The sequence below is a fragment of the Notolepis coatsorum genome, assembly GCF_963971535.1.
Source record: "Notolepis coatsorum genome assembly, chromosome: 8".
In the NCBI taxonomy this organism is placed as follows: Eukaryota; Metazoa; Chordata; class Actinopteri; order Aulopiformes; family Paralepididae; genus Notolepis; species Notolepis coatsorum.
Window position 1 is genome coordinate 56,361,058 of NC_140172.1, and position 130,429 is coordinate 56,491,486.

General features: G+C 44.2%; 1 protein-coding gene across 1 annotated transcript; it reads left to right on the forward strand.

Annotated features, from left to right (window-relative positions):
* Positions 1–37,958: 37,958 nt before the first annotated feature.
* On the forward strand, positions 37,959–107,180 carry LOC311232891 (uncharacterized protein). The gene is made up of 3 exons (XM_084319725.1): positions 37,959–38,077; positions 60,597–60,721; positions 103,581–107,180. Exons 2-3 carry the CDS (start codon positions 60,667–60,669, stop codon positions 105,158–105,160), a joined length of 1,635 nt encoding a protein of 544 aa, XP_084175851.1. The 5' UTR covers positions 37,959–38,077; positions 60,597–60,666; the 3' UTR covers positions 105,161–107,180.
* The last annotated feature ends 23,249 nt before the right edge of the window (positions 107,181–130,429 follow it).

Sequence of the window (130,429 nt, forward strand, 5' to 3'; positions counted from 1 at the left end):
GATGTTTGGGAGTTGAGGTATTCCCTACTATAAGCCAAACGGTGAAGTACAATTACACAAAATTCCAAGATAAGATCAAATATGACTTTGACAGGTGGTCAAAACTTAAAAACTCAGTACATGCACGAGTATCAATAGTTAAGATGGATGTTTTACCTAGAATCAACTTCATTAGCTCAATGTTACCGTTACCCCCTCCTGATGGTTACTGGAAAAAATTACACTCCACCGCATATAAATTTATTTGGAATAACAAACTTCCACGAATAAAAAGATCCACCGCACAGAGAAACAAAGCCGACGGAGGTTTGGCATTTCCAGACTTTTACCACTATTTTAAAGCGTACTCTTTAAGACCACTGACAACCTGGTTTGACTCCCAAGCATCTGTATCCTGGATAAACTTAGAAGAAAATATAGTAGCACCACATAGACTGCAGGACATAGTATACACCATATTATCAATTAAGCAATGTGAATTGAAATTTGGCCCCCTTATTACACATGTGATCCGGATATGGCGTGAAACACAAAAAAAATATTCTAACCAAAATAAATGGCATAGCCATACTCCCCTATTCAATAACAATGCACTCCTTATTGGAAAATGACCTATAAGATACCCCAAATGGGAAAAGCAGGGCATACACACATTGGGAGATGTTTTCAACAAACGGGGTTTTTGTAGCTATCAAGATATACATAAAAAATGTTACCTCACCAGTTCCACATATTATTTTTACACACAGTTATTGGATTGTTTGAAGGCTCATGGAGTCCCATTAAGGATACCAATTAAGCACCACAGATATCACAAATTCTTTTATGAAAGAGAGACATCGAGAGGCTTCGTATCTGATTTTTATGATCACTTACTAACGTCTTCGTATGGAATCCTCCCCCTAGACTCAGTCTGGAGGAGGGATATACCAGACTTGGAAATAGATTTTGATTGGCAAGAAGTCTGGGAAAACGTTCGAATTGCGTCACGTAACCCGGACCATCAACAAATTAATCTTAATTATATTCATAGGACATACCTGACTCCTATAAGATTGAACAGAATGGGACTTAAACAAGACTCCCTATGTTCCTTATGTACAAATGGGGATGAGGGTACATTTATGCACATGTATTGGGATTTCCCACCGGTTAAGATATTCTGGAAAGAAGTGTCCCAGCAATTATCAGTATTCTTATTTCTGAACATACCTGTACATCCCTCTGTATTGCTGTTGAATGATGTACTGTATTTCAGTTTGCAGCCCCTATACAGCTAAAGAGACTAGTTTTATCCGGTCTCACAGCTGCTAAAAAGCTGATAGCATCACGATGGATTCAACCGGAAAAATGTGCCGGAAGGTATGGGTTCTTACCTATCTCGATGTGATTTATCTAGAAATATCTACAGCAAGAATTTTAGGTGTCAGTGAAACCAACATTGCAATCTGGTTAGAAGTGGTGGAGAGAATAAAAGCTAGCATATGAAGTATAGTGCCTGGTTAGAAACGAAAGAAAATGGATGGATTATCCAAGTGGGGGTCCAGGGGGGGGGTGAGCGAGCAGGAGCATAATGTATGGTATTAGATAGCAAGTATTAGGTATATATCTCGTAAACTACATTTATAATGATTCAAATGTTGATTTCATTGGATGTTTACTGTTAATGCTTGTGTGTCTAATTTGTTGTTATGTTTAAAAAATAATTAAAAAAAAATATATAAAAAATGAAAAAGAAAAGAGAGTGGCCCGTTCAGCCGAACACACAATTGGAGGGGGGCTTCCCACTCTCAAGTTTCTTTAATAGTTGTCATACAGAAGTACAAAATACTTTTATACAAAATGCTTCTTACTGTTACGCTCCAGAGACTGTGCAAGACAAGATAAGTATGAAATAAAATAACATAGTATAGCATGTAAATTAGAAGTACAAAAAATGAGGTCACAGTGTTCAGTATAGACATATGTACAATGTTCGATGCAGAATAGACGTAACTGAGTTACCATATAATATACAATACTGTGCAGTGTACTAATATACAATACTATATAGTGCAAGGCAGAAATGGGATGAGGTGCAATTTAGGTACAATTTACAGGTGTACGAGTTGTAGTGCAAATCCTTTATGAATAAATATAAAGTGTGTTTGTGTGATCTAAAGTGTGGAGAGTGGGTGCTGCAGTGTGTTGTTTGTTTAAGTGGGTGTGTGCGTGTGGGTGTGTGTGCTGTGTGCATTTGATGGTTGTTGCATAGTGTTTATTGTTCGTTTAGCAGCCTGATGGCCTGGGGATAGAAGCTTCTTCTGAGTCTTTCTGTGCTCGCCTTAAGACTCCGGTATCGCTTGCCTGACCGCAGCAGTTCAAAGAGGCAGTTGTTCGGGTGGCTCGAGTCTTTAATAATTCTCTTAGCCTTCCCCTTGCACCGCTTGTTGTAAATGTTCTGGAGGGTGGGAAGCCCCCCTCCAATTGTGCGTTCGGCTGAACGTGTCACTCTTTGTAGTCTGCTACGGTCTTGTGCAGTGCTATTCCCAAACCAGGAGGTGATGTTGCCAGTCAGGATGCTCTCTATTGTACATGAGTAGAAGTTCCTAAGGATCTTCTGACTGACTTGGAACTTCCTTAGGCGCCTGAGGAAGTAGAGGCGTTGTCGTGCCTTCTTCACAACACTGTCAATGTGTGTGGTCCATGTCAAATCCTCGGATATGTGGGCTCTGAGGTACTTGAAACTGTTCACTCTCTCAACCGGTGCCCCGTCGATGCTGAGGGGGCTGTAGTCCTTGACCCCCGACCTCCTGAAGTCCACAATCATCTCTTTTGTTTTGCTGACGTTCAGGGAGAGGCAGTTCTCCTGACACCACTGTGACAGATTCTCTACCTCTTCCAGGTAGGCCCTTTCGTCGTTGGCAGAGATCAGGCCCACCACTACTGTGTCATCAGCAAATTTGATGATGGTGTTGTTGTTCCGCTGTGCTACGCAGTCATGTGTGTACAGGGAGTAGAGGAGGGGGCTCAGAACACAGCCCTGGGGGGCCCCTATGTTGAGCGTGATGGATGAGGAGGTGCAGTTGCCTGCTCTTACCACCTGGGGTCTGCCCGTCAGGAAGTCCAAGACCCACTGGCAGAGGTCATAGTTCAAGCCCAGGTCCCTGAGCTTGGCTATGAGTTTGGAGGGGACTATGGTATTGAATGCTGAGCTGTAGTCGATGAACGGCATTCTCACATAGTTCCCCTGCCTCTTGTCCAGGTGTGATGCTGCTGTGTGCAGCACATGGGCTATGGCGTCCTCCGTGGACCTCTTTGGGGCGATATGCAAATTGCAGAGGGTCCAGGTTGATGGGGAGGGAGGAACAGATGTAGCCCTTCACTAGCTTCTCAAAGCACTTCATGGCTATGGAGGTGAGGGCTACAGGGCGGTAGTCGTTGAGGCAAGCAGGCGTAGATTTTTTGGGTACAGGGATGATGGTGGACTTCTTCAGACAGGTGGGGATGACAGCCTGTTCCAAGGACAGGTTGAAGATGTCAGTGAATACCGGGGCCAGTTGATCGGCACAGACTTTTAGGACGCGGCCGGGGATGCCGTCCGGTCCTGCTGCCTTCCTGATATTCACTTTTTTAAAGATCCGTCTCACCTCATGCTCTGTTACCCTGAACACTGAGTCTCCATCAGCAGCCCCCCCCCCCCCCATTGCCGTGGTTTGTAGGCTGGTGTTTTTATTCACAGCCTCAAACCTCGCATAGAAGGAATTGAGATCATTTGCTAAGGAGATGTCACTGTTCAGTTTGAGGGAGGTGCCTTTGTAATCTGTCATTGTTCTGAGGCCCTGCCACATGCCTCTAGAGTCAGCCTGTTCAAACTGAAGTTCAACTTTATCCCTGTACCGCCGTTTTGCCTCTATTACTGCTCTCCTGACGTTGTATCTTGCCATCTTGTGTTCTTCCATGTTGCCTGTCACCAGCCCGGCGTTGTATGCTGATGTGTGCACTTTCAGAGCCTCACGGGCGGATTTGTCTACCCAGGGCTTTTGATTTGGGTAGATTTCTGTTTCTGTTTCAGTGTATTCGTTAATATTGGCTGTGTTATCACGGAATACACTCCAGTCTGTGCATTCAAGTGCAGCTTGGAGTGACTCCTCTGACGTCACGGTCCAACTCTCCAAGGCATTTACAACAAGCGTGCATGGGCAAGGCGAAGAGAATAATCAAAGACTCCAGCTACCCAAACAACTGCTTCTTTGAACTGCTGCGGTCAGGCAAGCGATACCGGAGTCTCATGGCAAGCACAGAGAGACTCAGAAGGAGCTTCTATCCCCAGGCCATCAGGATGCTCAACGAACAATGATTGCTCAATAGCCATGAAGTGCTTTGAGAAGCTAGTAAAGGGCTACATCTGCTCCTCCCTCCCCATCAACATGGACCCCCTGCAATTTGCATACCGCCCCAACAGGTCCACGGAGGACGCCATAGCCCATGTGCTGCACACAGCAGCATCACACCTGGACAAGAGGCAGGGGAACTATGTGAGAATGCTATTCATCGACTACAGCTCGGCATTCAATACCATAGTCCCCTCCATACTCATAGCCAAGCTCAGGGACCTGGGCTTGAACTATGACCTCTGCCAGTGGGTCTTGGACTTCCTGACTGGCAGACCCCAGGTGGTGAGAGCAGGCAACTGCACCTCCTCATCCATCACCCTCAACATAGGGGCCCCCCAGGGCTGTGTTCTGAGTCCCCTCCTCTACTCCCTGTACACACACGACTGTGTGGCTCAGCGGAGTAGCAATACAATAATCAAATTTGCTGACGACACAGTGGTGGTGGGCCTGATCTCTGCCAACGACGAGAGGGCCTACCTGGAAGCCCATACCTCATTACACCTTACTGTAAATTGTACCTAAATTGTACCTCATCCCATTTCTGCATTGTACTGTATAGTATATAGTATATTGTATTGTAACTCAGTTACTTTTCTACTCTGCATTGTACATTGCATATATCTATGTATTGAACACTTTTTGTCTACGTACTTTACTTCTATTTTATACTTACTATACTTTTTATACTTATCTATTTTGATCTAGCACAATCTCTGGAGCAAAACAGAAAGAAGCATTTTATATAAAAGTATTCTGTACTTCTGTATGACAACTAATAAAGAAACTTGAACTTGAACTTGAAACTTGGTACATGACTGAGATGGGGCTGTGGTACATGACTGAGAGGGGGCTGTGGTACATGACTGAGATGGGGCTGTGGTACATGACTGAGAGGGGGCTGGTACATGACTGAGAGGGGGCTGTGCCTGTGGTACATGACTGAGAGGGGGCTGGTATGACTGAGAGGGGGCTGGTATACAGGACTGAGAGGGGGGCTGGTATACATGACTGAGAGGGGGCTGGCTGGTACATGACTGAGAGGGGGCTGGCTGGTACATGACTGAGAGGGGGCTGGTACATGATTGAGAGGGGGCTGGTACCATGTATTGTTACTGACTAACACTGGGCTGGCCCAATCACATCTTTTACTAAGCACCCCCCTGCCAGTCATGTGGTACATGACTGAGAGGGGGGCTGCCTGGTACATGACTGAGATGGGGCTGTGGTACATGACTGTGAGGGGGCTGTGGTACATGACTGAGATGGGGCTGTGGTACATGACTGAGAGGGGGCTGTGGTACATGACTGAGAGGGGGCTGTGGTACATGACTGAGAGGGGGCTGTGGTACATGACTGAGAGGGGGCTGTGGTACATGACTGAGAGGGAGCTGGTACATGACTCAGAGGGGGGCTGGTACATGACTCAGAGGGGGCTACATGACTGAGAGGGGGCTGGTACATGACTGAGAGGGGGCTGGTATACAGGACTGAGAGGGGGCTGGTACATGACTGAGAGGGGGCTGGTACATGACTGAGAGGGGACTGGTATACAGGACTGAGAGGGGGCTGGTATACATGTCTGAGAAAAGGCTGGTATACATGACTGAGAGGGGGCTGGCTGGTACATGACTGAGAGGGGGCTGGCTGGTACATGACTGAGAGGGGGCTAGTACCATGTATTGTGCATCATTGTAGGTCAAACCATTAAAAAGCTAATTTCCACAGCAGCCATTTTGGATTTTGGTCTCTCACAAATTCCCCCCGCCTTTTTTTAAAATACACCCCGGCTAAATTTGTTTATTAACCCTCCTAGATGACAAATCCATTGAGAAACGAAGTGCCACAGATGACCCAACTACTAGGTCCATATCGTATCATCATAATATTATTTAAAAAATCATTAGGATAAGGGTTCCCTTGATAAAGATGCATGAAAAGGCTGTATAATATACAACACCTGGCTGTAGCTCAACTGCAAAAACTGCTTTTTTTATTTGATTTGTATTTGAAAATTTAAAACACATCATAAAAACAAATTATCTTGACCAATTTGTATTCTTGAGGATATCACCTAAAAGCATCCATTAAAACACTTATTTCCAAGGTGGTCCTCGATGGAAGACATAAAAACACAGCACTACTCAACTGCAAATGTTTTGCTCAACTGTAAAAATGTATGCCTACTTATGTATTAGCCTACAGGGAAAAACAAATTCACAACAGGCAGCAACGTTTATTTTCAGCCAAGTATGGTAATAAGGTAACTATTAGGATATATATGGTATGGATTACTTACACTTATGAAAAAAGTAGTAGAACGCGCTCACCTCACTAGACTTGACACTGGGTGCTGTAACCTCTGATATCATATATAAAAATAGGGAAACAATGTCCAGGCACGCACTCCAGGTTTTTCCAAATTTATTGGCAGCCTGTAATCATGACGTTTCGGTGTGAACACACCTTCTTCAGAATGGCTTGCATTCTGAACACACCTTGGCTTGCATTCTGAACACACCTTCTTCAGAATGGCTTGCATTCTGAAGAAGGTGTGTTCACACCGAAACGTCATGATTACAGGCTGCCAATAAATTTGGAAAAACCTGGAGTGCGTGCCTGGACATTGTTTCCCTATTTTTACTTACTCTTATAACTTATTACTATCTGTGGTAGCTCTAGTCTCCACCTACACAAATTGTTTTTGTGCTGTCCATTGATCATGCACCTTCACATGGTAGGCACATTAACGGTAGGTTATGTAGATAACCTAGTTATATTAGTATTGGCTGAGCGTTCCGCTCTGAGCCTTATGAGATATTCTATATTCTATGATACCTATTGTATCCCCTTACGAACAAAAAATACATGCACCACACCTGTATGGGGCTCCGCCCCCATGGCGGCACCGCCCATATAGCAGTGACGATAGTCACCACACACCCTTCCTCGCCAATAACCCGTCCCAGGAAAAAGATTCCTCAAGAGGGAACTCAGGGCCGCGCAGAGCGGAACGCTCAGCCAATACTAATATAACTAGGTTATCTACATAACCTACCGTTATATGCCGTATTTGCTATCGCGTTCCGCTCTGAGCCTTATGAGATATGGGGAAGAGCGGACGCGAAGCCCGACAAATGTACCCCCTGAGGACCCGTAAGCCCACATCAAGGGGTGCGGGGAGCCCTGTCACCCCATCCTCCCTAATGAAGGGGGGGCGCAGTCAACTCCACCTGAATGCGAACAAGAGGGAAACTAGAACCCCTTGAACACACCGTACAGGCGGAACCACGTGTGACTCAACACACTGTGGCCCATACCCATACACTCCTGCTACCCGACCAAAGGACGGGAAGCAGGAAAGGCCACAGACCCCAGAACCGCCTGGGAGACAGAACCCCCGGTCATGTCCATGAGGAAAAACCTTACAAAGGAGCCCGGGGAGGACCATGAAGCTGCAGCACAGATGGCCTCCACCGAGGCCCCACCCAGGAGAGCGGCAGAGGCAGCCACCCCACGAGTGGAGCGCGCCCTGACGCCCCCAGGGGGATCCTGCCCAGCCAACATGTAGCAGAGGGTAACACCCTCGCACAACCAATGGGACAGGCGCTGCTCCGACAGTGCCTTACCAGCACGAGCCCCATCGTAACAGACAAAAAGCTGGTCGGTAACCCTGAAATCCTGAGTACGGCTGAGGTAAATCCCCAAGCACGGACTGGACATGACAGGTGAAGGCCCGCAACTAACTCACTAGTGTGAGGAGGAGGACGAAACGCCTGAACCACAATATCCCGGGAGCGGAAGGAACTCCGGATATTCTTAGGCACGAAAGCAGGATTAGGTCGCGGAGTGACACCGCAATCGGTCCGAAAAGACAGGCACTCTGGACGTACCGAGAGAGCACAGAGCTCACCTACGCGTTTAGCGGAAGTGACAGCCAGAAGGAACGCGGTCTTGAAGGACAGCTGTCCCAACAGCGCCTGCTCGAGCGGCTCAAACGGGACCAAGGACAACCGACCGAAGACCAATTGAAGATCCCAAGTCGGAGCCAAGGAGCGTTGCACCGGCTTAACGCGTCGAGCGCCAAGCAGGAAACGCTTCACAAGAGGGTGGCTGAACAAGACATCCCCTCAAACCCCTCATGATAGGAGGATATAGCTGCTGCATATACCCTCACCGTCGAAGCCGACAGTCTATCAAGGAGAGACTGGAGGTAACTAAGGACAGCATCCAGGGGGCAGGAGACTGAGTCCCGGCCCCCCGCCTTACACCACACTTGGAACACACGTCATCTGCCCGCGCAAGCGGAGCGCCAAGCAAGAACGCTTCACAAGAGGGTGGCTGAACAAGACATCTCCTCAAACCCCTCATGATAGGAGGATATAGCTGCTGCATATACCCTCACCGTCGAAGCCGACAGTCTATCAAGGAGAGACTGGAGGTAACCAAGGACAGCATCCAGGGGGCAGGAGACTGAGTCCCGGCCCCCCGCCTTACACCACACTTGGAACATACGTCATCTGCCTGCGTAAGCGCGACAGTGGAGGGAGCATGCGCATTCCAGATGGTAACACCATCAGGATCAAGAACCTGCGCCCCTCAACGTACCCGTCCCAACAACTGACCTAACAGATGTATGGGGAAGAATCCCTGGCGGCACGGCATCGGTCCCAGACCTGCCTGGCCATGTCCAGACGCAATCCTCACCCGTCAGGATGAGGGCCGCCCCGCGACAGTACACCTGCACCCACATTCTCCCTGCCGGGGATGTGGGGAGCCCTCAGGCCGCGCAGATGGAGGACGCCCATAGCCAGCCGCCCGCCGCCTGGTGCAGACAGGGGGAGCGTACTCCTCCCTGTCTGTCGATACACGACACTGACGTCGTATCGTCCGTCCTGATCAACACCATTTGTGGACCAGAAGGACCGCTTTCAACACCAACACATTGAACGTAGCGCAGACCGGGCAGCATGGTTTGCCAGCTGCCCCCTACTGCGTTGGCCCGACGCATCACCAGCGAGGGAGGCGTCGGTGAAAACGCGACGTGAGACAGCGCCGTAACCGTCCTAGGACAACACGCTCTGAGATGGATGCCCATAGCCCACCAACCGTTGACTGGGAAGAGGAATACTCTACATCCAGTCTACAGCAACCCCAGGCTGGTAGAGACCTGCCTGGTACGAGACCTGACGATCCACCTTGACCGCGAAGGACCAGAACGTCATCAGGGCAGAACACTCCGTAACCCCGGACGACGCAGAGGCCCCAGTGCGGCCTCCACGCACTTGGTGAAGATGCGGGGAGCCAGAGAAAACCGAACGGCAGCCTCTGGTACTCATACGCTAACCCTGCAAAGGAAGCGTAGGTAAGCCCTAGGATGGAAGATCGGGGATGCGCATACGCATCCTACAGGTCTATGGAGGAGAACCAGACCCCCACCTGACAGTGTTCAACAGGTAGGAGACGATCCAAAAAATGCTGAACCTTCCCATGGGACAGGTCCAGCCTGGGTCTTACACCCCTCCCTCCCGACTTCTCGGGCTGAAAACACCGGGAGGAGAACGCCACGACGATGGCTTGCTTCGTCCACAGAGATTGGATCTCGTTGACCAGAGCTGTCCCTGCTGGAGACCCCGACAACAGGGTCTGTACCAAACCTGAAAACGGGTGGGGTTGTGTAAACACAAGTCCCTGCCTCACCGTTTTCTCCATCTACCTCGACATATGGTACTGCCGTAGTCATATGTGACGACACTCCCAACGCACCCGCCGTCACATGGCGCAGGTCCGCCAGGAACTGTAGATAGTTGGCCCGGTCCCCCCGCCGTGCGTAGACAACCCTGGAACCGTGCGAGGAGCGCGTTCCGTGTCGGAACACCTGACCCTGACACCACCCACGAGGCAATCGCACCCAAGGGGGAACCCCGACAGAAAGGGCCGGTCTGATACGGGGGGCTTCCGATGAAAAAAGCCCCCCCACTGAACACCCCTCCAGAACATCCTGAAGGAGTTGTTCTGCAGCCGGACATGCAAGGTGTAAGGCCCCCATGGGTTCCTACACACCGTAGCCCTGCAGTGATATTACTACCACCCCAAACCATGTGAGCTGCGACCACTTGCCAATATTTCAGGAGTGGGAGGCACCAACATGATACCTGGCCTGGCGAAGGCGAGGCCGGGGAAGCCCGCACTGTGTGCCTCAAAAGGTTTCGAGCCCCCCTGCTGACAACACTTAAGTTGACAGACGTAACACCAGGCTCAACCAACACAGTTCAAGGTGTGGGAGCCGCTTGACAGCACAACATTCTCACGGACAGACTTAGGCTCAGCCATCAACTGGGTGTCAGCCCCTGTCCCCATGAGAAGCGAAAAGGGGGGCCGCCCGCGCATCAACGAAGGCACGCGGCCCGCAGCCAAAGGAAACAATCAGAGCCCACTTCTTCCGCTGGTGTTGGGGAAGGGAGTGATCGGAGAGCGGGCTGCTCGCGGCAGGACGGTGACGGCTTGTTTGTTCAAGCCGAACCCATCCTACATGGCCGATCCCCTGTGGGCACCTGTCGAATCAACGCCCAGGATACCTCTGGCGGGGGAAAAACATGGCCGCCTGTCGAGGGCCCCGTCATCGCCGCTGACGAGGCCGTGCTCTCTCTTCTTCTGGCTGCGCGGTGTGAGGCGGTGTAGGGCCTAGGACAATACCGCCCGCGCTCCAGCAGAAGACCAAAATCCCCTGCGGAGAGGGGAACCCTGAGCGGTTATAGCTTGCGGCTGGGTCAAAGCTAATAAACGTCAACAACCTCGCGCGATGTGTCGACGTCGGCTGGCCCTCAAGGCCCCTCCACCAGACACCATTTTTTTAATAGAAAAAAACAGCAATTCGAACACAGTTCTAATCGTTGCCAATTCCATACCGTGGCGGTACAAGCCTTAACAGCCCACCAGCCACTCGCCAGGCCGACCCACCCATGGTGTCGACCGGGTGGGGCATTGTTTCAATATATCAAAAACAAAGGACTGATGTTAACATGGAGCACCAGTGGTGATTGCAAACAGCACCCTCCACTGTGGTGTGCACCATGAAAGGGTTAAATGAATAAAAGAGCTAAACCACAAAAAACTGTAGAATGAGCAAACCCATACACACAAAGTTTAAGGGGAGACGGACCAGACCCGTCTTCATTCAAAATATTCACAACAGGACACCAGCCCCAGTTTAGCCCATTTACCAAAAAAGGTAAACAAAGCCCCCCCCCCGCACTACTCCCCCAGTATACCGATTGACCGTCAGTATGAATGGTTTGAGAGGAGAGAAAACTGTAGCAAGACAGACCTTCTCATAGCAGAGTGACAAAACGAAACAATAGCCCCCTACACAGGGCCGCCCCAGGAGGTGGGGGGCCTCGCGTCTAAAAACGCACAGGGCCTCACATTTCTCCCAGGCGGCCCTGCCCTTATACTACTGCAGCCTAACGCCAGGCAATGTGGGACCCAAGACAACAATTGCCTGTGCATGGACCCATAGCCCCACTACCCGACGCCAATCCAGATGGGAACACCATTCAACAAACCCCGCCGGAACACAAGGTAAAATACCTGGCTAGGAACCTAGCCACGACCTACCCCGTTGTCAACCCATTTACCCGAAAAAGGTAAATAGAACTCAAAAAACCCCACAACAGCTACCGACTGACCTTCATTGATGAACCGGGCAAGAGGAGGGAGAGTGACAACATCTCACGGCGGAGACATTAAAACAGCATAGCAATTAGCAGTAGTAATAGCATGCGGCAGTAGCGATAGCATGTAGCATAGCTTTAGATGTTTTAGCAGCACGCCCAAGACAGCTTGGAAACCGTTCCCTGCAGAGAACGTTCACCAAACCATCCTGCCCCCGGCGCCAACACACAACATGGTTGTGTTAACAAAACAAACCAGCATTACTAACACTAATACCCATGCCTGAAGACACAGGGCCTACCTGAGTACAAGCTGGCCCGACAGCCAGCCTTGTACAGCTGAACCTCGATGTGCTGTCATCAAACGAGGAACATCAACACAGGCCCGTCGTGTCGCCGAAAACATGCGTCGAAGATGCCAGGGGCCAGCAACCTCCGGTAAGCTTCCAACATTATGAATCTAATCTTTTCATCCTACTAGTTTATCGTACGGTGCACGCATCCGAGTACGCTGGGACGAAAATAGAGGAAGGGTGTGTGGTGACTATCGTCACTGCTATATGGGCGGTGCCGCCATGGGGGCGGAGCCCCATACAGGTGTGGTGCATGTATTTTTTGTTCGTAAGGGGATACAATAGGTATCATAGAATATAGAATATCTCATAAGGCTCAGAGCGGAACGCGATAGCAAATACGGCATATAACTGTAGGTCAAACTCCCCAAACAAACAAGCACACCATTGATTTAATTGCCATATAAATCACATACAAAGATGGATCTAACTATTACTCCTCTCTGAACATGAATATAAAACAAGAATGTGATCTATTAACTGTGTAAACCTTATGCAATATTCATCATTGTTATTTGAATACTTGAAATCTGTATGAACTGAGTAGTTAGTATCAAATGAAATAAGATGGAACAGCTCCATGCATTCATTGAATAAACAACTATTTGCTCATTACCAGTATGGTATTGTTTAAATTGTACAGCTTTTTGCACATCTTTGTCAGGGAATTCCAACAATTCTGGACCTGAATGTACCAGTTAATTGTAATCATCCCTCTCTCCTTATGTCTAGTCAAGCCAGGTTGTGGAGGAAAGAGACATAGGCTATAGACTACTTTGCCCATCCTGAGCCTGCTATGATGCAGATGTTTTTACATCACCACCCAAAACAAGATTCAGCCAAGAGTGAGTGAGTACACTGGTCCACTTGCACTGGTCCACTTGTCCATGGCACTTACTACCCAGCTTTGTAGTGGTTTGGGGGAATAGTACAGTATACGCATATTTAAGGGAACCGCACGGATGGTGTACTGGTGGGTGGTGTCCGACCGATTATGGTGGGCCGGTCTGGGCCAAAAATGCCAGGGCCGATTTTTGGTCCCAGTCCAGCCCTGGGGACCCTGATGTAAACAAGACGAAAGTCTTTCTCTGGTCTGCATCCCAATTGTGTGTATTGAGCCGTACTGTATTGTACCCATTCTGCAATCTGTTAATACAATTTCCAATCAATCAATCCCATAGGCGAAGTTATCATATAACTAGAGTTATAGGGTTATAGGGTTAAACTAACATGGAAATCTCACATAGCACATGTTAAAAAAAAAGATGTCCAAGAGTATTTTTGTTATGAATAAAGTAAAGGATGTGTTAGAGTATGAGGCAATGAGAACACTCTACTGTTCACTCATCTCACCTTATCTCAGTTATTTTGTTGTTGTTATTTTGTTTGTTATTTGTTGTGTGTTGAGGAGCCACGAAGTGACCCTTTTATTTTGACATCCTGTTCTCTCTGTTACTTGTATGATGCGGTATATTGAGCATTTAACATGTATATATAGAGGATTAAATATAAGTATGTATTATAAGCTTGATAACAGGACAAGTAGGCCTCTGATCTAAGCACCAAATGCGCACTGAAAGTCAGTGATTTATGAAGAAGTTATGATTATTAATTAATATTATTATTAATACATATTATTATTATGTATTCTTTCTCCCTACTTGTGTAAAACTGTAAGAACTATAGACTATAAAACTGTAACTTGTGTAAACTACCATATCTTGTGTAGCCCTGGAGACTGGATATAACTAAGGGGGCCTCTCTTACAGTTCTTGAAGCCAGGAATGTGACCTTGAAGGTGGATCGCTGCTGCATGGTTTTAACCCTTGCAGTTCTGGGGCAGAGAGCCATTATACACTTTAAAAACTACATATATGATGTGTGAACATATCAATCAGTGTTTAAGTATATGAGTATTGAATTGTACATGTATATATATGCTATATCTGCTTTCTGTAAAATTTAGATCATTGCAAACATGCATAAACATGACAAGTGATGTAATAGGGTTTTTCTCAACACAAAGTAATCTGTTACTTCTCCAGTAACTGTAACGACTAGAAAGGGAGGAGGGTTCATCCTTACTGAATGTGTTATGTGTTATGTGTTATGTGTTATGTGTTGATTGGCTGGTAGAATGACATGACTGTATTTAGACCAATAATAAGAGGTCTTGATATGATGCAGAACCTGGGTATATAAAGCCTGGCTTGCTCGCTCCGGGTTAGATTTTTGATTTTGAGATTTTTGATTGCCATTCTTATAGCAGCAGACACGGTTGAGCAATGTACTGGAACCGAGTCTGTTTATTTTTCAGAATGGAGTCCCTAAGCCAATACTCTGTTTTTTAGATGCAAAGTGCTATGCTATGCTTGAGAGAGAAATTTTATTTTATATTATTATCACTGGATTGGACATTTCCAAGACAGAATCTTTGTAACTTACTTTTTCTAATTAAACCAACTTTGTTAAAATACTTATTGAATTCGTGGACTGCTTTCATTCGTGCTGTTCTATCACAATGTGTCACGACGCTGGCCACGCCCTGCTCTCATCTGAGGTAACACGGTATAGTTATATTCTGGAAGCCATACAGATTAAATCAATTGCTGGTTACTGCTTTTAGCTAAAGTTATATAAAGGATATAATATATATATATATATATATCACTATTTGTGGTTTGCAAGCGCCAGTATCTCTGTGTTCGACGGGCTCCATTGTGATTTGTGGGAAACTGAGAGTCTGGCCACTGCAGGGCCTGACGATCGAGCCACGGATTGATGGACCTGTCGAACTGATAGGAGGTTATGGGGCTTGCAAATGATTATTAATGTTATTACGCTAATATTACACTATTAGTAGTAGTACTACTTATTAAAAGAGGAGTAATATCATCAGGCTTACAAATGATTAGCATTATAGGCTTTTCCTAAAATGATGATGATGGTGATGATAATGATAATGATGATATAATAATTATTATTATAGGCAAGGAGTTCTCCCAGACATACATTCGGTTTATTACAAACAAAGAAGAGGTTAACAACTCTTCTACGCTTATATGTCATATGAACTGGATATAACTAACTAGTGACTATGAAGTAAGCGTGATTAGGATTAGTAATTGACCCGAGAACTTGGCGAGTTTAGCACCTCGCTGGGGGATATCGGGCGGCCACAGGGTTCTATCTCAAGTAGGTGATTTGAGATAGATAGAGACACCCGTAGGCTCTTTAACAGAATACTTATGGGACCAATATAAAACCATTATATATACTACAGAAGAGGGCTGTAAGAATCACACATAAAGTGAATTATCGAGAACACACAAACATATTATTTATTAAATCTAGAATAATTAAACTTGAAGACATGGTTACGTTTCAAACAATGTTAATTATGTTTAGGGCAAGAAATAAGACACTGCCAGAAAAATTACAAAATCTTTTTCATTTAGAAAGTGAGTTTAGTAGGAGGAAATAAAAAAAATTCTGTTTGCACGTACCACACTTAAACAGATGTGTCCTGCAGTCATTGGTGTAAAGTTGTGGAATTCTCTCCATAGCGAGCTTAAGGGATGTAATAGTGTTTGTCAATTCAAAAATAATTATAAAAAAATAATATTTACGGTAGGCAGTATGAAAGTCAAATGTGATCTGAATAGTGGGATATTTTTTTCTTTATTTTTTCTTTATCATTATTATTATTATTATTAAATGTTTTCTTGTTTAACACTTTAATCGCCGGAAACGCCGAAACTCGTCATTGCCCGCCATGCTCATTCTGCCGAAGACGCCGTAACACGTCTTTGATATCAATATTTCAAAGATCTGTGATCGAAATCATATTTCTCCTCCGGGGACCTGAGATATACTGCTGAGCTCCACTCAACTCTCTAACGGTTCAAGAGCGCCATCTGGTGGCCGCTCGGCAGATCGCCCAACAGGAAGTCATGTGGATGAAGTGGTGCTCACCCATATTTCGTCCGGGCACTCGCTATCATTAGCAGGACTCCATCTTGACACAGTGAACACCGATCGGTGCAAATAATTCGACAAACAACATGATTTGGACGTATATACTATTATACAACCTGGAGATGGATCGGGTATTTTTATCATAACTTGGCTTTTATTTCTTTTATCATGAGTTGCTTTTAAGGGTTTGCGGATTTTCTTTTAACATTAGTTAACTGTATGAGTTGTCAGGTTAGGTGTTTTTATAAAAAAAAAATAGAATGTGTCCTGTCAGTGTACATGTCCATTTGTGTTTCTGTGCCTTTTTATGTTCCATGTATGGACCACAATGGAAACAAGCCTTGGCTTTATTGTGTTTTATCCATTTTTGACCAGCGTTATTGACACTGTTATTGTCTTGTCTTTTAAAATGTTTTTTGTCATACGATTTGTGTCAAAATAAAGTATTCAATCAATCAATCAATCAATCAATCCCATAATAGGAATATCTTTGCTCCACGCTCATCGCCCAACGGCGCGAGGAAGATACAGTAAGATCCAGCGTTATTTTCCAACGTGTTCTTTACTAACTGCTCTGATGATCATATCACCCACACTAGATGAATGATATAACGTTGCCCACGGAATTATAAACGACCCCCCGCCCATCCGGTCAACATCAGATGATACGTAGTAACTTCTAGAACCACGTCCAGTTGAAATTTTTTATCTCACGCCGATTGCTATCAAACTGTATTTCATCATCAATATAATGCATTTGGAGCTATAAATCACGTTCTGGAGAAAGCTGCAGAAAACGATAAAAACATACTTATACTTTAGACCGTATTTTAGTATGAATATGTGAATGAAAAAGTATAACGTTGCTACACCCTGAACAATAGATATAGGACATTGAATGGGCCATAATAATGTCAATTTAGCAATACAAATTTTTAAATTATAGCCCTGCAAAGAAGGGGAACTTCTCCATAGACAAATAGAGATGGCGAGGGATGGTAAATTATGAATTTAACCATGGCGATCAAAGTGTTAATCTGTGGATTGTTTGTTTATTTGTATATGGTATAAATTATTATTTTGTGTAAATTAGGTTGTACGCCGACCATCAAGTAATACTTGTTTAGTTTAAGTATAGGCGGCAGGTAACTATAAGAATTATTCTTCTTCCTGCTCCTTTTGCCCATGGTATGGTATTTATGATTTTGTATGAAAACTCTATGATTGTATTGCTTCCATGTGGCAAATAAAACTCTGAATCTGAAAAACACTCTCTATACACTAATACACGCTCTATACACTAATACACACTCTATACACTAATACATGCTACTAATTATTATTATTATTATTATTATTATTATTATTATTATGAAGAAGAAATTGAAGGAATGGTTTGATAGAAACAAATTATCATTGAACTTGAGCAAAACTAAAATTATGTTGTTTGGAAACTGTAGATTGGATACTCAGGTACAAGTTAAAATAAATGATGTGATTATTGAAAGAGTTTATGAAAATAAATTCCTAGGTGTAATAATAGACCATAAAATCTGTTGGAAACCTCACATAAAACATGTCCAATCTAAACTCTCACGAAGCATTTCAGTCATGAGTAAAGTAAAGCACATCCTGGATAGAAAATCACTCTACATTCTCTACTGTTCACTAGTTTTACCATATTTAAATTACTGTGCTGAAGTCTGGGGAAACAATTATAAGTCTACACTACAACCACTTTTTATACTCCAAAGGGCCATAAGGATAGTTCACATTGCAGGTTATCGTGATCACACTAACATATTGTTTCTGGAGTCAAAGACATTGAAGTTAAATGATCTTGTGGAATTTAAAACGGCACAATTAATGTATAAAGCAAAAAGTCATGCACTTCCAAGAAACATTCAAGAATTGTTCTTTGATAGGGAGGGGGGTTATAATCTGAGGGGAGAACACAATTTTTTTTTTAACACAGTAATACGCAATTTTAGAGTAATTAGAGATGAATACTGAAGAACTAGAATCATTAGAGGTTCTCAAAGTGAGGTCCATGTCCATGAGAGGGATCTGGGCAGTCCCCATAGAAAATTCAAAGTTAACAGGACCAAATCATCAGTTTCTTATTTATTTATTTAACCTTTATTTAGCCAGATAAAACATTGATCTGGTCCAAGAGGCCCCAACAGGAGTACAAATATACATATATACACATATATATATACATATACTGTACATACATACACACATATACACCAATAACAAAATAAAAACAGTTAAGAATCATACACATAAGCAAATAAACAAACAAACAAACAAACATATGCACAGCCTATGTACAAAAGAAATAAACAGTTCATCTCTAGTCTTTACAGTTTTCTTCAATTGCATAAACACTCAAATCAAAAGTATTACACAATTATCAAAACATTACACTCAAGGAGCTAAACATAGGCCCAGATGTGCACCTCTATAAGCACAATGTCAGCCTCACACTTTTTGCAAAACAATACACAGAGCAAAAAAGTATCTTGCCAGATCCAGCTAGGCAAAGAGATAATGTCTAGTATTTTCTGTACTCTATTTAAATTTTTTCAAAATTGTTTTTGTTTTACTGTAATTTTAACCTGTAGGCCTACTGGATACAGTATTTTATGTTTGTCTGATATTTGCTGAGCTTACAGTGTTATGCACATAGTAGCATGAAAACTGGGACATGTTTTGTTGTGATTCTCCATGTTGAAATGTTGACTGATTTGGTTATATGGCGAGAACATTTATATTTTCATCAGTCTGCATCATTGATTTGGGTATATGGAGAGAAAATGTTTTTTTTCAACAGTCTGCATCATTGATTTGGGTATATGTAGATAAATAAATTATATTTTCATCAGTCTACAGCATTGGTCTTGTGTAGTGTTTGGTGAATTTATTGTATATTTGCACATTCTCTGCGTACTTCACTTACAGTACTCTAATCACTGAGAAGTAGAATAGCTAAATGTGTTTTAGGTTAAGGACAGCAGTGTGAGTAACTGGTTCAAACAGAATTAAGTCATATAAAACGTGTGTTTCATATAGTAACAAAATGTAGTTTTTTTAAATTAGTGTATGGTTTTGACAAGTGTTTAATTTAGCAAAGGATCTGAGGTGTTCTGATAATTGTGTGTGTGGTTGTGCTAATTGTGTGTTTTGAAACACCGGGCCCCGTTTTAAAAATCATGCTTAAGCAATCGAAAAAAAAAGTCTCATAAAAAAGATATTAGATTTTTGGGTATTTTCCTGCCTTTGGTCCGCTTTGCATTCACATCTCAAATGCAGGGTTCACTTGCAAGAGTGAATGAGCTTTCACACCACCCCAAACCAACCGGACTATCCGAGGAAATGAACCAGGGTTCGATTAAAGCTTATTATAGTTTATCACAGTATCATGAGCATGTCTTTGTCAGTGGACACTGGACATGGGTATGGAGGCTCCAGGTGCTGCTGCGTTAAAGTGCACATCTTCAATACCTATCTGTACTATTTAAAAGCACAGTGCAGGACACACTCAAAGGTTATCGCACCTCAGAGATGGCAGTGGACATGTATGACAGGACAAAGGCCATATGTAATGGCATCTTGTGGCACAAGCTCAGACCTCAGCTCAGGAGATCAGCTGAGACAGAGACTGTTCTATCCAGAGCTTGAGAGCAGGTTCTCATGAGTTGGATAACAACTTATGAGAGGCATACACAGGCATGTTATCCAGCCTCAGACCAGTTTCTCTCAGTGGAATTGCTGCAACCCCTCGCCACACATTACAATATCCAACTATTGCCAGAGGAGATCACAGTTGCAAAGTGTTTCCTGGTCAGGACAGGCAGAGATGCAGTCCCTACTATCCAAAGTGTCTTTTCCCTCCTGGATGATGATAATAATAATAATAATAATAATAATAATAATAATAATAATAATAATAATAATAATAATAATAATAATAATAATAATAATAATAATAATAATAATAATAATAATAATAATAATAATAATAATAATAATAATAATAATAATGCATTTGATTTATAATGCGCCTTTCAGGATACAAAAAAAAAAGTCCACAAATCGGTGAATGAAAGAATTATAGGATCAAATGAAAACTACTTACTAAAAATGGATTAAAAGTACTTAAAACCAAAAAAAAATACCAAACACTAACAAACATTCAGCACAGACAATGGGGATGCTGACATCTGAAAAAAAAAAAAAAAAAAGTAAAAAAAAGAAAAATGTAATTTTTTTTTTTTTTTTTTTTTTTAAGGGTCCGGGGCTAGGAGAAAAACATCCGGGGCTAAAGCCCCGGAAGCCCAGGGCTAACGACGCCACTGCCCTCCAACCTAGTAACAGACGTGAAGCCTCACCCACGACGCACGTGTGGTGCAGTATGGCCTACTTGGCCTCAGAATAGGCATTGAGACATCGTGTGGATTAATAGTTGAATTGTCATAGTTTGGCACTATACCGTCGAGTGGGACGTATTTCTATTAAGTTAATAATAGTCTATTATGTATGGTGCATCGTTCGGTTAGAGTTATAAAGTGAGCAGTACCCCCATCGTTCCTGACGTTATCTGGAGTCTTAACCAGGCTGGGCAGACCACGTGTGGTGCTTGCATCCGAGGAGCTCCGGGCCAGGACAAGTGGACCTGTACATTGGATTACTTTACCCGGACGACGGCGAGCCTTCCACGGCTTGGATTATCTACGTGCTTTGGGTGCTTTGATTATGCCATGGATAACAGCCAACACTGCTGAGTGTTGGAACTACCCCCCCGAGAGGAGTCCAGGTGAGACGGCGCTCTACCCCGAGTGAGGTCGCCTCACGTCTCTTCGTTGTGGACCGGCAGCTACCGTCCACCAGAGGGCCCAGCTGTATTCATCTGCGGACCGAGGTTCTGTGGGCACCGTGTTCAGCACTCTGAATTCTCCCAAGAAATCGTCGGCCAGACGGGATATCGCCAGCGGCTCTCCTAACCCCCCCCCCTACTGTCTTACAACCAGCGGGACCCCCCCTTTAGTGTATCCAGCTATAATCATTTAAGTACCATCGCTATAGTTCCCTAAAGAACCAGGTTGTATACTTGCTCCCTGCGTAACCAGAGATTGGACATTCAATGTTGATTTACCTACGAATACTCATTTGCCTTACAAGTGCATTTCAAATCATAAATGTCATTAAGTGAACGTTGTATATACCCTTTGCTATATAAAATATTCGATTTATACATTTGTGTGGACTTCGTTTCATCAGGTGGGAAAGTGTTCATCATATCTATATCATGTACTGGATGGCCAGAAGTTAAAGTACAAGCGGTAGTGGTTTAATAATACCATACTTATCAATACAGTCAGGGAATTGTACCCCTCAGTTACAATTGGTCCTTCGAGCTGGAGGGTAACTAGTGTAATATTAATATAGTGTTATTAATATTGAAATGGCCTATGATGAACACTCCACGAAACGGTCCTCCTAACGTAGAACGCCCGCAGCGCAGACGACAGCCACCTCAGTACTTAGAGGATTACGCTGTCAGTCAACTACCTAGCCTTCGACAATCGGTAAACGCGGTAAAAGTAGAAAGTAAAATTATGTCTGACCTTAACGAACAGGTTACCCCGACCACAGAGGCCCTAGTGGGTTCTAATGTAACTGACCAAGCTCACGGTGGGGACCAGGAGGGAGCTGACATGCCTTTACCCCCCGCCAATACCGAAGAAGTAGTCCCCGACCAGCCCCGGGAGGAGGACAACCCTACAGAGAGAGAACTCTGCACGGAAGAAGAGGAGGAGAGCGCCGAGGAAATAGAGCTCCAGGACTCCCCAACGAGTACAGCCAGGAGCGGCTCACCCAGGAGCGGCTCACCTCTACAACCGTCTTCCCCCAGCGAAGCGGAGAGGATGCTATCACAGGCGTTCCTCGTCAGCCTGACAGCCGCTACTGAACGCGATCGACTTCAGGGTGAACGCGATCGACTCCAAGCACAGATGCTTATCGAGCACGAACAACTCCAAGCACAGCAACGGAGCGAAGAAGAGCGCATACGCCTGGAGATGAGACGCCTTCAGACGGAAGAGAATATGGCAAGAGACCGGGCCGACGCCCAGCGCGCCGCTGCCGGTGCCCAAAGAGAAGCAGATCTCACCAAGCGCGAAGCCGAGCGCGACAAGTTACAAGCGCAACTAATGGAGCAGCTGATCCTCAAGGCAACACCCTCTCCCTCCGCCAGGGGTTCAAGGAACTCGTCGAGACAACAGTCAAGGGCAGCGTCTCCTAACCGAGCAAGCGACCCTGAACTTGACCAACAGACCAAGCCTATACCCCCCGCAGACCCCCTTCCCAGACCGGTCCAAGCGAGACCCAGCTACAAGGAAGGAGCGGCATACACTGCGGAGAAGCTAAATAAACGACTACAGGATCTAGAGGACCTGATAGAAGAAGAAGAGGGAAAGGAGGAGAACCAAGCCCGACGACAGCACAGTACTCCACCGGACCAGGAGGTCCAGTACAGCCCAGGCTATACCCCGCGGCGCTGCGCTACAGACCCCCGACTCTATTCACGGGTGAGCATGACGCACGACCAGCCCCGAGGAACAGCACCTGGACCAGCGGGCCATGGTACCCTGCCGGTACCAGCCCACAGAGAGGCGCAAGAGGAGACTCGCCTAGGAGGTCTCTCCCCCAACGCTCGCCGATGTATCAGCCATCCACGGCGTCATACATTGCCACGCCGACGTTTCCAGACTTCACCTATGAGAATCGAGCACAGTACACGGAGCTCCGGATGTGCTTAGAGACAATGATGGTGGATGTCGCCGATGAACGCCACAAGTATGCAATATTACTGAAGCACCTGAAAGTACCGCGAGCGCACAATATAGCGCTAGCCTATGCCACCTCTACGACCCCATACACCGCGGCTCTAGCAGCGCTGGACCAGAGATATGGACGTATATGGGATTACGTAATCCAAGAGATAAGGCATATTGATCGCCTACCCCCAGCAACAGACAATCGCTCATTAGACGACCTGTCTATAAAAGTGCAGTCCCTGGTAGGGATGCTGGGAGCGCAACGGGAAAAGGGCATGCACGAGCTATACGCCAACTCTAACGTCGAGAGGATTTTAGAGAAGCTGCCACCCGCCAGACAAGAGCGTTTTAGGCGGCAGAGAGACCACCGTGATCCTAACGGTCCCGAACCATCCCTCCTCGATCTAGCCGACTTCCTGGCGAGAGAAGTCAGCAGCTTACGACTGGATACGTTCGTGCGGAGCACGCCAAGCTCCAGAGAGGGACCCAGGAGAATAAACGATGGAAGAAGATCGGTGACTGTCATGCACCAATCAGAGTCAGTACCGAGCAGTAAGAGCCACAGTACCCCCTCGAGAAAAGAGAAGTGGAAGATGGTGTGCCCCTACTGCGAGAAGGAACACTGGCTGTCACAATGTGACCTGTTCACAAAGATGAATGCAGAAGAAGTGAGTCAATGGATAAAGTCCAACAGGCGCTGTTACCGATGTGCGCGCAGTCACATGGCAGCCGAATGCCGCCTAAAGAAAAGGTGCAGTCGGTGTGACGGAGCCCATCTAGATATACTACACGACAGTAACAGAAGAAGGCCTGCACCTGCACCATCGAGCAGCACCAAGGCAAGTGTCATGTACATTGACCCCGCCAGCAGCAGCGGCGCCCAAGTGCTCTTAAAGGTAGTCCGTGTGACATTGAGCTACCAAGATAAAGTCATGGACACTTACGCCGTCCTTGATGACGGGTCAGAGAAGACCCTTCTGCTCGCATCCGCTGCGGCCCAGCTGGGACTGCGGGGGAGCGAGAACCAAATGACGATTCGGACAATAAGAAGAGATTTAAAGACGATAAAGGGCGAGAATGTCTCCTTCACTATCGCAGCAAGCGGGCAGCCAGAGCGACGGTATAGGATTACAAATGCTTTCACCAGCCAAGAAATAGGACTATCGCAGTACACCTACCCCATCGCCAAGCTGATGGATAAATATGTGCACCTGCGTCAACTACCTATCCCGCTCATAGACGGCGCCACCCCGACCCTGCTGATAGGCTCCGACCATGCAGACCTCATCGTCCCGATAGACCGGGTCCATACAGGACCCCGAGGCTGTCCTGCAGCAGTCGAGACCCGCCTAGGGTGGACACTACAAGGCCCCCTCGCTAAATCTCTCAACCGAACAGCAGCCACTAGCTGCCTCCACTCCAGAGTGACCGAAGAAGACACCACTCTCCTGCAGCATGTCGAGAGGCTATGGACACTAGAGACAATGCCCTTTAAGAACGAAAAGAAAGACATTCGTTCTAAAGAAGACATTTACGCCATCAACCTACTCGAGCAAGGGACAAAGAGAGTCACAGTCGGCGGAGTGATGAGATACGCAACTCCACTCCTGAGGCGAGAGGGAATGCCCACCTTTCACGCAAAGAAAGACGCCACGGAGCGGTATCTATTGAACACAGAGCGGCGCCTAGCCAAAGACCCCGCTCAAGAGAGTGTGTACCGCGCTGAGATTGAGAAGCTAATCACAGCGGGACACGTGACAAAGATTGACATTAAAGAGGCCGATCAGACGACCGAATCATGGTACGTGCCACACCACAAGGTCCACCACAACGGCAAGGATCGCATTGTGTTTAACTGCAGCTACCAGATCGGATCCCAAAATCTGAATAAAGAGCTCTTGCCCGGCCCCACACTCGGCCCCTCTCTACTAGGCGTGCTACTACGCTTCCGCCAGGACAAGGTGGCTATCAGCGGGGATATCAAAGGGATGTTCCTGCAGGTGAGACTAGTGGAGGAGGACAAGCCCCTGCTGCGGTTCCTATGGAGAGAGAGGATCGGAGATGAGAACCCAGCCATCTACCAGTGGGAAGTCCTCCCCTTCGGAACCACATGCAGCCCGTGCTGTGCTACATTTGCACTACAGAAACACGTCGCAGAGGACCCAGCAGCAGATGAAGAGGTCCGACACAGTGTGAAGAACAGTTTCTACGTGGACAACTGTTTACAAAGCGTTTCGACTCAAGAAGAAGCCGAGGCTCTCCTAATCAAGCTACGCGCCTCCCTGATCAAAGGCGGCTTTGATCTCAGGCAGTGGGCCAGCAGTGACCCGCACGTATTGCGCAGCCTCTCCCCCGCGGACAAGGCTGCCAGCAGCGAGACCTGGATGGCGACCATCCCAGGAGAAGCCCAAGAAATGACACTAGGACTAGTCTGGCGCTTCAAAACAGACTCGCTCCACTATAGACACAAACCCCTGACCACGGAGCAGGGAAGGTCGACGGCGATACCGACCACCAGACGGAGTGTGTACAGAACACTCGCCAGACAATATGACCCGTTGGGATGTATTCTACCTTACACCACCAGGGCAAAGATGATTGTACGAGCACTATGGGACAAGGACCAGGGCGGGGACGACCCAATACCCGCACACCTTGCCTCCACATGGAGAGAGTGGGAGACGGAGCTCCGCTCACTCCCAGGCGTCAATGTACGCCGCAGCTACTTCCCACCCACAGTGAGGCCAGAGACATGCAAGATGGATCTACACGTCTTCAGTGACGCCTCCGAAGTAGCCTATGGATCGGTGGCCTACTTGCGTGCCCAAGAGAAGGGAGGAGAGATACACACTGCTTTCATCCTGGCTCGCTCAAGAATAGCCCCACGAAAGCAACAATCTATCCCGCGTCTAGAGCTCTGCGCAGCCCTAGCAGGAGCGCATCTAGCCATGTTAATCCAACGTGAACTCACCATTCCGGTGCACAGAACAATCTTGTGGTCAGATTCCACGACAGTACTCACATGGATCAAGTCTGATTCATGCAGATACAAGGTCTTCGTGGGAGTCAGAGTCACCGAGATTCAAGAGTTAACAGAAGCAGCGAGCTGGCGGTATGTGGACACCAAACACAACCCAGCTGACGTCATCACCCGGGGAATGTCCCTGGATGACCTCACCCGTCGCAACATCTACAGCGACGGACCAGAATTCCTCAAGCTCCCGGAAGAAGAGTGGCCTACGCCCACCCCACGGGAAGCAAGTAAAGAGGAGGCTGAGAACAAGAAACCTATGTTCTGTGGACTGAGCACAGTCGCCTCCACAGACCCCAACATAGATGATTGCATTACCCTACAGAGTGCGCAGCTAAAGACATTCCTGTGGCACCACCCAGAGATTCAGTCCACTGCCGACATTTCAGCAGCTGACTACGAAGAAGCAGAACTTCTTCTACTACAACGAGCCCAGAGAGACTCGTTCCCCGACGAGCTAGACTGTCTACAGGGAGGAAAGCCCGTCCCATCAGACAGCAGACTGCTCCACCTGGCACCCGAGAGCGACGCCCATAATCTCATCAGAGTGGGTGGTCGTCTGCGGAGAGCCCCCGATCTACCGGATGACGTTAAGTACCCGATAGTCTTGAACAGCCGACACAAGGTCACAGAGCTGATCATAAAGAAATACGACGAGGATGTACACCACGCAGGAGCAGAGAGAGTCTTCGCGGAGATCAGACGTCGCTATTGGATACTTCAAGGAAGAGAAGCAGTGCGACGCTTCCAGCGAACCTGTCTAGACTGCCGAAAGTGTCGCGCGCAGCCCAGCATACCCCGGATGGCTGACCTACCTCCCTGTCGCCTCCGACTCGGCGACAAGCCATTCCACTCCACAGGCATGGACTGTTTTGGCCCGTTGTATATAAAGAGAGGAAGAGGAACCGAGAAGCGGTGGGGTATTGTATTCAAATGCATGACCACCAGAGCGATACATATCGAACTCCTTCCGACCATGAGCACAGACTCATTCCTTATGGCCTTCCGAAGATTCACATCACGGAAAGGAAAACCGTCTACATTGTTGTCTGATCACGGGACAAACTTCAAAGGCGGAGAAAGAGAGCTGAGAGAGAGCTTCCAAGCTATGGGCCCAGAACTTAAGACCCACCTCGCTCCATCCCAGATTGACTTCCAGTTTAATCCCCCGAACGCACCCCACTTCGGTGGAACCTGGGAACGAGAAGTACGTTCTATAAAGACAGCCCTGTACGCCGTGCTTGGGGCCCAGACTGTGGCGGAAGAAGTCCTAATGACAGTCCTCACGGAGATCGAGGGAGTATTGAACTCCAAGCCCCTCGGCTACGTCTCCAGTGATGTAGCAGATGTCGACCTAGTCACCCCCAACACACTCTTAATTTAGGCGGCTGGACCCCGCGCTACCCCAGACAATGTACAGGCCTGAAGAAGCGAACGGCCGAAGAATGTGGAGGTACAGTCAAGTACTAGCTGACAAGTTTTGGAACAGCTTTCTACTCCACTACCTACCGTCTCTACAGACCCGCCAGAAGTGGGTAAAAGAGAGAGACAATTTGACAGAAGGAACAGTCGTCATGATTATCGACCAGTCACTACCCAGAGCTATGTGGCCGGCTGGCCGCGTAAGCAAAGTGATCACCGGTGCCGATGGCAAGGTCCGAGCAGCTGAAGTACTCGTCCAAGGGCGAACTTACACACGACCCGTGGCGAGGCTCATAGAACTGCCCAGACTCCCAGACACTATCGATGACGACCATGACCCCATGACTTTGTGAGTTGACTGACCCTTACAGCGGACCTTGAGTGGTAGACAGTGCGGTTAATCTGTCTCTGCTTAGCTAATTAGGTGGGACTAATTAGGGGGCGGCTGTTGTGAAGGATCAGATTAAACCGAATATATATATTTATTTATGGATATATATTTAATAGTATTTGTATATCGTTTGATATCCCCTGTATATTCCTTGTACATATACACTGAATATCCCTTTAGTCTACTAACAGCCCATAATAGTTTCATTCTACCATTGGACGAGAACCTGGCGCCAGCAGCCAAGCCCCTTGGTTCAAGTTCAATCGTGCCGACGAACATGTCGTTACAAGCCCGGTTCCGCGTAGGAATACGTCTGGCGAAATACGAATGGTACTATTTGTTCACAGCGCATATATATATGGCGCAAGTAAAGTAGAACTTTCTTTTAGTCCATTAGTCCTTTACCCTCCAACCTAGTAACAGACGTGAAGCCTCACCCACGACGCACGTGTGGTGCAGTATGGCCTACTTGGCCTCAGAATAGGCATTGAGACATTGTGTGGATTAATAGTTGAATTGTCATAGTTTGGCACTATACCGTCGAGTGGGACGTATTTCTATTAAGTTAATAATAGTCTATTATGTATGGTGCATCGTTCGGTTAGAGTTATAAAGTGAGCAGTACCCCCATCGTTCCTGACGTTATCTGGAGTCTTAACCAGGCTGGGCAGACCACGTGTGGTGCTTGCATCCGAGGAGCTCCGGGCCAGGACGAGTGGACCTGTACATTGGATTACTTTACCCGGACGACGGCGAGCCTTCCACGGCTTGGATTATCTACGTGCTTTGGGTGCTTTGATTATGCCATGGATAACAGCCAACACTGCTGAGTGTTGGAACTACCCCCCCGAGAGGAGTCCAGGTGAGACGGCGCTCTACCCCGAGTGAGGTCGCCTCACGTCTCTTCGTTGTGGACCGGCAGCTACCGTCCACCAGAGGGCCCAGCTGTATTCATCTGCGGACCGAGGTTCTGTGGGCACCGTGTTCAGCACTCTGAATTCTCCCAAGAAATCGTCGGCCAGACGGGATATCGCCAGCGGCTCTCCTAACCCCCCCCCCTACTGTCTTACAACCAGCGGGACCCCCCCTTTAGTGTATCCAGCTATAATCATTTAAGTACCATCGCTATAGTTCCCTAAAGAACCAGGTTGTATACTTGCTCCCTGCGTAACCAGAGATTGGACATTCAATGTTGATTTACCTACGAATACTCATTTGCCTTACAAGTGCATTTCAAATCATAAATGTCATTAAGTGAACGTTGTATATACCCTTTGCTATATAAAATATTCGATTTATACATTTGTGTGGACTTCGTTTCATCAGGTGGGAAAGTGTTCATCATATCTATATCATGTACTGGATGGCCAGAAGTTAAAGTACAAGCGGTAGTGGTTTAATAATACCATACTTATCAATACAGTCAGGGAATTGTACCCCTCAGTTACACGGGTGTTTACATTTTTATTTTGTTTTCTATTTTATTTTATTTTATACATATATAGTTTTTGTTTTTTGTTTTGCATATATATATATATATTTTTTTTCTTTTCTTTTTTATGTTTAAAATAGTACACTCATTTGAGTAGTGGAAAAGGGGTAGGATTAAATAAGTGTATACTTCTTCCTACTCCTTTTCGAACATGCAGATTGAGTTGTTTTTCTTTTTTTGTTATTGTTTGTTGTATTCATTGCATGTTCGAAATAAAGACTTCAAATCAAAAAAATCAAAAAAATCATTATTATTATTATTATTATTATTATTATTATTATTATTATTATTATTATTATTATTATTATTATTATTATTATTATTATTATTATTATTATTATTATTATTATTATTATATTAATTTTTTTAACCTTTAATTGACCAGGGCCCTATTCCCCGTACCTGGCTAACTGAGTTAGTCAGATAATTTTCAGCATAGCTTGACTTAAGCCAGACATTTCCGTTCCCCGAAGTCGGATTTTCTAAATCGCCATGGTAACAGATCAGAAAGTTTGAACCTGGTCCGGAGCAGGGTTAAGTTCAGTTAGCTGGATGAACCATGGCCACACCCTCGCAAAGAAGTGCCAGCTCGCTTCCTGAAATAATTACCACAGTGTAGATCTGCATTATACCATTCTAAATTATGTGTTTGTGCTTCGTTTTCCTAGAGGGGGCTTTTGAAATGTAAAATAATACACCTAAATGCTGATAATAAAATCATATTCAGCCTATAGATTTACTTTGTCCTAAATAAAATAATGCACGTCATATACGGCGCTCGGAGTCGCGATACACACTGCATGTGGTTATTTTAATAACGGCGCATTGCAAATGTTAATCCCGCAGGGATATTTTTAATGAACGAAACCTATCGGCCGCTTGGCTCTGATTAGTTTCATATATTCTCCGCTGTAGATTTGCTTAACGGAGCGCCCGGATTGTGTTTCATTCAAGCATAAAATTGAAGTGTCTATGCGTGGATTGTGGTCTTTGTGGATTATGAATTACGAGGAATCTGAGGATTGTTGAATTGTATCATCACTCACACGTTATTGTGATATTGTAACTGGGATTAAAATGTCTGAGATGCGCTGTTTGACGGATTTGAGCGATTGAATGAGCCGTTGACATCACATTAATGCATTTGAGAAAATGCATTTATCTGTTCAAGCACCGTTATCTGATGATGAACATGCGTCACTGGTATAAACCAAAGATTAATCAATTCAATGCATATGGATTATGTCCGAAACAGATTAAAACCTGATTAATAGTGAAACTGTATAGCCGGCTCCAAGCCTCTCTGTTATTTCGGGGGTCGCGCCTTGAAAATTGTATTTATATATAAGTACATGTTACCTAGGCCGAGTGCATACAGTGCAGATATCCTCATAAGCATCTATTAATTCTTATCAATTAGATACTCTTTGGGCTTGTTTGTATCTACTTATTCTGAAAGAGTTTAACTAATTATTTTCGCTAGCAATAGATCTCATTCGATTATTCATTCCATTAAGCCTACTGCCATCAGGCACATTTAAAGAAATATAATCTGATTGATTGGGGTAATGAGGGATTTAACATTAGCCTATAGATTATGCATTTAACTTGTCGGCGAGGCTATTGAGCCGTATGTATTGTACCCATTCTGCAATATGTTAATAAAGTTTTAAATCAATCAATCAATGCCGTTAGAAAATCAGGATTTCTGCAATCGACACCTGCTGTCTTTTCAGCTGAGGCGGCCGCGCGCACTTATCCTGAGCATCAAATCTGGTTCGAATGAACGAGACTGAATCCACCTTCGAGGAACAGGGAAAGCGCAGATTCAAACATCAGGTTAATTGAATCTGGATAATGGGACTTTTGATCGACTTAGTTGAACCAGGTACGGGGAATAGGGCCCAGGTAGTCACTTGAGATCAATGATCTCTTTTTTGAGCAAGACCTTAGGGCCAAAATGGCAGCAAAACAAAAACAAACATATAAATACACAAAACACAGACAGAGACATAAAAGGCAAAGTGGGGCAAGGGGATAAATTTGAGCTGCAGCAAACAAGATTGAATGGGATTGGGGGAGATCGGAGGGTATAGGGTAAAAAGAGGATGGAAGGTGAGGCTTTGCAGGAGGTTTCTGGGGAGAGAAGGTCAAGTTAAAAATATAAAATATAACACCACATTATGCAGTGAAGCATCGACATTCTCCCATCTCATTCTTTAAAATGCCCTTAATTTGAACTTTAAAATCAGATATGGTAGTGAGGGCCTGCAGTTTCAAAGTTTTTTGAAGTCCATTGGTAAACAAAGGTACATTTAATTAGGTTCATCCGTTTTTGTTACAGTAAAATCTGCTTTTATTCATCTACTGACCGCACATCTGATCTGTTGGGCGTTTGCTACACTACGACGTTATGAGATTGGGAGAACATGTGATTGATTGATTGATTGATTGATTGAAAACTTTATTAACAGATTGCAGAATGGGTACAACACAGTACAGCTCAATACACACAATTGTTAAGGGGATGCAGACCAGAGAAAGACGTTTGACTTGTTTACATCAGGGTCCCCCATTTTCTATGACATACACAACAAACATGACATCATGACATTTATGGCATAGGGACATACATGACATACAGGTATATAGTACTGTTACATTTGTGACATATACGATATGCAAATATACAGTAGGCCTACTGTTACCCATAGATCCTAACAGAGAATATATACATAGATGGGGAGGAGACTGTACATTAGGAGGGGATGGTGGGTGGGCGAAGGAAAATACAGTGGGGAGAAAATATATACATGTTGAGAATGTTGAACTCTAATGCAATGTTGTCAGTGCTTTTTGCTGTGGCACAAACGACATGTATGGCAATTATGCAAATGTTTGTTCCTATCTGTCATTGTTTACACATTTGTGTAACAGCAATAGAGTTTGTATCAATAAAAACGTGTTTTCTGAAATTACAAGTTCATGCCAATTTTTTTCTCGTGGTTATTATGACTTGCATACTGTACGATAGTTATCCTAAAAAATGACAATTTTAAGCCCCCGGTACGATACTTTAACACCCATCTGGCAACACTGACTGGACCAACATAATATGCTTTACTGAAACTAAACTTGATCCATCTGTAACAGACCCTGAAATAGAAATAGAGAACTATACTATAGTCCGTAATGACAGAAACCAGTATGGAGGTGGTGTTTGTATGTACATACATAAGGACACCAAATTCATTACCCGTACTGACCTTCATCATGAGACAATTGAAACCGTATGGGTGGAAATTTTATTTGAAAGGGCAAAATCTGTTCTAGTCGGCACAATATACAGACCGCCAGATCAAACTGGCTTTTATGATACTCTGGATGTGTGCTTAGCTGGAGCTGAGGATGCGGAAACAATTCTTATTGGGGATTGGAACACGGATATGCAACAAAAAAATGCACCCGTCTTCAAATCCTTCAATAGGTTTTGTGATCTGCACGGCCTCAGCCAACTAATCACCCAACCCACAAGGATATGTGAATCAACTCAGACTACCATTGACCTCATACTGACCTCTGACAAGTCCAAGATCTCCAGTAAAGGGGTTATAGCATGCGGGTTAAGTGATCATTACATGATATTCTGTACCCGCAAAAAGCTAAAACTAAAGGCTGGCTGTCACAAAACAGTCACATCTAGAGACCTCAAAACCTACTCTAGCGAGGCCTTTAACCTTGAACTGGAGAGTCTGGACTGGTCAGATGAACTCAATGGTACACTGGTTGAAGAAACTTGGCTTGGCTTCAAAACCAAATTTTCATCAATACTAAACAAAATGGCCCCCCTAAGAACCACCAGGGTAAAAAATCGCGCTGAGCCATGGATGCACACTGAAATACTGACCGCTATGAAAGCCAGAGACAAAAAATGCTCTGAGTTTCGTAAAAGTCAGTCAAAGCTTACCAAAAGCACGAGCAGTGAACTCCAAGACCACGTGACTGAACTCAAACTAGAAAGAAACAGACTAAGAAATGACGTAAACTCCATGATCAAAACTGCTAAAAAAAATGTCATCAATGACAAAACCGAGGAAAACAAAAATAAACCACGTGAACTTTGGAAATTACTCAACAATCAACTAGGCTGCAGTAAAAAACTCAAAACCAGGTTCTCAAACATAAACATAAAGACGGACAACACGCTCATCACAGACAAGCTGTATGTAGCCAATTACTTAAACACTTTCTTCACAAACATAGCCACAACACTGGTAAACAAACTACCCTCCCACTCAGGGCAGTATGGGGTAGAACACATAGTAGCATACTACATGAACCTAGGCGTCCACAAAGACGACTTCAAACTGGAAATAGTAACTACAGATGAGGTACTCAAAAAACTGAGCGCCCTCCAACCAAACAAGGCCACTGGCCATGACAACATCCCCTCCAAATTCCTCAGAGACTCAGCAGCAGCCATCACCCCAGTCATCACACACATAATAAACCTCTCCATAAAACAGGGACACGTCCCCAAGGACTTCAAAATTGCGAGAGTAACACCCCTGCACAAAAAGGGCAGCAAATTAGACCCGGGTAACTACCGCCCTGTTTCTATCCTTACATCCATCTCGAAAGTCATGGAAAAAATAGTATACGAACAGATCGAAAAGTACCTCGCGGAAAAAAATCTAATCTACGAATTCCAATCTGGCTTCAGAACATCCCACTCCACTGACACATGCCTTCTCTACTTGAACGACCACATCAAACAAGAGGTGGACGCGGGCAAATACTGCGGCATGGTCATGCTGGACCTACAAAAGGCCTTCGACACTGTCAATCACACCATTCTGATTGACAAGCTAAAAGCAATTGGTTTTGATAGTTTATCAGTGAGCTGGATACAATCCTACCTGGAGGGGAGGGAACAGATGGTGGAAGTAAACGGTACCCTATCCCCCCCCCTCACAGTGAGCTGTGGTGTTCCACAAGGAAGCATACTAGGACCGCTACTATTCCTAATTTATGCAAATGACATGTCGTCAGCTTGTGACTGCAACTTGTTCCTGTTTGCGGACGACTCAGCCCTGCTGGTCTCTGACAAGAACAAGTTACAGGTTGAAAAAGCCCTCAGCTCGGAACTAGGCAAAATCTGCATATGGCTCGCCGACAACAAACTATCATTACACATGGGCAAAACAGAGTCCATTCTCTTCGGTTCAAATAACAAACTCAGCAAGACCGACGGCTTCTCGGTTACAGTGGGTGACAATATTATCACGGACCTCCCAAACTTTCAAACTTTTTAGATGAAGGAATGGGTACAATAGGAGACACGCCTCCAGTTTTTCAAAAGTTTTTGACACGCCTCAGCTTCTGAGCTGAAGGCGTGTTTTTGCGGACCTCCCAAACTTTCAAACTTCTTAGATGAAGGAATGGGTACAATAGGAGACACGCCTCCAGTTTTTCAAAAGTTTTTGACACGCCTCAGCTTCTGAGCTGAAGGCGTGTTTTTGCGGACCTCCCAAACTTTCAAACTTTAGACTGTTTTCTTTATACGTTTTTCTTTTTCTTTCTTTCTACCACAAGACGCGGCCACTGATGGGTCCATGGGACTTGGATAAGTCCTGTGGACCCAACTCTGGCCACTGACCACATGAGCGAACGGGTACATACGCACACAATACACGGCCACTGATGGATCCGTGGGACTTGGTAAAGCACTATGGACCCAACTATGACCACTGATAAAAACGTAACTACACTAGCATTATAAGACCTAAACATTGCTACCTACCATACAAGTGCATTGGTTTAGTGCACTTCCGGTTGCCACTGAGCGGAAATGTTTGTGCGGACCTGTTCTCCCAAACTGGTAAGCAAATGACTGTTTTTACGTTATTTTCATTTTTACGTTACTATTATTATTATTATTATTATTATTTTTTTTTTTAACATTGATCTTAACTGATCACTATGACTTTATTGCTTTTATCGTTATATATGCCTATAATTGTGTACAGCACTTTGAGCTACATGACATGTATGAAAGGTGCTTTATAAATACTTACTTACTTACTTACTTACTTACAAGGAAAGATGAAATTACCTACCTGGGTTCCATCCTAGAGGCTAATCTTTCCTGTGATAAAATGGCATCCAATGTAATAAAAAAAGTCAACCAACGAACGCGATTCTTGTACCGGATCTCCTCTCTGGTAAACAAGAATACCCTGAAGACTCTAGCAGGAGCACTCATTCAAGGGTACTACGACTATGCTTGCACCTCATGGTACCAAAGCACCTCAAAGGCACTAAAAAACAAATTACAAACATCTCAAAACAAGCTAGTCAGACTACTACTTGACCTGACTCCTAGAACCCACCTCACCCCTGCCCACTTTGACAACCTAGGATGGCTTAGAGTAGACGACAGAGTACAGCAACTTGCAATGGGCCTGGTCTACAAGATACACTACGCGACCAAGGTACCCATGTACATGTCAAAATACTTCCCAAAGGTCAGTGAATACCACGATCACAACACCAGAGGGAGCTCCACAAATCATGTAAAACCCAGATTCGGCTCAAACAAGGGACTAAACACGTTTCGCAATTATGCCACATCAATGTGGAACGCCCTACCTAAAGCTGTAAAGGAATGTGAATCACTACCCACCTTCAAAAACACTCTCAAAAAACACCTACGTGAGACTGCAATTCGAAACTGGCCCCTACAAATGTCCTAACCTAGTTGTACAGTAAATGACCAAGTAAGGCTTTGTCAATATTCCAATGTACAGTGTAAAATGTGTGTGTGTCCCCTTCCCAACCCCCCCCCCCCCCCCCACCTCCAATGTACAGCCCTCACCCAACCCACCCAACCCCACCCCACCCAACCAACCTCCTCCAATGTACAGTTTCTATGCCAAATGTATATACACTCCTTTTCTGGACACTTTTGTATCACAAACAGTACTGTATTTGCAAATCTGATATGTCATAAATGTATAGATGTAGCAGTACTGTCTATCTGTATGTCATGTATGTCATATGTTATGATGAATTGAAAATGGGGGACCCTGATGTAAACAAGACGAAAGTCTTTCTCTGGTCTGCATCCCCTTAACAATTGTATGTATTGAGCTGTACTGTACTGTACCCATTCTGCAATCTGTTAATAAACTTTTCAATCAATCAATCAAAACAAACGGAGTAGTATAATTGTTCTGATAGTCATAGATACAGTAATATAGGAAGATGGTAATAAGTTAACCATAGATATATCACCGCCGATGAACTACGCGGGAGACTCCGCCTTGAGCCATCTAGTGTTTATATATTATATTTATCTAACAGGAAGAGAGTGTGTTTTCAATTGGTTTGGGGGGTAGGATTTGAATATTATTTAATTTCTTTTGTTTGTATTTAGGTCTTAGTTTAAATTGTATTAGGTTTGTATAGGGTGGTGATGTTAGGGTTGGGTATTTTGTTTTGTTTGTGCTGGGTTTATTGTTTTTTTTCTTTATTGTTATCTTTTCTTTACCTGGTTCTCGCTTTATCTGCTCCAGTTCCAAGAAGAGGGGGAGGAGGAGAATGGATTGTACGGTAGGTGGCGGTATGCGCCTTTTGTGGTCGCGACCCGCCATTAAACCCATTGAAGAAGAAGAAGAAGAAGAACAGGAAGAGAGGCGTTATTTTTTTTCCTAGCCGCATTTCTCGGAGACACTCTCTGATTGGCCGACGCCTGTTTCTACACTGCTTAAGCTTAGGCACTCTTTCGAAGTTGGTTATGGTTAGAGTTTGTCTTAGAGCGTGACGGCAAGTTCTTTCGACGGTTAAGCTTAGGCACTCTTTCGAAGTTGGTTAAGGTTAGAGTTTGTCTTAGAGCGATAGAACGCCAGGTAGTTTGCAGGCTGTTCAACGCGGAAATGGTAGGCTGGTAAAGCCATAGATATATATAGAACACATATCTATGGGTAAAGCTATGCCTCCTAAAATGTGAATCGGAAATACAGAAATACCGGCTACAGGCTTTCCGGTTTCCGGGCACCCCCTGATCTGTTTATAGTCCCCAGCGAAACAAACAACAAGCAGGTCTGTCAGCCTGTCGAGGGAGGCGATAACGAGGTTTCTGGGGGGAATACATTTTCATGAGCACCGTGTCGTGATTTCAGGGGCGGGACTTCCTACCTGATTCCCACTTTCGGCCGTAGCGCTTTACCAGGCTTTCTCTCGAGATAAAGCTGGGAACGAGGTTACGGAAATGGGCAAAGACACAGCTCGTCAGGTCACGCGATTGGGCAAACATGTCAGTGGCCAATCAGAGAGCGTCTCCGAGAAATGCGGCTAGGAAAAAAAATAACGCGGAAGAAGAGAGCACTCTTCTGGTGACGGAAGTAGTTGCTAGCGCCATAGATATCTATATAGTTCTATATATATCTATGGCTAGCGCATCCTCCTCTCTGACACCCCACGTCATTTCTGGAGTCTCGTCGTTCTGGTAAACAAAGGTACATTAGGTTCATCCGTTTTTGTTACAGTAAAATCTGCTTTTATTCATCTACTGACCGCACATCTGATCTGTTGGGCGTTTCTGCCACTTTTCCATACAGACCAGAGGTAGTTGGACCAGCTACCACAGCTAAGTTGCTATGCTAATGCTACACTACGACGTTATGAGATTGGGAGAACATGTGATTGATTGATTGATTGATTGATTGATTGATTGATTGAAAACTTTATTAACAGATTGCAGAATGGGTACAACACAGTACAGCTCAATACACACAATTGTTAAGGGGATGCAGACCAGAGAAAGACTTTCGTCTTGTTTACATCAGGGTCCCCCATTTTCAATTAATCGGGACATATATGACATACATGACATACAGATAGACAGTACTGCTACATCTATACATTTATGACATACCAGATTTGCAAATACAGTACTGTTTGTGATACAAAAAGAGTCCAGAAAAGGGAGTATATACATTTGACAAAAACTGTACATTGGAGGAGGTTGGGTGGGGTTGGGTAGGGAGGGGTTGGGGGGGGAAACACTGTACAACTGTACAAGCAAAACTGTACATTGGGATATTGACAACCATACTAGGTAATTTACATTGGAGGGGGTTGGGGGGGGGGGGGACACTGTACAAACAAGCAAAACTGTACATTGGAATATTGACAACCATACTAGGTAAATTACTGTACATTGGAGGGGGTTGGGTTAGGACATTTACAGGGGCCAGTTTCGAATTGCAGTCTCCCGTAGGTGTTCCTTGAGAGTGGTTTTGAAAGTGGGTAGTGATTCACATTCCTTTACAGCTTTGGGTAGGGCGTTCCACATTGATGTGGCATAATTGGGAAACGTGTTTAGTCCCTTGTTTGAGCCGAATCTGGGTTTAACATGATTTGTGGAGCTACCTCTGGTGTTGTGATCGTGGTATTCACTGACCTTTGGGAAGTATTTTGACATGTACATGGGTACCTTGGTCATGTGACGTTAGGTCAGAAACTGGTGCGACTCTATGTATAGAGAGAGAAATGTGCGTTTATTCAGCTCGTTACTAATACTGACCCAACATCTCAACTGTTGAGCATTTCAGCCACTGTTTCGCTTTACTTGAGAGGCTATGCTATGCGTCTAGGATGAGGTTGGGATGCGTGTAGTACTGTAGTCTTTTACCAACACACTTGCAGTTCCGCGTTCGGGTTCCGCGATCTGATTGGCCAGTGACGTTTCCCTCTGCGCCAATCGCGTAGCTGCCGCCTCGCAGGTTCTCATTCAACTACTGTCCAAGTTGCTGTATAACAGCAGCGTGATTATATGTTAGCGTAGTAATATCTATACTTTTCAAGAAAACAAATGCTGTATGATATCTTGTCGGTGGAGAACACGTAGCCTTTGCTTTAAAATCCTGTCGAAAGTCTGGGAGAAGCTGTTTTCCTTAAAGCAGTGTTTTCTCTCTCTCTTAATGGTGTTGTGTGTAATGCTGTTGCCCGTTTCGAGCTTCCTCGAAGTGTTTCTGGCTTGCGGTGGCTATTCTGAAATTAGGCAATACGATTATGGTTTACTATAAAACTATGCAAATAATGTACAGAGCTAAAGCAAAGTTACTCCCAGATGGGATGCAAGGTTTTTTTCAATACATGAAAGAAAATATGATTTGAGAGATATTTGTAAATTTACTGTTCAAAAAGCTAAGAAAGGGATTAAAAGGAGGTGTATTTCTATTATTGGGGTTAACTTGTGGAACAATGCTGATATACAGTTAAGAATGAGTAATTCGATTTAGGTTTTTAAGAAAAAGGTTTGTAAAGCTATTTTTGAAAACTACAAGGGTGAATAACACTGTTTTGTTTTCTTTTTTTTCTTTTAGAATACTGTTTTGGAATCTACATTTTTGTATTTTTTTGTAAAGCTAATTTTGAAAACTACAAGGGTGAATAATACTGTTTTGCTTGCTTTTTTCTTTCTTTATAATACTGTTTGAGTCTAAATTTTTGAATTTTTTTTGTAAGAATATAGGACAGGCACATATAAGCACTATGCTTCAGTCTGTACCTTTTCAGTCACTGTAAAAAATCAAATATTGATAAATGATGGTGTATATTGTATTGTGTGAGATGATGACTGAAAAAATAAACTACTACTACTACTACTACTACTACTACTACTACTATAGTCAGCTAAATGACTAAATGTAAATGTAAATGTAAATGTACTATTACTACTACTACTACTACTACTACTACTCCTACTACTACTACTACTACTACTACTATTATGTGAGCATGTGCTATCAAGAAAATATATGAAAGTTATTACTTCAACCCTAAATCCGTGGATCTTTAAAAACGAAACACAATGCTCCCAATGTACAAATGGAGACGAAGGGACATTTATGCACATGTATTGGGACTGTCCACCAGTTAAGGCATTCTGGAAAGATGTGACCCATCAATTATCAAAACTCGTATCTTGGAATATACCAGTACACCCCTCTGTATTGCTTTTGAATGATGTTTTTGAGTTTGCAGTAAATCCACAGCTAAATAGATTGGTTTTATCGGGTATCACAGTAGCTAAAAAACTGATCGCATCACGCTGGTTTCAACCGGAAAGAATGTGCCGGAAAGTTTGGTCTCTTACATATCTCGATGTGATTTATCAAGAAATATCTACAGCAAGAATTCTGGGTCTCAACGAATCCAAAATGTCAATGTGGTTAGAAGTGGTGGAGAGAATAAAAGCTAGCTTATAATGGTAGTGTCTGGTTAGGAGTGAGGGATAATGGAGGTACTATCCAACGAGGGGTCCGGGAGGGGGGGGTTCGAGCTGGAGCATATGTGTGTAGGGTTTTAGAAAATAGGTATTAGGGGTATATCCTGTATAAGGCATTTGTATAATTGTTAATTTTGTTGGATATACACTGTATACGGTAAAATATTATTATAGACTTTTTTTTTTGTCTTCTGTTTCTGTACTTGCATGTAATTTTAGCCACCTTGACTGTTAGTTTCATTATGCATTGTGTGTTGAGTACTGACTTTTAATAATTTCTGTTTTGCAATAATAAAAAAAAAAAAAAACGAAACACAAGTCTGTTAACTCCGCTGGCACGATTCATATCCAAAAGATATCCATTATGCACGATAAATTCCGTGATGGTGAAGATGATGACAACATATAGGCCTGTTTTACCCTCTATCTTGCTTTTCTCTCTTGTGAACTTGTCATTTCAATATTTTCTAATAGAACAGCAGCTACAGCGGGATGAGTCGCGTGCCACGGGCAAGTAAAGGAAGCATTAGACTGTATACCTCTCATTGGTAAAATAACAATTCGGTGATGTTGAACAACCAATGAACATAAATCGTGAGCCGTGACGTAAGGGTCCCTGTTGTGTGTAGTCTTTTACCAGCAAGATAGAGGGTAAAACAGGCCTATATGTTGTCATCATCTTCACCATCACGGAATTGATCGTGCATAATGGATATCTTTTGGATATGAATCTTGCAGAGTTAACTGACTGTTTCGTTTTTAAAGATCCACGGATTTAGGGTTGAAGTAATAACTTTCATATATTTTCTTGATAGCACATGCTCACACAGTGGCGTCGCGTGGGTAAAATAACAGAGGATGCCAAAAAAAAATATTATTAAAATAATATTTCTCAGCGTCTTGCAAGATATTGCTGACATGGCAGAACATACATGTATACAGTAGCCTGTGGCTCGGCCCATCAAACACAAGCAGACCAGTACAGTATGACTCGGCGAGTCGGCGCCGCCCCATCAAACACAAGCAGACCAGTACAGTATGACTCGGCGAGTCAGCGCCGCCCCATCAACACAATAACACAGTATGATATGACACGGCAGAATATACAGTATGGCATTAAGACATTTAGACATTAAGACTCACATAACGTTAGCTAGCTATCTCCGGACGTATTGTTGTTTTGATTCGAACATGGCCGCGAGGCGTGGATATTTTCCCCAACGCAGTTTCACGAGGCGATGACGTCGTCACGTTTAGCTTTTAATGTGATTTGATTGGTCAATCGGTGGAAACGTTCTGGACTGGCCCGCCTCCAGAGTGGCAAATTTGAAGACGCTAGAGTCAGGGACCGAAACTAGAGAGCGCCACCCGCCATTTGCGCTCAGTTTTTACGTTTGGCGCCTCCCACTGAGACGTCTGAGCGCCGTGTGACAGGCAATCAAATAGTCATGTGAAAACCGAAAATCATGATCCAATTCTTTAGCGGAGTTCTCACTCGCTGTCTCAGCACAGACATGCAGCGCACCGCGCACTGCTGCTGCTACCCCCTCCCCACCTGTTTCTGTATGCCTGCATGTAAACAGAGGCTATTGCCTCAGAGTCACCGTGACGTTAGTTAGCACTGCTGCTGCTGCTGCTGCCCCTGTATGCCTGCATGTAAACAGAGGCTATTGCCTCACCGTGACGTTAGTCTAGTCAGTGTGGGACCTTCGTGAGATAACGTTAGCTACCGTTACAAAATGACCCAGTCAACTATTCACTTAGTTTAATACACGAGGCATTGTGTAACGTTATCCAGCCGGCTAGCTACGGATAGCTCCCGACATCAACAAATCCTCCAGCAATAGTCCAGTGCATAATACCTCCGTTGGCTAGGTAACTAGTCACTACGAAATGTCGCAGTAAACTAAATAGTTCACTGAGGCGTTGTCCCAACGCCATCCAGCAGTAGCTACAGAAAGCTCCTGACATCAATGTCCTACAACAACAACATGCGTATTCGAGTCCCTGGTTTACATCGCATGAGTGAGGGCTGCTGACTAGGGTCCAGGTGCAGCGCCGGAGAATTATTTTGCATGCTGAATGTAGCGTTTAGGGTCCAGCTGCACCCCCGGAGAATCCTTGCTGGAGCTGGAGGCCACTCGAGTATACACACAGACAGTGGAGCTGTTTGCAGACAGCGAGGTGGCGATGTCTCGCAGATAACACAATCACAAGTATGATTATATAACATATATATTTTATTAAAAAAAAAATCTATATAAAATAATAATAAAAAAAAATTTATCAAAAAAAAGTTGGCGGGTAAGAAATATGCTTGGCGGGTAGATTCTTCCCATCTACCCGCCACTGGCCGGTGAGTCAAAAAGTTAATTTCGCTCCCTGGCTAGAGTGCTTCGCTGTCAAACGGCCCTGTGTTAAGGTGTGGGAACCCCTTTATTAAGCTCAAATCTTATTGGCTAATAATTGGTTGTGGAATCCACAATGCGTGAATACTTTCCCTAAGCCAGTTGTACTTTTGCGCGATCTGATTGGCCACTGACGTTTCTGGTCGCGTGACATGTGCGCCAATCGTGGGACGGCAAGTTCTGCCACTGGTTAAGCTTAGGCACTCTTTCGAAGTTGGTTAAGGTTAGAGTTTGTCTTAGAGCAGGCCGATAGAACACCAGCCCTGATTCCAAACTATAACCTTAACCAACTTCGAAAGAGTCGCCTAAGCTTAACCAGTGATAAACTAGGCGTTAGGTAGTTTGCAGGCTGTTAGACCCGGAAATAGGAGCAGAACTTGCCGTCCCACGATTGGCGCACATGTCACATGACTAGGGATGGGTACCGAATTCGGTACTTTTAAAGGTACCTACCGAAACACGTCGGTACTACCGAGTATCGATTCACGTGAGATCCGCCGGTGCCAACTTTCGGTACAATGCGCAAAAAAAAAAAAAAGTCCGATGACGTCACGTTTTGTTGACTGCAAAAACGAAACCGCACTTTAGGCACAATACATGTTTTCAAACTCTCTTTGGGTGTTTGCAATTCATGGGGACTGGGGAGTATATGTCTCTGATATCTATCTTGGTAGTGGGCAGGTTGTTAGAAAGTGTAGCTCAGTTTCCACATCTGCTCTGTCTGACATGGCTGTTAGCCTAGCCACGGAGCGTCTTTAGAGGAGAGGAGATTGAATCCGGGACACAATGAGACACTGGCTCTGTGCATGGTCACGAATGGATTCCAGCTTCATTTATTTACTACAGATGACAAACGTGTTGTTTCTGTTTTTCTTTTTTACATACTTGCGCCACACGGAACAACTGATCACTACAGCCCAGCATCATATTACTGTAGCCAGTCTCTTGAAACACTACTGTCTAGCTCCAAACTTCCACTCCTCTCGAAACGTTTTTAGCTATGTGCTCGTGCTGCCTCGGTGGGTTTTATTTTTAGCGGTCGGAACTCCTTCGATAGTTTCACATATTTGTAACCCGTTTAACGTTCTTAGACTTAAGCTGACGTTAGCTAACCGTCGGACATAACGTTAGCTCCTAGGGCTACAGTGCAAGCCGGCACAACTCAGGACAGAAGAGTAGAGAGGATGTGACTTCGGTAAACAAGCCACACACACACCGCAGAGCGGGTCTTCTCCAAAGCGGGGGAGAAGCACACAGAGTGTGGAGCGAAAATAACTGCTTGAATACTCAATCAGCAGCAGAGTAGTTCATTGCTGCTAGATTGTTTGTTTGTTTAATCAGTTGTAAAATACTTTACATCAGTAAGATGTAAATAATAATAAAGTAATAATAATACATTATTTATTTATTAAATATTAAGTTTGGATTTTTTTTTTTATAACTGAGGTAGGTAGATACAATTTTTAGAGACTAAAGTACAGAAAAAAGGTACCGTTGGGTACCGGTATCGATTCACAGGTATCGGTTCAAATGTGAAAGGTACCCATACCTACACATGACCAGAAACGTCAGTGGCCAATCAGATTGCGCAAAAGTACAACTGGCTTAGGGAAAGTATTCACGCCTCCACAACCATGAATCACAAGGTGAAAGCTAGAGAAAGACACCTCCCCCCTCCCCTCTGCTCTCTATTCTGGCTGAGCTGCAGTGACTGAGCACAGAGTGACTGCCAGCCTGCCTCAGTGAGTCTGACAGTGTTAGAGAGAGTGAGAAGGAGAAGAGGGAGAAAATTAAAAAAAAAATATTATAACACAGAGATGAAAAATAATGATTTTTTTATTATTATTGTAAACTATATTAACCCATTCTCCGCCAAAATCGATGTTCAGCGTTATTGCCCGCCATGCGCTGTCTGCCAATATCGCTGTACAGCGTATTTCAAGTTCATATTTCATATTTTCGTCATGGAATTCATATTTCACCCACAGAACCTTGTCATATGCTGCGGGAGCCATCACAACTCTGCAACGCTTCAATACCGCCACCTGGTGGCTGATCGGCGAGTTGCAACCGGAAGTGGATCTCTTGTGATACGGGTGCGTCTCCCTATTCCGTCCGGCCACTCGTTTATCGTCCCTGGACTCAAGACACACACCGTGGATATGGATATTTGCCATAACTCAATAATCCACATGATTTGGGCGTATATTAGTATTATACAAACTGGAACTGGATCGCATCGATCCACATCACTGGGATCTGTTTGCTCCACTCTCATCGCCCATCGCTACGAGGAAGCTGCCGTGAGTTTCAGCGTTTCTCTTTATCATTTTCGATACAAACTGCTCTGATCTATATATCACCCATACTACATAAATCATTTAACGTCGGTCACGGAATTATAAACGACCCCCCCCCCCCCCCCCTCCGTTCACCCGCGGATGATCAGTCATAACGCTTAGGACCATGTACAGTTGAACATTTTAATATAACGTTGATCGGTATCAAACGGCATTTGATAATCTAATATATGCATTTATGTCTATCTCACGTTCTAGGAAATACTGCAGAAAACGATAAAAACATATTTATACTCTAGACGGTATTTTCGTATGAATGTGTGAATGAAAAAGTAAAACGTTCCTACATCCTGAACGATAGCTAATCGATGTTGAATGGGCCATAGTAATGTCAATTTAGCAATACAATTTAAAAAGTTATAGCCCTGCAAAGAAGGTGAACATCTCCATAGACTTATAGTACTGGCAGAGAATGGTTTAGGACAGCGGTTCCCAAACTTTTTTGGCCGCGCACCTGCCGACCTAGCTCGCGCACCCCCCAATGCAAACATAAAAAATAATAAATAAATAAGTCCAGAGACTCCGTGCTGCTGCTGACTTTAAATCAAATAGGTGTCTGTGGGCAGTCAGCCGACATTAATAAACAACAGTGTGTTATAATCACATTTTTATGAGCTAACGAATTCCGTTATATTGGACATTTGTATTAATTATATCAAGCGAATAACTGAGAAATTTGGCAACATTATCGTGAAATATAAACGTTGCGTGATGACTATTATATCTCCGCCTCCCAACGAAGCACATACCAATAGTATGCAACTGCAGAGCCGCAGAGCCAGCGGCGCTCTCATCCCGGTCTGGGGAAGCTCAGCAGAATTGCCAATGGCTGAATTGGAGTATTGCACTGTGCGTGCACAACTGTCTGCTCTGCGGCTGGATGCTTCTCGCAAATCTAGCTCTCGCTGCCAAACCAAATGAATCTCGACATCGCTTCACCAATAGTCGTTATCAGAACACTACTAGGGCTGTCTTAAATACTTCGAAGCTTCGAAGCTTCGTTCGATGGCACAAGCTTCGAACATAAAAAAAAATCGAAGTAAAAAAATAAATAAAAATAAAATAAATTAATAATTTTTTTTTCAAAAATTCTTTTTTTCAAATTTTTGTATTTTATTTAAATTTTTACTTCGGTGTGTGTGTGCATGGGGCCATTGGGTGGGGCCGGGGGACAAATACACTGGAGGAAAGTAACCCAGCTCAGCACTGCCCAAATTATATCATCACTATTGCCTGTTTGAAGGATATCATCCTCAAACACATACTGTATACACCACTGTTACGACCCTGGCTCAAAGGCACGCAACCTATGTGCAAACCAACACCAAAAACCGTGCTTAAACTCAAAATGCTACTCTAACAAGGAATTACTGGTATAAACTAAAGTACAAGGATTGGAAGAACGTGACAACTCTCCCTCTAACCACAGACAGACCTGCATGTGTGTCTGAAGGCCTGGTTTTAACCATGCCAGCAGGTAACCAATCAGCAGCAATTAGCTAATTAGTAGCCCTCACCTGCATGCCCAGTGACACAGGAATGATCAGGCTCATGGTACATAACACCTCCCCCACCAAACTGGTTGCCCAAGAGGCAACCACAACACATCAAACCCATAAAAAAAAAAAAAAACTGTGACCCATTAGTCGTCAGGGCCACTACCACAACAGCGATAACGGGCCGGCCCCTGTCGAACATGACCACCAACCGTGTTGTATGCTCCCTTTCAACAGGCCCCTCCACCGATACCGACCTGTCAAAAATAGACTGCAAACCAAAATCAATCTGAGAACTAATCTCACTGCGCTCAACAGAACAGAACACAGAAAAACAAAAACCATAGATCACTGATACCACCACCGCGCCCATATCCATCCCACCTGGCACTGGCAGTTCAGGATACTGCAAACCGTGAACCTCCAGAGTAGGATGTACCGCCTCAGGTACAGCCCCACCGTCCCTGGAACATGGCAGTACGTCAGTCACAAAAACGTCTGGAACACCATCTAAAATGGCGTCACCCAAAATAACATTGTCCTGATCAAAATGGCTGCCACTCAACAGACCAGGTCGCGAAGGCGGCTCCTGCTCCACAGGACACAGGTAACTAGGTTGACCATCACACCTAGTGCATGGCAGAGAATCAGTGTGGACACGTGGATCAATGTCAGAATCATCAACTGACATACTGGGACCATCCCTGCCCACAAGTGAAACATTAGGGACAATAGAGCTACTGTGGGAAGGCTGGCAGCCTAAGTCAGGCCTAGTAGCCTAGCCTCTTCAACTAGAACGGTGTCACATGAATCAACAGCACCTCTCATAGCATCCTTCCCACACTCATCCTCCAATTCGTTCGTGGCCTCAGCCACCGTACAGGCTGGGAAGACCTTGAGACACTGCGCTGCCATATCATCTCCTGCCACATGCCTCTCCGGCACGTATGTCAACTCTGGTTTCACCACCTTGCCTAACACAAAGGCACAATCAAGAGAATCATTATGCAGAGGTACATCCACAGTGTGTTTTCCAAAATTCTCAACAGGTACACTTTTCAATTCAACAAAGAATGTGTCACTAAGTGTAATGTCCCAAGTCGAAGTATCAACAACATCACTTTTGTCCTTTGACATTGCCCGTGTCACAGCACACACAGGGAACACTCCTGGATGTTTCTGTGCCAGCTCATTAGGGACCTCAGAAACCACAGGAATGGGAGCTACAACTGGAGTAGCCAACACTTTGTCACCAGTCAAATCATTCCCTAGAATAAAGGACACCCCCCTTATGGGAATGTGAGAACATACCCCCACAACAACATTGCCTGATACTAAGGGAGAATTGAGCGTGACCTCATGCAAAGGTGCATCCACAAATCCACCCCCAAAGCCCCGAACAACGACACCGGAATACAAAGAAGAGTTTTCTGAAAACGGCAAAATCCCCTCCAGAATGAGGGACTGAAAAGCACCGGTATCTCTCCAAATTGTTATAGCCTGTTTGGACTCTAATGCATTAGTCAGGGAAACAAATCCATCCATCATAAATCTTGAGGAACCCTCGAGCTCTTTGTCCACACGTTTGATACTTTCCCCACCACCGTCTAACGTTGGCATAGGTGTTCTGCATATGGTTTCTACCAGAGCCACCGTTCTGACATTTTTCTGTTCAAGCACCGGGCACCCAGCAACGATATGACCAGGCTCTTTACAGTAGAAACAGATAATCCCTTCTGGGAATGCACCAGCAGAACCACCCCGCCTAGGAGGTGAAGTTAACTGACCAGCAGACACAGGTTTTGGGAAACGGCCCCCCTGAACAGGACGCCTATCCCTGGACTCGACACGGTAGTCCGCCAAAAAAACTGACTTGTGTGTCAACACAAACTCATCAGCGAAGACAGCGGCATCGCCTATCTTCGATACCCTACGCTCGTTTAGATGAGTGGAAACGGTATCAGGAACACATCTTTTAAATTCCTCTAGGAGAATCAACTGTCTAAGCTGCTCTCTTGACTCTGCTCTCTGAGAGGTGCACCACCTGTCAAACAGGTTCTCCTTCTCTCTTCCAAATTCAACATAAGACTGTCCCTCCGACCTGCGATAACCTCTAAAACGCTGACGATAGGCCTCGGGGACCAACTCATAAGCCCTCAATATGGAAGCTTTAACAAGCTCATAGTCAGCACTTTGTTCAAGGGACAGAGCAGTATAGGCTTCTTGCGCCTTACAAACAAGAACACACTGCAGCAGCAGCGTCCAGGCCGTATCAGGCCACTTCAACGTGGTTGCCACCCGTTCAAAAAGGGGAAAATACTTTTCCACATCCCTCTCAACGAAAGGAGGCACCATCCTAATATTTTTGCTGACATCAAAACCGGAACGCGACTCTGAATGCAGAGCACCCGCCTGCAAGGCAGCATGCTTATATTCAAGCTCCTTCTGCGCACGCTCGTGCTCCAGCAACATTTGTTTCTCCTTAAACTCACGCTCCTCTCTCCTCTCTCTCTCCTTAAGCTCACGCTCCTCTCTCCTCTCCTCATGCTCTTGCTGTAGCTGCCTTTCCTTAAACTCCAACTCTCTAATCCTCCACTCACCCTCTGTACCAGATGGTAGCGGAGAAGCGTCAGACAAAGGAGGCTCCTCCACCCTCGCCGCAAGCACCTGCTCCCTAACGAGCAAAGCCCTCAAAGCACCCAAGGCAGTCGGTTTCAAACGCTTCTCATTGGCAGTAAGCTCCACCCTATAGTGCACAGCAAGCGCCAGAAGCTGCTCCTTGGAAAACCTTTCCAACAACTCATCAGAAGGGTGATCAACAAAATCCTTCACGGAAGTCATCCCTACTGCACCAGCGCCACAACCTGTTCACTATAGAGCCACCAAAAAGCTGCCAAAAGCACCCTAGCACACACACAATCTACCTAAAGAACCACCAAAGAGCCACTAAAGAAACACTAAAGAACCACTGAAGAACCATCGAAGAACCACGAAGAACCACTAAAGAGCCACTAAAGAACCACTGAAGAAACACTACAGAACCACTGAAGCACCACTGAAGAACCATAAAGAATGCCAATGCCAATACTAATAACCAGAAGGGGACGCGGTGGAAATGTGTGCTCTACGGAACGCACCTTTCTAGTTTGCAAAAAAATTTAATAAAAAACAACCACCCTGAAATAAATAGACGTGTCATACATGCAGGAGGTCAGGTGCTAACAGGTATGCTAACCAAACACTCAAAACAAACAAAATAAATACAACAAACAAATTCAAACAGGTGCCCCTTCTAACCTGATATGACTACTTACGCTTCTACATCTAACCTGCAGTCCAAACCGGCCCACCACATGTCTACCCTAAGAAACACTAAATCAGGCCCTACCACACTACCTGTGTTTTCTGGCCCCCTATTCTACCTACCCTTAGGCCCCGTAGACCTAACCATCTTCAACCACACCTGCTACCAGCCAAAGATCATATTTGACCATCCACCCGTCAAGTATATGGTATGGTACAAGACAAGTAGATGGTACTAATCATTTCTCTGACTGCCCCAGGAGTATGTGGTGCACAGGAAGCTAACAAACAACCAGAAAACAATGTCCCTACCTACATGTGGTGCCCACTAAACTATATATTTTAACAGCATAAGTAGTCACATCAAATTACAAACAAATAAGGGCATACTCACCTGTTTGATGAAACGGCTCAAGCCCCCACGTTACACAATATGTAACGAACACCACCCACACCATAGCACCATGACACACCATGCAAAACAAAAAAAAACACCAAACAATTTCTAGGGGTATTTGTTTCCAAATTCAATCCCAGACGAGCGCCCAACTGTTACGACCCTGGCTCAAAGGCACGCAACCTATGTGCAAACCAACACCAAAAACGTGCTTAAACTCAAAATGCTACTCTAACAAGGAATTACTGGTATAAACTAAAGTACAAGGATTGGAAGAACGTGACAACTCTCCCTCTAACCACAGACAGACCTGCATGTGTGTCTGAAGGCCTGGTTTTAACCATGCCAGCAGGTAACCAATCAGCAGCAATTAGCTAATTAGTAGCCCTCACCTGCATGCCCAGTGACACAGGAATGATCAGGCTCATGGTACATAACAACCACCTACACGCCTATTCTCAGTCCCTGCCCCACAATGGTGGAATGAACTACCCACCACAGTTAGGACAGCCGAATCCCATCCAATCTTTCGCCGTCGACTAAAGACGCACTTCTTCAACCATTATCTGAAATAAAATTTAAAAAATAAAATAAAGAAAATCTAACCCTAACTAACCTTACTGTCATGCACTTGTCCTAATAAACTAACCTACACTGTAACACGCAACACTTTGATGAATATTGTTACTCAGCTGATAGAGTTGTATCCTTCCTGATGACCTGTCGTACAGAACTTGTAAGTCGCTTTGGATAAAAGCGTCAGCTAAATGACTAAATGTAAATGTGAATGTAAATGCCTTGTAGAATTCCACACATAAGAAAGAAAGATACTGGGATGAATAAACAAAATAGGAAATAAAATGTAGAAATGCATGCAATACATAAATAAATATGAATCTCCATATATGAAATAGAACATTTAGATAAGGTGCTACTGAGATGTTTTGGTGAGTTCTTTGTTTTTTTGTGGAAGTAGCCCTTCTTAAAAATGCATGAACATTCACTGATTGGTCTGTAGTGGAGTCTACAAGGTCTACATTGCCGGACCATGTAGAATCCGGACCTTGTAGACTGACATAATTCTGTGCATAGTTTAGTCTACACAGGCCATATTTCAAATAATCAAAATCTTACTTCATTCATCTTAAACATTCTTGATTTGGGGGATTGGTAGTTCCCATGAAATCTGAAGTTGTTCAAACGACAACAGCGATCCACCTTGAATTAAATCACACTGTGTTGTAGGGCTGGGCGATATGGCCAAAAACGTTATCGCGATAAAATTATAAAATTATTTTCATATAACTCGATATCGATAATTATCGTCGATATAATGTCTGTCAAGTTTAATTAACTTCTTATGCCCGGCGGCGATGGACGGGCTATTAATAGCATAGATATATATATAATAGACTTGTTTTGCTGCTGCGAATGTTGATGTCGTCATCAGTCCGCGCACGTTAGCAGTTAGCCGACAAGCGGAGTATCTCATGACAATATACTAGATATTACCCTAAAATACTCTCTTCCGCCCCAATATATTGAAACGACGTCCACTGTATACCCCACACTACTATAAACGTGGCCTCAGAATTCACGCAACACACATACTCGGCACGTAAATATATAAAATAGTGCCGTGCAAGCTAGTTATCCTAGCCAGCCTGTTGTTTCTAAGCGGAGTATCTCATGACAAATGTACTAGATATGACCCTAAAATACTCTCTTCCGCCCCAATATATTGAAACGACGTCCACTGTATACCCCACACTAGGGGTGGACGGTATAAACGGTATACGGTATAAACGGTATGAATTTGCTCTACGGTATGGATTTTGGCTATACCGTGTAACCGGTAGAGGAGCTCTAAAATAGCAATGACGTCATGTAACCACAGCGCGACTATTTCAATCGCATTTGCCCCTAAAAATAGATCGAATTAGTCATAGATAATAGATATGTGCAAACTGGAAAAAGTTATTTAGGAGGCTTCGCGCAGTGGGCGCACTGGGCGTGTCAACACGCAATTGTCATTTCATAATAAACACATATCACCGCGGCGCACAGCAAGTTTCAATTTCAGTTCCTGGCATTTTTAACCAGTGGAGAAAGGTAAGAGATCTTACCTATCGTTTTTCTTATATGAATTATTCTACGTTAATAAAACATACCTGGTGATCAACTACAGTTTGCTGTGAACATTATGATGTGTGTGTAGTGTTATGATAACGACGGGAGGACGGCTGCAGCAGTGGATTTGCGAAATAGCATGCAGCTGCAGAGCCGCAGAGCCAGTGGCTCTTTCAGGTCTGGTCACAGGCCCGCTCAACAGCGCCCCCCCACCAAACGGCTGAACGACCTGAAAGAGCCACTGGCTCTGCGGCTCTGCAGCTACATATGCTTCTAGAAAAATCCAGCCCCGCTGTTTGCAATGGGAGCAGCACGGAGTCTCGACTCGGGACTTATTTTATTTGGAATATAATGACTTTATACGCAAAAGTAGCCTAGTTTTAAGTTAAAATATTATAAATCTACATGCCTTGATGATGTCATTCTTTATATAGCCTGCCTATCAGGCAAAAAAAATTATTCTAACGGAAACACTGATACCGTGATATATACCGTTACCGTCTATGCTTCAAATTATACCGTGATATACATTTTAGACCATACCGTCCACCCCTACCCCACACTACTATAAACGTGGCCTCAGAATTCACGCAACACACATACTCGGCACGTAAATATATAAAATCGCGCCGTGCAAGCTAGTTATCCTAGTCAGCCTTGTTTACTACTAGAGTCCTACCTCTCTACCCAGAGGTGCACCGCGGGTCTCCTTCACTGTCGGCCATCTCCTTCACTGATTGGTTGTTGGTGCGTGTGCTGATATCCAAGCTTGGAAAATCGATATATCGAAACTTTGCGACCACGTTTCATGTTTATTTCGAGGAAATAATTTATCGCGATAGTTATCGTTATCGTTTTATCGCCCAGCCCTACTGTGTTTGTTGGCTGCGTCACAGTCACGAAAAGGTAATCCAATCCACTTTATTTATAGAGCACATTTAAAAACAACAAAGTTTACCAAAGTGCTGTACAAGTCCCACAACATAAGATTAAAAAAAAAAAATTATATTAAAAAAAGAAAAAAATTATACAAATTTTTTTTATTCAAAGCTTCGAATTAAAATTAGAAGCTTCGATTGCCAAAAAAAATTCGAAGGTCAGCCCTAAACACTACACACATATCATAATTATAGAACACACATCATTGTCATTATTACCCTGTTTTCTTGGTGGAGAGCCACCGGGCTGTTGTGTCTGTGCTCCAGCTGTCATCACCACTCTCTGTCTCCACTCTAAAATGCTGCTCTCCGCTTTTCTCCAATTCCTCCTGTCCTCTTTCATACTTTTATTGACTTTAGATTCACCTGACAGTTTCCCTGTTTTTAGCCAGCTCTGCATGTTGTAAGTGCCACAATCCCGCGCTGGTCCCGCGCTTTTGGCAGGAAGTTATTAATGCACTGGCTCGCGCTCGCTACTGTCATCGGCCCGCTGTTAAGCCCGCATATAGGAGACCTGAGGAGACAGACTCCATGCAGAGCGGAGCGCATCAGCACAGACAAAGCGCACCTCGCCCGAGACATTGTTTATTATTATTATTATTAAAACGTATGTTTTTTATTAAAACGATTCTTGAATTTCATGATTTACACAGTGAAAATCCCCATTTGAAATAATGTATATTAGTTATATATTTATTAGTAAAATAACGCCATTAGCCTTTTCATGTCACGCACCACCTAGAGGTAGCTCGCGCACCACAAGGGGTGCGCGCACCACAGTTTGGGAACCACTGGTTTAGGATGATCAAAGTGGTGGCAGAGAATGGGTTAAAAAAGAAATTATTTAAATTTAAATTTTTTATTTAAATTTATAATTTAAATTTATTTATTTACTGTTCATATTTTAATGGGGAAGCATGGCTTCCAGGAGGATTCGCCACTGTGCTCACATAATCGTATTGCCTAATTTCAGAATAGCCACCGCAAGCCAGAAACACTTCAAGGAAGCTCGAAACGGGCAACAGCATTACACACAACACCATTAACACTTTCTCTGCCACGCTTATATCCATCAATGTTTGATCTCTGCCACCACTTTAAGTCTATGGAGATGTTCACCTTCTTTGCAGGGCTATAACTTTTTTAATTGTATTGCTAAATTGACATTACTATGGCCCATTCAACATCGATTATCTATCGTTCAGGATGTAGGAACGTTTTACTTTTTCATTCACACATTCATACGAAAATACCGTCTAGAGTATAAATATGTTTTTATCGTTTTCTGCAGTATTTCCCAGAACGTGAGATATAGGCACAAATGCATATATTAGATAATCAAATGCAGTTTGTTGCCGATCCACACTATATTAAAAATTTCAACTGTACATGGTCCTAAACGTTATGACTGATCATGCGCGGGTGAACGGAGGGGGGTGGGGGTCGTTTATAATTCCGTGATAGTCGTTAAATGCTTCATGTAGTATGGGTGATATATAGATCAGAGCAGTTTGTATGGTTAATAATAAAGAAAAACGCTGAAACTCACGGCAGCTTCCTCGTAGCGTTGGGCGATGAGAGTGGAGCAAACAGATCCCAGTTATGTGATGTGGATCGAGGCGATCCAGTTCCCGTTTGTATAATACTAATATACGCCCAAATCATGTGGATTATTGAGTTATGGCAACGATCCATATCCACGGTGTGTGTCTTGAGTCCCGCGACGATAAACGAGTGGCCGGACGGAATTAGGGGACGGACCGAGCAACAAAGGGGATATCCGGTTTGGCAACTCGCCGATCAGCCACCAGGTGGCAGTATTGAAGCGTTGCAGAGTTGTGCTGAGTCCCGCAGCATCAGACAATCCTCCGTGAGTGAAATATGAATACCATGGCGAAAATATGAAATATGATCAGTAGGGGTGCACCGATGTATCGGTCGGGTATAGGTATCGGCCGATAAGTGCCTTGTTGACTGCAATCGGCCTATCGGCCGATAAGCTCGGATGTGCCGATGGCAGTAGCTGATAAATATCCATCAATTTGTGTCGCGTCAAAAGGCAACTTCAGTCGCGTCGCGACCTGCACAACGCCGCCCACACACACACAAGCTACTGCATCAAAGTTACTACTTATGATTAACAAATGCATTCGTTTTGTGGCATTAACTTTATATAGTTAGTGTTACACGTTCAATAACATCAGCATATTATTTACCCGAATGTAGCAAGCATTCATACTAGCTCAGTTCCTTCCGTTGCTCATAGAGCCCTGAGTTTTACCCATTCTGCAATCTGTTAATAAAGTTTTCAATCAGACACATGTATAGAAAGGCTTTGTTTTATTATAACATTCGTTGCAGTAAAATCATTATGCCTCATTTAGTCATCCTGCGGAGCTAAAAGCTAAACGTTGGCCGCGCTTTGTTGTTGTTGTAGAAAACCTCTCGTCAAAATCAATGGCGGACAAAAGCGAAAAAAAAAAATGTATACGCGCTTGCCGATTGGTGGTAACAGCAGAGGCGGGTGCAAGCGGTGTGTGACGTAATTGGCAGAATTGACTGTCAATCAAAATTTCATTGGTTGAGAGCTCTGGTTGAGACAATAGTATCCAGCTGCAGCCCGGTAGACCATACTGGGAGAACTAGTATCTAGCTGCAGCCCGGCAGACCATACTGGGAGAGAGATAGTGCTATTTCTTGATGTTTCCTTTTTTTAAGTAAGTAAAGAGGCCTATGTTCATATCGGTGAGCACAATTTTTAACACAAATATACAGTAGTTTCATAAAAAAAAAATACAAAAAAAAAATATTACAAAAAAAAAATGTATTTACAAAATCATCTTTGCCACAAATATCGGTATCGGCCGATTGTGTTAGTTGAACAATCGGTATCGGTGGCAAATTTTCATATCGGTGCATCCCTAATGATCAGAATAACGTTGTACGCCGTGATCTGGCAGAATTCGCATGAACTTGAAACCCGTCTTAAGCCGTTTCCGGCGGGGAATGTGTTAAGAGAGAGAGGAAACACTGCTTTAAGGAAAACAGCTTCTCCCAGACTTTCGACAGGATTTTAAAGCAAAGGCTACGTGTATTTTTGTTCTCTATCCGACATGATACATCATTTGTTTTCTTGAAAAGTATAGATATTACTACGCTAACATATAATCACGCTGCTGCAACTTGGACAGTAGTTGAATGAGAACCTGCGAGGCGGCAGCTACGCGATTGGCGCAGAGAGAAACGTCACTGGCCAATCAGATTGCGGAACCCAAACGCGGAACTGCAAGTGTGTTGGTAAAAGACTCCACGCGGTTGGGATGGAGGAGATGGCAGCAAACAGGTCTCGCCCACGCAGAGGGGAAAACATTCTATCCTCTGGACTAGACAGGATATTCCTTTATTGATCCCCTTGGGGAGATTCAGTCATCATAGCAGCAGGGTTGGGGGTTACAGGTATGGTCAGGGTAATTACTTACGCCTTTTACCCCGTTTGCGGCATAGGCCGTCAACAAGCGTTCTCCAAGCATCCCGATGGGACACACCTGGCGCCAGCTGGAGAAGTTGGCTCAGGATCGGGATGGTCAGGGTAATAGGGGAGCAATAAATATAGGCAATAATTACAAATGTAATCTGAATATACACTTTTAATAAATTAAACCGTATACACAGAGGTGCAGATGAGAGTGTATACCCTATTGGTCATATAAGTTACAATAAATATAGGCAATATAAAATATGACTAAAAGTAAACGGTATACACAAAGGTGCAGATGATGGTCTGTACCTATCGGTCATAAGGCCTAAAAAAAATAATGGTTTGTTTCCGGTTGCCGACCGACCCTGCCGATTTAGGTGCGACCCAATATATTTTATGAGTTACAAATAATAATAATAATTAAAAAGAAAACCTTTTTTAATTTTTTTTTTTTAATAAAGTTTCATAGAAATCGTAGTCAAACCTTTAGTATTATGGATATTAAACATGCTGGCAGAGTACATGCATCCATGTTGTTGTGAACATTTTAATTAAATAAAGAAATTCCCTATCCATAGTCGCCGTGGGAAAGAATAAAATAAAAAAATAAAATAAAATAAATTCCCTACCTACCCATGGCCTTAACACATTGGCGACCGCTGGGACCCGTCTAATATAGTGGTTGAGGACCAGCTTTTGTCAACAGACCTGTGTCTTTTTGTAGAGCTAAATCTATACTTTATAGTATTGCTATCTGTCCATTCTCATTGTCAATTGAGTTCATAAACCGTCCCTTCAAAATGGCTTAAAGGGAAAAAAAATCATCAATAGGTTGTCATTTTATAGCGCCGTGAATATAAGCATTATAGCGGATTTTGTCTCGTATATTTTCTGGAAGGCTAGTTATAGAGATAATAGCTGCTAACGTTATATCCAACGGCATTTCCGCTTTATAGATGCTAAAGAAATAACTCAAACTGCATATCATCAGGACTGTCCCAAAGCATGTATGCATCAAAGGGGGGGGCGGGGGACGTCGTTTATTATTATTGATTACCAATACCAGTGTTCGTGTAACTAGCCACATATGCTGCTCGGCTGGTTGCGTATCATAGCAAGCTCTGATCCGGCTGTAATTTATGTGAAAAAGATCTTACCATGAGCCGGTGGGATACCCCCTAGCATTTCCCCGTTATCGATCGGCATCTGGTAGATCGATATGTCCATTGGCTGATGATAAATCCCCTTATTCCATGGTGAAATCTGCTATTCGAAACGTAATCCACGGTAGAGGATGCTGATTCAGAAAATCTCCATTGAAAGGGGGGAAAAAAAGTAATCCGTTCGCCCACAGGGCACATTGCAGTAGCGCGATGGCGCCCCTAAGAGGATCTGGCCGGTATTGCATCTTCTCGAATTCACAGACTAGGGAATATATGCAGTGCCGCTCCGCGACCTTGACCCGGTTATTAAAATGGAATAAAAGCAATAACAACTTGCCATGGCTATATACGTGATTCTGTCCATAACCCATGGAATCGAAACCCGTATAAACTCGTGGTCGGGCGGCAAAGTGTTAACTGACAACCAACAGGAAACAAACAATATTTTTTGTTATGCCTAATATGCGTTATAGTCCATGCAGGGTTTAGTGGTTAAGAGTCAGACATTCCTAATAGTTCTCAAGTTCTGCAGCCGGGTTAGTTCTCCAGCTGCTGGCAGCAGTCCGTGCCCCTGGTTGTGGAGCCTGATGGCCACTGGCATGAAGAACTGGCAGATGGGCACACAGACACACATGTTGTAACAGTAACGTTAGTGCCAACTTGCTTGCTGTTTCTGTGGCCTGGTGTTTTGAAAGTGCTCCAGTCCTTACCGAGCGGTGTGGAGGCGAGGAGGATCTGACGGTGATCCGGGCTTGTTCAGCAGTGGTAGAAATCTGTTATCCAACTTATATTGGATTAACTGTGGTGACCATCCATGGCTGTTCTTTTATATTATTATCATTATTATTGTTATTATTATTAGCAGCGGCAGCCTCAGATATTAGCCCTTCATTAGCCAAATCCAGAACTAACGTTAGCTTGACGTTAGCTTGAGCTGTACTGTATTGTACCCATTCTGCAATCTGTTAATAAAGTTTTCAATCAATCAAGCTTAGCAGTGTTTCTCATCTGTTTATCTGACATACATTATCCTAGTTTAGCTTGGTTTAGGAGTCCATGGTAAAGTTGTATTATTTACAGTTTACCAAACAATTATTTTTCAATCTTCTGTACATGTCCACGATATTGCATTTAGTTGTATTTTCATTTAATTTAGTGTACTTTCTGACGAGGACATGGTCTTAGTTTTTACAATGCGACCCTGGAAACACCACTTGGAAGACAAAAACATCTGATTGGCCAAAAACAACAGCTGCCTGCATCATAACCAATCAGATGTTTTGGCCATCAAATGAAATGCAATATCATAGGCTTATATTCATAGATCCGAATTATAGCAGTCCATGTGTTTTTCAGTTCTTATGAAAATCTTCCTGTCAGGATTTTCCTTCCTTTCCAATTTGTTAGGCTAGGAAAAGAGCGCTACCTGTATAGCTGATTAATTAAGGTTTAGGTTTAGGTTTACTTTATTTGTTCAAGGGGGACAGTGTACATTAATAAAATATTTTACAAATGTAAATGCACCCAATTTTAGCCAAAAGGCAAATTTCCATTGGCAGTCCCCCTGCCAGAAGGTACAGGCTAAAATCATGTGTGAAAAAAGGGTTAGCAATAAAAACAGAATAAAATCAAGATAAATAACATTAGAATAAAAACACAACAAAAGCACATAGACATATGATAGGGATACAGGTCACAATACAGTCATGGACACAAGGACAGAGCACATCATGACATATTAAGAGATCCAGACATAGACAGACACACCATATCCACACACACACAGACACCTCAGTGTTGACAGTGCTGGTTTTCAATGAGCCATTCCCTAACCCTGCACTTGAATGAATGGTATGATGTGGACACTCTAATTCTTTGAGGAATTGAGTTCCACTGGTGGGATGCTCTGTATGAAAAGACGGCCTGGCCAAATACACTTTTTTTTGAAGGACTGGTGGTTCTTGCTTGGCTTTCTGTGTTCCTGATGAATTTCAACTGAAAAGTTAGACCTTTGTTTGTTAGGATGAATGTAAAATGTACTGATATTTCTTTCCTTACTTTCCCCCAAGATTGGTCTGAATATGACCACCCCTCTCACACCTTGGTTTGAGAGAACTATCTGTCTGTTTGGTGAACTGCATGAAACCATCACAGCTGGACCAGGAGAAAAGCTGTTTGGACTGCATGGAAACAAGTATGGACATTTTTACTTTAATCTGTAAACATTATGACTTTATAAGTGTTGACTTTAACCTCTTAACCCTTTCTCCGCCACGTCATTCCTCGCCATGCATAATCTGGCAATGACGGGTTACGGCGTCTTCGAGATCAATATTTCATATTTTCGTCATGGTATTCACATTTCACCCACAGAGTCTTTGCTGGTGTTGTAGGACTCCGCTCAACTCCGCAACGCTTCAATACCGCCACCTGGTGGCCGATCGGCGAGTTGCCAAACCGGAAGTGGCCGGAAGTGCTTAGTCCGTCCCCTATTCTGTCCGGCCACTCGCTATCGCTCGCGAGACTCTATCCAGACACCGTGCATATCGATCCGTTGCCATAACTCAATAAACAACATGATTGGACGTATATTAGTATTATACAAACCGGAACTGGATCACCTAGATCAACATCCCATAATAGCAATCTTTTTGCTCCACGCTCATCACCCAACGGTAAGAGGAGACTGGGGTGAGTTTCAGCGTTTTTCTTTACCATTTTCGATACAAACTGCTCTGATCTATATATCACCCATACTACATAAATGATTTAACGTCGGCCACGGAATTATAAACGACCCCCCCCCCCCTCCGGTCAACCGCAGATGATCAGTCAACACGTCTAGGATCATGTACAGTTGAAATTTTTTATCTGGCGTCGATCGGTATCAAACTGCATTTGATGATCTAATATATGCATTTATGGCTATATCTCACGTTCTATGAAATACTGCAGAAAACGATAAAAACATATTTATACTCTAGACCATAGGTGTCAAACTCATGGCCCGCGGGCCAAATGTGGCCCGCCACGTCATTTGATGTGGCCCCCAAGAGCTCTGGTAAAAAAAAATATATATTCTTTAAACATTCATCTTGGGTTAAAAAATAGCGGCGTTAAAAGAATTATGGGTTAATGCATTAATAAAGCTTTAACTTTGACAGCCTTGGTTATTACACATTCTTACACATACATGTATGTTGAACATCTGAGGTATTGATGAAGTAACAAAGGAAAAAAGCCAAAAGCACTTATTCCTCAGACATTCTTTGACAATTGTACAGCCCAAAATACAAAAAAGATCCAGGTGGAATAGTTAACAAAGGGTTGAAGAAATATTGTCTGAAATGTCAGATGCAAACTGGCTGTGTGACATAACCGAGCATCTCGCTCAATTGAATAAGAAGCTGTAGGGACGCAAACAAGTCCCACCCAAAACTTGACCAATATAGTTGTGAACTGAGACAACCCTTATTTTGTTATTTTTTAGTACAGTTACAGTTGTGTGTTCATGCAGACACATAATAGCAATTTCATTACGAATTGAAAATGGGGGACCCTGATGTAAACAAGTCGAAAGTCTTTCTCTGGTCTGCATCCCCTTAACAATTGTGTGTATTGAGCTGTACTGTACTGTACCCATTCTGCAATCTGTTAATTAAAGTTAATTAAACTATCTTCCATTAGTTGGATGTATGGCCTCTGCAAGGTTGTGTGCAGCCATTTGTTTTTGTAACATCTGCTACATCTGCCCCACGTGTTCTTTGCAGCTCACAGTTGTTAGTTCTGCCCCTCTTGACTGTGACAAAAAGGTTTTGAACCAACTTAATGTCATAGCTTGTATTTGATGATATTCTTCTTTGTTATTTACTTGAATGGTTTGATCATTGATTGATGGAGTAATATGGGGTTCTGATAAACTAAAATTATTTGTTAAAATAACATAAGCTAACATATATTTTTACATATATGCAAATGCATATGCAATATGTATAACTTGAATAAGTAATAAATACAGAAACAACATGTTTAACAATATGTAAATGAGTAGCTACATTTATTTTACATTACATTAACATTTATACGGTCTTTGGCCCTTTGAGGGCAACCATAATGCTGATGTGGCCCTCTGTGAAAATGAGTTTGACACCCCTGCTCTAGACCGTATTATTGTATGAATGTGTGAATGAAAAAGTAAAACGTTCCTACAGTACATCCTGAATGATAGATAATGGGCCATAGTAATGTCAATTTAGCAATACAATTTAAAAAAATCATAGGACACCACAGCTAGAAGGATTAATCCACACTCATGTGATAAATGGCACCAAGCCACACAGTATTGCTTCACGCAACAGCTAGGCGAGAAGGGCAAACCTCCCTCACTCCACTCTGGAACGTGGCAGTGAACTAGTGAGGCGCCCTGTGTGTGTGTCATCTTCCAGGTTATATCCACTCATCCACTTGACTGCCCACAGGTGCAATCAAGCAGGTGCAATCAGCTCAATCAGGGGGATGAGTGGTATCTGGGAAGGGAGAAAGAGAAACAGAATTAGAAGATGACACATCACACAGGTAAAAATAACATAACACATACTAATTATACTAACCTGATGTTCACATGGTCTTCCAAATACAGTAATAATGATAATGACCAACCCACGTACGTCACACCTCCCCCCATAAGAGCGAACCCGCGGGGTTAGCAAAACATTATCACTTATTATTAACCAACATCAGATTAGCACCAACAGAACAGAAATAAATAAACAACACCCTCCCAATACCACATGCATCAGCCGTCAGAACGGGGCCGGTGCATCCCTCCTACCGAGGCCATAACGAGAACAAGACAGGCACCGTCATTACGTTCACCCTCCTGTAGTACAAAAAGAACGGAGAGACACATTAGCCATGGGAGTCAGAAGGCAAGGAGAGTCCCAGGGACCATGGCCAGGTGAAGCTAGCCCCCTTTTTCTTTTGTCAGGGCACATAGCCACTCTCCCCACGACCTCCCTCATCGCCACCGGACACCGACACGCGAACCGCTTACCGGGGTGCGCACTCCCAACATCAGCACTATGCGTCCTGCAAGGCACAATAGAACACAACCCAGCATGTGAACCAACAACCCTGTCACATCCCAACTCCGACGAGACGCGGGCAGAACCTTTCACTAGCCTATTCACATGACACCAGCGTGTCCTCCTCCGCCGCCCGGGCGTATGCAACATATACTTAGTGGCAGACACCTTTCCTTTTACCACATAAGGTCCTGAGAACCGGGCAGTGAGCACAGTACTAGGCGTGGGCAGCACAATAAACACCTCATCCCCCGCCTCAAAATGCTGCGCCACCGCCAATTTGCAAAACTCACCACAGACAGAGTCACCCAACGCTAGACCTTGGTCTCGCTTCCGCTCCTGTGCCCTAGGGACAGCACAAATAGAAGGGACATTGGGGTGATTATCAATCAATGCATCACACAATGAGTTAGTAAATGGAGCGTCTCCAACCTCCAACACAGGGACGACCTTACCCCCAGCGATATCATTCCCCATGACGAAATCCACGCCCCTCACGGGAAAACATGGGCGAACCGTGACCGGAAAGCAACCTGTGATCAGTCCAGACTGCACATGCACCTTATGCAACGGCACGCGCACACACCCCATGTCAATACCTCTCACCAATTCACTCGACTGACAGGAGTCCACATCCAATGGTAATACATCAGCCAGGATGAACGATTGAGAGGCTCCTGTATCACGGAGTATTCTCACCTGTTGGTAGTCCCCAACTTTACCCGACAGGGACACATAACCATCAAACAAAAAGGGTTCAAAAGAGCTATGCTGGTCAGGACATGACACCGTACCAATCAACCCCACCCCTTTTGGTTCCTGGGCTGACTCCCTGGTCTCCTGTCGATCCCTTAGCGCATGACAGTCCTTCACAAAATGCCCTTCTTTCTTACAATAATGACACACCTTTTCAGACGGCGGTGAGCGTGGTCGGAATGCTCGCTCGTCACCCAAGGCATTTCGAGACGGCGGTGAGCGAGGTCGGCATGCTCGCCCGTCACCTCCCCGATACGGCGTCTCAGAAGGAGAAAACGCGCCCCCTCCTACATACACATCATTTCGTACAGCAATATTTTTGTGGATCAATGCGAACTCGTCTGCCAAAACTGCAGCTTCCTGGAGGGTAGAAACCTTTCGCTCCTTTAAGTACACTATAATGCGTTCGGGTACGCATTTTTTAAAATTGCTCAATGAGGACTAACTCGCTCAACGCTTCGACACCATCCACATTACATGCTTCACACCAACGAGTAAACATAGTCCGTTGTTCACGGGAAAATGCCACATGTGTTTGAGAGGGAGCTTTACTTAGTGCCCTAAATCGTTGCCTATACGCTTCCGGCACCAGTTCATATATGCGCAAGACAGCACTCTTCACTTTCTCATATACCACGCTGTCCTCATTCGATAATGACTGGCATGCCTCCTGAGCCCTACCAGTGAGCCTGTATCGCAATAATATTGCCCACTGGTCCTTTGGCCAATGCAAAGCCCATGCTATTTGCTCAAAAGTAGAGAAATATGATTCCACCTCAGACTCCCGGAAGAGGGGAACTACAGAAATATGCTGCCCAATATTAAAAGTGCCCTGGGAAACTTCAGATGAGGAAGAGGAAGAGCCACCACTCTCCAACTCCATCTTTCTTATAGTCACCTGGAGCACACTGTCCATCTCCTCCTTCTCCCTCAGCATCTCTCTTTCTTCCCTTCTCTCTTCCCTGTCTCTCTCCTCCTTCCTCTCTCTCCCTTTCATCCCCTCTTCTCTCTTCCCTGTCTCTCTCCTCCTTCCTCTCTCTCTCTTTTTCATCCCTTCTTCTCTCTTCCCTGTCTCTCTCCTCCTTCTCTGCCCTCCTCTCTTCTCTCTCTTCCTTCTCTGCCTTCCTCTCTTCTCTCTCTTCCTTCCTCTCCTCTCTCTTCTCCTCCCTGACTCATATAGCCTCTCTCTCCTCCATCTGGAGATGGGCCAAACGTCTACTTGAGTGTACAGAGCTATCACTGTCATTCTCCTCCCCCTTGGTAATGCCACCTCTCCGTTTCCGCACCGCACCAGCGTTTTGATCTAAACCACCAGTGGCCTCACCAGTCTTATCAGCCGTCTCGTCGCGCGCGGCGTTCACAGAGCCATCCTCCTGGGCTATGGGCAAACTAAATATATTTTTGTCCACCAACCCAGCCAGCACGATCGCTTTTAACTCCTCTTTACTTTTCGAACTCTGGACAGTAATGCCATAATGTTTGGCGACACTACACAAATCTATCTTTGTGCAGACATCAATTTGATCCCTCGTAGGATCCGCCAAAAAAAAATCCAAAGTAAAAGCCGTCCCAGCCATAGCCCTTGCAGAATATGACTATGCCACAAATAACCTACGTATAATTACCCTGTGCTCTCGAAACCACGAATATATAGTATAATAATAATAAACGAATCACAGGTACCAAGAAATAGCCCCTCACCTACTCCACAATATCCGTGCGTAACACATTTAATCGCCACATTCCGCAGTATACAATTCAACCAATCTGATTTAATGCCCACATCTACCATTCATGAAAACAATAAACGTTGGTCTAACCATCTAACTAGGATCACCTACGTCACTCTAGCATACCCCAGCTAAACTACTCCCCTGGCGGGATGAGGCCTACACATATCTTCAGTCGCTTACCGATTTCATTGCGCGCTCCACCGGAATTACGACGCGTGCCCCCCACCCGCTAACCAAGTAGGCGATCCCCCTGTTACCTATGTGGCAGAAAAAACAGATTAGTTCAAGAGCATCACATACAAGAACGGTTTACATCAATCAAACTGTGTAGCACGGACAATGGAAACACACTAACTTACCAATGAGAAAACGCTATCTTATTTTACCTGACATGCTCCAATTGACAAGTCACCACGTTACATAACCAACAAGGAACCATACAATTGCGCAAACTAACAAGCCCCCATGTCATGTACGAAGGTCTGAGGACCACACAGAATAACAACTGGAGCTGGCTGCACATGAGCAAAAGCAGCCTCTCTCAGTAAATGCTTTCAAAACAATGTCCCAGGTAGGTAAAAAAGACACAACACAAGACGTTTTCCAAATAGTAAATTATGTATTGAATGGAGGTAGGAATTTAAACCTCCTCCATGGTGCACAGGGGAAAAGGTAGGGGAGGACAAACAAGATATACATATAATACAAACAAACACTTAATAACTAATACAACCACGGGCCCATCATAGGCTAGATAACGTTAGACAATGCCTCATGTATTAAACTAAAAGTGAATAGTTGACTGGGTCATTTTGTTTAAACAGTAACGTTAGCTAATAATAATAAATAATAATAGATCAAATTTATATAGCGCCTTTCTAGAACCCAAGGGATAATGGACCTAATCTAATCTAAACTAACTGATGGGGAAAAGCCTTGGTGAAGAGGTGTGTTTTTAGTGAAGATTTGAAGGTGTCCAGGGTTGGGGCTAGGTAGCTAACGTTAGCTCACAGAGGTTGCATGCACTAGAACAGACTATTGCTGGAGCCTCTGTTGACACAAGTCTGGGAGGGGGAGGGGCAGTGCGCTGCAGCAGCTGTGTGCCTGAGAGAGAAGTCAGCTAGTGAGAACTCCGCTAAGAATTGGATCACGTTTTTCGATCGGTTTTCACGATCGGCGAAAATAAAGCATTCACCGATCTCATATTTATACTGAATATCAGCCGATACCGATCGCTGGCCGATCGATTGGGGCATCCCTATCTGTTACTATGCTTGAGTAAATTGTAATGAACCAAAGGAGAATATACATTATTTTATACAAATGTTTAATTCACTTTGAAGGTGAATAACACCATGCTAACATTGACCAGACGTGACAAATTGCCACTGAGATCATTCAGCACTTTTTTTTTTTTTTTTTTTATAGTTTTCATTTTCAACCAGCATGGATACATACAGGATATGGTCAGTGTCAAACGAAGAGACATCCACTTTGATTCTTTTTTTTTTCACCCCCACTCCCTCCCACCAGTTCCCTCCCACCAGCCCCCCCCCCCCCCCCCAGGTTCAACTCAGACTCACATTAGACAAACACTAAACTAACAGAAATAAGTAAAATGCAAACGTAACAAAACAAAAACACATTCACACCTTCAACTTGCCCCGAGGTCTCAACATAGTCTCATAGAGTCAACTATGGAAGTGTACACATCCTTTCATTCTCCCTATACGTCAAAAAAGGTTGCCATGTCTTATAGAATCTATCCGTAGAGCCTCCTAAGGTGCATCTCATCTTTTCCAAGTGCAGGAACCCCATTACCTCTCTGGTCCATTGGACATGTGTGGGAGAGGCCTCCTGCTTCCACATCATAAGTATTAAACGCCTAGCAATTAGGGTAGAAAAAGCAATGAAACAAATCCTCTTACCTTGATGATTAAAAGCCTCCACAATTTAGAAAACAGTATTCCCATGGCTGGTGTTGATATGCTGCTAGCTAACGAAAACCAACAAACACAGAACCGGACACTAAAGCAGATAACGAAGCAGCTACTATACTTCCGGTCGGGGGGTTTCAAAATAAAAGAGCGACGTCTAAAGCACCGGAAATACGATATTATGAAACACGAATTTTCGAATAGCACTTTTGCTAGAATGTCCCATCCCTAAACGGTATGTTAACCACTACGACCGCCCACCGGGGGCTGTTTTTTTCACAATCTAATATAATTATTATTCTTTTCTTTTTTGCAAGTCGGTTATTAATTTCAATATAGAATATTCGTTGACAGCCCTACAAGTACAATTAGTTACTGCACACATGAGTGGAACATGGAAAGCCAAACTTTCCCCCACTGTACCGAAAACCCATACCGAACCTTGACTTCAAAACCGAGGTACGTACCGTACCGTATTCACTATATATATTCACTATACGGATGAGGTTATTCAATCTGGTCCATGCCCTGGAACAGTACTTTTGCTACAGGCTGGAAAGCCTTCTAGAACAGAAGTGCACACTCGCTGCATATTCCTTAGATTATGACCCCCCCCCCCCTAACTCTCAATGCGCACCCGTGGGGATTAATATATTTAAAATTCTTTATTGAAATGTGCGAAATTTTTCTTCTGTTGTGGCATGCGAGGCAGATGGCTAAATTAATAAATTACGTCATATTGAAATACTGCGCTACAGCACTAAACCACTGCTACGAGCCACCAATATGCCGATAAGTAGGATACTGTACGTGTTATGAGTGAAAGACACTCTAATCGCCCGTTTGAGATTGGCTATACTGCGCTCCTTGCACTTGCCACACCTGTTACATACTGTAAGCAAGGCAAGATATTGAGCGAGCGTTCAGCGCTGTGTTTGTTATCAAATAGAATGTTCAGCACTAGGCCTGTTATGTTGTTGAGCGCTGAATCTCGTGTTACAGAATATTTATGTTATGGAATACCATAAGCATGTTTCTTGATGTTTCCTATAAAAAAATTTTTTTTACGATTTCTTTTGAGATGCTCGATGTTGGCTTTTTTACCGATACCGATATACCGATATTGTCCAACTCTTAATTTCCGATACCGATATCAACCGATACCGATATATGCAGGGTTCCCCCCCCCTCAATTTTTTTTAATAATTTCAGGTAATTAACATTACATATCTCTTGTTGTGGAATTAACACAACATTATGCATACTTTTTACAATAAATAAAATCAGAATTTGTTCTTACTTGCTTGCCTGGGTAAATAAAGGTTATAGAAATGTAAAAAAAAAGAAAAGAAAAGTTTTTTTAACCGATACCGATATTTTCCTATATAATAATAACTTTATTTTTTATTTTAGGGTTAGGGTTAGGGTTATATCACATTTTAATGCCAATATCGGCCGATAATATCGGTAGGCCAATAATATCGGACATCCCTACTTTTTTAGCATTTATTGCTTTTCATGGTCAGACATGACCGACAGATGAGGAGAGGATGAACGGGAGAAGAGGCGGGGAAGATATGCGACAAATGTCACCGGGAGCGGGAAGCAAACCCGGCGCGGCCGCGTAGGTGTGCGATGCACTAACGAGGGCGCCCGATGTTTCCTTTTTTTAAGAACAAGTAAAGAGGCCTATGTTCATGGCTCCTCCCCCTTTTCGTATCTTTTGAACCGTTTGTCATAGAGAGAGACCCTCTCCCGTTGGCCGGCGGTGCACAGGCGTCACCCACACTTTCACAATTTCCCCCGCGGGGAATTGTCTAGTTTATTTAATAATAATAATAATTTTTTTGATCTTTTTCCCCCTCCTTCTTTTTCCGATTTTTCTCCCATCCCACTGTTAGTCGTTATGCCAATTCCCAACCCCCTTCCTGGTTGTTGCGCACTTTCCCCTACTGTTGGTCCGAGAGGCCGGAGACTGTCACATGCTTTCCTCCGACGCATGTGCAGCCAGCCGGCAGCCAGCCTGGCCGCGCAGATTCTCACCGGGAGAGTGTAACGTGTGGAAGGTCGCACTACCTCTCTCCAGATCCTACCCTTGCTGAGCAGGCGCCCCGACCGAACTGTAGGGGTCGCTGTCCACAACGCCCAGGACCCACCCACGGCTCCCCTCCCCCTAACTCAGCCAAACGAGTTAGTATAGCGATCAGCCCGAGCCAAGGCAATGCTGACGAGCACAATCTCCGCTACGCCACCTGACCGCCCCGTTTATTTAATATTTGATTTATTCATTTGATTATTATTATTATTTTATTTGTTGTGCCATGCCTAAAATAATAGTCAAGCATAGGGCTAAAACATTTTCTTAAACAATAATATATAATTTTTTGTTATATGAAAGAATGTTACAACAAAAGCTTTTCTATACATTTGTCTGATTGATTGATTGATTGTGTGGAATGGGCTAGAGCAGTGTTTCTCAACAGGTGGGTCGCGACCCAGAAGTGGGTCGCGGATGTGTGTAAATTTGTGAAAGTGGCTTCTCAGCTCTGGTCCAGCTGAAGACAAAGCGGAGGAACAGATTTGAGCATTGAGCATGACCTCAGAGTTGCTTTGTCTACCCTCACCCCAGACTTTGAGACTTGTCAGGAGCAAACAGTATCCTCAGTTATCCCATTAGTTCCCTGGGATGTTAAGCTAAGAAGTCTGCTAAGAAGGATATATTATTATTTATTATTATTATTATTATTATTATTATTATTATTATTATTATTATTATTATTATTATTATTATTATTATTATTATTGTAACTGACCGCCAAGGGTAAAGATGCCTATCATCTTTATTGTCAGTAAGCTTTGATTTGCGTTGGTCAGATGATCAACTTCTCTGTATTGGCTCAGAATACTGAGCTCTCTATTTAAGAAAAGAATATTTCGGAGCCACTTGTGCATTTTCATTTCGTGTCCACATGGGGGCAGAGCTCGTCTTTCCTATAGTATAAAGGTCACAGCATCCTGTGTGACCAAGGCGGAAGTAACTCAGAGACCATGACGGAGCAGACAGCGAATTATGTATAATAGAAGAACCTTACTCCAGTAAATAACTCCCCTTGGTAAAGCGTAATAAGGTATGTCGAACACTAAAATGTATTATTATTATTACTGTTGTTGAAGAGGTCTATATTTATGTGTGTAACTGCCAAACATTTATAAACATGTAAAGTGGTGCACTCACTGAGTAGCTTCTAATCAAAGGCACCTGCTGCCGGACAAGTAACGTTATTATTTATCATTGTTTTTCCCTGAGTGCCTTTGTTATGGAAGACGAGTTCACCCTTAATATCTTTGAATGCAATTGTTTGTTTGAACACGTTGGGTGAACAACATGTGAACAATATTGAACTGTGAACTATGTAACTAATTGTATGTTTGTGTTTGACTGTCCTATGCAGTTTTCACGGTGCAAACTGAGCAAATGATGCAACCGTCACTACCTGTACAAACACGGTGCAACGACAAACTACCAAAGAAAAGCTACAGTACTGCTAAGCTGAAATGCAAAAGAAAAAAGAGAAAATAAATAAAAGCATCTGTACGAAACATAACTGCATCTTTATTTCACAACCAAGCCGGGGGGCAGTTACAGTGAAAACTTACCCAACTCTGAAGAGTGAAAACTTACCCGACTCTGAAGAGGATCAACAGTGAGTAAAACCCATACTCTGAAGAGGATAAACAGTGAGTAAACCCATACTCTGAAAAGGATAAATGTATTATGAAACCTCTTTCTGAAGTGGATAAATGTGAAGTAGACCTTACTCTGAAGAGGATAGATGTTCTGAAGAGGATGGATGTATTATGAAGACTTTATTCTGAAGTGGATAAATGTACAATGAAGACCATACTCCGAAGAAAATACATGTATGTTGAAGACCTCACTCTGAAGAAAATGCATGTACAATGAAGACCATACTCTGAAGAAAATACATGTATGTTGAAGACCTCACTCTGAAGAAAATACATGTACAATGAAGACCATACTCTGAAGAAAATACATGTATGTTGAAGATCTTACTCCGAAGAAAATACATGTATGTTGAGGACCCTACACTAAAGAAAATACATGTATGAAGAGAAGGAAGAATGAACCTACTGAGTTAACCCTATGCTGTCTGGTATCCATCCCAGCAAAACCACGGACGTGTGGCAACTCCTGTATATCTAATTAACCCTATGCTGTCTGGTATCCATCCCAGCAAAACCACGGACGTGTGGCAACTCCTGTATATCTAATTAACCCTATGCTGTCTGGTATCCATCCCAGCAAAACCACGGACGTGTGGCAACTCCTGTATATCTAATTACCCTTATGCTGTGTGGTATACATCCCAGCAATACCACGGACGTGTGGCAACTCCTGTATATTTAATGAATATTATGCTGTCTGATATCCATCCCAGCAAGTGGAACTCTTAAATACCATCTATTTATTTGATATTTTGAGTGTGTGTGATCAAGCACAATGTCGGCCCAAGAAGACGATGCTGGCAACCTCTTGGAGTTGGAACAGAACAGAACAGGTGCTCGCCAAAGAACTCTAACCGAGAAAGGGAAAAAAAATCGTGAAGTGGAGGATAAGAGGAATGAGAAAGCTTTTAACAAAGCTTATCAGAAGTGGAAGAAGATAGCCAAGGAAGCAAGAGGGAAACTAAGAACCTTCTGTCCAGCAGAAGAACTTGAAAGACTAAAACAAGACATTCAAGCAAGTTGTGACTTAGTAAGAAGTTTATATGAGTCCATTTTACGTAACCATGCCACGACTCCTGAGATCGCAAATAAAATGGACGCCTGTATTCAGCTGACGACAGACACCCAAGAGCTTGTGTGTAAGCAGCTGGAAACAAAAGAAGAAGATTTTAATGAAAGACTTGAGAAGGAGAGGGTGAGAATAGCTCTGAACAAAGAGGAGTACAGATCTGTATATGGTCACACAAATACTGAAACAATTCACTCTCAACGTTCCAAGGCATCAAACAGGCGGAGGGAAGCTGAACTCGCGGCTAAAGTAGAAGAGGTAAAGGCCATTCAAGTGATCCAGGCTCAGCAAACCAGTCTCCTCCAACTAGAGGGGGAAGAGGCAGCCATGCTGATGGAAATGGAGAAGATGAAGGTGCAGAGTCGACGTAAGCTGGAGGAGGAGAGGATGAAGTTACAGCAGCTACAAGCAGAGAAGGAAGTCCAGGTAGCAGCAGCCCGAGTGAGGGCATACAGTTCGGGAAGTGATCTAGACAACGAAGAAGAAGAAGTCACTGACCATGAAATAAATACTGCTCACCAAAATCCTGAATATAGTGCTCCGCTACATCCTACAGCATTCCAACGTCAAGCATCTCCCAGTGCGACGGCAAACCAAGAGGCCTTCAGTCTAGCCGAAGCCATCACAAGTGCATTAAGCATGAATCGCCTACCTACACCAGAACCAACAATATTCAACGGTGACCCTATGAAATTTGTTGATTGGAAAATGACCTTCATGACCCTGATACACCGAAAGCCTCTCCCAACAAGTGATAAGATGTTTTATCTGAAAATGTACCTTAATGGAGAAGCTCGTAAGTCTGTGGAAGGATTCTTTTACAGAGACTCCGAAGAAGCATATAAAGGTGCCTGGAGAGTGTTGGAAGAGAGGTATGGGAACCCCTTCATTATACAAAGGGCGTTCAGAGACAAGCTAATGAGATGGCCTAAGATAAACACAAACGATCCTTTGGCGCTCCGAGAGTTTGCAGACTTCCTACAGGGATGCACAGAGGCAATTCCACATGTCCGAGGGCTGGACATCTTGAACGACTGTGAAGAGAACCACAAACTGCTCAAGAAACTACCTGAGTGGATTGTGCGAAGATGGAGCAGGATCATCGTAGAAGAGCTAGATAAATCTGGAAGCTATCCAACTCTTGCACACTTTTCAAAGTTTCTGAACAAAGAGGCACGAATAGCTTGTAACCCCATCGCTACCCCACTACTGTTGAACTCCAGAGCCTCAGACGAGAGGTTTTCCAAGAGAGCCAGAGCGTTGAATACAAGCACTCACATAAAGAGCAACATCGTGGAGACACAGTATTCACCCTATAGAGCCAGACCACCTTGCCCAATCTGCAAGAATGAGAATCATGGCATTGCTACATGCACTAACTTCGCATCAAGGTCTATAGAGGATAAGAGAACGTACATCTACCAAAATCACCTCTGCTTTGGATGTCTGAGGAAGGGACACTCCAGCAAGGACTGTAAATGGCGACATACCTGCAACACCTGCAACCGTCGTCATCCAACGTGTCTGCACGAAGAGAGGTCACAAGCACCAGAGACAACCCAGAGTGGCACATCTACTGCAAACTACCGGAGCCAAGAAGTCCGCAGAGTCGTGTCTCACACTACAACCCGATGTGCTTCTGCGACCTCAAGCATTGTCCCAGTCCTTGTGTCTTCAGTTCAAGAGCCACAGATAACGGTGCTCACTTACGCACTACTTGACACACAGAGTGATACAACGTTTATCTTAGAGGACCTGCTTAAGGAGTTAAGTGCGGAAAGTCAACCTGTGAAGCTGAGACTCAGTACAATGACTGCTGTAAATACAGTTATAACCAGCAAGAGTGTCAGCGGCCTACAAATCAGAGGACTCCATTCTGCAAACAACATCAGAGTGCCACAAGCCTACACTCGTAGCTTCATCCCAGTAGACAAATCCTACATTCCTACTGGTAAAACAGCGCTACAGTGGCCTCACCTCAAGCATCTCGTAAACAAGTTACCATCACTTCTAGACTGTGAAGTGGGTATGTTAATAGGATGTGATTGTCCCTCAGCGCTAGCTCCACTCGAAGTCATCACAGGCTGTGAAAACGAACCTTTTGCACAGAGGACAGCTTGGCTGGAGCATAATAGGCTCATCTAACCCTCATCTGGACCGACAAGGGAGCCAGAGCTTTGTACATAGAGTGTCGGTAAAAGAAATACCAGCCCTGTCTACAACAGATGTCCTTAAAGTACTTGAGTCGGACTTCTCTGAAAGGAACTACGAGGACAAGTACGTGTCTCAAGAAGATGTTCACTTCATACAATTCCTCAGTGAGAACATCAGACAGAAAGAAGATGGACACTACGAGATGCCTCTACCTTTCAAGGGTAGCAGCCCACCATCCCTACCAAACAACAAGAGACTAGCTACAGTCCGCCTCCAGTCTCTAAAGAAGAAGCTAAAGACGGATAAAGAGTATCACGAACGCTATAAGGCTTTCATGAAAGACATCATCGAGAAAGGTGACGCAGAACTTGACCATACCACTTCATATGGAGAGACCGCTTGGTACCTTCCTCATCACGGCATTTACCACCCTCAAAAGCCTGGCAGGCTAAGGGTCGTGTTTGACTGCTCAGCTAAATTCTGTGCAGTTTCCCTAAATGACTGTCTATTGACCGGTCCCGACTTAATCAACTCCCTAATAGGAGTTCTATGCCGCTTCAGAAAGGAAGACGTGGCCATAATCTGCGACGTGGAAAGAATGTTCCACCAGTTCTTCGTCCACCCTGACTCTCGAAAATACCTCAAGTTCCTGTGGTGGAGGGAAGGTGATTTGGAAACCGAACCACAGGAATACAGGATGGCAGTTCACCTCTTTGGAGCTGCTTCGTCTCCTGGATGTGCCAATTTTGGCCTAAGGTACATGGCACACCAACATAGAGAAGACTACCCAGCAGCCTCAGCCTTCATTGAGAAGAACTTCTATGTTGATGATGGGTTAGCCAGCGTTTCATCAGTCGAAGAGGCCAAGAAACTGATCATCGAGGCACAAAAATTGTGCAAACGAGGAGGCCTACACCTCCACAAATTCAACTCTAACCACAAAGACGTCCTCGACTGTGTGAAACCCTCAGAAAGAGCAACAATCACTGACCCTCTCGAACTTAAGCTGGAAGCGACCCCAACTGAGCATGCACTTGGCCTTCAGTGGTCTATAGACAACGACACCTTCAGCTTCAATGTCAACATGAAAGACCAGCCTTCAACCCGTCGAGGAATCCTCTCCATCGTCGCCTCTCTTTATGACCCACTCGGGTTTGTTGCCCCATTCACCCTAAGCGGAAAACGCATACTCCAAGAACTATGCCGCAGAGGCATAAGATGGGATGATCCACTGCCAGATGACTTAAAGCCACGGTGGGAGGAGTGGAAGATCGGGCTATATAACTTAAAGGAATTCACGATCCCTAGATGCTACCACCCACATGACTTCGGCAACATCATCAAGACGGAACTGCATCACTTTGCCGATGCCAGCAGCATGGGGTATGGCGCTTGTTCCTACCTCGGGTACAAAAATGACAAAAATACAGTACACTCCAGTCTTGTGATGGCCAAAGCAAGAGTAGCACCCACAAAGGTCTCAAGCATCCCACGACTAGAGCTCTCAGCGGCAGTGGTCGCAACCAAATTAAGTGTGTTGCTGAAAAGAGAACTGCAGATGAAGATCGATGAAGAATTCTTCTGGACAGATTCACAAGTAGTTCTGGGCTACATCAATAATGAGGCAAGAAGGTTCCATGTGTTCATCGCGAACAGAGTCCAACTGATAAGAGAAAACACTGACCCAAGTAAATGGCACTATATCGAAACAGCAGAGAACCCGGCAGATCATGCCTCCAGAGGCCTTCAGGCATCTCACATTCCTTCAACAAACTGGATGTCAGGTCCTACATTTCTCTGGGAGCAAGAAGTACATCCCAAACTGAATCCCTTTGCAGACCTACTCGTAGGCGATCCTGAGGTTAAGGCTGTCCAAGCTTTCACAACCAAAGTTAACAATTGTACAGACATTCTAATTCGCCTAAATCAGATCTCTTCATGGTCAAAGATCCTGAAAGTAGTTGCAAGAATCAAGAGGCTGGGATCGGGAAAAGTACACAACACCGAACTGGTGACAGTCGAAGAACGAGAAAGAGCTGCCAAAATAGTGATCAAGCTCGTCCAGCAGCAAGCCTTCTCTCAGGAAATTAAGAGATGCCAGGAAGGAGATGCTCTTCCAAGTTCAAGTGCTCTTCATTCCCTTGATCCAGTTCTGCATCGAGAACTTCTCTGTGTGGGTGGAAGATTGAGACGCTCATCCCTCAGTCAAGAAATGAAACATCCCATCATTTTGCCAAAAGACAGCCCTATCACCAAGCTAATTACGGCTCATCACCACGCTCAAGTTTGTCACCAAGGCCGAAGTCAAACCCAAATGGAACTGAGAGCAAATGGATTCTGGGTCATTGGTGGGAGCAAATTAGTAGCCAAGCTGATTCACAACTGTGTACGATGTAGGAAACTCCGACGACCTACTGAAGAGCAGCAAATGGCTGAACTCCCTAAAGAGCGTGTGGAAGACTCACCGCCTTTCTCATACAGTGGCATGGACTGTTTCGGCCCCTTCCTGATTAAAAAGGCACGAAAGGAGTACAAAAGGTATGGCCTGATACTAACTTGCCTGGCTTCACGAGCTGTCCACATCGAGATGCTTGAAGACTTATCAACAGACTCATTCATTAACGCCTTGAGATGCTTCATCAGCCTCAGAGGAGCTGTTCGGCAACTTCATTGCGACCACGGTACTAACTTCGTGGGAGCTAGAAACCAGTTTAAAGAAGCACTCAAACAATGTGATGCCAGTTTACTGGAGATCTTTCTAGCAGAGAAACAGTGTGAATTCGTCTTCAACGCTCCATCCGCCAGCCATGCAGGTGGTGTCTGGGAACGTCAAATCAGGACAATAAGAAATGTGCTGAACGCCACTATCGCTCTGTGTCCAGGCAGACTTGATGACGCCTCCCTTAGAACACTCTTCTATGAAGCTACAGCTATTGTAAACAGCCGACCACTGACAGTAGATGGTATCAACGATCCTATGGCGCTAGAACCCTTAACACCAAACCATCTCGTCATGATGAAGTCTAAAATCGCTCTTCCACCCCCTGGGAGATTTGTTAAAGAGGACATGTATGCAACCAAGAGATGGCGCAGAGTCCAGTACCTAATCGAACAATTCTGGAGCCGCTGGAAGAAGGAATACCTCCTGAACATTTCTACACGCCAGAAGTGGCACGTACCACGGCGTAACCTCAAGGTGAACGACATAGTCATCCTCAAGGACAGTAACCTGCCAAGAAGCCAGTGGCAACTATGTCGGGTCGTCGAAGCCACTCAAGAGAGCGACGGTCTAGTACGTCGAGTAAAAATACAGACTGGGGAGCGAAAAGATCACTCTACCAGACCTTCAGTCCTCGAGCGACCGATCCAGAAATTGGTACTCCTCCTCGAGAGTAATTAGTATAGAAACGCTTGAATTGTATTATTTTTTTTGTATTTTATTTTTTTATTATTTTTTAAACAAACATATAAACAAACATGACAACACACGATAAGATATACAAGCATTAATTGTCAGGGCACATCCAATGAGATCACATTTTAGTTAGTTGTCTTATATAAGATATACCCCTAATACCTGTTATCTAAAAAATCTACACACATACGCTCCAGCTCGAACCCCCCCCTCCCGGACCCCACCTTGAGAAGTACCTCCACTATCCCTTGCACCTAACCAGACACTACCATTATAAGCTAGCTTTTATTCTCTCCACCACTTCTAACCACATTGACATTTTGGATTCATTGAGACCCAGAATTCTTGCAGTAGATATTTCTTGGTAAATTACATCGAGATATGTAAGAAACCAAACTTTACGGCACATTTTTTCCGGTTGAAACCAGCGTGATGCGATCAGCTTTTTAGCTACTGTGATACCCGATAAAACTAATCTCTTTAGCTGTGGATTCACTGCAAACTCAAAAACATCATTCAATAGTAATACCGAGGGGTGTACAGGTATATTCCAAGATACTAGTTTTGATATTTGTTGGGTCACATCTTTCCAGAATGCCTTAACTGGTGAGCAGTCCCAATACATGTGCATAAATGTCCCTTTGTCCCCATTTGTACATTGGGAGCATTTGGAGTCTTGTTTAAGCCCCATTCGGCACAGTCTTATAGGAGTCAAGTATGTCCTGTGAATATAGTTAAGATTGATTTGTTGATGATCCGGGTTCCTTGATGTAAGTCGGACATTTGCCCAGGCTCCTTGCCAATCAAAGTCATTTTCCAGGTCTGGTATATCCCTCCTCCAGACAGAGTCTAGTTGGAGGGTTTCATACGAGGACGTTAGTAATTGATGATAAAATTCTGAAACAAAACCTCTCGATGTCTCTCTTTCGTAGAAGAATTTGTGGTATCTGTGGTGTTCAATTGGTCTGTCTAATGGAACACCGTGAGACTTCAAACATAGCTCTAACTGTTTGTAAAAAAGCCATGTGGACTTGGTGAGATTACATTTTTTGCGTATTTCTTTATCACTACAAAAACCCTGTTTGTTAAAAACATCCCCTAATGAGTGTATGCCTTGCTCTTCCCATATAGGGAATCTTATAGGTCGTTTTCCAATTAAGAGTGCATTGTTATTGAATAAGGGAGTATGATTGTGCCATTTTTGTGGGTTAGGATTTTTTTTTTGTGATTCACGCCATATCCGGATCGCATGAGTAATTATGGGGCCAAATTTTCGTTCACAGTACTTGATTGGTAGTTTAGTGTATGCTATGTCCTTCAGTCTATGTGGGGCTACTATGTTTTCTTCTAATTTTCTCCAGGATACTAATGCTTGGGGGTCAAACCATGTTGTCAATGGACTTAATGTGTACGCCTTAAAATATAGGAAAAAATCTGGAAATGCCATGCCACCATCTGCTTTATTTCTCTGTGCGGTGGATCTTTTTATACGTGGTGGTTTGTTATTCCAAATAAATTTGTATGTGGAGGAGTGTAATCTTTTCCAGTAACCCTCTGGAGGGGGTAACGGTAGCATTGAACTGAAGAAGTTGATTCTAGGTAGTACATCCATCTTAACTATTGATATCCGCGCTTGTACTGTGTTTTTAAGTTTTGCCCATCTATCAAGGTCGTCTTTGATTTTGTTTTGGATTTTTGTGTAGTTGTGCTTCACCGTTTGTCTTATGGTGGGGAATATTTCCACTCCCAAGCATCTGAAATGTTTTACCATCGGTATCTCTCCTGGGAGGGTTGTATCTTTTTTTGCAGGGGTGTTAAGTGGAAGGAAAGCCGACTTCGGCCAATTTATCTTAAATCCCGATAAATCACCAAAGTCCTCAATCAACTTGAGCAGATGAGGCAATGTGGTGTTGGGGTTTTGCATGAACAATATTACATCGTCCGCATATAAACACATTTTTTGTTGTGTGCCCTTGATTACGATTGGTTCTATGGATTGGGATTGTCTTATATATTGTGCTAAAGGCTCTAATGATAGATTGAACAGTCCGGGACTAAGAGGGCAACCCTGTCTGGCAGAGCTTGATACCGGAAAGATTTTGGAGATGATTGTGCCTGTTGTAATCATGGCCGATGGGTCTTTGTATAATACTTTAATCATATCTATGAATCCTTTTCCTAACCCCATCCTTTCTAGTACTGCCCATAGATACGACCATTCCAGCCTGTCAAAGGCTTTCATAGCATCCAGGGACAGCATCGCCTTAGGTATGGTGTCCTCCTTGTCGGCATCAAGTACGTGCAGTATTCGTCTTATGTTTTCAGTGATCAGGCGGCCTCCTATGAAGCCAGTTTGGTCCGGGTGAACTAAAGACGTCATATGCTTTTGTAATCTGATGGCTAATACCTTAGAGTACAGTTTGATATCGGTTCCGAGGAGGCTTAAAGGTCTATAACTACCGCACTCGTTGGGGTCTTTGTCTTTTTTAAGGAGGACTGTTATGAGTGCAATATTGTCATTCTTATGGAAGTTCCCCTCCTTGACTGAGTATAAGATCATATTTAGTAATAAGGGGCCAATTATGTCCCAACAAGAAAGGTACATTTCTGATGGGAAACCGTCTCTTCCAGGAGCCTTACCACTTTTCATTGCGGTTATGGCCTTCTTGAGTTCCTCTAGTGTGATCGGTGTTTCTAACTGTTTAGCGTCATCCTCTGAAAGTTTAGGGAGAATAATTTGATTAAGAAATGTGTCCATTTTGTTTTGATCGAAGGTCGTTTCTGATTTATATAAGTCGGAGTAGAATTCTTTGAATGTATCGTTTATTTTTACAGGATCTGTTACAAGTACTTGTTGTGCTCTAATGGTAGTTATATCTGCAAATTTTGCATTAATTCTTAATCGCATGGCTAATAGGTGGCTGGGTTTGGAACCATGGGAGTACTGCTGTTGTCTTGTGCTGCGTATTTGTATTTCCGATTGTTGTCTGTATATGGCATTGATCTCTATTTTTAGTACGTTAACTTGATTCTCTAGTCGAGTTGAGTTGTTGTATTTTAGAGAATTAAATAACGTTGAGTAAAGCGTTTCCAGCTCAGCCAGTTTTGTGCATTGATTCTTGCGCATTTTGGAGGAAAAGCTATCCGTGAAATCTTTGATCATTCCCTTTACCGACATCCATATTATTCTGGGGTCTTGCACCGAGTTTGCATTCTCCCGTTGGAATACTATAAGAGCTTCTTTGAGTTGTGTAATGAATTCCTTGTTATTAAGCAGCAACGAGTTAAATCGCCATCTTGGGGCTCGGGAGGATAGTATACCAAATGTACCTTTAAGGAGTAAATAACAGTGATCTGATAGTGCGTTGGGTATCATTTCCACTTCATAATTATCAAATAGTCTCTGTGATGCAAAGACATAATCTATTCTGGATAGTGTATTATGTCTCGCAGATCGACAAGAGTACTTTCGGGTCGTGGGATTAAGTAACCGCCATAAGTCATTTACACCTGTAATCTTCGACCAATCCTTTAATGCCTTCGATGAATTATTTTGTTCGCTGGAAAAGGCGAGGTAAGATTTGTCCATCCTTGGGTTCCAGGTGGCATTAAAATCTGCACCTATTATAAATGAGTAATCGGGAATGTCTAACATTGCATTGGTTAGTGTAGTGAAGAAATCTTCTTCGTACAAATTTGGGGCGTATACCGCTACCAACGCTATTTTCCTGTTCTTATGTTCAATCTTAGCTATAGTTATCCGACCTTCTACATCAGACCATACTCCCTTTAGTACAATATTCAACTTACGTTTAACGACTATGGCTACACCCCGAGTTCTCGTACCAATAGAAGAGTGACTAATATTATGGTATGTGTTGTCCGCTAATTTATCTATGTCTTTCTCTAGAATGTGCGTTTCGCTTAGCAGAGCAATGTCCACATGTTCTTTTTTCATCAGTGTGAGCACGCTTTTGCGTTTGAGTTGGTTATTTATTCCCCCGGTGTTCCATATCATTATATTCAAACTAGCCATAATCTATACATGTTGTATTGTAATTTTTGGTAATGCTTCTAGAGTGCGAGACAATAATAGATAGTCAAGTCAAGTCAAGTCAAGAGTTTTAATTGTCACGGCATACAGGTATACAATGAAATGCGGCTGGTCTTGCCCGCGACGATGTGCAATACAGTGGTACAACATATAATAGAGTCCAATAAAAATACAGTGGTACAACATATAATAGAATCCAATAAAAAACAACAGTGCAATAAACAGGTACATGGTGTGCCATCTCGGTATCTGTACATAGTATTTACAGAGCATATAGGACATGCTAGGTAGCTTTAGTAGTGCAATACACTGTTCCTGATGTTATACTAATTTAAGTGGCCTTTCCTCTGGCCATAAGTGCGTGTGTGTTAAAGTGGCTGCTAGTGTGTGAGCGTGCTCAGCGTGCGTGTCGTGTATGTGCTAGTGTGTGCTTGTGTGTGGATAGTTCAGTTTCTGTGTCTCTCAATGTTCATTGTTCAAGGCTCTGATGGCCTGGGGGAAGAAGCTTAGCCTAAGCCTCTCCGTCCTAGTAGCCGGTCAAGATGCTCTCTACAGCTCCTGAGTAGAAGGACTCGAGTATCTTCCCCGATACTCTGAACTTCCTTAACTGTCTCAGGTGGTAGAGGCGCTGCTTCGCTTTCTTTACTACTGTGTCTATGTGTGTTGACCATGTCAGATCCTCTGAGATGTGGACCCCCAGGTACTTGAAGCTGCTCACCCTGTCCACGGTAGCCCCGTTAATCATCAGTGGTGTGTGTGTCTCCTGCTGTCCTCTCCTATAATCCACGATCAGCTCCTTGGTTTTACCAATGTTCAGGAGCAGGCTGTTGTCCTGGCACCAACGTTCCAGTACCTCAACCTCCTCTCGGTAGGCCTTCTCGTCGTTGTCTGAGATCAGCCCCACCACCACTGTGTCGTCTGCGAACTTCACTATGGAGTTGGAGCTGAACTTGGCCACACAATCGTGTGTGTAGAGTGAGTACAGCAGGGGGCTTAGAACACAGCCCTGGGGGGACCCGATGCTCAGGGTGATGGTGTTGGAGGTCTGACCCCCCACCCTGACCGCCTGGGGTCTTTCACTCAGAAAGTCCAGTACCCAGGCGCTCAGGGCGGAGCTCAGACCTAGCTCGATCAGCTTGTCCACCAGTCTGGTGGGGACTATGGTGTTGAACGCTGAGCTGTAGTCAATGAACAACAGTCTCACATAGCCCCCCTTCTGACGGTCAAGGTGGGAGAGAGTGCTGTGCAGTACCTGGGAGACCGCGTCGTCAGTGGACCTGTTTGTCCTGTATGCAAATTGCATAGGGTCCATATCACTGGGGAGAGAGGCACAAATGTGGTCCTTGACCAGCCTCTCGAAACATTTCATGACCACAGAGGTGAGTGCCACCGGTCTGTAGTCATTTGGACATGTTGGGGAGGGTTTCTTCGGTACCGGGATGATGGTAGACATCTTGAAGCAGGCAGGGACTACTGACTCCGCCAGGGATTGATTAAATATGGCGGTGAACACCGGGGCAAGCTGGTTTGCACAGGACTTAAGTATGCGTCCTGTTATACCATCTGGGCCCGCAGCCTTCCTGGTGTTCACCTGCATAAATGCTCTTCTCACACTGTGTTCCGACAACGAGAGAGCGCCCCCGCCCCCCCGCGGTTGCCCCCCCCCCTCCACAACAGCCGGTGTGCCAGTGACGTCACTAGCCAGAGGGCTAGCGGCGACACTGTCTACACCGAACCCAGCGTAGAAGGAGTTGAGTTTGTCCGCGAGAGAGGCGTCGTCGCTCCCCATTGAGGGGGCGCTGACTTTGTAGTCAGTTATATACATCCCACTAGTGAGGTCCCGTTGAGAGCCGAGCTTAAAAACATACATATATACAAATAAAAATCCCCTACCCTTCCCTCCCACCGAGAGTCGTACAGGATTGTGTTCCATGAACACAACCTTTGCATATGACTCCCTCCCTTGCACCACCGGATATCCCAGAATGATCCAATTATCCTTAACATTCCTATGTATACCATAGGATCTAACACTCTAAATTCTACCATAAGTAGAATGTCGACTGTGGCTTGGCCACTTTCCCGTAAAATAAAAATTTAAATAAGATAAAAATAAAGACCAAAAATAAGCTTCAATTGTCATGCCCTAATCACTTACATTTTATATGAACTTGTGTAATTTATAGTAACCCATGAATAATATGGAGGTATTGAACTGAAGAGAGAGCCTCAATAAATCAGAGAAAACGGATGAAAAAAAACAAGTAAAAGGAAGAGAACATTAACTTAGATCTTAAAAGAGCATTGCTATGCTTAAACCTCTAAAGTATAAATTGGAGAAGTAGTGGAAATATTTCCAATTAATAAAAAACAGATTTTAAATACGTATATGCAGCATTTCCCCTGACCGGGGTGGGCGATGATACGTTGTGTAGAATGATCTTTCATTCTACATTTCATTCTAAAATTGTATTATTTTGATGCTATGTGAAATCTAAAAGGAAATCCTGTATGACTAAATTAATTGTTTTGTGCTTATCCGTCATAGCAGGATTTGGTGGGAGTGTAACTGACCGCCAAGGGTAAAGATGCCTATCATCTTTATTGTCAGTAAGCTTTGATTTGCGTTGGTAGATGATCAACTTCTCTGTATTGGCTCAGAATACTGAGCTCTCTATTTAAGAAAAGAATATTTCGGAGCCACTTGTGCATTTTCATTTCATGGTATTTCATTTTTTTGAACAAATGTTTTTTTATTTTCCCCTTTTTTAACATAAAACCAGACACACAATACATAAACAATGGAAATCCACAATAAATCACAGTACTATGATTGACACAATAATAACAATAATGACAGCCCAGTACTTAAATCAAAATAAATGTAGATTAAAAGATTTACCCATAATAAATGCAATACAATACCTATGCTCTTGCTCGCTCTTCCCCCCCCCCCCCCTCAGGACCCCCTCTTGGACAATCCATCCATTATTCCGTTTAACACCAGGAATTACAAATTCATATGCTAACCTTTATCCTCTCCACCACCTCTAACCAGATTGCTATGCTGGCTTCATTAACACCTAAAATTCTTGCGGTAGATATCTCTAGATAAATCACATCAAGATAGGTAAGAGCCCATACCTTCCGGCACATTTTATCCGGTTGAATCCAGCGTGATGCTATCAGCTTTTTAGCAGCCGTAAGACCGGACAAAATTAGGCTCTTTACCTGTATAGAGGCTGCTAACTGAGAAATATCATTCAACAGCAATACAGAAGGCAGTACAGGTATGGTCAGAAATAAAAGTTCTGATAATTGCGTGGTTACTTCTTCCCAGAATATCTTAACCGGAGAGCATTCCCAATACATATGCATAAATGTACCAATATCACCGTTTAAACATAAGGAGCATCGAGAGTCTTGTTTAAGCCCCATTAGGTACAAACGTCTACGAGTTAAGTAAGTCCTATGAATAAAATTAAGATTAATCTGTTGATGATCCGGGTTGCGTGATGAAAGCTGTAAGTTTGCCCAAACTTCATCCCAATCAAAATCTACTTCCAAGTTTGGTATATCCTTCCTCCAGACTAAGTCTAGAGGAAGGACCTCATATGAGGACGTAAGTAAGTGACGATAAAAATCAGAGACGAAGCCTCTCGATGTCTCCTTTCCATAAAATAATTTGTGATATCTGTGGTGCTCAAGTGGCACCTTTAATGGAACTCCATGAGCCCTTAAAGCTGCTCTTAATTAGGGCGGCTAGGTGGTGTAGTGGGCAAGGCACTCGCCACCAGTGTGGAGACGCTAGGATTCGCGTGTTCGAATCCAGCTCTCCACATTGTTTTCAGTTTAGCTGGTCGTCCGCAGTAATACACATTGGCCGTATTACGGGGAGGGAAAACTGAAGGGTGGGGATCGAACGTTGTGAACAAGCGACTCCTACAAGTCGGTTGGTGCGCCTGCGCAGTAGAATCAGGAAGTGTCGGGGGCAGCGTGAGCCTCCCACGCATTACTCCTCGACACTGAGAGATCGAGCTGCGCAGGTGAAAAGATGCGACTGCTGTTACCTCAAGTACCGGAGGGGACTTGTGCTATGTATGACTTAGTCCACATTGCAGCCGGCTTGTGGGAGGCAAGAAACAGCGTTCGTGACAGGGGAGGGTTGAATTGGATGATACGAAATTGGGATGGGAGAAAATATAGAAAAATGGGAGAAAAAGTGGATAAAAAAAAAAAAAAAAAGCTGCTCTTAATTGTAGATAGAAATAAAAAGTGGATTTGGTGAGGTTAAATTTGTTAGATATATTTTTAAAGCTGCAAAAACCCAATGTATGTATGCCCTTCTTCTCCCATTTGGTAAATCTGATAGGTTGTTGTGCAATAAGGAGTGAATTGTTATTAAATAGGGTGGAATGACTATGCCATTTATGTTGGTTAGTAAATTTTTTCTGTGTGTCACGCCATATCCGAATCACATGTGTAATAAGAGGGCCAAATTTCAAGTTGCATTGCTTAATTGATAAGTTGGTGTATACTATATCCTGCAGTCTATGTGGTGCCACTATGTTCTCCTCTAATGGTCTCCAGGATACAGATGCTTGAGAATCAAACCAGGTGATCAGTGGTCTTAAAGAGACCGCTTTAAAATAGTAGCTGAAGTCTGGGAATGCTAAACCCCCGTCTGCTTTATTTCTCTGTGCAGTGGATCTTTTTATTCGTGGAGGTTTATTGTTCCAAATAAATGTATATGCGCTGGATTGTAATTTTTGCCAGTAACCAACAGGGGGGGGGGGGGGGGGGGGTAACGGCAACATTGAACTGAAAAAGTTGATTCTAGGCAAAACATCCATCTTCACTATTGATGCTCGGGCCTGTACTGAGTTTTTTAGTTTTGACCACCTGCCGAAGTCGTTTGTGACCCTATCTAGGAATCCGGTATAATTATACTTCACCGTTTGGCAAATTGTGGGAAATATCTCAACTCCAAGACATCTAAAATGTTCTACCATTGGTATATTTACTGGGAGTGAGGTAGCCTTCGCAATCACATTAAGTGGAAGGAAGGCCGATTTTGGCCAGTTTCTTAAATCCCGATAGATTGCCAAAATCATCTATTGCCTTGAGAAGATGAGGTGAATTTCCCTGTTATAATCATGGCCGACGGATCTGTGTATAGTACTTTGATCATATTAATAAATCCATCTCCTAACCCCATCCTTCCAAGTACTGCCCATAAATAAGACCATTCCAACCTATCAAAGGCCTTCATCGCATCCAAGGATAATACAGCTACTGGAGGTACAACTTCTTTGCTGGCGTCTATCACATGCAGTAACCGTCTAATATTATCCGTGATCAGGCGGCCTCTTATGAAGCCTGTCTGATCAGGATGAACTAAAGATGTCATATGCTTTTGAAGTCTGATGGCTAGTACCTTAGCGTACAGCTTAATATCGGTTCCGAGGAGGCTTAAGGGTCTATAACTACCACAGTCTGTGGGGTCTTTGTCTTTTTTAAGAAGGACAGTTATAAGCGCCATATTAACGTCCCTGGAGAAGTTCCCCTCTTTGATTGAGTATAAAATCATGTCAAGTAATAGGGGTCCAATTACATCCCAACATGAGAGGTACAGTTCTGGTGGGATACCATCCCATCCAGGGGCCTTACCACTTTGCAATTCAGATATAGCCTCCCTAAGTTCCTCTAGTGTAATAGGTGCATCTAACTGTTTAGCGTCTTCCTCTGAAATTTTAGGTAGGTTAATTTGATCAAGAAATGAATCCAGTTTATTATAATAATAATAATAATAATGGATTGGATTTATATAGCGCTCTTCTCTGACTGACTGTTGCTCTGACTCAGAGCGCTTCACAGAGTCCATTATTCGTTCATACACAGTCATACCGGTGGTGGTAAGCTACAATTGCAGCCAGAGCTGCCCTGAGGCAGACTCACGGAAGCGTGGCGAATAATCAACGCCTACGGCCCCTCCGACCACCACCAACATTCATTCACATGCATACACATTCATACGAGGCAAGTAGGTTAAGTGTCTCGATTCGATTATGATCGAATACCACTTAGAGTAAAACGCACTAAACGTCTCGTTGATTTTCTTGGGGTCAGTAACAAGTCCCTGTTGGTCCTTAATAGCGGGTATATCAGCAAATTGTGCATTGTATCGTATCTTCATAGCTAGTAGGTGACTCGGTTTAGAGCCATGAAAGTAATAATGTTGTCTTGTACTGCGTATTTGAAATTCAGATTGTTGTCTTAAAATGGAGTTAATCTCTTTTTTTAACACTTTGATTTGAGACTCCAATTGACATGAGTAGTTGCGTTGTAAAGAGGAGAATAACGACGAGTGTAGCATTTCCAGTTCTACCAATTTGGATTGACGTTTCTTGCGAAGGTTGGAGGCAAAGACAGTAGTGTTTTCCTTAATAAAACCCTTTACCGATCTCCATAACATTCTGGGGTCTTGTACCGAACCCGCATTACTCTTTAGGAAATCATTTAGTTGAATGTTGAATTGTAAATTGAATTCAGTGTTTTTCAACAGTGTCGGGTTAAAACGCCATCTTGGTTTACACACCTACCTACTAACTGACATAACAGAGATACATAATACAGACAATTTTATTCCTAAGTTATAATTTTAATTAGAGATATGATTTGAGCAGTTCCTCTTTCAGTGATTTTTTAAAGGTTTTAAAGGTATTAGTAATTTTTAGATTTTCATCAAGCTTGTTCCAGATCTGTGGACCCCTGCATGCTATGCTTAGGCTAGCACAATTTAGCCTTCTCCTCTTGCCAGATATAAGATGCTTGTTTCTTGTGTTGTGGATGTGCAGTGGTTGGCAGACTGGGACAAGCTCAGACAGTCTGTGATTCATGTTGTTGACAACTTGATACATAATTGATGCGTTTTGATGAATGTTAAATTCAGCGAGCCTCAGGAGACCAAATCGATGGAAAAGAGGCTTTGAGGGCGCTCTATACCCGGACCATGACAGCACTTGTAGTACCCTCTTTTGTAGGCTTTCTAGTTTTTTGAGATGGCTGGGGTATGTGTTGCACCATATGACGTTACAGTAATTAATGAGAGGTTCAAACAGGGTTTTGTATAAAGTGAGAAGGGCAGGCAAGGGAAAAAAATTACGTATTTTGCAGAATAAGCCAACATATTTGGACAGTTTTGTTTGTAGGTATTTTATGTGGCATTTGAAGTTGAGTGACTCATCGATGATGACCCCCAGGAATTTTGTGGACGCCACTCTTGACAGCTCCTTTCCATTTATTTTTATGCACATGTGATGTGTGTGCATCCGATTTGAGTGGAAGATAATGAAATTTGTTTTGCTGAGATTTAGTGATAACTTGTTGCATTTGAACCAGGTGTCCACTTTTTGTAGTTCTGTATTGAGTAGATCTTGTAGCTCGAGTGGATTTTTATGTGACAGAAACAAATTAGTGTCATCAGCAAATATAACTTTGTGCAGAAGTACAGATGAGTTGACAAAGTCATTTATATAGAGAATAAATAGTAAAGGCCCTAGAATTGACCCCTGGGGGACCCCATATTTGATGTCCATTTTTATTGATTTGTGATTTTTTTATATCGACGTACTGTTGCCTACCATGTAAATAGCTACTGAACCAGTTGAGAGCCAGACCCCTTATGCCATAGTGGTGTAGTTTCCCAAGTAGAATGGTGAAGTCAATGGTGTCTCCTGCCTACGTGCAAGTCACACGGGTGGCGGGTTTGGTCAACGGCATGAAGGAGGGCGTGCCACGGCTTGATAGGCCGATGGCGGCGCTCCTTTGTCCGGAGGTGGTGTGGGAGCCGTTAGGGAAGCCGGTTCCCCAAGGGAAATCGGCGAGGCGGTTGGCATATTGGAGCGACCAGTCATTTATCACCGGAACACAATCTCTAGCTGCCGCGTCTAACATCGCGCAGCTGGCGAGATTCATGTCCGGGATATTGACGGGCGGCACGGAGCTGACTGATTTACAGCATGATCAGCTCGCCCAGTCGGCAGGAGCCATCCTGCATCTGACTCAGCCGCAGGCTATAGCCGTTGGGAAAGTGCGCGCCCTGGCCACTCTGATCCAGCGCCACCTTTGGCTGGAGCAGGCGCGTGTGCCGGAGAAGAAGAGGACTCCACTTCTGACGGCACCCCTCTCCGATGCTGGACTATTCGGGACGGCACTGCAGCTGATGACCTCAACCTGCAGGGAGATGCAGGAGGAACGCTCCGTGCTCCAGCCTCATTTCCCCCCGCCCGATGTTGCCGGTGGAGTCAGATGGCCGCCGCATCGTCGAGGTTCCTCCGCCGTGGCCGCCGCTGCCACCACCGCCACTGCTGGACCTTCAGCGAAGAAGGCCAGGAGGAGAGAGGGTGCCTCTGCCACTGCAGCCGGCCCATCTACGCCCGGAGGTGACGGTAGGGATCGTCGAGACCAGCCGCCGATCGTTTACCGTCCCTCCGGGGCTCCACGGGGTGGAAGCCCTGAGCGGCTCGTGGCAGGCGTCGCTAAGACCCAGTGACTTTTTCCCTCTGTGGTCCCCCCCTGTTTCCCTTCCCGGCCCCGCTATGATTTTGTTCGAAAATAAAGAGTCCCCTCTAAAGGGGGACTGTATTTTTTGTTAACAAACTGTGTGTTTATTCACCAAACATATGATGGGGTTGCAACGTGTGAATCTTTCGCTAGTATGGGTTGATAGGAGGGCTAGATGTTACATTCATGTTAGAGCTTAAGCAAGGCCTGCAGCCTACACTGGGTTGAAAAAGGTTTTTTTCTGCCTCGACCTGAATCTCCACATAAAGGTAGAGGTTAGTTGTGTGATCTGTTGCTTACACAGTGATATTGAGCTGCAACACTATTGTGTTGGGTTTGCAGTAATGCTCGTATGAAAACGTACCGCGGCTCAGCCGCTCTCTCTCTCTATCAATGTTTTTCTGTGTTACAACATGGATGCGGGTGTAGGATTCACACACACACACAACTTGGTCTTGCTATAAACCCTGTTCACAGATGTGTCTGTGGTTAGCGTGCATTGTATTAGCTTGCGCTATTCATTGGCATTGCTACTAAAGGTATCATATGGCTATTGTTGTTGTTGTATGCAAGGGTTGGGCTTGTGAGGGGGTGCCGGATAAACCTCTCCTTCCCTCTTCTGATTGGTCAGGGGGTTTATTGGCCTCTCTTTTTCGTTCAGTCAGGGCCAAGCTGTTAGGCGGCTTGGCAGGGAGGGGGGGGGAAGGGTTTCCCAGACTCTGCACCCATCACAGGCGTTTGAGTCTTGGGTTTCCCCCCGTCATAGCACACGTCACTAGGCACGTTGCTATTGGACGATGACTTCCGTGAGTTTAGACCCGTATGTAGGGTCTGTTGTTGTCAAGTGTCGGGGTAGAGCGTAGGAACTTAATGTTCTACTACGCTCAATATACACGTAACTTGAGTCGGTTGGTCACATGACTCAATGTTACCGTGGCTTTTCAATCTATGGCTCACGTGGGAAGTCTCTCTGAGGAGTTCCGTCTCTCCTCTGTGGTAGGGATGACGGGATATAAAAATGTAAACAATTTTTACCCTCGGCTGCGTCAAGTGGGATTCATGTCAGTCGGTGTTTCTTCTTTTTTTAATAAAAAAGTGTGGAGAAAGTGAAGCACGACAACCTTCTTGTCGTTCTCCCAGGCGCCTTGAAGGATCAATGTGGGGTCTGTTAGACTGTCCATTGATATGTTTTGGGTCCCGACGCATACATAGTGCTGGCTCGGGGTGTTTCTATTCAGAATCATGCGGGTGGCTAGTACGCCTTGGTTACTTGTTATTAAAACAGCGTTTTTATAAAGCAACTGGGATGGGGGATTTTTTCCTCTTCCGAGAGCCTGTTACTGGGTCTCGACGGATTCTCGTTCATATCTGGGGGATGTTAATGGAATAGATCGGAACATAGGTAGAGGGGTCTCACGCCCTTGGGGTGAGCCACCGAGCGCGGTGTAAACAGGACCGTCTGGGTGGCGCACTCTTTTCATGTTTTAGATCAACACGCATATCTGCCCCTTCTCCTGGAGTAGGCATGTCGGCGTGGTTAGGGCACGGGACTGGTTCTGGTCACGCTGGTCCAGGTCAGTTAACCCGTTGTCTGCCGGGGATGCAGATCTGCTGTTCTGGTACCCTGAGGGACTTGGGCTTTTTTTCAGGGGGAAGAATGCCGGGTCGGCCCAGGTGTCACAGGGTTAGGCGTTATGGAGACTGTTGTGTATTGACATTCTAAGTTTGCCCCTTATTAGATACCGTCACGTCCCCTGCTAATAAGTACGGCTGTCATTGTAATCACCTGTGTTGAGTTTTCCACTAAAGAGCTGTCAACTGGAATTTACCCTTGTCTCGTGTCTCCTCATTATTATATGTTATACTAAATAACCAGATGAGTATACAACAAAACTGGCGACGAGGATAATACGGATCTCACGTTGTGTTTGTTATTGTCGGCAATAGTCCGCATCTGACGTGTTTGTTTGTTTTCGCGAGTGTGCAGCGCGACGTCGGGGCTGCGGTAACTTGGCAACGGTGCATACTGCTGTGTTGACACTGTTGCGGGCGGAGTAAAGAGACACAAAAAAAGGTGAAATCTCCGCGATGGGAAGGAGACTGAGTAAATGAGGAGGGGCGGATGGTGCCAGGTCCAAAGACAGTAACTCAAACGAAACAAGGAAAGGACTAATTGCAAGAAGATGGCTGCACTGTTTGGACATATTGGACCATTCGAAGAAACAGAACAATGGAGTTCTTACACCGAGAGGTTTGAGTATTTTGCACTTGCTAATAAGATTGAAGAGGATATCATAGTACCTACATTCTTAAGTGTTATGGGAGCAAAAACATATAACCTACTGCGCAGTCTGGTGCAACCGGAGAAGCCAGGGGACAAGTCCTATAAAGACATAGTGGGAATATTAAAAGATCACTACTCTCCTAAGCCACTGGTCATTGCAGAGCGTTTCAGGTTCCATAAAAGGAACCAAGAAGAGGGTGAATCTGTTTCACAGTTTGTAGCTGTACTTAAACGCCTGTCTGAATATTGTGAATTTGGTATTTCACTCAATGACACCATACGTGACAGACTGGTGTGTGGTCTACGCAGTGAGTCTATTCAGAAACGACTACCGAGTGAAGCTAACCTGAGACTGGAAAAGGCCATAGAGATAAGTACGTCAAATGGCTGCCCGAGAAGCACAGCAGCTAAGTCTATCAGCCCAAGTGCACAAGTTGTCTTTTGAGGACAAGAAGACAACAGCTGGCAAGCCATGCTACCGCTGTGGGAGAATGGGGCATCAGAGTGTTGGTGTAAAGACGTAGACTGCAGAAACTGCGGTATAAAAGGCCATATCGAACGTGCTTGTGGTAATAGAAAGACCCAGACATACAAACAGCACACTGAGATGAAGAAAGGTGGTTTCTACAGAAACAAGAAGAAACGTGTGAATAAGATGGAGCACGAACAGGACGAGCAGAGTGACTGTGAGTCTGATGATGATGATGATACTGTACATGTGTTATCTGTGCTGGACATTGATGATGGATACTGGGTCACACCACTGTTGGACAATAAAGCAGTGCGGATGCAAGTGGACACCGGCACACGTGTGTCCATGGTATCAGAGGCTGTTTTCAGAGAGAAGCTGCAGCACCTGACTCTTCGAGTGAGCAAATTGAAGTTAAGGACCTACACTGGAGAGGCTGTTCCAGTGTTAGGAGTTGTGAATGTAACAGTGGAACACAACAAGCGGAAGAAGACTCTTCCACTGTACTTCATTCGTGGAAACCGTCAAGCTCTGCTAGGACGGCGATGGCTTGAGAAACTCAGACTGAACTGGCAAGAAGTGTTCATGGTTAAGGATGGAGACACAGGCCCCCTACAGGAGATTTTGAAGAAGCACTCCAACGTTTTTGGTCGAGACCTTGGTAGCATGAAGGACATTACTGTTGAGCTGACAGTCAAACCAGGAAGCACACCGAGGTGTTTAAAGGCTAGACCTGTTCCGTATGCCATCAAACCCAGGGTAGATGCAGAACTAGACAGATTGGTGGAGAGTGGGGTGTTGGCGCCAGTGAGCACCAGTGAATGGGCCACGCCGATTGTTCCAGTCATGAAGAAGGATGGGGGTCTAAGACTCTGTGGTGATTTTAAAGTCACTGTGAACCCTGTCTTGATTGCAGAACAGTATCCATTACCCCTCATTGATGAACTCTTTTCAGGTTTAGCTGGGGGACAGAAGTTTAGTAAAATAGACTTGTGTCAGGCATATCTCCAGATGCATGTAGATCCAGAGTCACAGGAACTGTTGACCATAGTGACACACAAGGGGCTATTCAGGCACCAGAGGCTTCCTTTTGGGATTACTTCTGCTCCGGCACTTTTCCAAAGAGCAATGGACCAGATCCTAAGTGGGCTACGAGGGGTCCAGTGTTACCTGGATGACCTGCTTATCACAGGACCGGATGAGCAGTCGCACTTAAGGAACCTGGGGGCCACACTACAAAGACTGGAGGAATATGGTCTTAGAGTCCGGGAAGACAAATGCGAGTTTTTCCAACCTTCTGTCGAGTACCTGGGGCACGTGATTGACAGCACTGGACTCCACAAAGCTCCGTCAAAGGTGAAGGCTATTGTGGAGGCTCCATCTCCGACGAATGTGAGTCAGTTGAGATCATTCCTTGGCCTGCTGACATACTATGCAAAGTTTGTGCCTGACCTTGCCAATAGGCTGAAACCGCTCCATGAGCTGCTACACAAAACCCAAACATGGAATTGGACAGACAAGTGTGAGGCAGCTTTCAAAGGAGCAAAGACAGCCCTCTCTCAGTCTGAAGCCCTCACCCACTTTGACCCCGCCTTGTCACTTCAGCTGGCCTGTGACGCCTCACCTTATGGTGTGGGTGCAGTAGTATCACACATCATGCCATCAGGGGAAGAGAGACCTATCGCCTTTGCATCACGGATGCTGAGCAAAGCGGAAGGCAATTATGCGCAGATTGAGCGTGAAGCACTGTCTATAGTGTTTGGAATAAAGAAATGTCATCAATATCTCTACGGCAGGAAATTCACGCTACTGACAGACCATCGACCTCTCACCTCTATCTTCGGTCCTCATACAGGCATTCCATCGCTTGCGGCCAGTCGTATGCAGCGATGGGCTTTGTTGCTGTCTGCCCACCGGTATGACATTAGGTATAGGAAGTCGGATCAGCACGGGAATGCTGACGGGCTCTCGAGGCTCCCGTTGCCTGTCACACATAATCGACACCACAAGCGGAGATCTTCTACTTCAAGGAAGTGACCGCTGCTCCAGTGACCTCAACTCATGTGAAGAAACACACACACACGGACCCGGTCATGTCTGAGGTTATGGACATCGTCACTCGTGGAAGGGGAGGGGAGATGACACCAAGCTTGAAGCCTTACATGGTGAGACGAAACGAGTTGTCGGTCCAGTCTGGATGCCTATCGTGTCATTATTCCCCCACCACTGAGAGGGAAAGTGCTTGACGAGCTCCACTATGGACACTGTGGGGTCGTGCGTATGAAGGAAATTGCACGCAGCTATTTCTGGTGGCCAGGCCTGGATGCAGCTATAGAGGAGAAAGCAAAGTCATGTTCTGCCTGCCAGAGAGTGAGAAACCTCCCACAGCTGGCTCCATTACATCCGTGGGACTGGCCTGAAGAACCATGGCAAAGAGTCCACATAGACTTTGCTGGACCATTGGAGAACCACATGTTCTTAATTGCAGTCGACGCTCATAGCAAATGGCCTGAGGTTGTCGTCATGACGGGCACCTCCTCTATGAGGACCATCGAAGAGCTAAGGTCTATCTTCAGCCACTTTGGTCTACCACAACAGCTGGTTAGTGATAACGGCCCACAACTAGTGTCTGAAGAGTTCAAGACATTCATGGAGGAGAATGGTATTCAGCACATCAAGTCTGCACCCTATCACCCTGCTACCAATGGGCTCGCTGAAAGGTTTGTACAGACCATGAAGCAAGCTCTCAAGTCCTCTCAAGGTACACAGTCCATCAACAGGCGCCTCAGTGCTTTCCTGCTGTCATACCGAAACACACCTCATGCTACGACAAAGGTCTCGCCTGCCTCGGCTATGCTCAAGAGACAACTCCGCACTCGACTTGACCTCCTGAGACCCCAAAAGACGAGGGAGATGGTGCATATGCAACAGAGAGCTCAAGTGGAGAGGCGAGCGAAAGCAACGTTTCGGAGCTTCACAGCTGGAGACCGGGTTCTCGCCCGGAACTATACCAAAGGGGTCAAATGGATGCCTGCAACAGTTCTTGCAAAAACAGGTCCTGTGTCATATACAGGTACCCTTTGTTGGGTACATGTTGTACCTGGCACTATTGTAAGGGGCTGGTTCTCCTTCTTTTGCTCCTCTCTCATGCATGGCGAAGAGGGGGCTGTTGGGGTGGTCTTCGGGACCTCCTCTGGTAACCCTGTGTGCTTCCCGAGCCGCCGGGCCCGGTCCGAAGTAATGTTTAGTTGAAACCGTAGGCCTGGGATAACCCTTTTTTGGAAACTAAAATACTTGTGCTGCGGTATAGCTGGTGTATACCCGCAGGTGTGTTTTGGAGTTTTTCTTGAGGGGTTATAGGAACATCCACCATCTGTGTACCGAGAGGGTGGTTGATTCCCTGGTGTGTTGGAGCAGAGTCAACTCCCGGGTTACCCGGTTGAGTGTGCCCCTGCACGTTCATGACGTCTGCCAATCGTGTCAGCCTTCTCTGCCTCGACCCCTCTGGGTGGGTTTCTTTTGATGGAGGCTTTTGTCATGGTGCTCAACAACGCCAGCATACGCCCCTTCCGCCGGGGGGGCTGTTTTCAGTTGACCCCTTTTGGCGCCTGTCTCGTCCGCAGTGCTCCAGGCTCAGGTCTACAGCCTGCTGCCTGGTATCCCCGGTGCGCTGCCTGCTTCCGTTGGTTAACCTTTTTTGAGTGCTTTACGGCCATGCTGACTGCCTGTTTTGCAGGGTCAGTGTGCCAGGCGGTCTACTATTGGGGGGTAAGGGCCCGCTCTTGGAGGGGCTCTATCCGAATACGCTGGCGATGTGGGGGGCGGTGTCACTAAGTGACCGCCTGGTGGGGTCTTGATGCCTGGCGTCATTGACCTCTCCGCGCCCCCTTTTTCCAGGGGATCCAGTTCCTTCAGTGGGTCTGGGTCTTCCTTCGCACTCCGCTGCTACGGCCTTGCCACAGGGTTGAGTTTGCTCTTGACCCCGTGATTCTGGGGGCAGTAACGAGGGTTGTTCCTTCCGTTCGTTCCCTGGTGGCATGCGGGTTGTGCGTGTGCGTAGTCGTGGGGTCAAGCCACGGTCTGCTCACCCTGTGCGTTGAGATGCTTGTGTTCCTCTTTGCACGGTCGGATCCGTCTCCCTCCCGTCCTCCAATAGGGAGGGTATCCTCCATTAGGGAGGGTCAGGGGGCTCGGTCCTCCCCGGTCTGATGGTTGTGGGGGGCCTCAGCGGGGTACATTTGTCGAGCTTTGGCTCCCGCTCAGCTCCTCTTGTGCAGAATGATGCTGAGCGGCAGCCATAATGAAATAGAACGTAAGGTTATGTATATAACCAAGTTCTATGAATTATGGTGACGCTCAGCATCAGGACGCCGCTGCGGCCCTTGATCTCGCCTTGTGGTGAAAGTTTGGGAAGGAGGCGAGTAGGTGACCACACACCTGCTTATGAAGGTAAGCGGATAGGGGTGTGGCCAGACGAATGTTGGGATGTAAAGGTACATTGTGGAATTTTTTATTCAGTGCGCGTGCACGACGTAAAGTGCGTGCAGAATGATGCTGAGCGTCACCATAATTCATAGAACTTGGCTATATACATAACCTTACGGTAATCGATGTTGAATGGGCCATAGTAATGTCAATTTAGCAATTCTATTTAAAAAGTTATAGCCCTGCAAAGAAGGTGAACATCTCCATAGACTTACAGTACTGGCAGAGAATGGTATAAGATGATCAAAGTGGTGGCAGGGAATGGGTTAATGACTAAGGAAAATGTTGGGTCCTGAGGCTAGACCAGTTGAGAACCACTGGGCTAGAGGATGAACAAAAATATTGTGAAAACATAAATCAATTCAAATCTAGACTAGAAAAATCTATTTTCGATAGGTACAGAAGGGAAGAAGAGCTTTAGTTGCATATTAACTAGGGATGTTCGATATTATCGGCCGACCGATATTATCGGCCGATATCGGCAGTAAAATGTGATATCGGAAAATATCGGTATTGGTTTAAAAACAAAAAAAACAATAACAATATTTGTTATATATATATCCAGTGAAATTATTAGTTACCTCAAATTATTCCGTTTTTTGGACGGGGAAACCCTGCATATATCGGTATCGGTTGATATCGGTATCGGAAATTAAGAGTTGGACAATATCGGAATATCGGTATCGGTAAAAAAGCCAATATCGAGCATCCCTTCTTTGGGTGCCGTTAACATAGAACTATGTTTCTGTCGCCCGACGGTTGAGAGCCGGAAACGTAGATCTACGTTTTTCTCATGGTATTTCTTTTATTCGCTATTGCCATCATAATTCAGCGGGGCACCTTGTGCATGCTGTACTGAATGTGTTTGAGCTGGCAGACGGTCTTATACCGCCCTTTAATGCCTTCGGCCGCTATTGCACTCCATTAGAAACGCTGTAGTTTCTTTTCTCTAACGAGCTGTGGCGTGGGGGCGGGTCCTAAACACTCCGGCAAAACACACGCTTGTAGGGATGGCTTGGACAACTGACCCCGCCCGCCCGTTCATGTGCAATGCCCAATAACGCCGGAGACAGGATCGCTGTGGATAACTGGAATGGCGATCAGATAATTGGATTCTTTTTTTTGCATTACATCAGAGACCGGTAAGGACTCTATATATCCAATCTTGCGTTGATCTGATATTTCTTTCTCCCGCGATTGAAGCTATCTGTGTGTGCTGTGTGTGGCTGTTTACCGTTGGGTGCAGGAGGGGGGGGGGGGGGAGCGCCGCGCTCCAGGGCCCATTTCATGTATGCACGAGGAGACATAATAATGATAATCTAGCGTTGATTTCAGGAAGATTCGATAATCAGGCGAAAAATGACAACGTGATAAGTGGATTCCACGAAAAAACAATTTTCGCGTCTTTTTCCTGGAATTACTCAGAAGCACCCAAACTATATTCATAGTCAAAACGGTATAAAACGGAAATGTACGGATGAAAAAATTATCTGTTTTTTGCACGTTGACTGGAAGCAACTCACTGACAATCTACACTACAGTGTTATTAGACCCATAGCGATAATATAAAATATAGGTTTAGCTCTACAAACAAGGTGAGCGTTTACATGGGGTTAATGGGCGGCAAGGCCAGATGTACTTCCCGGAAGGGGCGTGGCACTCAATGTGTTAATAAAAAAAATAAACGTATGATACGTATGAAAAATACATACTTTATATCATATTACATTATATAATCATATTATAATTAATTTGTATATTATATTGAACTATATTTGCAGTATATACTATTATATTATGGTACTATATTATATTGTATATATCATGTACTATATATCTCATATCACATTATATATGTATATACTATTATGTACTATATACTATTATATATGCTATTATATACTGCAGGTATAGTATACTGTAATGTGTACTGTAATGTGTACTATATGTGTGTACTGTAATGTGTACTATATATATGTACTATGTATGTATGTATGTATGTATGTAAAAAAAAAAAAAAGACAAAAACGAAACGTAAGTCTTCAGGGGTAGGGCCCGACAAGCCTAGTGCTTCTCCCTAGCCCTTTTTGGACAATGCTGCAATAGCAGCTGGTAAAACTTTGGCAATTTATGGAATGACCGTTGTTATGTGTCCAAAGCCCGAAATAAAAAATAACTGAACTGAACTGATTGAAAACTTTATTATCGGATTGCAGAATGGGTACAATACAGTACAGCTCAATACAACAACTGCTTGTGTTAGTATGGACGACCGACCAAGCCGGAGGTACTGCTGATTCGATCCCAGTGTCTCTGCGGTGGTAGGCAGGCGCTTAGTCCGCTGCACTACCCAGCTTCAACTCTTTCAGAATAAGTAGATAAAAACAAGCCCAAAGAGTATCTAATTGATACAAATGAATAGATACTTATGAGGATATCTGTACTGTACGCGCTTAGGTATCATGTAATATATAAATACATCGTTCCCAAAGTTTTCAGGTCGCGACCCCACGAAATAACGTGTCAGAGAGCCGCGACCCCAACTATTATAGGAGGTGGTTGAAACATGCAAAAGTTCACACGCACACATATGCATTGGAGGCTTTTAACACGCACAATAACTACACAAAATAACACAATAATCAAACAACCATAAAATGAATACATATAGCGCGTTTCATTTAGAAGGCTAATGTTCAACTCATTGGGCATATGCTTGAAGCACAACAAGTCCAGTCTGGGTTTAATTTTGGTGACAGTGACTCGGAGATCATCCTCCACATTCATTCGGACGTAATCTGTACTTATTTTTTACATAAGTCAGTGCAGATAATGTTTTTTCGAATAGGTAGGTAGATCCAAATGGCAGATAGTTGTGCGTATTCCCCTCAATTGATATCCAGTCGGCATCGGAGGTGGGCAGCGAGCTATTTTACATTTCAAAAGCATTTCTTTTACCAGTTTAATGTATTTTAATTGTTTTTAATTATAGGCCTATTTCACACATTCTATGAAATCAATACATTCTGGAAATCATCTCACGAAAACATTATTCAGAATGGTATAATGGGATCAAAGAGCACATACGGGAGGCTTAAATTCGAAACTGGCCCCTGTAAATGTCCAAACACCCCCTCCCACCCACCCACCCCCTCCCAATGTACAGTTTCCTCCCCCTCATATGTATATATTTTCTGTTAGGATCTCTGTTTAACAGTACTGTATATTTGCATATCTTGTATGTCACAAATGTAACAGTACTGTATGTCATGATATATATCTGTATGTTGTGTATGTCATAAATGTCATTATGAATTGAAAATGGGGGACCCTGATGTAAACAAGACGAAAGTCTTTCTCTGGGTCTGCATCCCCTTAACAATTGTGTGTATTGAGCCGTACTGTATTGTACCCCATTCTGCAATCTGTTAATAAAGTTTTCAATCAATCAATCTCTGAGGAAGGGAGCTGCCATTTTGTTCCGAGGGAGTGGCCAGCTTATATCCAGCTAACTCAACTAAACCTGCTCTGGAGGTTTTCTATCTGTTGCCATAGTGATTTAGACAAGCCTGCTTCGTGGAACCGAAAAGCTTGACTTATGTCAAGTTATCCTGAAGATTATCCGGCTAACTCAGTTAGCCACGTACGGGGAACAGGGCCCAGATCGCTCACATTGAACAACAATAAACATTTAGGTAGTCAAACTCAATATGAATAAGAATATCTTAAATATACTAAACTATCCAGCCAAAAATATACAGAAATATACAGTAAATGTACAGTAATAAGTGTGAAAATGTAAAGTGAAAAGTGTCCAGGAGAATGAATCATCATCATGGCACTCGCCATACCTTGGCTTCTAGCCAAATTTGACATTTGAAATCAATCTGAAATACCTTTTGTCATTTGTGACTAAATCATCTCATTTGCGTGTCATTTGTGAAGCGTGCTGATGTTTTGGTCCGCATGTTGCATCATATCCCTGTCTAAGTGCTTTTGGGATATCCAAAAATATGGGTGATTTTGCGCAAGCTCCCACGCACACGCCCGTATTCCGATCAGCACAATAATATTCACGGGGTAGGTCTCCTCGTTGGAGACAAGTTCCCAATGCATTGTCTCGTGGGATAATGCCCCCTCTGCAGCGATATTAATTGAGGGGTGGATTTGTGGCGATGGAGAAATTAAAAATGTAATGGGAAATAAACTAAATTAAATATAGCACAATAGAATATAGTACAATCATAAGTAAAAATGTGTATTGGAATAGGACATGATCCAATTACGAAAAGAAAACCTGGAAATTATCTTGCGACCCCTCTAGAAAAACTAAGCACAAAAACATTATTCAGAATGGTATAATGGGATCTCCGAGGGAGTGGCAAGCTTATCCAGCTAACTTAAGTAATCCTGCCCCGGAGCAGGTTCAAATTTATGGATCTGTTGCTATAATGATTTAGCCAAACTTTCTTCGTGGAACCGAAAAGCCTGACTTATGTCAAGTTATCCTGAAAATTATCCGGCTAACTTAGTTAGCCACGTACGAGGAACAGGACCCAGAAAAATACTTTAGGCTTGTTTACATAAGGGTCCTCCATTTTCATACAAATATACAGTACTACTACTATGTAAGAGAGAGAGAGAACATCATACAAATTGAAAACAATTATATATACCGGTGTATTAAAAAAAAGAAATAAAAAATGAAACTGCCAGGGCACAAATAACAAAATATCGGTGTTGGCCGATTGTGTTATTTGAACAATCTGTATCTGTATCGGTCGAGAATTTTCATATTGGTGCATCCCTAGGCTTAAGAGGTTAACATGTTGAGCCCTAGCCATATTAAAAGACAAAGCCTTTCGTTTGTATTTAGTTTAAACTCAGGATTATTAAACAGTTGTCCTGAATTATGTGGTTATTTTGTACACAAATGTTTCATCCATTTTACAGAAAACATACATTGTGATATATATCGTTACAGAGATATGAAATGTCCCATAGCGTGATATAAGGTTTGATGCATAAGGTGACACTTAAATCTGTCATAACTAAAGGCGCTTTAGTCCTGGACCATAGCCATGATGTAACCACTCCTGCTCCAGAAACTGTTGACCAACTGGTGCTTGAAACAAAGTGGTTTGAGTCTAGAACTGTAGACGACTCTGGACTACACTGTGTTCTTAAACTATAAAACCCAGCTACATACCATTATAAACCTTTTAGATGGAAATTAAGCTGAATAAAATCACCAAATCTCTCCTTCCTCTGACACTCTTCTCCATCACTATCTCCATCCAGATAGCTGTCCTATCAGGCCTGGGAAGAAACCAAGAGGCTTGGATGGAAGAAAAGGTCTCTGCTGTGACCAGTGTGGAAAAAGCTTCAGTTCAAAGATGAATCTCAATAAACACCAGCGCATTCACACAGGAAAGAAACTCTATTCATGTGACCAGTGTAGGAAGAGCTTTAGACAACTGAGGGATCTGCAAATACACCAGAGAATTCACACAGGAGAGAAGCCCTACTGCTGTGACCAGTGTAAGAAGAGCTTTAGTCAACAGAGTAGTCTGCAAAGACACCAGATAATTCACACAGGAGAGAAGCCCTACTGCTGTGACCAGTGTGGGACAAGCTTTAGTCGACAGAGTAATCTGCAATCACACCAGAGAATTCACACAGGAGAGAAGCCCTATTGCTGTGACCAGTGTGAGAAGAGCTTTAGTCGACAGAGTAGTCTGCAATCACACCAGAGAATTCACACAGGAGAGAAGCCCTACTGCTGTGACCAGTGTGGGACAAGCTTTAGTCAACAGAGAAATCTGCAATCACACCAGAGAATTCACACAGGAGAGAAGCCCTACTTCTGTCACCAGTGTGAGAAGAGCTTTAGTCGACTGTCTTATCTGAAAAGACACCAGACAATTCACACAGGAGAGAAGCTTTACTTCTGTGACCAGTGTGAGAAGAGCTTTAGTCGACTGTCTCATCTGAAAACACACAAGAGAATTCACACAGGAGAGAAGCCCTACTGCTGTGACCAGTGTGAGAAGAGCTTTAGTCAACTGTTTAGTCTGAAAACACACCAGAGAATTCACACAGGAGAGAAGCCCTACCCCTGTCACCAGTGTGAGAAGAGCTTTAGTCAACTGTCTAATCTGAAAACACACCAGAGAATTCACACAGGAGAGAAGCCCTACTTCTGTCACCAGTGTGAGAAGAGCTTTAGTCGACTGTCTAATCTGAAAACACACCAGATAATACACACAGGAGAGAAGCCCTACTGCTGTGACCAGTGTGGAAAGAGCTTTAGTCATTTGACTAGTCTTACATCACACCAGAGAATTCACACAGGAGAGAAGCCCTACTGCTGTGACCAGTGTGGGAAGAGCTTTAGACATTCAACTAGTCTTACATTACACCAGAGAATTCACACAGGAGAGAAGCCCTACTGCTGTGACCAGTGTGAGAAGAGATTTAGTTATTTGCCTAGTCTTAAATTACACCAGAGAATTCACAAAGGAGAGAAGCCCTACTTCTGTGACCAGTGTGGGAAGAGCTTTAGTCATTTGACTAATCTTAAATTACACCAGAGAATTCACACAGGAGAGAAGCCCTACTTCTGTCACCAGTGTGAGAAGAGCTTTAGATATTTGACTAGTCTGAAATTACACCAGAGAATTCACACCGGAGAGAAGCCCTACTTCTGTGACCAGTGTGGGAAGAGCTTTAGATATTTGACTAGTCTTACATTTCACCAGAGAATTCACACCGGAGAGAAGCCCTACTTCTGTGACCAGTGTGGGAAGAGCTTTAGATGTTTGACTAGTCTGAAAACACACCAGAGAATTCACACAGGAGAGAAGCCCTTACTGCGGTGACAAGTGTGGGAAGAGCTTTAGTCATTTGACTATCTTAAATCACACCAGATAATTCACACTGTGGTTTGTGTGGTAAGAGATTCACAACATTAGCATGTTTGAGTAAATATGAGACAATTCACTTGGGAGAGAAGATTCAGGGAAATGTCAAACCTGTCAATTCTTAGAGGAGAGAAAATCTACTGCTGTGACAAGTGTTAGAAAAGTTAGTCATAATGATGTAATTCACACAGGAGAGAAACTATACCACTGTGGGGAAAACTTCACATGAAAAATAGGTACCATTTTAACTAATGTAGCAGGAATTTAAAACCATCCAAACTGATAATACACAACACACGGAAGAAGGTCTACTATTGTGACCAGTGTGGAAAACGCTTCAGTACGTCATTACAGCTATCAGTCTATCAACAATCATAACAATAATAGTGGTAGTAATATTTGGCCATTCTTTTTAAATGAAAAACGACTACTACCAAGAGCTTTTGACCTGCACAGAAGCCGCTATAAGAGAGAAGCAGTACTAGCATAGACACGGTTTTCATTGACAACAACAGTTGTGTTTCTGTCGCTCTGAGGAGTGAGACAGACGGTGTGGATGTTCCTGGGACAATATGTCATGGTATAAGAGTGAATACACATTGTTCTAGTATTTTAAATACTGGGATCATAGGAACCTTCTGACCTCAATGGGGTGACTAGCCAAAAGCCAAGATGGTTAAGAAACACACTTTGTACACCCTGGAGGGGAAAACATGCTTCTGGTATGGATTTTTATACTTTAACGTGGCCACTAGTGATTTTATTTTATCTAATGACTATCTAATCAAAATGCCTAGTAATACACAAGAAGTGTTTATTTTAGAGTAATGTTCCATGTATTGTCTTCATTGGTATTCTATTAAAAGAATGGATGTTCCTCTATATGAATTTATCATCTTTAATGGTTTTTCTACCATCTAACTGCTTGTGGGTTTATGGGAATTGCAGAGCAACCTGTTGCGAAAGTAACTAACTATTTTGTCATTGTGTGTATATTGACAGAGTAATGGCTGTACTATTGATAAAACTATCAAAACGTTATAGGATTGGAATCAATTCACTTTAAATCAATAAAAAATCTAAACAAATTGTTGTTTACTTTATGATAGAACATCCATTGACATGTACTTGTCATTAGGTTGGATAGTAAAACCTTTTCATGACAGAACTTGTACAATATTTTAAATAAAACCTACATCTTGAATAAAACACATTGACCATGACAGAAAGTGTATAAAGGTGCTGAGTAGAGGCAAGAGACCCAGATGGGCCTATACGGGGCCTCAACTCATTAAATCATTGGATAAAAAAAAAAGTAAAGTGAAATAAGTTCATAAAACAATTTTCATAATATTAAGATAAAAATAACAATAATGATCAAAGTAATAATAATAACAAAAACAACAACATTAATAATTTGTCTAAACAAATTAACATGAAACTGTAAAACAAAGTGACATTAATGGTTTTATGAGATTGAAGCTATTCATTTAACAATGTATATTTAAGCTTGGATTTGAGTGATGAAATAGATGAGCACATTTTTATTATGAATTATGATTAGAATGTATATGCTAATATGGATGAATTGTAAGCGTCAAGATAAGTGGGAAGGTGTGAATTGATCTCTTAGGAGTAACTAACTCAGAAGTATGAAAATGAAATATTACATTTTAACCTACTTTGTATGAAAGGCTTCATCTAAGTGGAACAATGATAATTCTTAGAAAATCTTCTGTTGCCGCGTAACATGGAACTGTTCAAATGTACAAGCACACCCTTCCCATTAAGTCTAGTTTTTTTTCTTCTTGAAAAGCGCATGTGAACGCATTTTCTTACAACATTTTATGTTCTGGCAACATTTTGGCAAAATATGCCTCGTTTTATAAATGTGTATACAGAAACAATTCTGTTGCTTTTGTTGATGATATTCATACATTTAATTGATAACAGTGCTGTAATTTCATTTTCTAATAAATATGCATGATCAAGTTCAACAACGTGTGCTTTTATTTTCATATTCCACGTTGAAATTACGCGATACAATATGTGTGTGGTCGCCAAAAACATTCCTAAATAAAATGGGGTTGTGGTATAAAAAAGTTTGAGAACCCCTGGATTACATGCATTCCTAGGTGAGAGGGGGATCTCTAACTTGTGATTGGTGGAGACAGGCCTCTATTGGCTCCCACCAACTTTCCCTTTGTCCGTACCAAAGAGCCGCTCAAAAGAACCGGATGGTTCTTGATCACATCAGTATCAGCCGCTTCCTCCGAGCGAGTCTGGTCCTGCTGCTGCTGCAGTCCTCTGTCCTGCTCATGTCCTTGGCTTGGAGTGGGACTGACATTTGAGCCCCGTCCTCCTGGTGATGTAGGCTCATCAGGTAGTGACTGAAATAAAGGTCTATGATATACATATATCACACATGTACAGATCAACTACAGTATACCTCTGAACGGGTGGTTGTGAACCCCAACCCATTCAGGTCAAGGTCTACCACCCCTGGCAGGAAATAAACAATACGTTTTCCAAATTAAATAGTATTTATTAAATAAACAAAGGGGAATGAAACCCACAACAATATTTAATACAAGGGATGGGGAAACACAGGGATATACAATAAACACAAACAAATTAATTAACACTTTAACTGCCGGAAGACGTGTTTAGGCGTCCTTCCCCGCCATGCTCAAGTTGCCGAAGACACCGTAACTCGTCTTTGATATCAATATTTCAAAAATCTGTGATCGGATTCATATTTCCCAAATCAAATCTGGTGGCCGATCGGCGCAATCGCCTAACAGGAAGTTACTTGGACGATGTGCTGTTCTCCCATATTACTTCCGGGCACTCGGTAAAGGTCCCGGCACTCTAGCTCGTCACAATACATAGCGATCCGTTGCCAATAACTCGATAAACAACATGATTTGGACGTATATACCATTATACAACCTGGAAATGGACCGGGTATTCCAACATCCCATAATAGGAAAATGTATACTCCACGCTCATCGCCCAACGGCGCGAGGAAGATACGGTAAGATTCAGCGTTATTTTTCAATGTCTTCTATACTAACTGATCTGATGAACATTTGACCCACATTAGATGAATGGTATAACGCTGCCCACGGAATTATAAACGCCCCCTCGCCCATCCGGTCAACATCAGATGATGTGTAGTAACTTCCAGAAGTCCGTCCAGTTGGATTTTTTTTATATCGCGCCGATTGCTATCAAACTATTTGATCATCAATATAATGCATTTGGGGCTATAAATCACGTTCTGGAGAAAGCTGCAGAAAGAGATGAAAACATACTTATACTTTAGATCATATTTTAGTATGAATATGTGAATGAAAAAGTTTAACGTTCATACACCCTGAACAATACATATAGGACATTGAATGGGCCCTAATAATGGCAATTTAGCAATAGAATTAAAAAAGTTATAGCCCTGCAAAGAAGGGGAATTTCTCCATAGACAAATAGAGCTGGCAACCTATGGTATATCATGAATTTAGCCTTAGGCAATCAAAGTGTTAAGCACAAATTATCAATGTGTCACAGGTAGGGCTGACCCCTATTAGTCGAATAATCGATCGAAAGGAGCCAACCTCTTAGTCGAATGCAATTTTTCTTTTTCTTTTTTTTATCATTCTTTCCAAAAGAAAAGAGGCCTAGAAGCGTGGCTAATGCTAATGGCACGCATACCAGCAAGGCTAACTGCCTAAGAAAACAGGCACAGAGGCACTGAAAGAGGATTTCACCCATCTAATGAACACACTAGACTAGACAAATATCAAGATGTATCCATCAGTGGACCAATTGCATGCTTTCGCAGAGGACAAGAAGCCTTCAGTCGACTCCTTCAGACATTAAGCACCCCCACAGCCCAAATGGAATGATAAAAAAATATATATATTATACTTATATCCAAATCCTTAGTTGGGGACAGCCCTAGTCACAGGACACAAGCCACTTACATGGCAGACACCAATTGAACCAACCAGCACGACAACAATAAGGCTATTCAATAAACAGTGTGAACTTCACAGTCAAATAAGGCTATTCAATAAACAGTGTGAACTTCACAATTTTCTGTATCGTCATCATCGTGTATAATAATAAAATTAGGCTATTTTGATGTATGATTAATGATTTGCGTGTAGTGGCTACTGGGACATAATTCACGGCATTCTAGCCTTTTGTGGTGTTTACTACATCTCCCATGACCCTTAGCGGGGGATGACGTAGTTAAAGAGAGACAGACGAATGAATGGAAGTGTTGTTTGTAGCGTAACAGTAGCGTGCGTAATAAACTAGTGTTTTTGCATCGGAACACGACTCTGTCTACGCTATCATTACTGCATTCCTACATTTGCCTGACATGATCTTGGACATATTTCGGAGATTATATCGAACATGTCAACTGAACAACAGAACGCAGATCACAGAACTTTGAACGCAGTTTCACTCAAGCTGCGCAGAGTGTCAACGCTTGGTTTGCGCAAGCCGAAGCCCAATTTGCTCTCAGGGATATTACCGCGGATGCCACCAACTATGTGGTAGCAGCCCTTATGAACTCAACGGCAGCGAGAGTGGTGAGTTTGCTGGAAAACCCACCTACACATGACAAATATGTGACTATAAAAACACGCTCTGAGTTCCCCCCCCCCCCACCCCCGGGGGGCTCCCCCGAAAATCGTCGTATGGTTCGCACACTGTGCAGGATCCCAGGTTATATCCACCGCCCCTTAATGAGTGATTTCCCTCAGCTGTTGTCATCATTGGGCAATCAGCCACTCTACAGGAAGGTGTGGGTGGCACCTGAGCAGGGGAAACAGAAAAAGGAGTTATTCACCAAGGTGAACACCAAATATACAACTATCACTCACCTATAACCGATGTTCACATGGTGTTACAAATACAATAATAATGGTAATGACCAACCCACCTACATCACAGGTAGTGACTGAAATGGGTTTTCTAGCTGTACAGTATGTGTAGTGGACATGAAAAAGAGAGTAATGCGAAAAGATACATTTCATGCGTGTACTTTATTTTATTTAAAATAAAACACGTTATATTATGTATACAATTGAAGTAAACAAAGGCTCGTGAAAATGAAGAAGATATATGTTATTAATTATTATCTATTATTATTTAATGTGTAAGAAGTAGATTATTATTTTCAAACCATTTATTTCCATGTATGCTGTTTTCTATTACTTGGGTCTGAGAAGTGATCAATGATAGGTTGTTGAGATCAGAGATTCTGTGTAGGATTGTTAGTAACTGTCTAACTGTACATACAGTATGGCTGTTTACACTAGTAACTGTTTACCTGCATATATAACTGTCTCCACCAATGACTGTCTAGGTGCCTATATATCTGTTCCCACTAGAGGGCGCTCTAGGCAGAGCCACCCAGGTACACCACCTTATGGCGAGTATAAAAGCAAAGGTATACTCCCACTTCGTTCTCTCCCCCCATGCCTCTCAGAGAGAGGAGACCTGTATGTTACTGCTGCTTTCCATGTGAATAAAAAGGAACAACGCCAGTTAAGGCTCAAGATAGAAACCATGCCTCTTGACCACATTATTGTCGCCCTATAGTCGAATTCTGTTAACAGGTTATGGGCCCAGATAACGCCGGGGAGAAAATAGTGGAGGTACTGTAGCAAGCTTAGCTGAAGTATAGGCTAGGATAGCGCCGGGAGCACCGCGTGGCTAGACGCTAGGCCAACAAGAGCGAAAGCTAAGCATACCATTAACGAAGAGGATAGAAAACAAGAGAAGAGACAAATGGCTGACATTCAATGGAAAAGCGGAGAACTATGAGCTCTGGGAAGAGCGCATGCTGTGCTGCATGCACGGGCGGGGCTGAAGGAGACGATCCTGGGGGCCCCCACGGGAGAACTGACAGCGGAAGCGCAAGCCATGGACGACCAGCGGAACGCAAGCGCGTACTGTGAGTTAGCGCCGATGCTCGACGACACCAGCCTGGGGCTGATATTCCGCGACACTAAAGACAGAGGCCGAGAAAGCCTGGCGGTACTGAGAGAGCATTTCATCGGGCGAGGAAGACCCAGAGTCGTGGCCCTCTACATAGCACTAACGGGCCTGAGGAAGGGGACCACCGAAACCGTGACCGAATACGTCAACAGAGCGGAGCAAATCACAACGCCACTGAGGAGTGCCGGAGAAGCACCAAGCGATGGGCTAATGATGGCGATGATAATGAGAGGACTACCGGAGCTGTACAAACCGTTCACACTCCTGGTAACACACGGTTCAACGGACATTACGTTGGGACAGTTCAAGGCTAAGTTAAGGAACTTCGAGGCCTCGGAAGACACCCACCCAGCCGCCGCGGAGGAGGGGGAGAGGGTGCTAAAGGCCCGAGCGACGCCAAGGGAGAGAACCAGGACCACGACGGAACTGGCGTGTTGGCGATGCGGAGATAAAGGCCATCGGAGAAGCGAATGCACAAATACTGTCTGGTGTAGCTTCTGCAAATCCACGGGGCACACAGGCGGCTACGGACGAGACGACGGCCATGAACGAGACGGAGGCCACGGACAAAATGGCGACTACAGACGAGACGAAGGCCACGGACAAAATGGCGGCTACAGACGAGACGAAGGCCACGGACAAAATGCCGGCTACAGACAAGACGGAGGCCATGGACAAAATGGCGACTACGGACAAGATAACGACTGTGGACGGGGTGACGACAGCGGACACGATGACGGCGACGATCGACGTGAGATGAATCGAGACGACGCCCGGAGAATCGATGGCGGCGACGATCGACGTGAGGCAAGTCGAGACGACGCCCGGAGAATAACGGGACAAGAAGACTGCGCTTTTGGAGCGCGGACGGCGGAAGGGGACTGATCGTGGACACGGGTGCGTCGTCCCATGTCATCAACGACAGGAGTCGGTTCAAGAACTTTGACGACACTTTCCATGTGTCGTCAAGGAATAGAGAAAACATTCTTCCTGAAGTCGAGAGGGGAGCGTTGCACGAAATTGCGGGCCGAGGTGCCGCAGCCCCGGGATCAACGCCGGTGGAGCAGCGGAGACCTGACGACGGCCTTCCTAGAACCGCGAGATCAGAGCACGTAATTGCGAACTCGGGCGAAGAAGCCACAGGGCCGGAACGAACGCCGATAGAGCAGTGGAGACCTGAAGCGAATATCCACGGAGAAGACGAGACACTACCAAACTTGGATAAACTATACGCAAAAAGAGGACTACATTTTTTCCATCTAAACATCAGAAGCCTCCTCCCCAAAATAGACGAACTTCGGCTACTATTTAATAGTTGCAAGGTAGGAGTAATATGTTTCAGTGAAACTTGGCTTGACAGTTCAATAAGTGACTCCGAAATTGAGATTGAGAACTATATAATTGTAAGGAAAGATCGAAACCGAAACGGAGGAGGTGTGTGTGCTTATATTAGATCGGACATTGGTTTTAATATAAAATCAGATCTTGAACACGACGCGGTAGAAGCGATGTGGCTTGATATTCTGTTACCCAAAAGCAAACCAATTATTTTTGGAGTCTGTTACAGGCCACCAGACCAGGCCAATTTTTATGTTGATCTAGAGGAGATATGCTCCAAGTGCACTGATTTTGAGAAATCTGAAGTTGTTGTCATGGGAGATTTCAACACTGATTTACTTAAAAAGAGCTCTGGATTAAAGTCCCTTCTGAATTATAGTAAATTGTTTGACCTGCACCAGCTCATCACTGAACCTACCAGAGTTACCTCCCTTTCTCAGACCATAATCGACTTAATACTGGTCTCTGATAAACAGAGGATAACAAACAGCGGCGTTGTTGATTTTGCACTCAGTGATCACCTTGCAATTTTCTGTACCAGAAAGGTGCAGAGGGGTCATTTCGAGGGTCACAACAACATAAAAATCAGATCTTTAAAACATTACAGCAAGGAAATGCTCCTGGATGGTTTAACGGGTGTGGACTGGTCTCATGTAATGCACTGTAAAGAGGTTGATCAAGCATGGGATGGTTTCAAAACAACATTTCTTAAAGTAGTTGACAGATTAGCACCCAGGAAGATGGTCAGGATAAAGCAGAGGACACAGCCCTGGATTAATGATGACATTTTAAAAGCTATTAAAATAAGGAACAATCTTTTTAAACTATTTAAGAAGTCCAGGACAGAACAGGCTTTCCTGGATTTAAAGAAACACAAAAACTATGTAAATAGTTTGATTAAAGGGGCGAAGAAGGGTTTTTTTAATGAAAAAATAACAGAGTATAGGAACAACTCAAGGAAACTCTGGAGGACACTTAAAGAGGTAGGATACAGTAAGAAATTAAAGACTAAATCGGGCAATATCAGTTTAGAAATAGGAGACAAAATTTCAGCAGACAAATCAGAGGTGGCAGACTGTCTGAATAGCTATTTTACATCCATTGCAAAAACTATATCGGAAAGGATCCCAGCTAAACCCGGCAACAACATAGAGAGTGAAGTCCATAAATTCTACCTAGATCAGGGGGTTAAAGCAAATGCTTTCTCCTTTAGGAAAGTGACTGAGATGGAGGTCCAGGAAAAGCTTAAAAAACTTGACACCTCAAGGGCTACTGGATTAGACAACATCCCTGGTAAATTCTTGCAGGATGCTGCAGAAATCATTGCCCCATATGTAGCTCACATTACCAACCTAGCCATTGACACAGGAACATTTCCAAGCTAAATGAAATCGGCAAGAGTTATTCCTCTCCACAAAAAGGGAAACAAATTGGAACCGGGTAACTACAGACCCATTTCCATCCTGGGCGTTCTATCAAAAACCATTGAGAGGCTAGTATATGAGCAAATAGACGGGTATTTCTCCACTAATAACATCATGTACAAATACCAATCTGGTTTCAGGAGGTCCCACTCCACAGACACCTGCCTGCTGTTCCTCACAGATTACATCAGGAAAGAGGTAGACGAGGGAAAGTTCTGTGGAATGGTAATGTTAGACCTCCAGAAGGCATTTGATTCAGTGGATCACAACATCTTGTTAATGAAGCTTAGGGCCCTAGGCTTTAATGAGGCAGCTCAGAAATTGATTGGTTCCTACCTAACAGGGAGACAACAGGTGGTAGATATAAACGGAGTACTCTCCAGTCCTCGGACAGTAGAGTGCGGGGTCCCACAAGGGAGTGTTTTGGGTCCGCTCCTCTTTCTACTGTATATAAATGACCTGAAAGCAGCTTGCTCATGTGACCTTTTTTTATATGCAGATGACTCCGCCCTACTAGTGTCTCACAAAGACAAAAAAGTGGTTGAGCAGACATTGAGTGCAGAACTAGAGAAGGTTAGCGACTGGCTAGGCCACAACAAGCTGTCCCTCCACGTGGGGAAGACTGAGTCAATTTTATTCGGGTCAAAGGTCAGGCTCAGAAAATCGCCAGGTTTTAACATTAGAATAGGAGATACTGTTCTCACAGACAAAACATCTGTGAAATATCTCGGTTGCGTCCTGGAAAACAGCTTATCAGGGGAAAGCATGGCTCACCAAGCACTTACAAAGATAAATAACAGGACTAGATACCTAGCCAGAATCTCTAATTTTTTAGATCAGTCAGCGATGAAGATTCTTGCTGGAGCTCTCATACAGTGTCACTATGACTATGCGTGTGGCTCCTGGTACAACAGTGCCCCCAAAAGTCAGAAAATAAAACTACAGACATCACAAAACAAGCTAATCAGGGTAATACTAAGGCTACCTGCTCGAACCCACCTTGACCCATCTCACTTTGAGGTCATGAGATGGCTTAAGGTGGAAGACAGAGTAAACCAGATAGGGATGTGCCTAGTTCACAGAATAGTGCATGGGGTAGTGCCAGTGTACTTTAACAATTACTTCAACAGAATCAGAGACACCCATGCTTACCAAACAAGGCGCAGCTCAACTGACTTTGTGCCAGTCAGATTCAGGAGCTGTATGGGGAAGGAGTCATTTTTATATTCAGCATTCTATTGGAATAGTCTGTGTAGTAGATTTCAGTCAAACCAACTATTGTACTGTACACCTTGGGTCTCAGAATGGCACAACACCGACAGGTAAAATGCATTCACAATTTCTCCTGGCTTTCTCTGCCTCTATCCATTTTCATTCAACAAAACAAACAAGACGTATCTGTGATTTGAAACAGCTGCGTGGACTCAAGGCTCTTAACCAGAGTGATTGAGACAGGCAGCTGTTGATCAAATGAAGAGATAGTCTCGTTTGGACTTCCTGGGAGTAATAAACTGGGTGATTTTACACCCTAGTGCTCTAGGCAAATGGTCCAATTAAAATAAGAAGACAAAGGAACTGCCTTGAGATACGCCAGACAGTCTTTTCTTTACAAAGGAGCAGTTGATCAAAGGATTTGGACTTAGAATCCACATCGTGACGTAATTCGGTGTAAAACGTCACGATAAGGAGTTAGCCAATGAGAGCTGAGAATAAGTGTCCTCCAATAGGAACACTCGAGGAGAGTTTGGAAAACGCCCGCTTGCCGTAAAATTAGAGGCGGAGCCTAAATAAGATATAATCAAAACTCCTCGCCAGGAGAGACAGAACCAACCCGAAAAACCCAGGAAGGAACAAGAACGAACACACACCCTTTTTCTCCACTAGAGACCCAGCAAGGAGAAGAAATCGACGCAGCAGAATCGAAGACGAGACGAGACATGTTTTTAGACAGAGCTTTTTATTTGAGAATTTAGTCTGAATTTCTGCAAACTTCCGGCATATTGGATGCGTCTTGCAGGTTCATTGCACAATATTTCTTTTTGTAACATCTGATTTGAAATCCATTTTCATTAAAAACGGGTTCTTTTCAAAACTGCTCAGATCTCGCTTCATTTCAAACGGCAGTGCCGTATTTTTCTCTCTGGGTACGCAGAAAGCAATAACCAGGTTAAAAACACTGGTTATCTGCATTTAGCAAAGAGTGGATCCCAAGAGCTTGTAAAAAGGTTTAAATCACAACGCAGAAAGAAGTAGTAAATAGGGAATTTAAGCTGGGAATCCACTTCATCTGCCCAGTGAACTGAAAACCATAGACAGTGCCGTTAGATTCAAGTCCAGCCTGAAGACATGGCTCAAAAGGGACTATACCTAGACACTTAGCTTAAGGCACCCTTGCATGTTGTATGAGTCTGTATGTATATAAATGTTAAATGGTATATGTGATGTGTTGTGATGTCACGTTTTGTATGATGCATGTGTTAAGCATCACATTCCCCCACCCCCCTACAAGGACCACAATGGAAATAAGCTCTGAGCTTTTTTGTGTTACATCCTTGGCAGTATATCCCGACTGTGCTCTTCTGTCACATGTTTATTTTTTATATTGTCAAATAAAGTCATTCATTCATTCATTCACCCGGAGAGGCACTGCATGGAGCTGGTGGACGGTAGACGCATCTACGGATTGGCACAAGAGAGGAGAGACGCACAGGTATGCCTCACGGACAGCAAGGGGCGCCGGCGTACGGTGACGCTAAAGAACGCTCTATACGTACCATTGTTCCCACAAGGACTATTCTCTGTAATAGCTGCTACTGCAAGCGGTGCCGAGGTATTCTTCGAAAAAGGTAAACATTTTCTAGTAGAACCTGACGGTACACGGTTTGACATAAAGATGTACAAGAGAATGTATTACCTGCAAACAGTGTAATGACAACGACAAGTGTAATGGTGACAATGATATGTGTAAAGTAACTGTCAGCCACGATATTCAGACATGGCATGAGATTATGGGTCATTGTAATTACGAGGATTTACTGAAACTGCAAGCAGTAACAGAAAACATGCACATTGAAGGTGAAAAGCGTAAACCTGATAACGAATGTGTAGTGTGCAAAACGGGGAAGTTTACTCAACCGAGAAACAGAAATCCCACAGGAAAAGTAAGGGTACCACTTGCATTAGTTGACACGGACCTAGCCGGTCCAGTAAGAAACGAGTCCATAGGAGGCTTTAGATATGTACAGTCTTTTACAGACGTGTGCACAGGGGCAGTGTTTGTTTACTTTCTTAAAGCAAAGAGTGACACACTCCAGGCCACGGAAAGATTCCTGGCGGACATAGCCCCTTATGGTATAGTAAGATGTTTGAGGTCCGACCACGAAACCGAGTTCACAAACAGAGAGTTCCAATCACTGTTGAGAAGGTATAAGGTAAGACACGAGACGTCACGTCCATATCCCCCACACCAGAGCGGGGTGGCAGAGAGGGAATGGCACACCCTTTTCGAAATGGCTAGGTGTAAGCTAGCAGATAGTAACTTACCAAAGAGCCTGTGGCATTATGCGTTGCAAGAAGCCGCTTACACCAGAAACAGGTGCTTTAATAAGCACTCGGGCACCACCCCGTATACAGCGCTGACAGGAAAGAAGTGTAATCTAGCCAGAATGCACCGATTTGGATCAGTGTGTTATGTGTACCTACAGGACAATAGTGGAAATGGCAACCCCACAGTCCACTCAGGTCAGTGGCAATGTAGACAGGGCACCTCGAAATGTGTGCAGGATCCCAGGTTATATCCACCGCCCCTTAATGAGTGATTTCCCTCAGCTGTTGTCATCATTGGGCAATCAGCCACTCTACAGGAAGGTGCGGGTGGCACCTGAGCAGGGGAAACAGAAAAAGGAGTCCAAGGATGTAAAAGGATTTTTCGTAGGACACGACAGAGGAAGCCCTGCTTTCCTAGTTTATCACCCCGGTAATGGGAGAGTGCAGAAACACATGCTAGTCAAGTTTGTCACAAAGACAACCTGTGAGAGCGAGACACAGACAGAGGAGCCAGAGCTGGACTCCAGAGCAAGGTGTGTAGAAACAGAAACACATCACCCCAGTGTACTTAGTACAGTTGTGCAGACAGACAGTCAGCAACCCCCAGAGGGCGATGATGAGCACCTGAGGGTGACGTCAAGTGCCCCAAGCAGTGGGAGGTATCCCCCAAGGGAACACAAACCCCCAGAATATCTGCCAGACTATGCCAGGAAAGGGAGTGACGAGGAGGAGAATACCCCTACCCCCGTTGAGTACTACTACAGGGTAGTCAGTGGGGTAAACCCGACCTTTAAGGAGGCCACATTGTCCCCCGAAGAGGGCAGACATACAGTCGGAGGAAAATGAGTGTATTCAACCAAGTTACCAGAGGGAAGACAGACAGTGGGAGGGAAATGGTTGTATTCCATCCAGGAGGGTATTGAAGACCACGGTAAATACAAAGTATGGCTCATAGAAAATGATTAAATGCTGAAGAAATGAGCCCTATGTTTGGTCCCATGTTTAAGTACAGAGGTGGATGAGTTACCAGGTTTAAAATACTGAAATGGATCTTATGTTTAACCCCATGTTTAAGTACAGAGGTGGGCGGTTTACAATGTTAAAGTACATAGGTGATTCAATGTTTAAATACAAAAGAGGATCTATGTTTAAAATACAGAAGTGGAGGATTTGATCATCGCTCCAGACCACTAAAAGAAAGACCTAGACAGGTTAAACCATTTTATAGGTATGGACTTCGAACAGTCTGCCAACTGTGTAATAATATCCCTGAAGAGATATGTGGGAAAAGGTCCTGAGATGTTTTTGACTGAAGTAAGAAACATATAGATAAACTGTGGGTAGCTTCATTCTGTTGGACAACCTGTACTCGCCCTGACCTATGTTCTGTAGTGAGTAAGAGTGTCATAGTATTTTTGTTGACCCCACAGAGAATCATTGAACTACGTCAAAAATATGTTTTTCGTTATCCCAGAGGTGCTGCAGACGGACAGCAGTGTTTCAGAAAAGATAACAAAGGTTTAAGGATTAAAGCCTACAGTGATACTTTCAGCCTGTGAAGCTGAGTACGTGTTTCTAGCTATAACAATGCAAAATGTGTTTATCTAGAGCAACTGCTCAAAGTGATGAAGATAAGGTTATGAATGTATTGCTCAAAATGCAGCAGGTAATTGAAATGTATCCTCAATACCGAATATGGTGTTTTTGAAGAATGGGCGTTCTGTCAAAACCGTTTAAAATGATGAACATTGTGTATATATGGAGACTGTTGTTTATGAGGACAACCAATGTGTCAATATAGATGTAAACATGTCATTATAAATAATATCATCTCATCAGGTATGTCATCAGATAAGAAAGAATGACACCGGTTTACTGTCCAATGGACAACAGAGTAATAGATACTATGAAGGAGCCTGTTTCAAATTAAAATTGAAGGGATTTGCAAAGGTCATGTTTAATGTGAAGATATTGACTGTCATACCCTATGGTTTTTGGGATTATATTATTTCCTTTGTTAAATGTTTTTCCAAGAAGTCAGCCAGTATGCTAATGCAAACCTAAGTGGGAGTGTTGAGATCAGAGATTCTGTGTAGGATTGTTAGTAACTGTCTAACTGTACATATGGCTGTTTACACTAGTAACTGTTTACCTGCATATATAACTGTCTCCACCAGTGACTGTCTAGTTGCCTATATATCTGTTCCCACTAGAGGGCGCTCTAGGCAGAGCCACCCAGGTACACCACCTTGTGGCGAGTATAAAAGCAACGGTATACTCCCACTTCGTTCTCTCCCCCCATGCCTCTCAGAGAGAGGAGACCTGTATGCAGGGCCGCCTCAGGGGGTGTGCGAGAAGTGCGGTCGCACAGGGCCTCGCGGGAAGGGGGGCCTCGCAAAATAATTTTTTTTTTTTTTTTTTTTTGCGAGGCCCCCCTTCCTGCGAGGCCCTTTTTCATCACAGACCTAAAATCTAGTTTTGCTTATATGCTTATATATTTCACATTAGACACGTTTGTAGAATGTGTCTGACTTGTTCCTGCCTCTGCGGCTCTGCAGACTGCAGTGTTCCGGTTTCTGCGGCTTTGCTGCTCTACAGATTTTAGGATAGTGTTTCCGGGCTCTTCTCCCGTCCGCCGTAAAACACCAAATAGAAGAAGAAGAAGAAGAAGAAGAAGACACACGAGGTACAGGGATGATCTAATTCAGCGCTATTCAGAGGAGCGAGTGGATGTCTTTTCAAAAGCAGCATGGATCAGAAGAAATTACACCGTGGGCCAAGAAAGTCTCCTTCCAACTTTACCATTGATACTGCGTTATGGTGAGTTCATGCAACCTATTATATTCCCGCCGTGGATCTCTCTCTCTCTCTCTCTCTCTCTCTGGAGCCAAACTGGTCGACTAGCTGTAGCCTGTTGTAGTATGGAGTTAGTAGCTAACGGTGTGTGGCCTGGTGTCAGCGCCTGTATTGCTTTTCTCATGTTGTAGTTTCAGTGGTAGTGCGTTAGCTAATGGTTAGCGATAGCCGGGTTGAGCTAACTGGCTAATTGATAGCATCAAAGTAACGTGCGCAGCCAGCAGCTAACGTCGTAGCTAGCTGCCGGCTAGCTGCCGGCTGCGCACGTTACTTTGATGCTATCAGTTAGCCTAGGCTAGAGTTAGCTGTTAGCTTGTGCTACGAGTCGACCATTGACATTAGCCGTGAGAATAGCAGGGGGTTCTGGCTTATTTTTGTCGCGCCAGCGAGAGGCATTTCGTCAACGTGGAGACCTGTGTTGCGGCCTTTCGCCCTGCGTTCCTTGGTGCAGGTAAGATTAATGAAAATGTCATGACATTACCCCACTCTTCCTTCCTTCCCCTCCCGAATGTTTTGTTAATAACGATGTTTTTTTCCAGGCAAAACATATGCTACTTCACAACATTTGGAGATACGACATGTGCTGTGTGTGAATGTCTTGGTCGTTTGTGTAGCTTGGGTAGCGTTGGGCCGTTGGCCAAAGCTGTGTGTGGCCTGGTGTCACAGTACCTGGCTAGCCTATTTAGCTGATGTCGGCCATTGGCTCCTTGCTGCTTTGGTTTCTCTGGTATAGACCCTCTTCTCTTTGGATTTAAGTGTTGATCTTTGTCCTTTTGGATCTCTCATACATGCTCTCTCTCTAACACACATGACAAACACACATGCTCTCTCTCTCTCTCTCTCTCTCTCTCTCTCTCTCTCTCTCTCTCTCTCTCTCTCTCTCATACATGCTCTCTCTCTAACACACATGCTCTCTCTCTCTCTCTCTTTCTAACACACACAGTCTGCCTATGGCGGCCTTTCTCGATGGCTAGGCTGTGCTCGCTGAGTCTGTACATAGTCAAGGATCTTCAGTCACAGTGCTCAGGTATTCTGCCACTGTGTACTCTCTGTTTAGGGCCAAATAGCATTTCAATTTCTTTCCAATGTGTCTCTCTCTCTCTCTCTCTCTCTCTCTTGGATTTAAGTGTTGATCTTTGTCCTTTTGGATCTCTCATACATGCTCTCTCTCTAACACACGACAAACACACATGCTCTCTCTCTCTCTCTCTCTCTCTCTTTCTAACACACACAGTCTGCCTATGGCGGCCTTTCTCGATGGCTAGGCTGTGCTCGCTGAGTCTGTACATAGTCAAGGATCTTCAGTCACAGTGCTCAGGTATTCTGCCACTGTGTACTCTCTGTTTAGGGCCAAATAGCATTTCAATTTCTTTCCAATGTGTCTCTCTCTCTCTCTCTCTGTACACTGTATATTGACTGTAGAACGGGAGCTCTCTCTCGCTCTCTCTCTTGCTATATGTTGACTGTATCATGCCCCGCCTCGGGCAGCGCTATTATTTAAGAATATGTTGACTGTATAAAAAAAAATAAAAAATAAAAATATATATATATATAATTTTTTTTTATTTTAATTTTTTTTTACCTTTTGGGGGGGGGGGGGGGGGGGGCCTCGCGTTTAAATCTCGCACAGGGCCTCGCATTTCTCCCAGGCGGCCCTGCCTGTATGTTACTGCTGCTTTCCATGTGAATAAAAAGGAACAACGCCAGTTAAGGCTCAAGATAGAAACCATGCCTCTTGACCACATTATTGTCGCCCTATAGACGAATTCTGTTAACATAGGTATTGAAGATATAATGTTTGTTTGCAAGGTTTGCTAGAGCCACTTCATCCAGAACGGCACACCCCGGTCAGAGAGTGGACGCAGACACAGAGAACAGTCCTTTCGTATTTTATTAAGGGTTCTGTTGTTGAGTGATATCTCAAGAGTGCTTTCCATCCAGGTCGTAAGGCTGGATGGAACAATGAAAGATTGAGTGAGTGGTATTTTATTTCATGAACGCACTCTCTCACTGGAAAAGCAGACAGCAATGGAACATATGGGCGGCAAGATGGCCGCTGTATTTAAACCCATTAGGACCCCTGGGCTGTCCAGAGAGATGCTCGACTATAAATAATAGGGCCCCTGGGCCATCAAAGAAGTGCCTGCATGGAAATAACAATACACAGCATAACAAATAGTGGGGAATTTAAAACAATAGGTGCTCGATTATACTAGCCTTGCAAGAAACTACCTGATTGATTGAAAACTTTATTAACAGATTGCAGAATGGGTACAATACAGTTAAGAGAGTTAGAGAAGGGGGTTGTGAGTGATCAAGAAGTCCAGAGTCAGGCCACAGGAGGCGAAGCGTGTCTCACGGAGGGGGACTCAGTCAGAAGGAAGCAGCATTAGCTGCACTCCCATGATGGTGAACGCAGAATGGACATTGTAGGAGGTAAAGGGTTCCAGAAGATGGCGGTATTGGAACGTTAAGACCACATCAAGCTAGAGGAGGTGGCGGTAATGCACCAAGAAGGCTGTGCCAACCGCCAATAAAAATAAAAAGAAGAAGAAGAAGGTACAATACAGTACAGCTCAATACACACAATTATTAAGGGGATGCAGACCAGAGAAAGACTTTCGTCTTGTTTACATCAGGGTCCCCCATTTTCAATTAATCATAACATATATGACATACACAACATACAAATAGACAGTACTGCTACATCTATACATTTATGACATACCAGATTTACAAATACAGTACTGTTTGTGATACAAAAAGAGTCCAGAAAAGAGAGTATATACATTTGACGTAGAAACTGTACATTGGAGGAGGTTGGGTTGGGGGGGATGTTGGGTAGGTGGGATGGGGGGGGGGGGGAACTGTACACTGGAGGTGGTTGGGGGGGGGGGGGGGGTTGCGTAGGCGGGGGGGGGGGAAACTACAACTGTACAAGCAAAACTGTACATTGGAATATCGACGAAACCTTACTTGGTCCCAAGAAGAGGGTCCTGTGTATTATTGAGTTAGGACATTTACTGTACATTTACAGGGGCCAGTTTCGAATTGCAGTCTCCCGTAGGTGCTTTGAGAGTGGTTTTGAATTGATTGATGTGGCATAATTGCTAAACGTGTCTAGTCCCTTGTTTGAGCCGAATCTGGGTTTAACATGATTTGTGGAGCTCCCTCTGGTGTTGTGGTTGTGGTATTCACTGGCCTTTGGGAAGTATTTTGACGACAAGTACATGGGTACCTTAGTCGTGTAGTGTATCTTGTAGACCAGGCCCATTGCAAGTTGCTGTATTCTGTTGTCTATTCTAAGCCATCCTAGTTGGTCAAAGTGGGCAGGGGTGAGATGGGTTCTAGGAGTAAGGTCAAGTAGTAGTCTGACCAGTTTGTTTTGTGATGTTTGTAATCTTGTTTTAGCGCCTTTGAGGTGCTTTGGTACCATGACGTGCAAGCATAGTTGTAACTGAGGGGTACAATTCCCTGACTGTATTAATAAGTATGGTATCATTAAACCACTACTGTCTTATGTACATTACTACTGGCCATACAGTACACAGGTATATGATATGAACACCTCCACAATGACACGGTTCCACAACAAATCTTGGTTAGAGTAATATTTATTATTATAGCACCGGTAGGTTACAGAATGAAAACTATGAATTGCGCTTGTAAGGCGAAGAATGTGCGTGAGTAAGTCAAGAGCGTAAGTCCATTAGAATAGTACGCAGGAGATAATAAATACCACCTGTATCAATAGGAATTATATCTATGGTACACTAGTAGGGCAGCGGGAGATACTAGTAGGGTCCCTCCGGTTGTAGGCCAGCAGGGGGAGGAAATGTTCGAATGCAAACTCTGGATCAACGGGGAATCAATAAGCTCCAGCTACGGGAGTCGGTACATTACTCCCTTGATCGGCAGACGAAAGCAGCAGCTGTAATCCAAGTATGCGTGCAGCATAGGTGAAAGCCGGCCAGCCTCTCTTAAAGACGGGCTCGAGTGATGTTCCTCACGGGTAAATCCCACACAGTAGTGGGTGTAGACGATTCTCCTCCGCTCCAACAGCCACAGGACCAAAGCAATAATCCAGCTGGAAAGGGCTCTGCATTCACCGGTGTAGATTCTCCGGTGCGCGGTACTTCACATTAACTAGGTCGAACTTGACGTTATTCCACTAAGCTCTGATACTTTTACTGTCTATTCGCACACGGTTATAATTGCTCTATTTAGACGCAAGGTTGCTCACTTCACTTGGTCGTTGACTCGTGATGAAGGCTTTTACGTTTTACTTAACACGTTTCTAGGTTAACTTGACTTTAGGCTAAGTGCTGCTGTATCCACCTGCGACGTATTTATACGTATGGTGAATAATCTAGTACCAGCCTTATTCCTGTCTCGTATTCTTGCGCAGAACCGGGCATGTCCAGGCAAGCCTTGGCGGTGACTTTGAACTAGACCTTGGGGGTATGGCAGTGGCGCCTAGTGGAACGCTGTCCAATAGGAGAACGAAATATTATGGTCTGTACTAGGTAAAAGGGATATTCCGTGTATATGTACAAAGAATACACAAGGGATATCAGACGATATACAAATACTATGCAATATATATCAAGTAATAAATATATATATTCGGTTTAATCTGATCCTTCGTAACAATAGTCGTAGTACCCTTGAATGAGTGCTCCGGCCAGAGTCTTCAGGGTATTCTTGTTTACCAGAGAGGAGATCCGGTACAAGAATCTAGTTCATTGGTTGACTTTTTTGATTACATTGGATGCCATTTTGTCACAGGAAAGATTTGCCTTTAGGGTGGAATCTAGGTATGTAATTTCATCTTTCCTTGTGACAATATTGTCACCCACTGTAACTGAGAAGCCGTCGGTCTTGCTGAGTTTGTTATTTGATCCGAAGAGAATGGACTCTGTTTTACCCAGGTGTAATGATAGTTTGTTATCAGCGAGCCAGGTGCAGATTCTGCCGAGTTCTGAGCTGAGGGTTTTTTCAACCTGTAACTTGTTCTTGTCAGAGACCAGCAGGGCTGAGTCGTCCGCGAACAAGAACAAGTTGCAGTCACAAGCTGACGACATGTCATTTGCATAAATTAGGAACAGTAGCGGTCCTAGTATGCTTCCTTCTGGAACACCACAGCTCACTGTGAGGGGGGGGGGGGGGGGATAGGATACCGTTTACCTCCACCATCTGTTCTCTCCCCTCAAGGTAGGATTGCATCCAGCTCACTGATAGACTATCAAAACCAATTGCTTTTAGCTTGTTAATCAGAATGGAGTGATTGACAGTGTCGAAGTGTCATAATTATGGCGAGAGCCTTCCTCTTCCCCCCTGCTTCCTCACCCTTATATGGGCAGCATCCGACCCCAGCATTCCCACGCTGCCAGAGGGACATCAATCAGCGTGGCTGTGAGGGATTCTCTCATCAACAGCCCCTACATCAACCCATGGATCCTGTCTTCCCTCGTCGCAGTGTTATCCTAACAACCTAGGTACGAGGACGCACACTAGCCTTGCTACTCTTTCCTTATTGCCTACCTTGTCCTAATCGTTGTTCTCCCTGTGCCCAGAACCACCGCTCCCGAGCTACGCTGTCTCCCGAGACACCACCCACCTGGACGTTCCTGTGCAGCACGAGGAGTGCACCTGCTCGCGCCTATTGCACATTCCTGTCTATCCAAATACCTGTCTGCTTGGTGCCTATATTAAATCCAACCTAAAACGCTCCTCCTTTCGGCCATGGTATTTTTGGTGAATTATATGAATATGTACTGTTGGACTGTGGTAATTCCATGTACGAATAAATAAATGATGATGATGTTCTGAAGCCAGATTGGAATTCGTAGATTAGATTTTTTTCCCGCTAGGTACTTTTCGACCTGTTCGTAGACAATTTTTTCCATGACTTTCGAGATGGAGGTAAGAATAGAAACAGGGCGGTAGTTGCCTGGGTCTAATTTGCTGCCCTTTTTGTGCAGAGGGGTCACTCTCGCAATTTTGAAGTCCTTGGGGACGTGTCCCTGTTTTATAGAGGTTTATTATGTGTGTGATGGTGGGGGCAACGTGCTGCCTGCTTCTCATTCATTACACAGACGTGAACAAGACCAACAGTGTGTCCGATTCAGATTTGTTTATTGTCACTTATTTTCAGTACCTTACAGCAAAGAAAGAGTGAAATTCTATTTGTTGTGGTCCCTCGACCATAGCAGCTTCCAATAATATAAATACAATAGAATTTGCATAGATTAATAATAATAATACAACTTTATTTGTATAACACCTTTCATACAGAAACTGCAGCTCAAAGTGCTTCACAACAGAAAAAAGGCAGACATATAAAGTCACAGTTTTAATAATATGATAAAATATGACTAAAATAAAGATGACTATATACAGTTCTAAAAAGTGTGCAGTGCAGATAACAGGATTATACTATATAAAATTGAATTAACAAAAAAAAACAAAAAAATGTACAGCTCCCCCAAAGAAATATGTTGTGTGATGTGCAATGAGCAATGTGCAAATTTTTTGCAGTGTGTAAAATGTAATGTGCAACACGGTTTTATCAGCCGCAACAATGTTTTTCAAGTGTAGTCCGTCAATGGGCTATGTTGACGAGTCTGACGGCTTGGGGGAAGAAGCTGTTCTTCAGCCGGGTTGGTTCTGGCTGTGTGGCTGCGGTAGCGCTTTCGAGACCGCATCAGCTGGAACAGTCCATGGTTGGGGTGATTAAGGTCCTTGATCATTTTCCGGGCTTTTTTAATGCACCGGCTCTCATAGATGTCCTGGATGGTCGGAAGCTCACATCCACAGATTGTTTGTGCTGTCTTCACGACTCTGCTCAGTGCTTTGAGTTTGAGGTCGGTGCAGTTCCCCCTCCAGGTGGTGATGCACCCGGTCAGGATGCTCTTTCTTGTCCCCCTGTAGAACGCCTTCAGGATCTTGGGTGTCATGCCGAACTTCTTCAGCCTCCTGAGGTGGTAGAGGCGTTGTTGGGCCTTCTTTACCACATGATTAGTGTGGACATCCCAGGTGAGTTTGGCGGTGATGTGGACACCGAGAAACTTAAAACCAGCTGACTTTCTCCACTGCACCCCCGTCAATGGTGATGGGGTCCAGCTTCTCTCCCCCTCTCCTGTAGTCTATGACCAGCTCTTTGTTTTTTTCCACATTGAGGGAAATGTTGTTCTCCTGGCACCACTTTGCCAGGTTGTCAACCTCTCTCCTGTAGGCCGTTTCGTCACTCTTGGTGATTCGGCCTATCACTGTGGTGTCATCTGCAAATTGAATCACCGTGTTGGAGCTGTGCGTGGCTACGCAGTCATAGGTGTACAGTGAGTAGAAAACTCAGGACGCAACCCTGGGGGGCTCCAGTGTTGAGAGTCAGGGGGGGCGGAGGTGTGAGGGCCCATCCTCACCACCTTGCATCGATCTGACAGGAAGTCCAGGATCCAGTCACATAGACTGTGGTTGACTCCTAGTTCCCTGAGCTTGGTGTCGAGTCTGGCGGGGACTATGGTGTTGAACAGCATCCTCACATAGTTCCCCGCCTTCTCCAGGTGCGTGGTGGCTTCATGTAATGTTGTGGCTATTGCGTCTTCTGTGGATCTATCTTGTCTGTAGGCGTATTGGTGTTTGTCCAGGGTGAGCGGTAGGTTGTTGTTGAGCAGTGCATTGATGTGCTTCTCAAAGCATTTGCTCAGTACAGCGGTAAGAGCAACTGGGCGCCAGTCATTGAGGCTCGTTACCTTGCTCTTTTTTGGTACTGGCACAATGTGGGCTGATTTGAAGGAGGAGGGGACTACACTCAGGGAGAGAGACAAGTTGAATATGTCAGTGAACACCCCCGCCAGCTCCTCCGTGCATGCTCTGATCACTCGGCTGCTGATTATCTGGCCCGGCTGCTTTCCTGATGTTGATGCGCTTAAACTCAGCGCGCACATCAGCCTCTGTGATAACCAGGGCACTGCTAATTTTTGCGGGGGTAGGGGTGGTGGGGGCTCTTACCGGGAGGTTGGTGTTGTTTTTAACCTCAAACCGGGCGTAAAAGCTGTTCAGCTCGTCTGGTAGAGAGGCAGCGATGTTAGATGTGCTGTTGGGTCTTCCTTTCAAGTCTGTTATTGTGTGTAGTCCCTTCCATATACTTTGTGAGTCATTGCTGCTTAATTGTTTTTCTATCTTATTTTTATAGTCCTTTTTTGCTGCTGTGGTCACACTGCGTAGGTCGTACCTTGTTCTCTTCTCCTCTCTGTCCCCGGATGTGTGTGCTGTGTCCCTCTCTGCTAGAGCCACGGAACTGTTAATCCATGGCTTTTCGTCACATGGTGCGAAAAGAACCACCTTCAGCTAAAGGTGATGAAGACCAGGGAACTGGTTGTGGATCTGGGGAGGAGGAGTGCATCTGTGACCCCCATTTCCATCAGGGGGTCAATGTGGACATCTTCTTTCATTTAACGTCAGAGGTCCAACTCCGTATCTTGTAGCCATGCCCTTAACTCTGGTCCCACATCAAAGAGGCTGGCTTCCGGGGGTGGTTTGTATAGGGGGCAGAGGGTCAGGATGTGGTCAACAGTCTACTCAGGTTCTCCACACTCGCATGCAGCGCTGTCTGCCAGGCCCCACTTCCTTAATGATGCTTTAAAGCGACCGACCCCAGATCTTAAACGGTTCTTAAACACGTAGAGGCACTCTACAAGAAGGGCCAGAGCCGACTCTACTTCCTCAGAAGGCTGAGATCCTTCAACGTCTGTACAAGGATGTTGAGGATATTCTACGAGTTGGTAGTGGCAGGCGCTTCTTGTACGCTGTGACCTGCTGTGGCAGCGGACTGAGAGTGGGGGATGCAAACAGGCTGGATAAGCTGGTCAGGAAGGCTGGATAAGCTGGTCAGGAAGGCCAGTAATGTGGTAGGGGTGGAGCTGGACTTTCTAGCGGTGGTGGCGGAGAGGAGGAGCCTTGCTAAGCTCCTTGCCATCAGGGACAACCCCTGCCACCCACTATACACAGACCTGGCTGACAGAAGGAGCACGTTCAGTGCTTGACTAAGTCTCCCGAGATGGAAAGACTTTCTTGATAAAATAACATTTCCATCACTATCTGAAGAACACAGAGAGTCTCTCTGTAAAGATATAACAGAGGAAGAAATACTCAAAACGATAAAAACCATTAAAGAGGGTAAGGCCCCAGGCCCGGACGGCTATGGCCCAGAATTTTATAAAAAGAAAATTAGTAAGGTTATAGTCGGACCTCTGAGAGAGATGTATGCAGACTCATTACAAAGAGGCAGTCTTCCCCAAACTCTGAACTTGGCTAATATATCTCTCATCCTTAAAAAAGATAAACCAGCCAACATGTGTGGCTCTTATAGGCCCATTAGCTTGATAGCGGTGGATAGTAAAATACTCTCCAAATTATTAGCAAGGAGGATAGAGGGACTGCTGCCTCTGATAATAAACCCAGACCATTCAGGTTTTGTACAAGGCCGACACTCTATTGCAAATGTGAGGCGGTTATTGAATGTTATACAGTACTCTAATCAGCTGAAACACAAAGCGCTAGCAGTGTCATTCGATGCGCAGAAAACTGCTAGAGTAGATTGATAGAGTAGAATGGCGGTATTTGTTCGACGTCATGGAGAGATATGGACTTGGAGGGGATTTCCTTAAGTGGATTCAAACCATCTACCACTCTCCCGTAGCCTGTGTCCTTACCAATGGTACCTGCTCTGAGCCTTTCCCCTTGGCAAAAGGCACAAGACAAGGGGACCCCCTAAGCCCATTACTGTTTGCCGTCGCACTCGAACCGCTAGCAGAGGCTATCCGGTGTCGTCATGAAATTGTGGGGTCTCACTCACGACAGGGGGCACCCCCCCCTCTCAATTGTTAAATACTTCGGCGCTATCTCAGGCTACAAAATTAACCAAAGTAAATCTGAGGCAATGCCACTAGGAACCCTGACCCAATCAGACATCCCAGATAATTTTCCCTTTAAATGGACTACGTTAGGATTCACATATCTTGGCATTAAAGTCTCTCCCAACTTA

Coding starts and splice junctions, on each gene's coding strand:
- LOC311232891 (XM_084319725.1), top strand. CDS start 60,667: ATGAAACCATCACAGCTGGACCAGGAGAAAAGCTGTTTGGACTGCATG. Junction 60,722..103,580: donor TTTGGACTGCATGGAAACAA/GTATGGACATTT, acceptor ATCTCCATCCAG/ATAGCTGTCCTATCAGGCCT.